Source organism: Amblyomma americanum, chromosome 8 (assembly GCF_052857255.1).
Source record: "Amblyomma americanum isolate KBUSLIRL-KWMA chromosome 8, ASM5285725v1, whole genome shotgun sequence".
Taxonomy (NCBI): domain Eukaryota; kingdom Metazoa; phylum Arthropoda; class Arachnida; order Ixodida; family Ixodidae; genus Amblyomma; species Amblyomma americanum.
Window position 1 is genome coordinate 2,617,051 of NC_135504.1, and position 144,179 is coordinate 2,761,229.

Sequence of the window (144,179 nt, forward strand, 5' to 3'; positions counted from 1 at the left end):
CATTCAGAACGCCCGTGTAGCACAGGTATTACTCTTCCCTTGTGACGCCGTCAGCATTCGTTCTTGCGATGGAGAGTGCATTTTCGAGTTGTATATTTTTTTCATCTCCGCCCTGGATGGCGTCCCGTGTCCTGTTACACCGAATGACTTTCATAGTTATCTTGTTCAAGGGTACTGACAGGCAAACGCTTGATATATTCAACAACTTAGACGCCTACAGATCCCAAGTACAAAGTAAAAAAGACTGTAGACCTTATTTCGAGAGACAGGGCACAGAAGCTTCCGGAATGAAGCTGAGTATATGTTATGTAATCAACAAATGTTGGCGTCTCTTACATAACCACTTTCATCTCCGGTGAAAACAGCGGAGACCAAATATAGGCATGAATGTGTTCTCAAAAGTTACATCATCACATCATGGATGACTGTAGTGCCTGTTGCTTAGATTCCATGTACAAGCGCGACGAAAAGAAATGCGAACAGTGCTGCACATAGGCGCTGCGCTGTTCGCACTTCTTTTGTAGCGATAGCTACACTACGCCACCTCTTCGACAATTCAGCGTGGCACCACTTGAGCTCCGTGGCGGCGCCGTTGGTCACGTGGGATAATCACGTGGTGCGGCCGTTGGTCACGGGGTTGGTCACGTGGGTTGATCACGTGGTGCGGAGGAACTGCTTCTGTCGGCGGCGCGGAACGCAACAGCTGCAACAGCTGTGCGCATGCGCCCTGTCAAGTGGGACGAAGATGAAGAAGGAACGCCCTGCGAAATGGAGCGGCGAAATAGTGACTTTGTAATTAGACTGAGCGAGTTATACTCGGCCAGATGTAGCTATCGCGCCACTCCAGGTTTAACCAGGGCTAAACCACAGCCAATTTTGTCGCTGCTATACGCTGGTACTTGCAAAGGTTTTGCCGTTGCTTGTTATCGCGACGCAATATCACCATTAGATAATCAAAATGCAGCAAAAACAAAAGACATAGATGCCAGACCGGAAGTTAACTCAAGGTTGTATATTATTCAAAGAAATTACTAATAGGGATGACCAGAATGTTTTGAACAATGCTGTGAACAATGTTTTGAAAGGTGCGACCAATGGGGCATGGTTCTCAATGCTGACAAAAGTGTGTATCTTCCGATAACAAGTTGCATGCTAAGCGGTTGTTGCAACAACGTGCATCATGCGCTGCATGCACGTGTTTACTTTTTAGTTAACATAACCGGCTTAGTGTACTAATATAACTTTGTTAGTAGAAAGGAAAGACGCCGGTTACGGGTCCGTCGAGAGCACGATGGTCGAGAGATGCAAGGTGCCGGCGAGGGCCGCCGCCCCCACCTCCGTCGCCGCCTTCTCGGGTGGCCACTCACGTTCCATGAGAGTCGGCGGGCCCGTGTGAGGCACTGTTGTCATCGACGAGCGGAATAATTTGAGTATGTCCGCCGTTTATCGAAAAGCGCAAGCCATCGTCGCGCAAGCCGTAGTCTGCTTCCATGGCGGCTGCAGCTGCACCATTTCGGCACCGATCATTGAGGAGGTGCACAGTTTTCCAGCACTTTCCTGAACTAGACCTGCACAACGTCTGCACTTTTTGAAACGAATGGCGTCGTGCAGAAGGCGCCATCTTGCAACGCTGAAACGAATGGCGAAGTGCAGCACCACGAGAACCAGTTCACGTAGTGCAGGCGAATTGAAGGGACCTGGTGTGTGCGCCACGCGCCTCGCCGCTGTGCCGATGGCGGAGCAGATGCCGCCCGCCTGGTCAGTTGTGCGCATGCGCGGAGTGTCGTTAGAGATGCGGCGGTTATATAGATCACAACGATACGGTCATGGCATGCAGCTAGGACGCCTCGCTTTGTATACGATAGGCGATTTGATGTTGCTCTTGCTACTCTACCAGGTTTAACCAGAGCTAAACCACAGCCAATTTCTGCTGCAAGCAACGGAATCTTCAAAAGAGCCCCGAACCACAGCCGCCAAAACAGCACTGCTGCTCAGCCCTGCCGGAGACGACGCATTGGAGGTAATTAAACGTTTTCTTTTTCTCGACGGCGAGAGCAAGCAAGATTATGCTGCCGTTGTTAAGAGAGGTTCAAGGAATACTGCTAAGAACAACAGAATGAAGCCTTTGAGAGGTACTTATTCCGATCAAGAGTGCAAGGCGAAGGGGAGTCATACGAGCATTTCTTGCGGGTCATCAGAAAACAAGCGAGAAGCTGCAATTTTTCGCGACTAGCCGATTCTTTAATCCACGACCAAATAGTGTTTGGCTCCAGTAGCCCACGACTGCGTGAAAAGCTCGAAGAAATAGTTTTGACACTTGCCAAAGGCTGAGCAGATTCGCAAAGCGGAGGAAGCAGCTTCGCTAAAAAACGAAGCCTGGGCGCAGCCCGATAAGCACGTGGCTCTAGACATGCAGCAACCTCGGAAATGCGCCAGATGCAGCCGTTTACTCGCGACTCCTGGCAGATGTCCAGCGTTCGGCAAAACGTGTTTCATATGCCGAGGTGTTAACCATTTCGCAGCCTGCCGCACAAGGGGCCCGGAAATAAGAAAATTTGGCGAGGAGCAAGACAGCTTCGACATTCTCGAGGTAACAGTCTCGAGCACCGACGCCAGAGTGGACTGAGTAGTGCATGCGAAAGTGGCTGACCAGATGGTTAACTTCTAAGTGGACAGGGGATCTCGGGCCAAATTGTTGCCCTACTCTATCTACCGACGATGCAAGGCGGCAGCAGATTTGAAACCGCGCTCTTCGGTGCTCCGATCATACAGCGCTGGTGTCGTTTTACATTTCCGTAGGTCAAGGCTACCAGTGACCTTGAACAGCCGGTCTCAGGACATCAACTTCTATGTCGTCAAAAAGGGCAACCAAGCTATACCGGGACTACTAGCATGCGAGTCCCTCGGTCTAGTGTCACGCGCAGTGGACGCTGTAAAAGAACGAAGCACCGAAGCCGGCAGCAGGGAGGACGTTCTGACCGAATTCCGCCAGCTTTTTCAGGGAACCGGCTGCGTGAGTGGCCAGTACGAAATAGTCCCAAGTTAGGATGCGCCGCCAGTTGTCCAGCCAGCTCGGCGGGTGCCCTTGGCGCTGAGGGAACCTTTGAGGGAGGAGCTGGAGCGCATGGAGCGGAATGGCATCATTGGGAGGGTCCAGAAACCGACAGACTGGCTGAGCCTTTTGGTTATCGTGCGGAAAAAAGACGGGAAAATACGCGTTTGCATGGGTTTCAGAAATATCTACGAGTGCATACAGCGAGAGCATTATCAGATGCCAAGTAGCGAAGACAGAGAAGCTCAGCTGGCCGGAGCTAAGTACTTCTCGCTCCTCGACGCTAGGGCGGGTTTTCATCACATACCTCTGGATGACGCCACAGGAACTATACGCGCGGTCGGTACTCCCTTCGGGCGTTACCGGTTTTTGAGGCTCGCGTTCAGAATCGCGTCAGCCCCGGAAGTAATCCAGAAAATCCTGAGCGAAATATTTGACTGCTGCCAAGGCGTGAGAGTACATTGATGACATTCTAATATGGGGCTTGTCTAAGGAAGAACACGATGCGCGCCTGAGGAAAGTGCGGCAAGTGACAAAAAAAGCAGGCTTAAATTTCAATGCCGAAAAGTGCAAGGTTGTTGTGACTCAAATTGAATTCTTGGGTGACGTCATTAGCCAGAATAAAATAAAGCCTAACCTAGCGTTGACGCAGTCGTTGAGGGAGACTCCATGCCCAACGGATAAAGAAGCGGTCTACAGAATGCTAGGAGTAGCAAATTATTTCAGCAAGTACTTGCCCAATCTCACAGAACGTACTACGCTTCTTCGCAGCCTCATCAAAAAATACTCGGTCTTCGAGTGGACCAAAAATCACGCTAGTGAGGGGAGGATGATCTGCGACATGCTTAGCAGCGAGCCTCTCCTAGCTATTTTTAACCCAGCCAGAGAAACTAAAATTCTGGCAGATACATCGAAGAATGGTTTGGGGGCTGCACTCTTACAGCGCCACGGTGAAAACTGGCGGCCTCGCGTGTATTGGCCAGCTAAGAACAGAGGTACTCGCAGATTTTAAAGGAAGCGATGCGAATAACGTTCGGCTGTGTAAAATTTCATCACTACGTATACGGACGTAAGACTGTTATCGAGACTGACCACCGTCCACTAATTGTTTTTGCAGCAAAAGAAATCAGTCAGGGCTCCAAGGGCAGAAACTAAGGACTACACGGACGGCGCGGAAGATGATGAAGTCCACGCGGTTGCAGTGATGTCAACCTTGGTAAGCGCGGAAACACTGGGCCATCTAGAAAAAGCAAAGGCAAATATTCCGAACTTGCAGTCGGCGATGCGCTACATTAATGGGCAAGGTTACATTGTGGGATAAGGAAGCCATTCGCGTCCGAGCTGTCATTGATTGAAGGAATTGTACTTAAAGGCAGCAAAGTTGTAGTCCTGAAGTCAATGAGAAAGGAAGTTCTTGAACGCATTCTTGAGGAACACAAGGCTTTAACAAGTGCCAAGCAAGATCCAGGGGCCTAGTGTTCTGGCCGGGGCTGAACTCTAATATTAAAAAAACTATTGCAGAGCTGCTCAGTTTTCCGCAAACACCGGCCCATGCATGGTACCGTGTAGGCGTCGACATTTTTTTTACACGGAGGGAGCTCGTACCTGTCGGTTTTTGATGCCTATTCGAACTTCCCGGAAATAGAGAAGCCGCCTCATACAACATCAAGTGCCGTAATTGAGAAGTTGAGAGCAATGTTTTCAAGGTACGGCATTCCATCGATATCCACACGCACAATGGGCCTCAGTTTTCGTCTTATGAATTTGTTCTCTTTGCATCCAGGTACGACTTCAACCACGTCACGTCGAGCCCAGAGTTCCCGCATTCGAAAGGATTCGCCGAGAAGTGGATTCAGATTGCGAAAAGAATCCTAAAGAAAACGGAAGAAACAAATGAATACTTCTGGCTCTGGTTGCTTAGCTACAGATCCACTCCGCTCGAAGGTGGCCGCTCCCCTTGTTAACTCTTGCAGGGCAGGAAGCTTCACACTTTGCTGCCAGACTTCAGGCAGCAGCCCGCCACGCCGGTGTTCAAACGAGCCCAGGAACTCTCGGAGGGGAATGCTACCACCTCAAGAAACTGGCGATGTCGTGAGAGTAAAGGAAAAGGCATTGAATCGCCGAGCTCAAGTTACCACAGCAGTTGCACCGAAGTCTTTTCGAGTAGTTACCGAGGACAGTAAAGTGCTACGTCGCAACAGAGAGCATCTGCTTCCAACTGGTGAGCTGTTCCAGCAAGAAGCCGCCGAATGTGAGGACCTGGAGAGCGAACGAGCGAGTGAAGCACTGCAACCCACGATACCCGCTGCTACCCCTAGGAGAGTCGCCTGTGAGCTCCGAGAACATTCCGCAGGCGCCGCCGCCGGTGACTACGACTGGATCGTCTGTGGGCTCAACGGCTCCGCAGGCTCTTCCATTGCGCCGACCTACCAGAGATGGGAGACCACTGCAGCGCTGCGGTACGACCGCAGTTTCAACCAAGTCCTTCTCACCTTTTCTCCACAAGAGGAAGATGTATCAGGAATGACGCACCTGCCATGTCTGGGGCGGCCGTTTAACGGGCTTGTCTAGATTAGATACGCGCCTTGTTTCCTGCACCCCTTCGGCTATAAAAGCACTGTACGTTCAGCAATAAACAGCTGTTGTTCGCTGGCCACCTCAACTGGTACAGACACCACAGCCAGGTACCTCAAAGCGCGATTAAGGTATTCACTCACAGAGGGGGGCAGTTATCAGCCTTTCCTTTCCTCAAAATCTGTGGCGCCTACATCTTTCGCTGGTTTTGTAAAAGGAAAGGCGGACAACTGCCTCAATTTATAGGTGGACGCCACCGCCGACTCACAGCGTGATTGAGCTGTCCACTAAACCAGTGAGACAGTTACACTTGCTAATTAGTGTCCTTGAGGAAAATAAATGGCGCAGTAACTCTCTGACTGCTTTATGGACATCTCAACTGCACTGTGAGGGAAGAGAAAGTTGGGAGCGAAATAATAAAGCAAGAAAGAAAGAAAGAGGCGCCCTAGTGGAGGGCTCCGGAATAATTTCGACCACCTGGGGATCTTTAAAGTGCTCTGACATCGCACAGCACACCGGCACGTTGGGAGTTTCGCCTCCGTCGAAGCACGGCCGCCTTGGTCGGGTTCGAACCCGGGTACTTCGGCGCAACAGCCGAGAGCGCTAACCAGTGAGCCACTGCGGCAGGTCTTGCTACTTCACACGCACAAACTGCTTAAACCCGGGTGGTGCGGCTAGAAGTGATTTCGCCCTAAAAAAACAAAACATATAATTGGTGACACGTTCACGCATCGCAGAAAGCAGTTCTTAAATAAATTTGTTGCGGGAACGAATTGCCGCCTTATATTATTATAAACAATGGTAGATATTGTGTCTGACATCGTCCTTCTACGAGCCTCGTGCCAAAAATTTTAGTGCGGTAATGCAGATTAAATTACAAAACTTGATGTTCTCTACGGCAGTTACGAGAGGATGGCTTTCACGGGATCACAACTTACCCCAAACTTGATTAATTTTGAACATGAACCCTCAGCGTTCTCGATAAAAATGCCTTGAGCCAGTGAGATATCTGCTGATTGTTTTTACAGAAAGGCAACACAGAGCGACATGAGCTTGTCTTGGAAAGAAAAAAAGCTACAGATAATGTTCACTACATTCGTATCAGAGCGAAAGCACGGATTTATGCTGCGTAGAGGACGACGGTGCGCAGGCAGTGCCGCGGGACGGAGCAGATGGGAGTTGAAGACGACGCTCTCCAATGCACAGCGCGAGTGTGTGGTGCAGTTTAACACGCGGCGTGTGGGCGGCAGCGATGGGTCGCTGAGCGGCCCTTGACTCCTGGTCATGAATATTGATACAATTTCTTTTCCATAGTTTCACCTATAACTCAGCTTAAGGTCAAATTTTCAAGGACCGCGATTAAAGCCCGAGGTCCCGTAGTGAAGCTTTTGCTTCAAAAAGTAAGACATGCCTGGGAATTGCAAACTTGTCTTCAAGAGTGACTAAGGTCGTATTTTTGAAAGGAGTGCTTTAATAAGGGACAGCTGAATTTCGGTTTCCTTTCTTCATATTCTCCTTAAAAGTTGAAGACCTTCAGGAGCTGAAAGCTGTACCGTTTTTCTGCAGTTGTGAACAGTATTATTGGCGTAATCTAATGTAAATACTAAAGATATGCACAGTTTAAAGTAATACACCAAAATAGCCGCGATGTATCAAATATACTCTGCTCCAGTGCTTCATATTGTCTTGAGTGTAAGCACAGAAAATGATGTAAAAATGCATTGTTATAGAGGAAGTTGGGCACATAAGTGTACTGGCGCGCAACCATTTCTCGTTTCAGCAATTGGTTTAGGCCAAATATACCGACCATGATACCAAGAAAATGTGCAATCGCTTGCGACATAAGATCAGAGTAAAACAAATGAACCTTTACTTACATAGCACGAGCGATTTGGATTTCTAACTCGGGACATACGATATGAAACAGCGCAAGTGGTAAACAAGTGATCGTTATGGGCACAGGTGCCTTCCTCGCTTGGGGAGCGCCGGCTGATCGATAAGCACATATGTTTCTTTCTATCCGTGCAGGGAATCGAACGGGGTTCGCAAACGCGTTTGTTCGCGAATCGCGCTTTAAAAAGTCTAGTTTTGATGGCGCGGCTTTGTTTGCGTGGCGTTGCCGGCCATGTTTTATATGAAGAAACAAAGGTTCCATATGTTTCAAGTCTGCAAGGCTTAGATCACTCGAGTTGTTAACACAGTCATACCAGACCCAAAAACCTCTTGAAATCCTGACTCGTCTATGTTGCTATTCACGCAGGTTAGCAGATGATGGCGCCAGCTGGGAGAGGCAAAGAAAAACTGTAGCCATCGTTAACATCAGCGCTGATCTGAATTTCTTGATTACATAGCGCAATATAGACAAAGACGACCCAAAAGACACAAGACAGGGGCTGTGTCATCTGAGGACATCATCATCAACATCTTCGTCTGTCTTGCGTTATGTATACAAGAGCTTCGAACGAACTATCCCAAACCCAGCTTCTGCTGCTGATAAGAATTGCTCTTATTTCAGCTCAATTTCCGCATCGGGTGCATACTTCTGTTACTCCACCTGCTACACATTGCCAGATGCTAGTGAGGTAATCAATCACCGCGTAGTTAACAGCTTCTACAAAGTTTTTCCCTAGTGCCCAGAGCTGTCGTGAGTGTCTTTCGAATTATGAATTTTGGCCAGATTGTACCGCCAAATTTCAAAATATAGGCCCAATGTGAAGCTTCCGAATTGGTATATTCGTAGAGCTCTGAGTCTCAGGATATGTGATTCTGTATGAAATAAATCACGCACTCCATTGTCAAATCTGTAGTACCTTGCATAATTGAACATCGTTCAATGGATGAGCGGTTACGTGACTGATGGGTCACGTTAGCGGTGACTACTTACATAAGGATGGTCGCCTTACAGTGACAGAATTTCGATCCAAAAGCGCCATCTATGCCCAAATCCTCATAATCAGCGGACTCTAATACATGATTTTTTCGCCGTCCAAGCAGTCAGTAATGCCACTGAACACTGAATCACATTTCGCGCCACTACAACACGTATTATTCATACAGCCACCTGAATGACAAGATTAAAAATGGCGCGCTGTACACAACGCCAACACTTCATTCATTGCGCGTATCTATATGGCAAAGCATTACGTAAACAGCAGTCTTATTAGCTTGCAAGTGGATTGTGAGCTTTTCCTTTACGACGGGATACGTGGTCGACGCTGTTTAAATAAGAGAGAGATAAAGCGAAAGAGAGAGCCAGAAAGAAAAAAATGCTTGGCTATTTAGCATTGCTAAGCACGAAACATTGTGCGAAAGCACAGAATTTATTTTTATTTTTTTTTGCAAGCGGACACCACCGCCACGTTCCTGAAAGCGGCGCGACTGAGGTGACCACTGACCCGGGGAGCCAGGCGTCCTCAACTCTTTTATCGTCAATGCCTGTTCACCCAATGTACGCTCGCGGCCTATGCTCAAGTGCAATGTTTCTGCACACAACGTTGTACACGTCAGCGCATGCAGAGCACATCTCTCTGTGAGTGCCACCACATAGCTGAAAGCGCGAATATTAGTTTGTTAGCAATATTAGTTGGCGAATAAGATGATCTGCAATGCGCGGCGCGAGTGTGTTGCAGTTCAACAGGAGGCGCGAGCGGCTGCGGCGGCAGCATATGACTCTCGTGCAATGGCCAGCGAAGCTGATATGTTCGCGCCGCCATGGGTTCGAATCCCATTCAGGCAATATTTATTTTACCTTTTTTTAAAAGACCTCTTTCGTGCAGTAAAGTTTATATCGGTCGGACCGGGCGCTGTATTAATATTCGGCTTAGGGAACATCTCAGATCACTTTCGGATTGCGGGAAGGAAAACGGGAAAGTGTGCTGACCTTTAGGCGCACACACGCGCATTTTATTTCATTTCGTCATATAAAAAGACAACGAGGAAATTAATGGAAACTTGCATACCACACTCGAAAGAGGCAGGATGAATGCGTCAGTCAGACCTCGTTATTGCTACTCAGTGAAAGAGATTGCTTTCCTGGACAACACATAGTTTCTTTCAGTGCTCTGTGGTTTTTCGTCTTTTCTTTTTTGGTTGTCTCGGCACTCCTGCCATTGGGGTCTTTCTGCTGACCTATGACGTGGCCCTAAGATGATACTCTGGGCATGTGCCCTGAAACCTTTTAGGTCCTGTGATTGTTAGTTATAAATATGTTTTTTCTCAATAAAAACTGCAGTTGCGAGTCAGCACTTGTCTGTGTGTTTCCTCGTTTTCTGCCTTTCGTCCGTTTGCGCTGTTTCTACCCAAAAATGAGGACCTAACAACTCGCTCAACTACCCATTCTTTACAGTCCTCTAACTTCCGATACTCCGAACACATGGTGACGAATGCTTACAATAATTCCAAAAAGGCAGCGCTCGGTATTTCAAGTCTGCATGTCTGATACAGTAAACTATCACTGCAGGTGTCATTTTTTTATAGACCGGATGCTTCATCTAAGATGCTCTACGTTTTTTGTAATAAGCTCTTTGAGTTAGAAGAGGGCTTCTTCAGCATGGAATTGCAAGCGTTCTTGCGTAAAACAATACAGCTAAGACAAATTTTGCATATTTCAACGAATTACGTGTAATGCAAGGTAGCTTAACCTCGAAGCTTTTCGGAAGCGGGTGTATTTTGGCCCGATGTAGTAAAAATTTGTTGGCTACTGCATGGAAGGTAACTGCGTTATCGAAATTCTATAAACTGTTATGGGTATTGCTTACGGAGTGCTACACGCCTCTTAATAAATAAGGAGACTAACGGTATTAGTGCAAAAGTTAGCTATTCAATATCAGTTGACAAACCTACTAGATAGCTCCTCTTTGCGGTTTTCGGGTGCGCTACACCACTGACAATGTTATGCCAAAAATCCCGCTCTTCTAACTCAAAACGCCTATTTTTGTTTTTAATTGCAGATCACATCAGGTGCAGCAATTGGTCTACCTTTCTTCCTGCCACTAAGTTCAGCTTTCATAAAACTGGCTCGGGGTCAGAAAGCAGGACCAGCTCAGGGAATCAATGTAAACCTTTGCAATCCACCTCTTGATGACAGCTATTGCTGAAGTGTGTGGGGGCAACTTTTTGCAAGACATTGTAATGTCCGAGGTTGGCTATTCAACCTTTCATTATTTTTCAACATGAAATACATTTAAGGCTCTAGGCCTTTCTCACTACGAACAGCGTATTCCCAATAAATGTGGCCTTCTTCACAATGTGAAATAATATATGCATTTCAATTCAAGAACATAGGCGCCGGCTGCATGTGTGATAGGTTGGTTGCGTCCTCCGCAAGAGATATTCAGTTTAACGGAGGCAAAATTGCAGTGCACGTGCATGCATGATAGCCGCGCTTCTCTACTTCACTGGTGATTTGTTTGAGTGCGTTGGAGGTACTTGTGTGCAAGTGCACAGTGCTTTGTCTGCGGCTGTTTTCAAGCTGTAAATCATGTTTTCTTTCAGCGCCTTTCTTTCATGCTGCTCTAGTGTTTGCGCCCCTTTACCACGGGGTTTCTCTATAAGCTATGAACTAACTCGCCCTGCAAGCTACACGTCTTAAAAGTGGCGCTCACAGCGTTATAGATGGATCGTGCACACACGTACATGGCAATACTCTGTATGCAGACTGACACTCAAGCTTGTGGGCCTTAGATATTGACGCCCTTTACTGATGAGGTTGCGAGGGTTATGCGAATGGTCCCACAGCAGTGCTAATACTGGGGCCAGTTAGTTGGCCGTCTTTGCAAACTTATGTGCTGCTTGGAAAAGAATAAGCGGACACAATGGCATACGACGCATTTGCGCTTGTATCGGACATAATTGTGCCCTGTTCCGTTTTTAAGCATCGCGTACATTTGGAAAGGTCTCACAACCTTGGCTTCTGCAAGGAATGTCCGTCCAAACGGCGCAGTGCCGCATTCAAGGACCACTATGCGGCTGCAGCTATATAAATAACTACGAATGCCAGAATCGGGTACTTTGTTGCAAGCAGAGAGGAAAAGGCACGAAAAATTGAGCCTTCTCGAGAATGCCTCTTTTTCTTTTCACTACGCCTACAACAATGCTACTCAGTCCACAAACTGTTTATCCCTATTTTTTCTTCTCTACGGCCGGCATCCATCCGCTCCCATCCGTACAGTTCTCCCATACCGCCCTGCCTCATCTGAGTGTAAAACTGTTTCTGAAGCTGCCCAGCACGCGGAAGACTTCCGCCAGATTGCACGGTCGCTCACGGCATGACACTCATGGGCGCCAAAAACACCGCCATGACGAAGGTCAGCTTGATACGGATTTCCCACCCAGTTCACTCGTCTGGCTGTGGACCCCTTCCACTGCTGTCGGCCTCTCAAAGAAACTTCTTTCAAAATACCATGGCCCCTACCGCGCCCTGGAGCGCACATCCTCAGTCAACTACATCACTGAGCCCCTCACACCGTCTCCCAATCTCCGCCGACGCGGTCGCGAGACTGTGCATGCCCAACGACTCAAGCCGTACTACGACCCGGTTGTGTTGTCGGCACCATGAGTCGCCAGGGTGGCTCCTTTTCTCCCCGGGGTCATTGTGAATAAGAAGAAGGGCGTCATCCTAGCCGCATTGCTATCGCTCAGAGCGAGAGCCTGCTGACCTGGACAGACCAGAGATTCTGTCACCGACGTGGTTTCGCCGCCGCCTTACCGCTGACCTAAGCCCCCGTTACATAGTTTACATGCCTTTGCGTTGATAAGGCAGTGAATACAAATCCTTAACATCGTCGAAAAAGGCGCTTACATACGCTGGGAACTTGTTCTGCAGGAAGTCTATCACTGCCTCAGGTTTCGTGATGAGGAAAGGGCCATCTACTTCTAATGCGGTGGAAAGGACAGCTCTTTTTGTGGTTCTTGGCAGTCATGAATATCGTGAGGCTGGAACACTTAGTTGCTTTCACAGATGAAGCCAGCTTCAAAAGGACAGCTCACTCACAAAGCTGGACTGCTGCATTTTGAACTTTTGATGGTTTCCCAGATTTCATTTCTCTAAAGGTGCCTTGGATTGCTGCGCCAGCCTTTGCCTTGCATAGAGCATTTGGTACGATGACAAACCCGCCGTTCTGATCGAACTGAAGTAATTTTACGCCTGCATCTCTGAGTGCCGTCACTGCGGCAGCGATGCGGGGCGAGCTGCATTCCTTTACGTTGTGGAGCAGGCACTCTGCGCCTCCCTTGATGCAATGGCTGGCGTTATCCGTTTTCATTCTTCAAGCCGCGTAACCTGTCATTAAGACGTTGCTTCCTCCTTTGCTCTGTGGTTTTGTCTGTTTTTTTTCAGTGGGTTCTCTGCGTCTTCACTCTTTCAACTCCTCTCGTTCTCTTGCCAAATTTAATTTGTTTTTATCTTTTCGCTGCTCGGAAAGCGGAGGCCTCTTCGCGTGAATCCGCCGCCTTCCAACCACACAGCCCACGTTAAAGGGGCACGCACGCGTGGTCACTGCCACCACTCTTCCCCTCTTGAACCCGCCTTGACGAAAAGTAACGTAGGACGGTAGCTTACAAGAGAGCCGAGAGGGATTATGTGAAAACGGCGCTAATGCACGGTGAAAATCGTGTATAGGTAGGTCAGGATTATCACACTCCGGGGAATAGGCACATGCTATCTGAAACAGAGGAACTATTCACAGTGGAAAACATGTTACACACACTTCGATGCCCTAAGTGTTCTCATATGCTTCGCTGACCTCCCGGCATGTTGCAGGAACGGATGTAGACAATTTTTTCTAACACAATGCAACTTCATTTGCTTAACAGGGTTCAAAACGACTAGACCACAATCGCAAATAGGCTGCTCTTAACGTCAAAAAACAACAGACTTGCCTGCAACAGTCCTCCTCAGTGAAACATCTGAGCGCCAGAATGGAGCCACTAAAATTCACATATGTTTACAAAAATTCAAGACCACTTCATCAAGCAATTTCACATGAGCTTTATGAACCAACTCTCTTGTTTTCCTTCAAAATTCAAGCAATAAGTGTACATTGGCGCCCGAAGTGTTATTTACCGGCGAGCATCGCGCGCACTTCGCAAAGTCGTTTACATGTTTAGCGTCACAGTTGCAGCCCATACACTCAAATCAGGTGGTGACAATGGACACGCACGAGCGCTCACACGACACCGCATGTCCCGCTGCGGATGCGGCTCCTTCTTTGCAGGCCATTTCTGGGGCATCTGCAACCGCATTTTCAATTTGCATGCTTGCTTGCTTGCTTTTCTTGCTGGCTTTGTTTGCTTACTTGCTTTTCTTGCTTGTTTTGCTTGCTTGCTTCATCAAGGCGGAAATTGCTTGTTTGCTTCCTTGCTTGCTCAGTGGAGCTTGCGCCTCTAAGAGTTGGGCATCGCCGTCGTTTACAAATCTGGACGCAAGCCCATCGATGCGGACGGCTTGTCTAGAGCCCGTGTCGGTAGGCCGTCGGAAGACGACGATGAAGACGCCTTTTTGGGACAGATAAGCTCCAGCGACTTCGCGCAACACCGACGCTCGGACCCCGACCTACAGCGGCTCGTCCAGTATCTGGAAGGCAAGGCTTCTTTACCCCCAGCAACGTTCAAACATGGCTTATCCGCTCTCTGGCCGCAAAACCGCATGCTCGTGGACAACTCCGCCTCCAACAAGACCACGTGCCTTTTCTGTCCCGAACAGCTTACGAGCAGAAATTGTGCACGCATCGCACGGCGAACCAACAGCTTGGAACCTCGGTTGCGTCCAGCACCTCCACTAAATGTCATGAGGTGGACGGCAGAAATTCAGAAGTTTACAGGAATAAGGGGGCGCCAGCTGGCACTGCACAAAGTTAATAGGAGAGATATAGGAGAGGCTTTTGTCTTGCAGTGGATGCAGTTAGGCTGCTGCTGATGATGATGATGACATCCGTATACCAATACCTTATATGCGCCGATACCGCTCTAAAAAAGAACCCGAGATTCGCAAGGGCTAAGCTCCACGCCTTCGTCTAAGAAGCATCTCCTAGTATTAAAATCTCCCCAGGTCTTCTGGATACAAAATGTGGTTGCAGAAAATATGTCTATTCTGGTTTTATTGTGTGTGTTAGACAGCATCTCGAATAGGATATTTTGTCTGCGCCTAAAAGGAGGTCAGAACCCACCTGCTCCTTGCGACACGTGACACCATTTAAGAGGGTGTCACATCTCTGAATTTCCACCGCGGTGGCTAAGTGGTTATAAGGCTCGGCTGCTGAGCCGAAAGACGCGGGTTCGATCCCGGCCGCGACGGTCGAATTTCTATGGAAACGAAATTCTAGAGGCCCGTGCATTGTGCGATCTCAGTGCACGTTAAAGAACCCCAAGGGGTAGAGATTGCCGGAGCCCTTCACTACGGCGGCCCTAATAGCATGCGTCGCTTTGGGATGTTACATCTCCCTAAACCAAACGAAATGTCTCTGCATAAAAATACGTCTCTGTACTCGAAACTACATTGCCATGGGATGCAAACTAATATCAGTAGTTTGGTCACATATGGCTGGCCAGTACTGCCAGGCAGCGCTTCACAAGTCATCTGTTGACTTAGGCATTCTCATATATGTAGTTTGTGATCCCATAAATAAGAACCCCCCCCCCCCCCCCCCAGAAAAAAAAAGATAATGAGATATGAGATTTAAAGCAAGAACTATGACGAGGAGAAAACGATTGCTGATTCAGAAAGAGATAAAAGTGAACTGTTTGTTTACCAAAAAAGAATATACACAAGCGTAGCGTAAAATTCCAAGGAGAATCTCCGGTCAAAAGTTGCGATGGTTTTATGTACATTGTACTGGCTTCTTGGCACATTTTTTGTCCAATCAACGGGTGTCTTTCTTAGGAGCTGCCTTAAGTATCTTCTCATGCTAATCTCAATTGCTCCACTCTCCTTCGGGCAGCCACGTAATCTACACCGGAGTCTTTGCTCAAATGCAAAGCAGCAGTCGTTATACCAGCGCTGGGAACGGGCATAAATGCTACGAAGCAGTTTAGGATTGAGCCATCTGCTCCCCGAGGAACTTCTTCGCTTCTAGTTTAGTTGAACATATTTCTTTGCGCCATCAGACACTCAAAGTTTCCGGGTAACTGTAGGTTATGTGCGTCATGCCTGACGATGTGCTTAAGCAGGAATACAACGTCAGGCAGCCTCTGCGCCAATAGGGGGCGCTCAGATCGATGACAGCAGCACTCCTCCCAAGAAGACTAGCGAGGAGCATCTCCGCCAACAATGTAGCTCCGACTGAAGAGCAATTACGGTACAGCCTCTAAAACCAAGGAGTCCACGATTTCATCCGGTTTTGGATGGTAGATAACCGAACATCAAGCATTAATTGGTACCAAGGCGAAGCGCTCCAAATGAGCTTCGGAAGGGGTGGTCGTAGGAGCAACCTGCGGCAACTGAAAAAAAACCTCGATCCCTCAAGCCGACGTCGCCGAATAACGACCTCACATAACCTCAAACTCAGGGATTGAAACCAGAGGTCTGATTTGCTAAGCTCATTCAAAAAATTGCATCTGCTGCCGACTTCGCTTCGCAGATTTCAGTGCACCTGCACCAGCGAGAAACCATGCTGTTGTCGGTATTGCGATGAAAATTGCGTTTGTTGCGTTATGGCCTATTCATTCACCTCAGGCAGAACGTCACCTCAGTTGAACTCGTCTGATAAAAAGTCATTTCACTGGCTGAGTATCAAAATTACACTATGACAAGTCTCTCGGCCACATGAATATTGTGGGACGGTAGCCAGCCCTGTCGCTGAGCAATCATGTGAAACTTCACGAAATATTTAAGGAACTGTACTACAAATCACCCCAATTCCTTCAAACCAATCAGCGCAGATGGTTGTGTCGAAGAATGTTTCTTTTTTAAATGCAATATCCGTCATTAGTGACGACAGGAAATCTTGTAACCAAAAATGCTAGTAAGATGAGTGTAAGTGTCTGCAACTTGACCAAGAAAAATGGTATCCACGTGTTGGACGCAGAGAGGTTGGTTTTGAATAGTAACCTTTCATGTAACCGTTCTCGGGAATGTCACATATGTGCTCTAGTGCAGTTATCGTACAAGTGGACGTGTGTTTAGTTGCCTCCTCGTGTTGCCTCTTAAGGAGCGAAGGGAGAGAGTGCGATGTAAAGTGTAAAGCCGAGCGCAAGCGGACATTTCTCCAACCTCAAGAGTGAAAATAGCTACGAATTTTTTCATTCAACATTAAGCGAAGTATACTGTATTTTACACAGAAATGATGTCCTCGGAAATACGACCTACTATCCAAATCTATAACTTCCTGGCATGACACACTCTTCTAAGAAAATAGTTCCAAGCTTCTTCGTTAAAAATGTATACTTAGCTATTATGCACTTAACGCTTCACATTCTCTTCTTTCACATGGAAGTATGTAACCCTTCTCCTGTTCTCAGCTAGCAGCGGGGGTGTTATGTATTCCTGTACCTGCTTTATGTAAAGTTTGTGATCACAATAATTCCCCGCTCTCCTTACGCACTTAAGTATCTCATAGCTTTATTCGCTTGCCGAAGCACCTGGTCTGTTACATGAAGCGGTGCGTGAACGCGACCGTATATGTGTGCAGATTATCGTCGCTGCATGAAACTTGCGAGTTTTACTGATAGTCCATTCATCAATTACCGCTCTTGTGCTGCTAATATCATTGTCTGGTATTTTGTGGGAGATAATTTCTTTTTTCTTCCCGTGTGGTACATGTGCACTTTAACATTTTATGGAAAGCAAAACTAGGGGATGATCAGAATGATCAGGTCGCGCACCACGCTTTCATCAACAAAACTCCATAGAGGATGCCCGTATCAGTATGAGGCCAAATGAAGCACATCTAAGGCAGCACCACTTCTCGCACTTGGATGGATGGATGGATGGATGGATGGATGGATGGATGGATGGATGGATGGATGGATGGATGGATGGATGGATGGATGGATGGATGGATGGATGGATGGATGGATGGATGGATGGATGGATGGATGGATGGATGGATGGATGGATGGATGGATGGATGGATGGATGGATGGATGGATGGATGGATGGATGGATGGATGGATGGATGGATGGATGGATGGATGGATGGATGGATGGATGGATGGATGGATGGATGGATGGATGGATGGATGGATGGATGGATGGATGGATGGATGGATGGATGGATGGATGGATGGATGGATGGATGGATGGATACGGCTGAACACTTGATACTTTTCTGTAAAGGGCTTCACCCTACAGTGGAAGGCAGCGGGGCTGACTTACCCAAGGCATTGGGGTTTAGGGATAGTGAAGGGAAAGTGGATTTTAAGAGGTTAGAAGTAACCAAGCGAAGGTTATCTGATTGGTGGCTAAAAGCAAGACAGGAGTAAAATTTCACAAGACATGGCTAGGTGGCTTGAGCCACCGCCCGATGTAAAGGGTTCAGCCGTATCCTCCTCTCCGCACGCAGTAAGAAGCGCCACCTATTGGTCATCGCACCACACCACCCGCTCCCCCGTGTGCGGATTCTCCGTGGCCCTCCTCGACTGAATGACCACAGATGGAACATCCACACAACCACCTGCACCGCAGCCGTCGCGTTCTTTATGGATCGGGCTGACTTTGGCCTAGACACTTTGGGTGAACCTTCGAAAAACAGGTGAATTTTCGGTTCCCTCTTATTGCACCAGAAAAAAAAAATTCATTCAGCTTTCCTGCTTAATGGTGTCTTTGGGCAGCCGGCATGTTGACTTAACAATTCGTATAATCTAAAACACACGCAGAACTTTGCGCCCTCAGTAAAACACTACTAGTGAACACTGGTGTTCCCAGCATTTCTCCTGAATAAGATTATTTTATAATATGATAATGTTTTTTTATGAAAACACCCCTAGCCATAGCGGCTATGGGCCAAGATGATCATTCAGCACCTCCTGTATCATTTCATATGAAATAAACGATCTGATTTTGACACAACGGCCAGTCGTTTCAGGTGCATCCCGTGGCAGCACAAAGAACTGCGAAGAGCATGCGCCCTAACATTAGGAGTCAGGATTAGTGCAAGCTCTAGTTCTAACGCACAAAAAAGAAAGCAGGCGTCATTGCCAAGCTTTTCATGCTGCTGCCATAGGAAAGTGCCGCCCGTTTGCAAAGCTCGGTATGCACCACTCACCCGGTCAAAAGTGCAGAGACGCAGCGGTCCACGATTCCAGAAGTTTTGCTCAAGGGCACACGCAGCTCACTGCATTATAAAACGTATGGGGACACCGTCCTAACCGTATCCCATGATTTCTCATAACTGTCAAAGCTTACGTAAAAATAAGGGGATCGGATGTTAATGAATTACCTGGAGACGCTCTTTATTAGAAGGGAGTGTACAAGGTTATCATTATAAAAAGCTCAAAAGCAGGGCATAGTAAAGGCCTGTAAGCTTCAAAGTAGTGAAAAAGTGCCTTTTTTTCTAAACGAAAGCATCACTACGGGACGTCGTGCTTCGATCACCGAGTGCCTATCCTTAGCCTTCAGGTAAGAGAAATTGAATCAATATCCATGACCGGGAGTCGAACCCGCGGCTGCGCGGACTAGTCTCTTTTCAGGGCAGCTCAGCGAGTCCACTAGGCTATCGCCGCAGCCCCGTGTTAAACTGCACCGCACTCTCGCGCTGTGCATCGGAGAGCGTCGTCTTCGTCAACTTCCATCTGCTCCGTCCCGCTGCACTGCCTGCGCACCGTCGTCCTCTACGCAGCGCAAATCCGTGCTTTCGCTCAGATTTGAATGTAGTGAACATTATCTGTATATTTTTTTTTCTGCACCTGAAGGTTCAACTTGGGTCGCTACGGTTTTCAGAGCCAAATATAATTTTCCACTGTTTATAGCTTTTGTTTCGAACGTATTAGCCTGACCTTGTAATGCCGAGGAACTTAAAATGTCGGATAAAAGTTATTAATTTCTATGATATCACACTCATGATTAAAACATTGCGCAAGGTTAAAAAATACAGAGCTTCATGAAGGAGATCACTACATGACATTTAAACTTATTTACTTTTATTCTTTTCTGAACTAGCCGCCGCGATGGCTACGTGGTTATGGCGCTCGGCTGCCGGCCCGAAAGACGCGGGTTCGATCCCGGCAGCAGCGGTCGAATTTTGATAGAGGCGAAATTCTAGAGGCCCGTGTGCTGTGCGATGTCAGTGCACGTAAACGAACCCCGGGTGGTCGAAACTTCCGGAGCCCTACACTACGGCGTCCCTCATAGCCTGAGTCGCTTTGGGACGTAAAATCTCCCATAAACCATAAACCATCTTTTCTGAAATTCTAAGTACAATGAAACTCCGTTAAAATAAGTAGCTCTATAGACTAAATCAAGACAAAACAAAACGGCTGCATAATGCGCATTATAGTACCACAGAACGTTGCAGCTCTTTTGCCATCACTGCTAGCTTTGTTGAGCTTCGCTTTGAGCAGGCATCCGGTATCTTTGGCACGTGTCACAGCCCTCGGAGATATACATCGTGCAGAAGGACGCTTTTACAAATATGTTAGCAATTAATGTTGTTCTGTGAGATGAAATTAAAATTATTGACATTGTTTTGCTGTGTTTCACAAGTGATACGCTAGCTAATGAAGGGCCGATAAGAATAATGTTAACGTTTTTCGTGCTAATTTGTGGCCCGATACGAAAGCCTCGCGTGATACACCGAAAAGACTTCACTCAATAACGACTGAAAGCACAGAATCTCCGCATTCTTCAAGGCTTCTCTCAACATTTTCTGCCATGCCAGTTTGGTTTTAATGGAGCTGGGGAAGCTAGACCCGTTTTCGCTGGTGTTATGGTGTGGTGCCTGTGGTCCTGGACATCAACACTGCCCCTCCCTCATACCAGGTGGATTCTCAGTCGGCTTTATTGCGCAATCACCAAAGCAACAAAATGACTTCTTCAGCACAACATGCATTCGAGCCCAAGGACACAAACATGTCCGGAGGCAGCTCTGCTGCCTTCACGTAGATTCGCTGGCTTGAGTTGTCGAGCTATGTGGGCGATGAGTTTCGAGTTATGTCTACACAAACGATGAGGCGCGCAGTCACGCGAAGTGTATTCTTCTTTTTATGTCTTGGCATACGCGTACAGTCCTAGCTTTGACATCAGTCAATGCAGGTTTATTGAACTTCTCAACAACATCATAGTTATCCACTTATCCAGTGTGATTCTTGAGCGGGCTTACAAGCAGAAAGGGATGAACATGAAACATTTTTGGCATCCGAACAACAAGATTTACGACCATGCAAGTATTCTCTTCATAAAGACGAGACAGGAAAATATAAATGTCATGCTTTCATCACAGTTGAAGCACCGAGATGACACATTTGCAAGCAGCGCAAAAAATGCAGGTCACGAGGAGCGCGACGTTGGTGGTAGTTTTTTTTTCTTCGTGCGTATGGCCAAGGCCACAAGAGAAATTCTACAATGACACACTCACATGATATACATTACCTTCGGTGCAAGTAATTGAAGACAGTTCTTATGAACGCGCTAGTTGATTGGGGGCAGCAGTACTCATCCACTTCGAGCGCCTCCTACGTACTGACAGTGCTTTGGCAGAAAGCACAACTCTAATTCAGATACAATTCTTCAGACAGAACCACGGTGTTTATCCACGCATCCGCAAGGACACTGGTCAGTTAGAGGTTGGACACAACAGGAAATGGGCAGACTGGCAAAGCAGGAACGTTTTAGGTTTTTAGCTTGGATTAACTTGTCTGCGTTAAAGTGGCCATTTAGAATAAATTTGTTTTTACTCGAATGGCTTGAGCTCAGAACAGGAAAAAAAAAGATGAAAAGAGAAATGAAGATCCAATCCCCCACCGTGGGTATGTCCCATTGACCCTGAGGACATCATCATCATCATAATCATCAAATAGAGGGCCGAACGCATGTCCTTCCCGCCGAAAATTTTCGTTTTAACCCTGACACTCATTCGGGGATGGGTGGATATTAATGTCCGTTTCAGATTAATGTAGTACTTCCGAATCAGGACTGCACACGTTGTGCCGCTTGGTAATTTACTAGCTGGTTATTTTCTGCCTGTGAAGAGTACTGTCAGTCTTCATGTTCGTAATTTTAGCACAGACACCCGGGACACTGCTATAGTCGGATGAAACTCGTGAACGACGCTGCTTTTCCCCGCCGAAGGACGCCTTTCACCCAATAGCCTGCTACCGCGAGAATGCAGGGAGTGGCTAATGAAAGAGGATAGTCCCTTCCTCCATGGTTGGGGACAGTTCCCTCCCTGCATTGTCACTCCGCTCCTTTTATTGTCACAATAGCAGACCCATGAGAATCGGCCGACGCCATTGGATGGAAGAGGGTCATTTTGAGAGGGAAAAGCCGCTTTCTCCTTGAGCTGTATCACACTATAGAAAAACACCTCCAGAAGCACTTTCAGAAAATGGGGCACTAATAAAGCATTTTTTCCACATCTGAAAACAAAGAGCGTTTTGTCTAAAATTTATCTCAACCTCACGTAATAAATGCAAGGCCTGTCTGCAGTGCCGTACGCATTTATGAGATGTATATGAGAAGTATGAGAGGACACGATGGAAGAAAAAGTTACTCGACAGAAAGACTTGCTGCAGCGACGAGCAATATTTGTTGATGAATACGGCTCGTTCCCCACAAGACAAATGCGTTGTGCACGGGAAAAAACATGAATCAGAAAACAAAATATGACTAGGCATTCAGCAATCCCGCTTTCCGCAACTGTTTTGCACGAGAAGTTCATTTTCCTGCCCGAACCACATCTCTTAACAAGCAAAAGAAGGTTTTCTTTATCATAAAAAAGTATCTGTGCAGTATGGAGGGTTCACATCGTGTAATCTTTTACAAGCTCAACAATGTTAGGAAGCAAAATCCAGCCTCTACCTTATTTCTCTAAGGAGACGCACAACCGATTTGCTGTCATAACGTACACCGCAATTTATCTGCAGCATTCGATTAAGAAAATTTCTCACTAGCACCCTGACTGTAGAAAGGCTTGTCAGCATGAAATGCCGATTGGCCCGCTAGCAAACGTCACCTGTTGATAGTTAAGAAGCGCATTGTGGTGATATTCCAGACTTTTAAAGAAATCTGCAAAGAAAGCAGAACGTTTGTTTACATTGTAAGTGCTAAATAATCTGCACAGATTCCACTACAGGGCGCATTCACCACTTCTACGATATTTGCACAAAAACTGCACAAGCATTGACCAAGTACAGACACTGGTGCGCATGCGAACCACACTTCCTCACATAGCTAGTAACACATAAAGTGTCTTTAACACAGACGGTACAATGATTGCGAAAGGCCTGGTTACCGGTTACATGCTGAGGTTAGCGATTACAAGCTCATACAGGGAGTAGATTGTTTTGTTCAATGGATCCACTTAACCAGGAGGCCATTGCGAACCTCATTTTCACTCTCGGACATCCCAATACAGCATTGACATACACACAGCACCCTCACTGCACTGAGCACTGAACATTGAAGCTTTGTTGAGTGGTCAGCACTTATCATTAAACACCTTTATTGTTAAGGGGAGCTGATCTAAGAACAAAACACTCACGGCTTGTCGCCGTGACATCCACAGTAGTAGCTGCATGTGACTTCAATGTCATAAATGATAGCACAGTAGAGGCGCTGCAAATGCGTTCGAAAAAGTCTTCGCCTTGCCTCGGTAACCACAAAGCATACATCGTACACAAACGCACATTTCACTCAGGAGTCTAGAAGATAGGGATTGAACACCAGCGTCGTCGGTGAAACACGCGGTTTCGGCGCCGTACCTTTTAGGCAGCGTCACGCAGAAGTCCTTCGACCAGGAATGTTTCGTATACACACTAACATCTCAGCGAGGAGCTAGATTTTCAGGCTCAGAGACGTGGGTATACTGAAATGCGGCTTTTCTCCTTGCGAGTGGTGATACTTGTGTCAGCTTTCGTCGTGCTATTAGAAATGACAATTCTTTTCGCCTGCACAAGAAATCACGGTGCTAACATTTAGTCTTGAACGGCATTGGCGTGTCAGATGAAAGGCGGCGTTACCCCTTGATGATCGACTGACTGCAGCTTGGGTTGCTCGTGAAAGCCCGCTTGCAATAATGTCATTTGGGCGATGCACCGATGGCGTTTCGTTAGAGGATATTATTTAAGATCCTGGCGTTGTTCGTCGCGGAGTGTCCCATGGTGTCACGCTCAGGAATGTCGATTTCCTCACCCCGGGTCCTGGTGGGACACGAACCCACCGCTGCTGGTATCTTCCGATAGCAGAAGATGACCTTGCGAAAGCTCTTGCGGAAGTTGTCCGAGAGGAATGCGTACAGGAACGGGTTCACGCACGAGTTCGTGTAGGCCAGAATCTGCGACGCGATCTGCACGACGATTCGCGGGGGGTTCATGGGCAGCCCGTAGATGTCGACGCTCTTCAGGACCAGAACAACCTAAGAGATAAGGAAGGGGTGACACAGATACTTTAGAAGTAATTACACAGGAAGTACAAAAAGCAGTCTAAGAATCTTGTACTTCTATCCAGTGACTAAGTTGAATTTTAAGTATTCACTGCCCCTCTTTCCGACAGGACCCGCCATTTATGCCACTGTCATACATAGTTTCGTGAATGAGGGTTTTGAGCAATGGTGTCCGCGCCGGTTGACCTCAGGTAATTTATTGAAGATGTTTTATCTACAGTTTTTTCACTCTTATTGTATTTAGTGTTTTTAGGCGCCAACTAACCCTGCGATAGTCCTGTCATCACAGTGGCCTGCGTAGTCGGAATCAAATCCAAGGAAACAACACTCTCTGTCGCGCCAGCCGTGCGATGAGGGCATCCATTTGTGACTTCTAATAAGTTAGGCACTTAACAATTTCCTCTCGTCGCGAAGTAGCCACGCACTTATCATTTCACGTGCAGTAACGGACATAAAACACGGATCAAGCTTCGACGGTCATGCTCTTCAGATGTGTTATATAGCAAACTTCAATAGGCATTTTGTACTTATACGCATGCATAACCCACTTGTGCACTTGAGGGTAAAAGGTGCAAAGCTTTCTATTTCCATTACCCAGGCACAGGCTTGATACTGTAGGCACAACCTCTGTCAAAAACATTCAGTACAAGAAGTTTGATCTTGCGTCCTGAAGCGTGAATGGTTTTAAATCCTTAGCGACCCTAACATCTTGAAGGTGGGAAGGGCTCGTGCCCTAAATCCTCCCAAGTTTAGGAATCCAAAATGGGTTAGAGAGCCCAGCTATACTGCTTAGAAACAAATTCTTTGAACTGCATATTTTTGATAAAGGCTACGTGGTAATTGGAGACAAGCACATGTGATATACCTTTTGTACTGGATATTATTGCATTGTTTTTTTGCAGAACATGCACGCGCATGCTGTTATGCATTCCTGAACATGCGACCCAGCTCTATTTCCTACGAACGCCAGCAGCTTTAAATAAGGTAGCATAAGTATTCTACTGAAAATATTTTGTGGTGTGATATAGCCACCTGTCTTTAAAAACTCGATCTTCTTTAAGCGCTTTTCTAAAAAGGTTCAACGGATGGCTCTTCATACGTTTATTGCAAGAAAGAAAGGTAAAAAGTCTCTTTACCAACCTGGACGGGACACCAGCACACGGCGAATACAACGACCACCACCACGACGAGCCTAGTCACCCTCTTCTTGGAGCGCACACTTTCTGCGCTGACCCTTCCTCCCGGTGCGGCACCGAACCAGAGCCTCTTCAGCATCAGGACGTACAGGATGAAGATGAGGGCAAGAGGAATCACGAAGGAGGACATGAAGAAAGATATTTGGAAGGCTGCTATGTTGTAGCCCAGGTCGACTCGGAAGGTGCAAGAGGAAAAGCTGTCATTTAGGATCAGCATTCCATGGGCGAACAGAGCAGGGATGCAAGCTAGAAGAATGACTACCCAGGTGAGAAGAATGGCCAGGTACGCGTTCCTCTCAGTTCTGATAGACATCGAGGTGATAGGATGAACCACGGCCAGGAATCTGTCCAAGGACATGAGGACTAAGGTGTATATGCTTGCGTACGCGCAAACTATTACTAAGTACTGGACGATCCTACACCAAACGTCACCAAAGGGCCAGTAGTTTAGGGTGTAGTCCCAACCGGTGAATGGCACGCAGAACACAATGAACAGTAGATCCGCCATGGCAAGGTTAATGATGAGAATGTTCGTAGTGGAACGCATCTGCGGGTTGCACAACACGACTACAACCACAAGAGCGTTGCCGAAGAAGCCTATGACGGCGATGGCACCAAACAGAATGGGAACCACGATGGCTAAAACCTCTTCTACTGCCCGGTTTCCAGGGTATTCGAAGAAGTCGTCCTCTTCGTCATCGGCGTAAGAGGCCTCGGGACTAACGTTCCTCGGATCATCACTGCAGGACCACGTCGTGCCATTACAGAGGTGTGACGCGGCCGCCACCGCGGTCTGCTTGACAAGTGTGGCAAGGACCTTGATGGGATCTGAGCTGCCGTAGTCCCGCACGGCCGCTGGAGGCGTCAGAAAGTCGACGTCGTTACGCTGAATGCTGTCCGCTTCGTGTGCAGAACCTTCACTGTATCCGTGCATGACGGAGGCGTCCAGGGGCTTGGCAACACAGCCAAATGTGCTGCCCCTAGGCCTGAAACAAAGCAAAAAGAAGTGACAATTAGTAAACCATTATTACAGATCTTCTGCTTGAAGCTTGCATGGTGATTTCTTATTTTGCTTCTTAATATATTGGACAGTGACGATATCTTCTATTATTTATTGCGCAGAGTAAATAGTTATCCAGTAGTCGAACAGGGCATTGATGTAAAAATTCTTCAGCTCAACAATGTTTCTAATTTTGTCAGCTTTAGCTTCCACAATGGTGCAAAGATGTTGTCATGGCGTAAGGTGTTTAGAAAACATCCATTTAGATACAGCACGAGCTAAGTAACGGGCATGGGCTAATCTGTGCCGTTAAGTGGAGAGGCGCGCCATTTGGAATCGAATGAGGCAAGTGTGGCTACGCAGAAAGTTCACACGCTATTTCTGTCCTGCCGACCTGAGCAAAAAAAAAAAAACAACATCCGTAATCCCCGCGCTCTCCTGAGGTAAAGCAATGATATTAACTGTACCAAATCGTATATTCCAGACTCACGAGTGTAACCGTCCTCTAGGGGTCTGTGATAACGGGGCCAACCATGACCGCATGTCCACAGAAAAGGCATTCTCGAAAGCGGCTAATTCTCAGCCCAGACATCACAAATAGCGCAAGCCTACCAGACTGCACTGTTTTTTGAGCAAAGGGAAGAGTACGAGTTTCACGAGATGATAAGTCGACGGCCATTCCATTTATTCAGATCAGAAACACTTGTAATACTACCCTCCAAAATTTCTTGAGGTCTCTGCTCCTCCCTTAAACAAAAAAGTTCACATGCTTTTTTCCTTACGGACATATGAAGCTTCGCTTCTTAAAAGGAGTCACTACCAGAATACTATAAAACTTTTCTGGACAAACACGACAATCGTACTCTTAACGTCAACAAATCCGGTGAAACATGACTGCGGATTATAATATAAACAGGACTTTTATTTACTAGCTCATATCTCCAAACATTCAAGACAGCACGAAGCAACTCAGAAACAAATCATTCTCTTAACGCAAGGGCAGATTTTAACTAAAAAGAAATCACCGAAAATTGCAATACCAGACCGCTTCTGGGCGAAAATAGTTTAAAATCATTGCTCTATATTTAAAACGTTCGTCAGCGCGTAATTCTGCGCACACATCACTGCGCTTTTCCTGACGAGTGCCACAATTACCTATTTCTTTCCTATTTATTGCTTTGAACGTGTCTGACAGAGCTCTTCAAAAACGAATCCGTTCTGGGTCGCATTCGAGCGACGGCCATTAGCGTATATAACGTACCAGCTCCCCACCACAATAAACACAAGAAAATGGCGGCAGGTCGGGGTCGAGGAAACCGCGCAAGTGGCGTCCATCGCAATATGGGAGCCGTTATCGCTTGCAGGGAAGCCCGTTATCTGCAGAACTCTGCAGAAGCCTTTGGCTCATCAGCCCGTTTGTTGGAATACTGGAGCCAAGGGGATTTTTTGTGTGTCTGTGTACAGGCACTGTCGTAATGAATGGGCGTACACTTGATGACGCAGGTTCCCCAGCCATTTAGATTATTTGCCTCTTCCATCGACTGAGGAGCTGCTGAGCGTTAAGACGAAGAATTTTCTTCTTACATAGTTCTCAACTCTCGCCTCCACTAGTTAGGTTTCTTCCGACCGGCATTCCAGGAAACAGGAGCGTCATCATTTCTCTTTTCTTGCCACACGTGGTTTAGTTGGGCGCGACACATAAGAAATAAAACAAGTGTTCATTTTCGCTTAAGCTTAAGATGCTGGCTCTTCAGCTCGATGGTAAAAAGAAAATGATTTCCCGCCTTCTAGCTCTTGGCTTGGTCCTCCCTGCCGGCTGGCTTCTCCGGCGCATGTGTGGTTCTTGGTTTTTGCCTTGCGTTTACGCTTCGGCGGAAGCCACTCTAGCCGAGCCTGTCCCCACGTGGGCGTTCCTCTTGCGAGGGCGTGCGCTGCTCTTGACATGTCGCCCCAGTGGCTTATACCGCAGCCTCCCACTGTATACGCTGACGGCAGTGCGAAGGGTGGCAGGCTGTGCCCTAAGTACCGACCACCAACAGTGCTCTAAAATGAACGGCAAAAACACGAAAGAAAGAGACCTCATTCCGTCTTCTTCAACTGCTTCCGCCCGATCAACATAAGCTGTGATCCGATGGTGAAATGCTAAAGGAACCTTGAGACGTCTGAAGGAGGCTATGGAAGAACGTGCTAGATTCAAAAGACAGGACCGATCCTTTTCTGTTTCCTCCAGTGGCCGAGCTCTAATCTTTGAGGCGTTCACTATATAACACCGCAGTAATAGACAAACGGAGTGCCTCGCTTCAACTTGGCATCGAATGCAGTAATTTCAGTTTCAGTTGAAGAAAGCAACGTGGCCCGTGGAACTCGCTCTTCAGTGTGGTGTACCCCATAGTTAGGACTGTCGATACGGCAAGTTATTTGTTTTCTTCATCTTCACATTCACACTTTTTTTTTGGCCTCCTTATACGTACGTTACTCATAACAAATAAAGGCTGATGAGTCTCCGTTGTCTATTGTTAACATCGTGAATTTAGATCATTCAAATATAGCGGCAGGCAAGCGCTGCTCATAGAATTCGTGCACAAGGCAAGACTGCATTTTTACTACAGTCCGATGTGGCTGAACAATATTGGCTCCAAGGCACCGCGGTGGCTCAGTAGTTCTGGCGCTCTGCTGCTGACCAGAAAGACGCGGGTTCGATCCCGGCCGGGGCGGTCGAATTTCTATGGAGGCGAAATTTTAGAGGTCCGTGTAACGTGCGATGTCAGTTCATGTTAAACAACCCCAGGTGGTCAAAACTTCTGGAGCTCTTCACTACGGCGCCCCTCATAGCCTGAGTCGCTGTGGGACGTTAAACCCCCATAAGCCATATTGGTTCCTGCATTTAATTTCAGATCGAGGTCACCGAAATAACGAACATGAATTAACTCTAGGTTTCACGAGTTAAAAAAAAAGGCTTTGGGAGGCATGGTCCTCGTAAACACTATAAGTAGCAGAGATCTTCACGAAACAAATTCTTGTGAAGGCGTCCGCATGGAGTAGTTTTGAAGACAAGCACCCAGATATATTCGGGGCAATATAATGAAGAATGATACATCATGTGCAGTTTTTTTTTTGTGCGCACTCCTTGTGCCCGGTTTATCATTCATTTCACTTATTTATTTTTCTTTCACCCGAGCCTGAAGTGGTGCGGACAGTACGAAATAAAACCGCACGTAGGAACCAGATGGCGCACAGCAAGCTCCGCTCAAGAGCAGCAGCCTATCTTATCAGAAAGGCTGGCTGACGCGAGTTCCGCAAGCGAGCGCATAAACCGCAAAACACGGTGAGTTTCCCATGCGCTCCAACGGTAAGCCTGAATGCGTAGGCTTGTCACGCTTGCCATTTACCATAACGTTCCACCTCCAACCCCCTTTCATGGTGTTTCTCTTCACGGTGATAAGCAACGCCTGCATGGCGCTCTCGGGTTGCTTAATGAAGCACGGGCGCTCGGCTGTCCAGGAGTAAAGTGATGCCCTATGTTCAAGGCCACGGTTCTTCTATCTGAGCGACTGCTGGACACGCTGTCTAAAGCTGGGGCGCCATGGAAGGAGCTGGTACGAAAACCTGAATGAGCACTGCACTGAAGGCAACTCCATACAAATTGTTTCGTAGTAAAAATTGATTCTTCGGTACTTTCTAGTTGTGTTAATGTTTGTTCGGCGGCAAAACACGCAGTTACCGATGAAGAAAGTGGATTTCAAAACGCAACGGTTGTTTTCCCTGCCACTAGGTTTAGTGCTTTCCCGACGAGATCGAAAATGACTCCGTAATCGACCTTTGTAAGTGAATGGTTGTGCAACATTTTCTCAGGTTTCCGCACGTAAAAACTGCCCAGACGTCGCGAAGTTTGCGTGCAAAAACGACTGGTGGTGGCGGGACCTGTTTTTCATTTATTTCATATTTCGTAGCTTATGAATGCTTATTTTTCGGTCAACATTTTCATTCATTTCGATGAGGAGAATTTTTTCTCTTCTACTAACCAGTCCTTGCTTGTTCCTTATACCTTGTTCCCCTTGTTGCTTACACGCTCAGTGCCTTAGCACCTATTGATTCATACAATTTTTTGTCGCATATGAGATGCCTGTAAATCTCCATTTAAAACCTTCGACTCAGCTTCAACAGTTAGTGATTTTGGTGCATTTTTGGTACACCCGCTTGGTAAGCCTCGTTACTTTTTACTTTTTTTCTTTTTACATCAGCATTTACAAATGCTAAGGGTTTTTTCCGGCATCGCGTAACTGTCTAAGTGCTTGAACAACGGGACAGCCGCATATGCCGTATCGCTGCCAGCCCAACCTTCATCACTGTGTGGAGCGATCCTGTCATTGGAAGCGAGACGCAGGGTAAAGGAGCAGCTCGAAAGCCTTCCCCGTTCCTCGTTCCACGCGATGACGCCTTCTTCTCGTCCTTTGTTTTTCCTCGCTTCCGGGTCTCGGGCAGTGCGGACTCCTCCCTACGGGCCAGTTGCTTCGCCAGCCTCCAGCGCCACTCGAAATGCCATCTGTTTCCGCTGGGACTCTCTGCGGCCTTGCAAGGGAACGTCTCGGGCTTATGGGGATGACACTGGCTTGGGCCCAAAGTTTTCCTAAGTGGCAGGGGGAAAGTGAGAGGGCGGTTAACTTCCGCCTGTGCTCCTTGTCGACCCTTTTCTCCCTACTTTTTTGCGCTGCCGCAAGGAAAGAACTAAACGCTTCAGAATGATGCGCTCTAGTCTGCCGACGTACTATCTACTCTCGATGTTTAAGTGGCAGCTTCAATGTCGCATTTTAGTAAATTTTAATAAGTTTTTTACCCGAGGCAGAAAACGTTGTGTGAGAGGAGGTGAAGTGTGTGCACCTGCAACGAAAATTTTAAGACATTCGCTAATAAAAATGAATCTAATTACACTGCTGTCTTAGCGCGTAGCCAGGAAAAGATTTTTTCGTGTATTTGGCGTTGTGTGAGGTGCACTCCGCAGTGTTAAATTTCAGTCGACACGCCGTTCGGAGAAAGAAATTGAATTTCTTCGACAAAATCCCTTGCGACAATTATTACGGCGATTACACGATCACCGTAACAATTTACGCGAATGCAATGCCTAATATTTTGGCGCAGTAGGGTCAGTAAAGCAGAAATTCATAATGAACGACGTTCGCACGCGTCCCTAATCTGTGGTTCCACTCTCTGTTGCGGTAAATTCCTAAGTATGCAGAATGAGTGCGTCACTCACCGTGCTCTGCTGATGTGTGTACCATATTAACTACGCTTACAAGCAAGCGTAAACAATGCCCTTAAAAGCTAGCCGCCGCGTGATGCATGTCATTCGCGTATTCTACTCTTCTAGCCCTGTGCGCTCCCCCGCCAGTCTTGCTAGAGAGTGGCAAAGTCAACAGCAGATAAAAGCTCCGACACACTCGGTCACGTGTGGCCGCGGGGACGAGCACGTATGTACTCTCGGACGTTTTCGCTTTGCGCTAGCCCGGGACACACAGCTTAATCGTGGCCAGCGACCCTTTTATCGTCGCTGCACGAACAGGTCGTAAAAGGCCCTCTGCTGATGACCGTAAAAAGCATTGCCTTCATTGTGTTGTGCGCACATTTTTTCTCTGCGTTTAAGACTTGCACGCTTGGAGACATAACACTCTGCATTTGGCTGCAGTAAAGTTATGCGCACCGGGCCATAACATATGCCGACTTGGGTGCAAGTAGCGCGATACCACCGTATGAGATGCCTTCCAAGAAGTCAGTAAAAAGAAATAGCGGTAGGTTTCATTCCTCGTCGAGAATTTGCGAATAAGAAACCGTTATGCGCAATGTAGGAAGACGAGGCGGTTACGTTTAGGGTAATTTCGGGAGGGTACTAAGAAAAGCGCCTTGGTAATAGATCGTTCCATTTTACTAGTAGTGCTAAAACTAAATGATCAATTTCTCTTTATTTTGCTTTTTCCTGGCAGTCGTACATAGACACACAGCTTTCTAAGGATGCAGCTTTGTCATGGGCATCTTTTTAGGTCAGTAACGTGGTCATAAAGAGTGTTCCCAAAACAATAATGCTGCCGATGGATTCTTGATCCACAAGAGCCTTGTGGACCAATTAAGACGGACATAGCATGTGATCACCCTAGGCGTTCGTTCAAGACTAATTAAATATCTTGTCTACTGATTTGAGAAAGCTGCCACCTTGTTTTCTAGGATGCCGGCAAGGCATCGCATAATTTTATGAAGCATATAGAGTTATGCGCAGTCAGTGGGAGCCGCACAAAGCGATGATTCGCAAAAAAGGCATGGGCAGTTTAATATAATAAAGTTTAATAAAGGAAGTGCCGGTTTAATATAAGAATTCTAATTTTATGTTATTTTATTTTTTTAATTCACCCTTCTGAATTGGCTGAAACAATGGCACAGTCCTTCCACTCCTGCGCTTCAGCCATTGAGGGAGACAAAATGTCGGCAGTGACGTGGGTTTTGGGCAGTCACAAAGGGACGAAGTTAGTGCCTACTGAATCGAAACGGCACCGCTATATGAATACGGCTCATGTCTCGTCCGTATAGCTTACCTTGGCCTTCACATTCTGTCCTTATTTCCGTTAAGACTCGCCACTTTTCACATCCTTCACTGTTTTCCCTCTTCGAGAATTCATGCAAGAAAATTTGCACCCCATATGCTTTTGTTCCTGGACCAGCGATATACTCGGCTGCAGCTTTTGTTTTAGGGGGGGGGGGGGGGAGGAGGGCGTGAAGGGAAAGGTACCGGGGCGGAGCGTTTGTAAATGCGTCATTCCGCCAAATATTTCGGACCCACGAAGGTGCGCTCTCGTTGCTGGTGCAGCCGGCTACATCTATTCAAGCGTCTTGTAACTGCATGTGCCTAGGTTTTTGTAGGAAGAAATTTGTTCCCAACTGCACGATTTTAACTTTTAAACTAGGAAGTTCTGTTAGAAGTATGCTTTAAATGACAAATAGGGACAATATATTGCGTTTTGAGACAAAACCTAAAACTGCAAGCAGTGACTATATTCCGCTGCATAAGAAGACGGGGCCAGTTTTCAATGTGTGGCTTCAGCTTGATTGCTAGCAAAAGTTACCGAGTACAACCCAGGGCACCCTACGCGTTTGGTTATAGCTGCCCGAGGACTTCTTTCGCCAACCTTTCATTAGCAAAGAAGTCATTCCAAGCTACCCTGCCCGTATCATTTTTGTGGTTGTTTCCTCACACAGCGGAAATCGTGGGAGTTGAAGGGATCCCCTTTGTCTTCAATTTGTCCCCCGTCGCAACTCCCAAGAGTCAATACAGCGAGAACCTACTGGAGTGCAAACTTCCCAAAGAAGCCCTGCGGTGCGCCGACGTGCATTGAGCGCTTCAACGTCTATCGTTCACCCGCATCAATATTTGCTTTTCCTAAGGCCGCTTTAGGCCCCCGGAGTTTAATTAGCGGGGCGAACAGGGCGCACCGCGCTCCCGCGCAAAATTGGAATGGCTCCGTAAACAAGTATTTTGAAGCCACGAGCTGCGAAGCAGTTTTTGCTTCAAGGTTTTTATCGTAAGTTTACTTACATTCTTCGGCAGAGATAACGTTGGTATTTTCTAACTCCTATTTCTCATCTTCCACTCAAGCGGAGCTATGTGCTGGTAACAGCAAGCACCAAGATAACGCTGTACCACTTGCAATGCTTAGACGGCGGGGTGCTCTGAGGGTATTGTGTCTAGCAATAGTATGTCGTAATAATGTAAATAACAAAAATGTACAGAATAACGTCTTACGGGATATAAAATGCATGAGAAAGTTGGGAGCTTGGTAGCATAAAAAAGAGAAGCTTTCAATGTCGCACATTAAGTAAGAACATGTGAAGGACAGACGAAACTTTATAGTTATATCACAAACAGGAGGTCCGATTGCGTCAGTAGACCTGCGAAGCAAAAACTATGCAGAACTACACCTATGTGCAGTACCGTTTGATCCTCACTTTCTGATAAAGATCTCCGCAATGTCAGCGATGTTTTTCAACAGAGACTCCGAGCCCGGCATGTCCCACGGAAACATTATATCTGGCTTGTAGCCTAGCGGGGATTTCAGGTATTGAAACAGGTTCCAACGCATTCGCTGCCATTTCAGAAGTCATATCTCCGCTATGGATTTCTTTTATCCTCCAGCACACTACGTACTGGGTCCTCTGCACCGACCGTGATGACACTGGTTTCACACCTCTTGTGGTCTGTTCGTTCTGTGTTTTGGCTCATTGCAATCTTCAAGGTTTCACATATTTCTAGAATATGCACTGTATGCATCCTCAGTGTGGTACCGCAGACGACGGAGCGAGATATAATGAGGTTGGTGGGCGAGCCTGGGTCCCGTTTCAGTTGTAACCTTTTTTTGTGTGCGTCTGTGCAGTGAGTCTTACAGAAAACAAAGGAAGCTCTCACGAGCTTGGTTCAACACGCAAAAGCATTTAGAAGGACGGCGCTTGCGATGAAGTTCGCCGAACTGCGTGTGAAAATACAGCACCCTCTTACGGTACATCAAGAAAGCAAGTAAAGAGAGAACGCTGTCTTCGCGTTTTTTTTTTCATTTCTGCTGGAGACACCACTAAAAGGCGTTTGATATTACTCTTATGTCGTCATAAAAACAGCATAATTCTCTTCCTTCAACATCGAGAGAACTTTATTCTCGTTGAAAGGCGCTCCAAGTACCATGTATGAAAAACACCCCCGATCTAGATTTCGCCTGTTAGAGAATGACATTAAGTTGAGAACGTATTACACAATAGCCTAGAAGCCTCACCAGAGTCAAAAGCGGGTGCCGTTGGGAGCACGCTTAAGCTCCGCCTTACGAGGGTCGAGCACCCGCTGATTTAGATGTCGCATGAGCATTCAGGGAAGGCGCTGACTCAGAAGATACGCGCGCCATCTGCCGGGCAGCGCTGTGCAAGGCGAAGGGGGGTTTCAGGGGGTGATACAAGATAGCGCTACGACTGCGCGCCAAGCACGGAGGAATTCTACTGGAAACGCACGGCACTCGCTTAATTCCGACATGTATAATTTACATGCTCATAATTACTCATGTACGCCTAAGTATTGATCTCGAAGATACGTTTCTTAGAAACCCGTGCATTCACCAGACGCGCCTGTATTCATGTTACAACGTCGAGCCGTCCTGGCGGAGTGGAAGCGTCCCCGTCACAAACGACGCAGGCCCTGTTTCGATTACCGTCTTGAACGCCGCTTTTTTTTATCATTCAGTGTGCGTGCCCTCTGATTTTTACGCAGCCCACGAATATTTCTTGCACCTGTTGCGCGGCGCATGCGCCGTAGTGGGCTGCGCCAGGCACGACGAAATCAGCTGTACGTGGCGTAGTGAAGCTATCGCTTCAAATCCCTCACAAGGCTGGCAGTAACGTCACCAGACGAAACGCGTCTCTAGGAACCCTCCTTCCAACTGTGGCAGGGGGAGAATCGTGCTCGGGAAGAGCACTGCACGGGAAAACGAACCCGGATCTCAGAAGCCCCACCAGCCACTTCTAGCCAAGTAATCAACAGCCTCGAATACTTTCGCGTTGCCAACACATGAATGAATTTGGTGTTCCCAAATTTTGAACGCGATAGGGTTATGGGCACTGTGTCGCATAAAAGCCGGCGTTGTAGTCAGCGATGGCATTGTCGGCCTCAGCCAAATATCCACAAAATATTCCTAGAGGAGGAACTTAGGTAGCAGTTGGACCAACTAGGCCACGTACCCTTGGGACGTCACCACAACCTGCCCACTAGAATGTGAGCAAACTGCCAATTTTGGCAGCATTAATTATTGATGACGAAAGGCTGCTCAGGAAGAGTGCCCTACGTCTCACAAGCCCCAGCGTTTGCAGCGGCTTCTATCACAAGGGCGTGGCGCACCGCTTAACCGCAGCACCACTGCACCAGTAATGGTATGAGGACTTTCAGGGATCTATGAATGTAAACTAAAGTGCCGCCAACTCTGAATATATGGGCATTAAGCCATTACCGTAGTCACGTCACACCCTTGATAAGGAGCTTCACTGTCCCCTCCAGTTTTTTTGTCCTTTTCATGAAATAACGGTCATGGAGTGAAAGCTGCATAGCGAGCTTGACGCAGATGATAACGACCCTTAGAGCCAGTCATGCACGGATCAAGAGTTCCCGTTTACCTACAGTACGCATCATTGAGGAATGCAGTCCACTTTTGTGATGAGTGTACACAGCGAGCGGAAACGTGGACTAATACTCGCCGTATCATTTGCACATCTCTCGTAAATCATTTAACATACATCATATGCACAGTTCGGCACATCAGTGCACGTATGCGTTAGGATTGCGGATGGGGATCGATGATGCAAGCACCATTTTGGCTGGTTCTTGCTGTGGCTGTGTATAGGTACGGCTTGTGTTAATTTCGCTGTTGTTGCCTTCAATGCACGAAAGAATGTCTGATCGGTGGTCGCAAAAGAAAAAAAGTGGGTATGATGACGAAGACAGCAGCCACGAAAGTTGATATTTTGTTTTTATCGGCAACCATTAAGACCAGCACTATACCCAAAAACTGAGGGTCTTCCCAGCGTATATGTAGCAATAGACAGTTTTAGTTGACCGGAGCGACGGTCCCGCTCCGCTCACGGTAGCACGGTAAGCGGTAGCGGAGCGCAGACGCCGAGATCTTTTTTTAGTTGCGCGTGAAACAAATTTCCCTCGGCGGAGGAGACTCTCGTAGTGCCCTCTGTGCATTTTAACTAGAAGCACTTCATTTGATAAACTATATAGGGTCATTATTTTTTTATACTGTATAACATACTTTTTCTTGTATCATCTTATATACAGTTGCAAATAATTTAGGCAGCAGAAATGTTTTTAACATATATTGATGTACTTCGACAGGTCGGGTCTTCCCGACATTCAAATCAAGCCAGCAGCAACCCTAGCCAAGGTTATATTAGTTTTTCCTGACGTTGATGTTGATTTCACGAACCAGCGTACGTATGTACGTACATCTACATTTGCTACATCTACAAAGACGATGCCAAAGCTGAATCAGCAGCGCTGGCGGAAAAAGTCGACTCTGCGTGCTTGCCTGGCTGGGGTCAGCCATCTTGCTCCGCTGCCGGGGACCGTCTCGCTAGGCTCGCTCCGCTGGGGTCGTCAGCGAGCGGAACGGGAGGTGCGCTCCGGTAGCCCGCTCAGGGCCAAGCGGGCTGCGCATGCGCAGTTGTGTTCCCGCTGGGAAGCCTGAGCGGAGCGGGACGCCGCTCCCATAAAATGAAACTGTCTTATGTTTCTACTGCCTATGCGCGTCGTTGATTTTCCGGTACCTCAATAGGGTTTTGGCACGCCATTACCATAGAAGATACAACCATACTGGTGTACAACAGTTTAGTTGAACTCGGAATTTGGATGTGGCAGCGCCAGGATTTTGTGCTGTGCAAACTACTCTTTTAGAGACCATCTCAGTCTTCAGAACTTAAGAAGGCGCAATAAAGGAAGGGGGCATGCATTTTTATTGCGTCACCAAGGGAATGCAAGCAAGGCCTAAACCGGCTCCTAGAAGACAAACATTCCCCAGAAAGACAAAAGAGAAAGGCTGCAAAACACCGCAAGCAAGAAGGCGATGGTGGCTTCGAAGACTCCTTTGCTTTCATAGTCCGCTATGTTTGGAAGTGTGGAGCAGACGACGCCATCAGCTACGTTGTCGTCTGAATGGAGGATGCACACTGGACAGAAGTGCCGAGAGCCCTGTCGTTCAGCTACCTCTCATTGTTACGTACGATGTACGCGTATGTTTCACAGGCTGTGTATGTGTTCTTGATGTCCTCATGCAACGAGACAATGAGGATGGCTTCATGCTGTCCATAGTGGAGGCTTCTTCAAGGCCGATGTTTTGTTAGCATGGATGACGCAAAGCAACAGCAGCTGTAAAGGAAGGCGGGGGTGTGGGGCGGTTTCCCGTATGTGCCACGCGAACACAGCTCTTTCCGAGCTTTCCAACGAAGGTCACAATGAGCAGGGTGTGCAGCGAAGACGTCTCTTAGAGGATGATGTCAGCAGCACTAGGTGTACATGGATAATTTTCTGATCATGCTTACGTAAGCAAGTGTTCAGGCAGAATGCAAGAAAGTTGACGAAGATTACACCTCCTGAAAGGGTTAAAACTTACTAAAAAAAGTGCGCATTTTTTAACAATTCTTGGCTCTATCATCTTGCTGGCTCTCAGGTCTTTGTGGGCACCTATTGTCACATCTGCTCCAGATAAAGAGTTTATATTTGGCAGTTCTTTTTTCTCGACAAATAGGCCTGAGTAATAGAAATAAAACAAAAACAAATTTCAGAAAAAAATCTACTTATCTGTGGCAAACTGCAAAACAGTAAATACGCCGGCACTGCCACAACAAGGCTTATACGTTCAGAATGACCTTAATAGGGCCTACAAAGACAGAACAAATATGCAGATTTGAAGGAGAACTGGCAGATTTAGCTCAAAATCAGAGTGTATGCAAGGGCAGAATAAAACATATTGGAATAAATTTATTGGTAAACGTAATGCACCCTATTCTTGGCTATATATATATATATAGAGAGAGAGAGAGAGAGAGACCGTCATTGTTACTACGAGGCCCCTTGCTCAAAATGTGACTACTTATGCAAAGCCTTGTGCAGAGTTTACAGAATTGTATGGATGAAAAAGCTATAAAGAAGAAGAGGGCTCAGAAATATAGGGACACAATGCGCTAGCTTCAAACTGACTTTAGCCGTTTGAGGAAGCGGTATTTACGCTCTTGATGTTGCCTTGCGCACGCTTACAATGAGGGGCACGAGGGAATAATAAACGTCAATTATTTTTCTGCCTAGCACTCAAACATCTATCGTCGCGTTGACATATTTCCACTGCTTCTACGATTTCTTTTCCTCCGGAAAAGCCCACCACATTTAGAAATTTCGGGTACAGACACTCTCACATTTATGAGAGTTGGTGGTCAAGTGCCCTTCCCCCTCCCCTTTTCTGTATCCCAAATTATAGTCCTGCTCCCTTAGCCACATGTTGATCTATCTCGCTGTTACTAGAAGATAAAGATGGAGCTATTTCCTGCATTTAAAAATATGTCTGAAGTCTGACCGATGCAAGCAGCCTTCATCTTGCCCCCTGAAATGCTTTGTCTGCATCGTGCAGTCAACTTATTCACCTAATTCGGTAAACTAACTCAACTCACGCTCATCAACTAGCCCATACCTACCGCTTTGAAGGTTAGTTAGGAAAAAATAGTTTCGTTTCAAGAAAATCATTTATAGTTGTGGTGGTTGTCGCTGTTCTGATTGTTGGGTGCGTGCCAGTGAGTAACGCAGTTCCGCACTGAATGCTGGGTACATAAACTATTCGGCTGATTGAAATTAAGTCAAGTCAAAGATAAGTGGCAGGATTAGATGATACAGAACACAATATAAAATTCCAAAAAACTTGAGAGGAACATTTCGTGAAAAGCAGATGGTGTCCAGTACTCTACTTATATCGTTTGAAAACATTCAATTACTTCCCTCTTCTAGCACCGTACTAACTGCGCCTAAGGAAAGCCAAGTAACCGTACTTTTCTCTTTACGCAGCATCTATAGACTTTAAAATGTTTTCACTCGAAACTGTCCAAATCCGCTTAATGAAGGCAGCTTTGCTGTCTCATCATAGTTATGATAATCTTTTGCTATATAAAACAGCCGTTAACGAGCCTGATAACTTTGATGAGCTGACGTTACATGTATTAATGAACAGAGCAGTGTTGTAGTAAAAGTTAGAGTGAAAACAATTAAAATTTTGTTAAAATTAGCGCCGCGATGATAAACAAAGCGAGAGAAAGACGGAAGCTCCTAATTAAGAGGCATGGAATTCAGCCCGGTAGAAGCAGCGTTGACATGCTGTCCTCCGTTGGGGACATGTTTTGTCAGAGAAACGAGGAAATGCAAGGAAGTAGAAAATAGTGAAGGAAAATTAAACAAAAACTGCAAGTTACCTGCACAGTGTTCACTTTCTTAACCAACAACGGCGCAAACCTATAAAGCAGCACACAATATCTGGACCATGCGGCAGTCCTACCCAATCTCAAACAGGTCCTCTGGAGTATCATAAATTTCAAGCGCGTCAGTGTCTCCCGCTTACCGAATTCCCCCGTTCCCGTAAGACAAGGATGTTAAATTATGCTCCGGGTCGTACACAAGATTACATTTTTGTTTTCCTGAAAATTTGCTCTTCCTAAATCGACTATGGAGGTAACAACGCTCTGGTTGCCTCGATATGGGTGTTTCTTTTTTAGGGCAGATAGGAGGCGAAACAACAGTCGAAGGAATGCGCGCAGGAAAGTCTACGCGGCATAGAATAATACCAAGAAAAAACCCCGACCAACATCGCTCGTGCACCGCAAACAAAAGCAGAACGACTTGCTTGATTGATTGCGGACTCGTCGTCTGCGAAGGGACGCCGTCAAGACTGGTCGTCGCAGTGACAATCAATTTACGCGAGGAACGCGTAGTGTTCCCAGGGTTGCCTAAGCACTCGTCAGCTGCAGTTTCTCTGGACAGTGCGGAAGATTCATCTTCCCCGTGTGAGGGACTTCTTTAGTAAGTTCTGTTATATTCGTTGTCGGTCACGACTTGCAAACAATTTCTTTTTTCTTATGTTTCCTTGTACTGTCTCCTAGACGAAGCTTTGCTTCTGCGGTTACCAGCCATGATGATTGTCCAGGTATTTGTTCATATGTACGGCCTTCCTTCGGCGCTGAAGACACCGCGCTATCGGCTTCTGTCAGTGAGGTTTGGTGGAAGCATCAAGCGCACTGCGGAAGCAAAGGGCCAGGAAGGCATCCGCAGGCAGCTCTGCGAAGCGTAGAAAGGCACGCCGAGAACGTCGGATAAAGGCCCGGGGCTGTTCATTATTTTCCACCGACAATCCTTCGGCTTGACTGGGTCCGAATGGCCAACGTGCGTGCTTTGGTCGCCTGTCGCCGCTTCTTCGTACATCGTTTTGCCCCCTGGTATGGAAAAATGATAAAAGGGTATCTTTGGGGGGGGGGGGGGGGGTTCTCCTTGAATACAGTGTTCTAGGAAGTGGAAGGCCAGCAATGGCTGAAAACTAAACATTTTGACAGATTTGCCTGTCTGGTTGGGTTTGAAGACTTATAATAAACTGTACATCTCCAACCATACATTTCAACTTTAACCCAACGTTTCGATGCCGGCTCGGCTGCTTCATCAGGGGTGACTGAGGGCAGTAGCTAGCGTCTTTAAGTATGGAGGGGAGGAGGGGGTCAAAGGAACGCCAGCTGTGATGTGTCACATACGAATGAGACGAATTCGCGAGAAGAATGTTGATTCATTGCGTCTTGTATTGTTGTCAAGAAAAAACGGTGCCCATTTTTTGTCTCCAGCACATTTTTAGTTACGCAATAGTGACACAATGCACACCTGAGGATGATTTCTCAAGTGGCGCTTGATGCTAGGAACATAACCACTTCGGAGAGCAATGCGAATTTGTTGAATTTGTTTCGTCCTCCGTTCAACATCGATGAGCGACCCAGTTACTCGACTACACAGAAGAAATATACTTACAAACCGGTTGGAGTAAAGTGTGTAATCGCCTCAAGAGGCTTTCTCGCTTGAAAAGACTTGGAAAGCCAAAATGGACCTGTAAACGTTTTCAGAACGGACGTTTTTGCTGAAAAACTGCGCTTGTTACTATTTTGCAGCTCGGCGTAGTTGAACAATGGTTTTTGTTTTTGGCTTAAACAAAAGTCTATCTCCCGGAATTTAGCCAGGTCGCCTGACTACATTTCACTAATCCGCCTTTGGCACTAATTACTGTCCCGTGGTAGTTAAAGCCAGATTACTTAGCCAATCAGCTCGTCCGCTAGCCTAATTAGGCGGGGGTGGAACTTTGTTGTCGACGTAACGGTGCGTGTAATTATTTGCAGCTGGGCTAATCTACCTTTTGTTGCATGACCTACCTGCATTGCGGCATATACGAGAAATAAGGGTGGGTATTAGCGCGAGAGCATTATTCCGACGGGTCAACACCATGCAACATGTTGGGATGTTTGTATGCTTGCAATGTTTGTGGGCTTGTGTCAAGTAGAAGTAATAAATCGAAAAAAGAAATATCCATGAAAGGGAGTCGAAAGCGCGGCCAGGCATGAAAAAATTGCTGGTATTTTCGCTATCCCTGAAAGAAAGATACTGATATCTTTGAAAAAAAGACAGATTGACTTAACTAATGCATATCATTTTTCTTTAGACAAACAATAAGTACAATGTTTCGTTGGAAACAATTCCACGCAGGCTGATTTAACCATTTTCGTCTTTTCTTTCACAAAACCGCTGTTCCAACATCCAAGGCAGTACGCTACCATCACTATTACCTGCAGTACATGTGCTACACAGGCGCGTGGAGATTGAGAACTCGAATACTGTATACAGTCAAAAGCCGATGAAACATACCAAAACGGCTGGCAAAACCAATAATTACGTGAGCGATACCGCGCAGACTGCTCAAAAGCAAACTTACGCCAACGGCTGGTTGTACTGCGTACGCACTGGTTTATATTTATCTAATGAGAAGATCTATATAGTCTGCTTGATAACTTTTTTTTTTATGGCGACAGTGTGCCTGCTGGCATAATGTATAAATGCTGGCGGTTCATGGTGAAACCCTCGTGGAAGCTACAGTCAGCATTTCTTTAACTTTCTATCGTCATAGATATTTCTTGCTTATGTCCGTAAATGAAACGCTCCGCATAAAATAAGCAACTTGGAAAAAACCAGTCCCAAAAGACAAGGGACAAGACAAGGAGTGTTCACGCCACAACGACTGGACTATCAACTGGTTGTGACTGGTTGTGACTTGTTGTGACTGGTTGTGACTGGTTTTTCCAGGTTACAATGTACCAACTGGCCCATATATCAACCCTTCTAGAAAAAATAAGCATGCTGCCACAAGTTCAATCTTCTAAGAGTGTCGCTATATGCAAAGACGCACAAGTGTTCTGGTAGTCTCTTAGTGCACACAGTAAGGCTCATGTAAACATGCTTTAGTTCACGCAAAAAAAAAAAGAAAGTGTGGAGCGCTCAATAGAAAGTAGTTAATAAAAACCCCTATTAGCAAAGCTAACAGCTCAATGCTCTGTATTCTTTAGAGCAAGCAGACGTGTATGCCTCACAGCTAGGCACAAAGATTTTATATAGTCCCATCGTTATTTTCCATAGAAACAAAAAATTCTGATTGCCACTCTCCTACTGAATATAACCAAAACGTTTATGTCTATGACCATGGCAGTTTGATTTGATATAAGTCGCGTAAATGTCCCACGGTCAGAGAAATTTCTGCTCATTACACTCATATTCACTCTGTCCGGTGCTTGGCGCCAGCAGAACTCATCTTTTAGCTGAATGCGCCTACCGCCACATTCATTTGCCAGTCTAGATCCGGCCTCTGGCAAACACCGCTCCACTCTACCTCTGTCCGGACTTTACAAAAGGTAATCGATGTTCCCCTACTTTTTGCCCAGCAACGGCGAAGCGGTAAATCACGGAACGTCCCCCAAACGAGAGGCCTCGTTAGTGGCCCAAGCAAATTAGGTCGCCTCGGGTGGAAACGACGGCTTCCCAGCACGTGTTCGCCCAAGCGGAACCACGCAGAGCAAATCTGTAAATAAACCAGGTTGACAAATAGCCGCAGGGGAGATAATTCGTCCCGAGAGTGCCCTGTGGCAGACACTATTATCGGGGTGCGACCCGTACCACACGGTACATTAGGGTCGCCTTGGACAGGGCAGGTCGTCGTGGGGACACGGTCCTGCTAGCAGCAAAAAGCACGAGCTCCACTCTTTGGCCTCTGACCCAGTGCGATGACGCTGTCCGTCGCTCGGTCTCGTGTCTTTCTCTGTGTGCGTGTTGTTTGCAGCGCTTCCGAAATTGGCGTATAAGCACCAACTAGCCCGATAGGTCACCCTTCTGTCCATGAGCTGACTAAAGAAATATTTACAAGATAATCAAACAAATGAAAATTGATATTTTGGGAAAAGAAATGGCGCAGTATCTGTCTCACGTATCGGCGGACACCTGAACCGCGCCGTAAGGGAAGAGATAAAGGAGGGAGTGAAAGAAGAAAGAGGTGCCGTAGTGGAGGACTCCGGAATAATTTCGACCACCTGGGGACCTTTAACGTGCACTGACATCGCACAGCACACGGGCGCCTTTTGCGTTTCGCCTCAGTCGAAACGCGGCTGCCGCGGCCGGGTTCGAACCCGGGAACTCCGACTTAGTAAGCGAGCGCGCTAACCATTGAGCCACCGCGGCAGGTAATCAAACATTAGAATTCTCTTTTGGTCCAAACCGCAGGTATTCCGCCACTTAACGGATGTTGCTCGTCTTACCCGAATGTTACTCGGCACTTCGTTAGGAGGTATATAGGTGGCTCTGCTCTAGAACACTATGAATGACACGAATAATACTGAAATTCTAAATTCTTCAACACTTACAACAAAAATCGCAAGAAGAGGAGCAGAGAATTCTAAAAAAAAAATGTTAAGACAAGGCACTCTTGAAGCAAGTGCTGCATTCATTCGCGCTTTCTGGGTTCCCTTAGTAACTTAGTACCCCTGGTTTTGCTCTTCTTGATGTTTTCGCATGAATTCGTGCTCTCTAAATGTGACTGAATATTCTGGCTGTGTTTATTTTTTAATATATTTTTGTCAACAATGTGGTCTAAGAACCTATACTCGGTCGTTTACGACATGAATGTGCTCCCATCGGCTGAGATGAGCGTGTGGTACTCAAACTGCTTTCGTTCTATGCTCGTAATATATGAGACCCGCCATAACGACCGTCATTTAATTTGTCACCGTATTAACAAAAATGCGAACAATAAGATTTGAGGCGGCTGAAATGCGTATTTCATTAATAGATTGAAATGTATTGAAATGTGCGAAACATATGAGATAAATCCGCTCAGAGAATATCAACAGAGAAATGCCTACATATATAGACAGGTGGAAATATTTTCACCAAAAGGAAACTACTTAATGAGAAGCATGGGGCACCTGAACAATAAGAGCTATTAGTGAGATGCACAAAATTAATATGGATTGATGGGTACCGTTATTATGCCGAGCAAAGTGAATTTCCAGCCGATATTAACAAGTCCTTTGCAGATTTTTACTCCAAACAAAGGTGAGCTGAAGGTCAACTCACCTACTCCTGAATATCAGAATGTTATTTATGTGCTCAAAGCCAAACTTGGTCGTCTGGTATCAGGTTATGTATGGTTATGCGCCTAATTACAAAGAATTTGCTTCTTATACGCCAGCAAGAAAAGTTTAAAGGTCGGATGCATGAAAAAAATAAATTTAGTGTTTCTGAAAGCTCCAAAAGCAACTCCGAGCCTCAGGCCTTGTTTGTTTTTCGTTCGAGAAATTGTACTAGTTAAGCACTTTTAGAGCGTGAAGCCTCAGTCTGTCACTGGAAACTTCCGCAACTACAGAAAAGCAAATTTGGCGCTGCCATGGCAATCGCACTTAATGGAAGCCACGAAAAGCGGCGTGTTTACGCCTGTCGCTCAAGCCGGATTTAATTGGAGCATGTCTCCTTGCTCTGCGTGACGTTAATGACTTTTTTCTAAAAGAGACAACACATAGGTCGGGAAAACAAGCTCCCTGAAAGAGGAATCAGCAAAATGGAAAGAGGACGCTGAAGTGCGAAGTTTTCTTTTTGCCGTACCTTTTTTTGAGCAACTTCAATTCTCACAGAATTCACTACGATCTTCTTGCTGATCACTTGTTTAGATTGGTTAGAAAAGCGCACCCCGAGAATGCAGGCTGCACTCAGCATATCCTGCTAACTTTATTCAACATTTTGCAGGTTTCATCTTTGCACAAATCGGCTTCAACGATCAGCCCAACATGCTTTCTCGGCGCCCGAGGCATCACACAATAATAAATTATAAATTTGAAACTTTCGCACATATTTGAAAAGACTGATAAGGCTAATCTTCGTTGGCCGTATGGGGCATAAACTGCAAGAAAGAAAAAGTGCTCGACATAACTAGTCTTGAGAATACAGTTATGCTCGCTGCTGCAAAACACGCATGAAGGTAGGCAAAATCTTCAATGCATCGTCTCTCCATAGAAGCGCCAGTATTTGTTTTGTCTCTCCATGAATGTCATTTTTTATAACTTGCGGTTTGTTTCGTGTCTTAGCGGCGTACAAAAGGCGTAGTGTCACGGACAGAAACAATGGGGAAAGAGATGGCATGAGACAAGCGCAGTTTTAATGGACATTAGAGTCACTGCGGCTCTGTCTTTTGGCCCGCACTAGATAATACGACGTTGCATAGAAGAGTTTTTGAAACTTATAGTTGCGATAATCTTCATAGTGGTGTCGTGTTGTTTCTAATTGCTAAAAATATATATTTAAGGTGACTTCTGCACTTGCACAAGTTAGTTCTCAGATGGCTATACCAGGCGTTTCAGTGACGACGAAGCAATTCTATAAAATAGGCTTTTTGGAGTAAAAATATGGCTTTTGCGGCACAGCGTCACCTGTGTTGGCGGGCACCTAAGAGCCGGTGAATTGTCTTAAGTAGTAAGCTGGTTATCTAATTCCCGATAATTAACTTTTTAAATATAACAGCTAGGCAACTGGTTGCAATTAGTGATTTGTAGTCGGCCGTTAGCAATAGCCATATTCATTTTTAGAATTTCGAAAACACGATTATCCCCGGCGGTGCGGCTCAACAAAATTTGGGTACATAGCGACAAAATATATGCGCTTTCAAAACGCATGCAGGCAAATCAACCTTTCCATTGCACGTAACTAGTCAGAAAAGCCAAATTTTGTCAACCGACAGTGCCAAGGGTAGTCACGTTTTCTAAATTTTAAAAACTGATATGGCTATTATTAACGACCGTCTGCAAATCTCTCATTGCAACTAGGCACCTAACTTTAATAGCTAAAAAGTTTATTACTTAATTTAAGTTAACCAGCTTGCTACGTCAAGGGATTCATCGGTTTTCTGGTTTCCGCCAACACTGCTATTACTATGGTGAAAAACCCATAATGTTACCTCAAAAACCTATTTCCGGAAATTACTTAAATTATTGCCTGAAACACCTGGTAGAGAAGTAATGGGCTGCACAAAACATCTAAAATGTCCGCTGTTTCGGATTTCGGATGCTTGGCACCATGCAACACGGGGCGCTAGCCAGGCAGAATATAAATATTTTTAGAGATTTTTGCCGTTGTGTATTACTGTAGCTTTTAAACCGGTAGTTTGTCCTAAAAAATACTGCCAGCGTTGTTCTTGCGGAGGCTTCAAAAGCGCGTTTCACGTTTCCCACGTCCCTGCACATAAAGAAATGTTGTTTGCGCCCAATGTCACCTTGCCCATTAGCCAGCAGTGATAGATTGAGAAACTTTAATGAGTTTTTTAGCATTGTTTGTGCCCTCGTCGGACGCTGACTTCGGGAGGTAGACATTCTTGTACGAGACCCAATTTCGGTTCCAGAAACAAGAAACATAAAGAGAAGTTATTCATTTTTTTGAACCCCAGTATTTTTAAACCTCCGAAATTTTTTTTTAATTCCAATGTTCTTCGCAATCATCAACCGAGCTTGTAGCAGTTGAGAAATCTACCCAGGCAACAACATGGTGCCGTCTTCCGGTGTCAAGGGCGCTGCTGACGCCCGTCACCAGTCCAGTCAAATCAGTCAACGTGACATAGTATCCAACTCGGCCTGTGTTTCTTCCGGTATAGCGTCGAATCAATCCAAACGTGGGAGCAGACACGACTGTGTCGCTGTATCTCTACCGCGCAGCCCCGGAAACGTTTCTCGCATCACAGATCACGTAAGTAGTGTCGATACGACGTGTCGAGCCCCGCTTTAGAATGCCACCACCACCGATGGCGGATTGGCTTCCAGAAATTGGATTGGCTTCGGCACTCGACCGGATCGGCGGCAGTGTACAACCATCCACAACAAGCAGACGTGCTCTGCGTCCAGCTGAGCACATACAGGATCGGGCGGGATTTAATCAGGCCGCCACAGCCACGGCGATATATTGGCTGGCGAAGCTTGTAGTCGAGTCTCTCCACTTGGTGAGGGCCGCTTATAGAGTGCACGGCCCGTCGTAAACGGCTTTACAGGACTACGTAACCGGGATCGAGAGAATAGCGTGGATGGGGTGCTGTCTAAAGCCCGCGAGCTGCCGCGGCAGATATATTGCCTCTTGAGCAAGATCTCCGGAAGCTTTGCCCGCCTGCGCTGCCGTATCGACTTACGGCCGCGGCTTTGGGTATCTCCACAAGTGCTTCGAGGACGTCGGCTGTCGGCAGCGATTATTGCTTTGGAAGAATTTATACGGCCTCCTAGCTGTAATGATGGCTGCCCTGGGCAGCCTAACTTTCCTTTTGGGCCGCCGCGGGTCTGTCAGCTGTAGAATGAATTCGCGAGTCGAAAGCTATTGACCCGCCGCGGTGGCTCAGTGGTTAGGGCACTCGACTACTGATCCGGAGTTCCCGGGTTCGAACCCAACTGCGGCGGCTGCGTTTTTATGGAGGCAAAACGCTAAGGCACCCGTGTGCTGTGCGATGTCAGTGCACGTTAAAGATCCCCAGGTGGTCGAAATTATTCCGGAGCCCTCCACTACGGGACCTCATTCTTCCTTTCTTCTTTCACTCCCTCCCTTATCCCTTCCCTTACGGCGCGGTTCAGGTGTCCAGCGATATATGAGACAGATACTGCGCCATTTCCTTTCCCCAAAAACCAATTATTATTATTAGTCGAAAGCTATATCATGCGCTACGCAGAGGGCGCTTCATAGGAACGGAAAATTAGCAGCCAGAGCAGACTACAGTGAAATTCCGTAAAATCACCTGTTATTTTCTTTTATCTCAGCCTAACGCGCAATGTCATTCACCTCTGTGTTGAAAAACAAGGCGAGTGTGGTAGTCACCTTCCCTTAAAAATGCAGGTGTTCCCGATGTTCCAACGGCCCACTTAATGAACGCGGGTTTATTTATTATACGGTTTGGACCTTAAATTTAGTCTCAAAAAGCAGATAAGCCAAGCTGAACATTTATATCAAGTTTTGTTCTCTATAAAAAATCAATATATTTGCGATGGAAGCTTAAAATAGATTGTTTAAAAATAAACAACGAGTTAAACTTTAACATATAAGAAAAGTTTAAAAATTCTAAATAGAGAACTCCCATGAAACAATGCAATCGTTGAACTGAATAAGGCGGCTGCTTGTTCTGCTGCATTCCTTTGCGACTTCTGAAACAACCCAGAGTAGGCCAGGATGCTTCATCTCCGCTCTTCAGTAGCGCCGTCTACTCACAGACTTACATCGACCCCTTAACCCATTGAGGCGCTATGTGTACAATTTTATACGGAACGAACTCGCACATTTCTTCAGTGGGCTGCATCTAGCAGTGGTTTCTCTGCTTCGTGTCAAATGATATGCGTACGTCGTTTGTTCGCTGCATTTATGTGTGATGTGTGAAACTAAGTCGCCTAAAAGCTCGTATACGCCCTTTTTACCAGTCTTTTTCTATTGGGCAAAGACCAACATAGGCAGCGAGAGCCACAGAATACATCTTTGCACAGAACAAATTTTGGACGCAGTTATCTTCGTGCGCCTTTCATTCCTTCGACTTCTTGATAGAAAGCACTTGAGGTCCCCCCGCCCCCCCCCCCCCCCCCAAAAAAAAAAATAAAAATTTGGAACATTGAATTTACACCTTTTCAAGAATTTCCAAGAAAAAAAGATGAAAAATCGTAGGAAAATACAAAGCAATGACGATCAATTTTCACTATTTGTGAATAATTATTGATTCGATAATTATTCGCTCAATAATAAATCATGACTGCTCCTTACCTTTTTCAGTTTTCTTTGTTCGCGTCGCTCAGATATATATGCCAACAGTGCATTTAGATTGTTTTCCGGCTTCGCAACAATTTACCAGTAAGATGATATTTATAATTCCAACAGTCATTACAAAAAGTAAGCAAAGTCAAATTATTCTTCGTCGCAAGCGAGTGACAGTAAGCGTGTGCTGCTACAGTTTTTCGATCGCATTTGCCAGAGCCCGCGAAAAGCAGTGTGAATAAGGCTCTGTTGCTCGGCAGCGCTTTTCCGGGATTCTCCTTTTGACGCTCTGCTATTCTGAACTGTTTAGCGCATTTTAGAGTTCGAAAAAGAAGGGTTTCTAACGCTTCAGTTTGCTAAATAACCGCCCAGCCTGCCCTTCTTCTGCGACTTCTTCGTTGAGTAAGAGCTCCACAAGCAACGCGCGTTCAGTTCCATTTCCTCAAATGGGCCAAAATGCACGCTTAAGCATTGCGACCACACTAATCTCATTCATTTGAAGACGATATTAACACATAGACCGGCTACGGCACTGGCTCTCAGCCGAGTTCGCAACAGAAGTAAACAGAAAGGATAAAATTCGAATGTGACGGTAGAGAAAAAACACGAGAGCCCCATACTGCGCCCGTAGCGTCCAGGAGCAACAGTAAAATCAGGAATGGATTGTTGTTACTTCGTTACATTAGAGACCTTTTTCAGTGGTTGAAAGGAAGATTTGAAAGGAAGACACGAAAATTATCATCACAACTTCAGAACAGAAGCCGAGTGGATTTTTGCTTTCTTCAAATAATTTTTAGCGGCAATCCACGCCGCTGACAGGTGCCACGGCTGCGGTTTCGATGCCATGAACAAGTGCGTCCTAGACAGCGCTTGCTCCAAGAGGAACTAAGCCCGCAAAGGCCACATGCAATTCCGGTAAGTAGCTGCGCACACTGAAAAACATGCTCAGCGCGGTGACATATATGCATTACCATGTAACCGCGCAAGCGAAGCGACTAAACAAAACGCTGAACTGCATCGCAGAGCAAGCAGTGTGCGGCTGACACGCCGAAAAATGCAAGCGCTTGCGCGCCAGGGTTCGAGAATTGCGGCTGCATTTCGCGACGCATATTTTGGCGATGCTCCTGGCGAACCGTCACGAAAATCACTTTCAGTACTCAGGTTGCACCTTCATTCAGGAGACGCTCCGGCAATCGTATGCCCTGTCGTTTAAAGTGCTGGCCATTGACGAGCGAATCCGGCCACCATGTAATAGTTGTTTTTGTTTGCGTTCCTTCACCTGAAATAAAAGGTACCGGGGCCCGCGGTGTCAGCCCGGTTTCGTTTGGATCGAAAAGGTCCGTTGACAGCAGCGAGGCATTCGTTTCGTGAGAGCGTCTGTCAGAATGAGCGACGGGCAAAAAACGATTCTGTTTACCCGGGCACTTGGAATTGGCGAGGAAGCGCAAAAAGCTTCTCACGATAAAAGGCGTGCCGGTGCGTGCGCTTCTGTGTTTCTTCCTGTGAGGAACACGGCGGGCGCGAGGGGGGAAATGCTGATCTCTTTTGCGGCAATCCGCGCCGGTGACAGCTGCGACAGCCGGGCTCAGCGCAGAAATCCGTGACAGCGTTGCCCCTGCCGTCACCGAAGCAAATGCTGGGCTTTGTTTTGGGTTTTGCTTGTTTATCGCCATTCACCAAACCTGTGTCTTGTCGACACTCTTCTGTAGCTATCGTATATTCATTCGGACCGTATAGGTCCCAGCGTGAAAATGCAAACAAAGTTCACCTCGGTAACTGGAACGCTGTTGCGGGTACACATTCAACAAAGTATGTAGCAAAGCTGCAGCTAAAATCAGAAAATTTCAATGGGGAGCAATGCTTCAGAGACGTGCATCTGGAACGCTATCGCGCCTGTATTATCAGGAAGTGGGCGATGACGCTGCAGCAGCTATCGGATGGAAAAGAGTTTTACGAAGAGGGTATTTAGATCGGGTGGTAATCATGAACGGCATAGACGGCGTTGAAAAAGAAAACACACGATCGCTTATTGACACCGTGGGCGCCGCACTGTGCATGATATTCTTGGAAGAAACTTAGCTCTGGACATCATTTCACGTTCGACAGCGTTAAGGAGCTCGTGTCGCAGAAAAGCCGGTGTCGTCGGCGTCGGCCGTGAGCAAAAAATAGCTCCTCCTCCGCGTGAGCGAGAAATCCCTCTTCCTCCGTGCGAGCGAAAAATACCCCCTCCTCCACGTGAAGGAAAAATTAGGCAGTGGCTTAGCTCTGGTTAAGCCTGGATATACAAGCGAAAAGCTTCAGTTATGCTTGGTTCGACGTCATGATTATGCTTCGTTGCTTAGCTGGTATTGTATGCATTGTTTATCTATAGGCGTAAACTTGGTTACTCAATGGCATATGTTTACGAGCTGGACACAGAAGCGACAGTATTAAACTTCTTTATTTATTATTGTTGGACACATTGTCTTGCAGTTTCTCTACAGCCATAAACAGAGCCCGGTGATCCGAGTAGTAGCAAGCGGCGGTCTCTATGGTTTCGCTGCTCTGCAGGCAACTCCCAAGCGAGTACTTCTGGATCGGACGAATTTAGTTTCTCAGCTTCTCTGCGTAGTCTAGCAGCAGCCGCACTCTCCCTTTCATGCCGAGTGCGCACACCTATTCTCTGGCAAGCGCATTATATAGCCTCCTTGCGCACGCACATGACGCACATGTGCAGCAGAGCGCGGCTGCGCCGAAAGGTCAGGCGACGGAGTCGGCGTCGGCGACGAGCGACCACCTGCGCGGCGCGTGACATCACTCGTTTTCGCGCATGCGCATAATTCACCAGTTCGGCTCGCGCGAAGCTCGGCTCTGACCCGCGTAGTGAAGCTCTTCGCTTCAAAAATACCTCCTCCTTCCCGTGAGCGAAAAATTCCTCCTCCTCCTCCCCGCAATGTACGCCACTGCCCCGGTACATAGCGCGCGACGGCAGCGCCCCCTAGAGTTTTTCCAGTGACTCTAGCGCCCCCCGCTCGTCTCGTTCGGGCGCAGTGGGACCGTGCGGTCACGCAGGAATAACGCGGTGAGCGGCGAACAACGCAGCGCACATCCAAAGCGCGTTCACCACGAAGCTTGCGGCTTGCAGCCCGTACGTTCGGCGCCGAAGCTATGCTGGCGTTCGTGGCATCGGGTTTGTCGAGAACGATGTGCCGACGAACTACGACTGCAACTTGAGGCCCGCGCGTTTCGGCAAGGCGCCTGGCAGCGCTTGTACGTGGTTTTCCACTCCGCGCGTCCGTTTCACCGTACGTAGCAGAGCGATTTGTCTAACGGGCAAGGCGTCGCGCCGAACGGCCGATGGCGTTCCGTGGACTCCCTGGCAGTGCTGCAACACGCTGTCGCGTTCCACTCTTAAAGGCGAAGCTTAAGCGTCCTCCAATTTTTACCTCATTTGTTGATGCAATGCTTATAAAAATCTTCGTTGGTTTATAATGCGAGCCGAACAATCTTATTTCATTCAAAAGGCGCATGGCTCAAGGCGATAGTAATTGCAAGCCTCGTTACAACATTTTGTGGCATCGTGACAAAGTCCGTGCGGTTAAGAGGGAGCAAACATTCGTCGATACACACAAGGAAATCTCTTTGTTGAAAGCTTTGATGCATGGAGTATGATAACGCCCGTATTATCAATGCGAGACTGAGAACCTGAAGAATCAGCAAACATTCTTAGCGGTCGTGCAGTCGCCGTTTGGGGAACATTTACTGATGCTCTGTTCCTAATAACTTCGCTCACCCTTATTCTGCGTCTTTCGTGGCTGTTTTTCCCAACGAAATCTTGATTACGTGCTCACGAATTGTGTGTGCACTGCGGTGACAGTAATCTGAATAAATATTACAAGATATGCTAAAAGATAGTTGGGAAAATATTTTCTTGCCAATACGAGTGAGGAAAGCAGAAGCGCAATCCGTGTTACAACTTTAACCCCTGAACAACTAAAGAAAGAGTAAAATTGTCGATTCAGTTGTCGCAGTTTGTCTAAGATAATTTTGTAGATTGTCATTAGCCAATCTCGGGTAATTTCGTCAAAATATTATTGCATTACTCGGCCATACAGAAATAATAATAATAATAATAATTGGTTTTTTGGGGGAAAGGAAATGGCGCAGTATCTGTCTCATATATCGTTGGACACCTGAACCGCGCCGTAAGGGAAGGAATAAAGGAGGGAGTGAAAGAAGAAAGGAAGAAGAGGTGCCGTAGTGGAGGGCTCCGGAATAATTTCGACCACCTGGGGATCTTTAACGTGCACTGACATCGCACAGCACACGGGCGCCTCAGCGTTTTTCCTCCATAAAAACGCAGCCGCCGCGGTCGGGTTCGAACCCGGGAACTCCGGATCAGTAGTCGAGCGCCCTAACCACTGAGCCACCGCGGCGGGGATACAGAAATCAGAAAAGTGGGTTTTTACAAAAGGAAATGGAGCAGTAATTGTGTCATATCTCGGTGGACACCCGAACCGCGCCGTAAGGGCAAGCAGGATGGTGGACGTGAAAGAAGGAAGATAGAAAGAGGTGCCGTAGTGGAGAGCTCCGGATTAAATTCGCCCACTATTCGTAACGCACCCTGGCCGATTCCCCGCCGAAAGTATGTGCCACTAAGCCTGAGGACATCATCATCATCATTTCGCCCACCTGGGGATCATTAACGTGCACTGACATCGCACAGCATACGGGCGCCTTTTGTGTTTCGCCTCCATCCAAACGCGGCCACGTTCGAACTCCGGCTCAGTAGTCGAGCGCTCTAACCACTGAGCCACCGCGGCGGTGGGGCTGTACAGCTTACTTTTTTGTTTTAGGCAGGCCCTAAACACAACTGTTTAGATTCCAACAAAATCGCAAATGACGTAGGATTCCGCAGCTCCCTATGAATAAGACGCCCTACGGAGCTATTTTCTTTTTTTTTACTTCTGGAAGGACAGAAGGCTTGCTGCAGTTTGAATGCCTCAGAAACCATTGAAAAAGACAAACAATCATGCACGTATGCACTTGATAAATCAGTGCACATTTTATGGAGTCAGTCGTCAGTCGTTATCTTGTGTTTCCGTGTATTTCGCACCTTGCAGTACGTATACGGATGACCAAATATAGGCGAACCAGACTTCTGATGCAACATTCTCAGCAGCACACGATGCTTTTTGTACACAACTGACACGAACATTTTTTTGCTCAAGACAAAAACAAGAGAAGGATTCTACATAAAGAGTGGGTGTAAAAATTACGACCGTTTGTCAACATATGAATGGTAAAGTTAATAAACAAATCACCAAGCAAGCATGGTTCGGTTTCAGGATGTAGAAACAACTTTTAAAAAACGCAAAGACAACACGGCGCACCGCTAGACACGATGTCATTAAAATCGGACTACGTCAGCGAGGTCAACTTGCCTTCAAGAGTGCTGTCCAGGCTTTGTAATGGGTCTCTCAACTTCGGCCCAACGATGCTTTCTAACGTGTGGCCTAAGGTGACATTGTTTTGCTGACAGCTGAAATAACCTTCATATACTCTGAATCGGTTCTGACGAAGGACCATAGTGTTTGAACCTGACGCTGGTTAGAGCGTACGAGTCTTGAGTCTGAACTCTTCACTTTTTAGATTTTATCATTTTCATTTGTTATTGATCTATTTTATCGTTTTTATGGCTCTTTACACATTGTGACATTATACGCTACGTAGTCAACCATTGTGCTTTTTTCATCTTTATTATCTCTTTTGAGATTTAATCTTGTTTTGTCACTATTTTAGGTTTTTTATCGCTTTTATGGCCATTTACCTGCGATGACGTATACTGTTTCTGATTACATCTGCCGCCTCCTTTGTATATATTGTGCACGTTTTGCCCAACAAAGTTCAGTTGTAAGTCAGCGCTCGTGTTGTCGCTTCCCTCCGTTGTCCTTGCTTTGTTTGCGCTGTTTTTGTAATGAGTACCTACCAACTCGCCCAGGGTTCTACTTTGGCGTACTTCTTGCGCATGGCCCGATGTGAGCAAAGAGCTGGAGGAGGTGAGAAAAAGAGATCTATAAGTGGTGAGAGACAGTGCGAGCACTTTGTGCATGAGGCAGCATCAGGACATTTTGAGCACGTGCATGTAGTACGCCGAATAAGCTCATTCCTCCCTCTCTATCCTTAGTTTAGCACTCGCTTCCACACCGCCGAGCGGAAATATTGCGATTGACTCCAGAGCTCTCGAATTCGGCCCATATCGAATAAGAATTCTTCAGTAAAGTGCACATTCACTGCTCAATCGCGCTGTGTGCCGCTGTTAATTTCATTTGGGCTTAAAATTCCTCGAGAACACGCAGCGTAAGAAAGCACACACACAAAAAATGAAAGCCATGTTCTGTTTAAACTACCATCGCAAATCAAGCCGTTCAGTGTAAACATAACACACGAAAGCGTGGGGATTTCATCGTTTCAACGCAGCGTGTGGGGCAAGGAGATACGCCGTTAATCCCGGGCACTGCGCGCGCATAGGCTTATATGTCCGTAGAGCACATTCCTTTAGCGTGCAGCCCACATCCGGAGAGCCACAAAGTTTAACGATAAAGCTAATGCTCTGCACACTGCTTGCCGGCCACAACTAACCGTCGTCAGACACGGCGCTTGTCTCTCGCTAGATTGCGCTCTCCTGGGACATAAATATTCTTGCGAGGAGAGCAGGACACAAGGTTGAAGCGAACACGCCGCATTCCCACTGGTTGGCTGCAGAGCAGCCGGTATTGCTAATCAACGCCTGGTGTGCCAACCAACCGAGTGAGCCTGGTGCGGAACCCGAAGCCCTCCGAGTCTCGATCTAGCTGCACACGCTGGCACAGCCTTGCATTATTCCACAAGCCTGTTTCCGGCATGCTCCACAGCACAAAAGACAGAAGTTGGCCGAATGACGGTATGGAAGCGCAAGGTGCTTAGCTATTCGCACGGCCAATCAAGTGGACACACCCCCTGTTAGCCCGCGGCGAATATCCGAGCAATCTGTCTCCGGCCGCTGTCTACGGGTTATTAAGAATGCAACGAGTGGTTCCACACACAGATGGCGAAAGGCTGGCAACGCGCGGGGCACGAGTCGCGGAATTTTAATGTTTTACGAAGGGACCGGCTGCGCTATAGTTGGAACAAGCTATGCTGGTAGCTTAACTGTGCGAGCCGCCTACTCAGAGACGGCCTGTGGGAAGAATACCAAAAATTACGACTGGAAATTACAGCAAGTATAAGAATACAGCTACTAGTAGTGGAGCAGTCATTTACATCACTCCAGCCTCAAAGTAACGTGTGCCCTTGGTAACGCCCGAAAAAATGTTTTCAGATTCTTTACTCTCCCTATTCGTCGTTTGGGCGTGGTGCTCTGTAGCTAACGAGGTATGGCAGAAAAACTCTGTATATTACAGCCGCATCGACAGGGTAAACTGGACGCGCCCTGCGAAAATTGCACGTAATGAACTATGCGATTGCCGAAAAACAATATAAGGTGTATTTGGTTGCGAGAACTGCCATTTGTGAATTGTAGCGGCGCGTTGCAGCAAGAAACCAGGATACCGATGTCTTATCGCAGATGTCGTGAAATGCATATCATGATTGCGAGAGGAACCTATTATACTGCCGACCTACTATTACTCGTGTTCGTATTCAAGTGCTGCAAATAATGCGCACAGTGCTTTATGATGTTCATGATTCATAAGAGCTATAATATAATTTTACTTGCCTCAGGTGCCTTCTGAGTAAGCGCGATTTGCACAGACCTCGCGAAGACTGTTTGCACTGAATGGTTAGCATCGTGCTTAACAGCACTGTTTTCTGATAAAAATAAAAATAAAAAACCCTCGCAGTTCTGTAATGTGTGCTGCTATTTACAAGCTGGCTATTGACCAATATTGTGAGTAAAGGATATTGCCCTTGAACCGGGTCGCCACAATCATGAAACTCCTTTACCTTCTATCGCAGAATCATCGGCACCTGTAGAAGAGATTGGACAAGTGGGATGGTATTATGAATGGGTAGCAATCCAATTAACGATCAAGTTAATAAACAATTAGCTAGGTTAGAAAGTTATGTACCTCTCCCCTATAGCATTAAGCCTGCGCTAAGATGTTAATTGCTTTTCTTTTTCTGCCTGCAAACAACATTTGAACTTCCTTCATCCACAGAAATGGTTTTGCCGGTTCCACAAGAGCAAGCTTAAATGACCCCGAAGAGACGCACAAAAACCGACATATATCGCTTGGAAACAGGGCGCGAGGCAAGACAAAGTTGTATTGATATTGCTTTCCGTGCTTTTCGACCTTTCCTTCCGAAAGGCAGAATGGATTGCTACCAAAATAGATCCGTCATAGCAGCACAGGTTTCTTCGTTAGTCTTTACTGCTTGATTTGGACGCTAAATACATACGTCACAAACTTGGACACCGTATATAGAAAGGGCGCGGTTGCACCTCTTTCAATGAAACCAAAATGAATTAATCCTTCGTATTAGTCTAATTGTGGCTGTCCGCCTTTCTTGTGTCCGTCGCAGTCAGTTCCGCACTCTATTCGTGAGAGTTTCTATACAGCGAGATACCCACAAGACTATATATTCATCAGTTTAGCCCTTTAGTCACATTAATTAAGACATTCAAAAGAAGGCAAGCGTAGCAGGGGGCAACATAAAGTTAGGTGGGCGGATGAGGTTGAGAAGTTTGCGGGTTTACTGTGGCCGCTGATGGCAAAAAAGACAGGGTTGATTGAAGAGACATGGGAGAGGCATTCGCCCTGTAGTGGGCGGTGTCACGCTGATGATGATGATTAAGACCTCTGCGTATCTCTCCTTTTCCGTGAAAAATGAATCTACACATAATATGGTGGAATACTTTAGGCTACAATAGAAATGAAAACTTTCACTCTCGCCTCATTACATATACTATTGCGTAGGTAGCGCACTTATTCTCAGAATCAAAGAGAGGTTCACACCTGCAAGTGACGTCAAAACAGCGGAAAGAATTCCGAAAGGAGAACAAACCCTTCATTATAAATTGAACACGTCACGAGGCGTGTGTGTTTATTTTTTTTTAGGATAGAGTAAAAAGGTCAGAAAAATATTCAAGCCGAACAAGCATGGGTGTGAGAACATTTCAGTGCGCGAGGAAAGAACAAAAATTCCAAGAAACCATCCAGGCGGAAAAGCCCAGATTTAAAGTATATCGCACACCGCCTTTGCGTGCGGCCTAATTCTTTTCGTCTGGATAGAACGCGAGGCCTTTAAACCGCAGAATATTTCCAAACTCGAAAAACGAGGCGTTACAGTAATCCTAAGTTGTGAAATACGTAGTTTAAGGCGGTGGTATGTCCAAGGGAATTCTCCAATTGCAGAAGCCAACATTCAAACCGCCCTCTTGATTCCATAAAAAAATATTATAGAAGTGCCTGCATAAAATGAGTACCCGTCCGAATACATCTTTTGAGGTGGCGACACACCTCCATGGCGTTTTTGTTTTTTAAGCCGGCTTGAATGCAAATGTTGGCGCAGGATTTGGGTGGGGTAGCGTTTCGGATCAGGACGTCGATTTACGGAGGAAACTAGGCGTAGTTATTCTTCACGCAGTCCTCGAAGCGCTTTCCTGTCACTTGTTCCGACTCTTTACTTTTAATTTCCAGTTGTTGTTTGCGCTGAGGCAGCTGATGGATGACGCATGCCACGACCTTCGCAGGCTTACGCGCAGGAGCGAAATTTGTCCAGAAGACAAGTTTACGTACAAGCTGAACAGAAACTTTCGCAAAGCTCGCTTCGAAATTCACTCATCCCACGACTGGGAGCTCAATACTTCTTTTAACCCATAGCTCCTACCGCTAATGAAAATTGAGTGTTGAAAGCGTCATTCGTTCACCTCCTGATGGACGGCGCTTTAGGAGCCTCGCCTACATCTCGCCTCTAAAAGTGGTAATATGACGACAGGACAATGCTTAATTAGGTTTTGCATGAGATCATTGAGTGCACGCTGCCTGCATTGCGAAAAGATGTCTAATTGAGCTGGAGAATGCCCAATTGTTGATCCTGCGGGGTTTCTTGTCCGCATCTAAGTTGATTACTGCTGAACACTTCCCTTCGAGCGTCTGAAAAACTTGAAAAAATAAGTAAACGCACCGAAGTGGCGACTAAGCTGAATAACTACGGGCATTATCAGCTGCAAGCTGCAAGTGCTTGCAAGCGCTAAACTTGATTTCGTTCGTTTTATATACATTATATCATCAAAAAGAAAAATCACAGAAATGCAGGACGGCAAAGTGAAAAGGAAAGAAGAGCACAACAGTGGCGCAGATGGCTGCTCGAGAAAGAAGTGGCCGAGCGGAAGAGGTCCAGCGACCGTGCAGCTACGAGCCGGACTGGGGAACTTGGAACTTGTCATTTCCTCCCCGTCCGCCTCTGGAAACAAACATCGCTCTTTGGCACTCTCGAAATGTTAAAGCGACATAATGCACGCTTTTTCTGCTTATTTAAATATTTTCTGGGGTGCGGAAACAAAACCAGGAAATCTCAAATGTATTCTCCGAAGTGCTGGAACATGAGGACACCGACTCCCGACGTTTCTGCGGTGCGGAAACTTCTCCCGTGGATGCAGTGCTCCAAGTATCTTACACGCGAATACCAAAGTGAACGCAACGGTAAACCGCGTCCCCAACCCATGATTGTGGCGGTGTACACGGAAAGTGCATTAAGGCCGACAAGTCCGGCCGCTGCGGCGGTTTTTGAGCTGCCGCAAATGAATCAGTGCTACGTAGAAAATACCCGCGTACAGCGGTCCTCTTGCTCGCCGAGTTAACTTGCTGAGTAAAGTTGTGCTATGAAAACCGTTAATGTTTGGAGCAGGTTCACTTTTCCCCAACGGCCATCGAAGGTGTTAGTTGTGACTTTGAGTCCACAAACTTTTGTCGGTAATCAGCTTGCACTCATCAGCGGTATTCCGCGCGTGCTTGTGTGCGTGGACGCTAGATGTGAGCGTTCGGCTGTTAGCGAAGTCATGGATTGAGTGCGACGCTCTAACCCTGACAAGCTCAAGATTTTGCATTTTTCTCAGAAAGCGTGTTTTGTCCTCTCGAAGAACTGTCTTTATGTGCCCGAGAATTGTTCATTTCTTGACTATGCCAGTGAAGACCGAAAGAAACACCCTTGGCTAGCATGCTTGCAAACACGTGTCTTCCCGTTCAGACACACTTTTCTTTTGAAGCGAAAGCTTCACTACGGGACCTCGGGCTTCAATCGCAGACCGTGCAAATTTGACCTTAAGCTGAGTTCAATATTCATTACGGGGGTTCGCACCCACGGCTGCGCCAACGGATCTCCATTAAGGGCAGCTCAGCGAGACCACTAGGCCATCGCCGCAGAGCGTCGTCTTCGTCAACTCCCATCTGCTCCTTCCCGCGACACTGCCTGCTCACCGTCGTCCTCTACGCAGCACAAATCCGTGCTTTCGCTCAGATTCGAATGTAGTGAACATTATCTGCGGCTTTTTTTGTGTGTGTGTTCGTGCAGCTGACCGCAAGAGAACAAAGAGCGCATCTTTCCTTCAGACAGCATAAATACCAACGACTTCACACGTTAAGTGTTCCCCTATAATGCCTGAGTGGTGTCGTGTGATCGAATTGTTCCTGACCGCAGCGGATATTTTCTGCAACGCTTATTTAGTAGCGCTTTAGGATATTCGTTCCAGTTTTTGTAACAACAGAATGTCTTCCGTTAAATTATATCCTACCCATCTCGACATAATAATATGAACTCTATTACAGGCAAACTGACTGTTTCAATCCTCACGTTTTCAACACGTCTCATTGCTTTATATCCTGTTTTTTTTTCTTACAATTGCAAGATCAGTAGTGTTCTTTATCTGGAAAAGATACAGGAATCAGAAACTAACACGATGAAGCGCTACTATGCGAACTGCAAGTTTCTTAACCTCTTCGCCAGCTTATGCGAACAGCGTCGGAAAGATAAAAATAAAACAAACAGGAATAAAAGCTCTTTACTCTTAACTGTGTTACAATACCCTAAGTATTCCCATCTGTTCTCTTTTCACGTGTGACATTGGCGCCCTTTACCATTAACTATTTTGCTGCACACGACCACAGCTTAATGGGTGCTTGAACCTAGTGAGCACGCCTGTTTCGTATTTTTTCGGAAAATCGTCAAGTTAGGACAGCATACTGTTCAGCATGTAAATCATGTATATTGTATGCATTGGATGGATACTTTATAAGACGTTTGCAAGTAGGTCACAACGAGTGCCATTTCTTAGTGTTATCGCCGTTTGGTGCCTTGAATCCAGATTGGGTGCAAGCCACCAAACGGTGATAAACATTGAATGCGGCTAAGAGGGGGGGGGGGGGGGGGGGGGGCTGGGTTTCGCGAAGAGATGGCTGTGCCGCTAGAGAGTACTTTTCTGCATTCTTCGAGTACTGCGATACCGTAGGTCACAGTAGCCTAGCGCATGGCTAGATAAAATTTCCGTCGCTTGCTGAGGAAATAAAAGGATAATGTTATTGCCCTTTATGGCCGTCTTCCGTGCAACAAGAGGCCTTTCAAGAAAGGCTGGCGACACCACATGAATATTATTCATAGTTCTCGCGCTCTATGCTTTGTTCTCATCAGATTCTTGTTTGTACGCTTGCATTGACCCTGCTACAGCCCTTTGAACGGGCGTGGGTTTGGATCGTACACACCTTATATCCCAGAACTCTTTTTGACGGTCTTCTAGCGGTAATTCAAAGAAGGGGATGTCTAGAAACCACGTATATCACGGACGATAAAGTCTTCAGTGGCATGCACATTGGTGACTACCCACTGGTGGAGTGCAATGCTTTGTCCCAATTCTTTGTGTGAATGCACATAAAAATTTATCCGTTGCTGCATCCATCGCCGCGTTCTTTCATCTTCGACGCCATGCTGAGAATATATAGTTCACAGGCGACGTGTCAATCTGCGCTGCTGAAGACCATGATGAACAGTGAGGCTGCATCAGGTATAAAAAATTTCGAATATTTTCAAAGAGAGATCAGGTAGATGGGTTTTCCTGACAACGCAAAGTGAAAAAGTAATCAGAAAGCCTCAGGCTGCTTGCAACCTAAGGCAAGTACCCTGAGTATGATGTCTATTCAATAATAAAGAGGAGCATCCTATGAGCAAGAAACGCCTTTAAACCACCCCTCAATGTTTCTATGGCACCGAAGACTTACCAGTGCAAAGCCGAAAAAGAAAAAAAAACTTGTTCAGTGCTGTGGCGTTGCAGGCTACGATGAAAGATTTCTCTCCCATTACGTGCAATGTGACGCGAGAATAGTTTCTATAATTGTTTCTTATCATTGTTTCATGGCTTCGCCTATCAGCGTATTTTTGATTGTGCAGGCTATTCCTGAGTAGCTCACAGAGGTGCCGATTTGTCTCACTTAGAATGTACCAAACGCTACTGCCCATTTTCAAGCCGCTTATATAGGGCACCTTGCGGATGCAGCCGCGTTAGTGCCGTAAGAAATATCTGCAGGCGAATGAATGACTCAAAAAATAGCTTAGAACGCACAAAGCATCGCAGATTGCTGCCTGTGGTACACAAAAATTGAATCCGCACGAGGACGCAGGCTCAACTTCCTCGTACCACGACGTCAGAAAGATTACAAATGAACAGATGGCTAGAACGTATCAGCGTATTGAGCTTTCACTCAGGTAGACAGAAATTGAGAAATTATATCGTATAAGAGCCAACGGTGGTGGTGGTGGTAGTGGTTTTATTAAAAATAATAGTAAAAAGGAAGGAAAAGATTTTTGCTAGCCCCGGCATCTGCCATCGATACTGAAGCACCTGAGCTGGGGCAGCGGAAATAAAGGACAGCAGGCAGAACGGCGCGCCCTTGCACCCCGTCGTTGTAGAGGGCTGAAAATGAAATAAATTTCGGCGACTGGGGCTAATTTAAATTCATCTTAAATATCAATTAATGAGCGTTCTATCTCTTAGTTTCTTTTGAAACCTGGCCGCTACGCCAAGGTCAAACCACCAACAACTTATTCAATGCTAGAACACCATAGGCACCGAAGAGCTGCCCCGGCGATTGCAAGACGGATCTTGCTTCTTTCCTCGAGTTCAGTACCTCTGGAGTTCAGTTTTTCTTGTTCTCTATTCTGTCCTAGCATTTTGCTCGTTGCGGAGGGAAACCGTAAAAAGGCTTCCGGGTCAATTTTTTGCTTCATTCCTTGCGCCACCGTTACACTTCGCAATTTCCACCTGTCTTCGTACATGCAGCGTTGCTCACAGAAAGGCGGATGGTTTTTTTCGGACCCGCAGCGGAAAATAGCTCACGTCCGCATACCAGCGCTAACGGGACGGAAGTCCGCACCTGTCGCTTAGGCGTACCGCGCAGCACCATGTGAACGATGAGCATTCCCTTGAACTCACTCTCTCTTTCTCTCCCAGCACAGATTTCCATTCAGGGACCGGCAGCTTCCACGGAGGCAACAAAGCAGCCTTGTCCCTGTAGTACTCGGGGGCTTGAGCTGAGTGATTTTTTTTCCTGCCCCCCCCCCCCCTTTCCCCCTACTCTTTTCCAGAGTTGCTGCCGCCCACTGTCATAGGCAACCATTCCCTCTTCACAGCACTTTTTCTTTATCTTCGGCCTTTTATTCCCTATCTATTATGGGCGGCGGCATTGATTTGCAGTCTGCTCCACATATTCCTCACTTCTCCCCCTCTTCTGCTCCGAGATTTATGACTGCCTCCCGCCCAACATACAGCCGTGCCACTCTCTGTCATCACCTCTTTCCGTCTATCGCCCTTTCTTTTGCTTTCTATAAGCTCAGCAACCCGGGGAGGGAGGGGGGGGGGGGAGACTTTAATTTTTATTTTATTATTTCCCAAGGCAAAGAACCATCGACTGTCCGCCCTTTTCCTGTTCCCTTAGCTTCCATGGTTCTCGACCTCTTTCCTTACAAAGTCGCTCATTTATTGCACACTCACGCCCCTCTCCAAGCGACTGCCTGCTCTTGACCGCCCCTTTGTTGCGAAACACGCCTTAATTCATTTTATGGTTCAATTTCATTTCGCCTATCTTGAATAGCACAGGCAGCTCATTTGAAAACACAAACACAAAAGTTGAAATGGTTATCTTAAGCGAACCGTTGATGCCCAGACCTCCCCAACATCCGTGTCGCCCATCTCACTCTTTCTGTCTCTGCCGTACCACTTATTCCTTTTGCTTCCCAGTCTTATTCGTCGTGGCGTGAATTAGGACCGCCACCGGCATTCGTCGACATTTCTTCCTTTCTGTTCCCTGTATTTTAGGGATATATGAAGCTAGCATATCCTCACTGGCATCGCTGTGCTTGAGACGCACATCCCTACCAGCTATTACCCGACCTTCTGTCAGAATTCCCCTTCCCGGCTGTCCAGCGCTCAAGTCAGTCATTATTCTCTATTTCCGGGGACTCATTCTTCATACCCTCTCCTTACGTCATAATCCATCCTCCCTTTCTTCCGTTTAGAAAATGGCTCCCTCTCAGATAACCGCATGCAGCATCCAGTATGACTTTTGTGGTCGCTGACGACGGCGGTCGAGTATTGCGGGAGTAATTGCGTCCCGTCCTCCGGCCTGAAATCATCAGGGGATGAAATGACACCCTTGAAAATGACGCACGCTGAGCTTGTTGATCGTAATTTTGTAGAGAACGGGTTTGCGAGTAAAGCACAAAGCTACAGGCACCTACACTTCGACGCTCGATCCGCAAGCAACGCGATTACCCCTTCATTCCGGCCCCGTCTGCAATCTACTCTAATTGCCGGTTGAGGATATTGAGTGCTTCAATCTCCGGACGTTGAATTACGGGCCCTGTCATCAAAACGGCCATGCTGGCGGTTACGGTGGTCACGCGTTTCTGGAAGCCTCCTTCCTCACGGCTCCGAACTTCGTTCTCTCTTTGCTCATTCCCGGCTGCATAGAATGAGTTGCAGGTTGTGTAACCAGGTCAAAACTTTGCCCCGTATCCATGAGAGCAGAAGTGCCCTCACTTGCTTTAAATATTGCGGTGTCTACTGCGTGGAACAAGAGAAACGGGATTTTTATTCCATTCTGTGGTGATAAAGATGAAGCAAGGTCCAGCTTTAGGTACAAGAACATTGCTTCACGGCAATGGTGTAAATGTCAAGGATAAGGTTATGCCGCGGCAGTTGGAAAATATCAATGAAGTGCGAAAATAGAAAGAATTTCGTTGATATGAGTTAGTCGTGATTAGTGCAAAAAGGGCTAAAATGAAAAGGTTCAAATTCTCCATCCTTATATATTAATTAAGCCCTGGAGGCCTCAAATTTGACAGAATTTAACGATGGTCTTGATGAAGATGTTAGCTGATAAGACTCTAGGTACCTGAAGAAGTCCTGTCAAGACTGTTCAGGGTTTAAACTAATGGCAAGCAAATAGGAGAGGCTCGAGGTAAGGAAGTAATAAATAAATCCAGGCATCAGTAGAAGGCCATTGAAATAGTACAAATCACCATATTTATTGCAGGGCATCGGGTAAAAGGAGGCTTTTAGTGATACTTAACGAAAAATATATAATAAAACTCATCCTACAGGTGTTCTCTTGTGTTACGAACACCGAATATCGGAAAAAAAGGGACGCGGCTCAAAACACAATAAGGAAATGTTTACAAAGAAAGCACTGTATAAAAGTGGTGAGCAAAATTATTATTAGCGATTTCTCATTATTAGCGATTTCTAACTAATATCTATGCATGGTAAGGTCAACATCACGATGATTGTCACATATGGTTCGATCACCAACGTACAAGGTGGCGATGACACATGTTTAACGTCTTGCTCATTTGTATGATCTAAAAAAAGATTTCGGTACTACTAATTTTCTTTAGGCAACGCTATGTAATCATTATTCATTCCTGTATTCATAAAAAACAACCGTAGCGAGGACGAGAGCTCGAATCAAGCAAGGGTTGAATTATTAAAAAAAAAGAACGGTGTTGAAAAATAGTCTCTTCTGGCGCGCATAGAGAAAGTTGACCAAGAATTTCGGCTCATTTCTTAGCAACCTCACTGTTCTGCTTTTGCAACAAAGATTTCCGGGGCCCACTTCTCCCGGCTGTGGTGTCGTCATCGTTGCAATAACGTCCAACGCATGACATGACTGTGACGTCACCGCTACGTGAACGGTAACGTTGTGTCACATGACGTTACTGTGGCTTGACAGGGGACGGCAGGAGCCCTCCGCGCTCGCACACGCCAATGTTGGCACAGTCTCTTGACAGGTTTGCAAATACCAAAAGCACAGATCAGAAAAGCAAAAAGAGTTGCGCTGGTGGAGCGCAGTGAACTCTTAGTATCATCCTAGAGACATATCTTCGGTGCAAAGGTCACACACCAGTCGTAGACGTACCATAATGCTTAAAAAAGAAATGTCCGGTGCAGAAGCCACGGGCAAGCAAAATTGAGCTGAAGCGCCAGTTTTGCGCCACGTATAAGAAGATGAACTTACTTTCTGAAAAAGAAAGTGCGAAAGAGAAGGAAAAGCGCTCTTTTCTCCCAACGGAAACATTGCTTCTGATTTTGTTTTGAAGACGTACCGAGCCCAAGGAAATGTCCTGCACTTTAAACGAAGACCAAAAGTGTCGCATACGGCGCCGAGCTGCATATTCATTCTCCAAACTCCGCTGTTTGATGATATGTGTTTCTCCGGCGAAAAGCGGCACCGTGTGCGAAAGAAACCCTTTGTGGCCAAATTTATAGCTCTTCGGCCTTCTTTGACTCGCTGCGTTCATGTCAACAAGCTTTAGCAACGCCTCGACCTCTCCTTGGCGTGTGCGGAAGGCTATGTTTTTATGTTCTTTACGACTTTGCTCTCCAGCGCCCTGCCCCACGTGTTTGCACAACCTTCTTGTTTCTTTTCGCAATCCCTAGGAACTGGGTTGTAGCAGACGCCTTAGGGGCCAGAAATCCCAGCTTTGTTTGCCTTCAGTTTTAGCCTTGCCCTGTTGGACCCACGTGCGCCGTGAAATTTATTGCCTCTATTTCGGCACCACCGGAGCACACGTGGTGCAACGCGCCCGACTATTCTGCATCTGTTGTTTCGAGAAAGATTGCACGCGGGCCTTCATTGTATTTAAAGTGGCTGCCACTGATCCGGATTGTTTCGTTCCTGCGAAAGATGTTTGGTTTATGCTTTGGTTTATAGGGGTTTAACTTCTCAAAGCGACTCACGCTATGAGAGACGCCGTAGTGAAGGGCTCCGGAAATTTCGACCACCTGGGGTTCCTTACCGTGCACTGACGTCACACACTAAACGGGCCTCTAGAATTTCGCCTCCATCGAAATTCGACCGCCGCGGCCGGTATCGTACCCGCGTCTTTCGGGCCAGCAGCGAGCGCCATAACCACTGAGCCACCGCGGCGGCCCCTGCGAAAGATGTCTTGGTAAGAAATAGGTGGCATATTTGTGAGCACACCAGGGGCTGCCTGCGCAAGCTACCTCCGCTAAAGTTGCATACAATCCCTGATTTCCTGGGCATCCCCATCTGCTGGGCGCCTTTTGGAAAAACCGCGTTTTTTAACGCCAATATTTCACTCGCAATTATGCAAGAATTGTGCAGTGCTGTGACATGTTACAGGACCGTGTGTGTTGTGATGAGCTAGTCTTCCTACGCGCTAGAAAATCTGACGTATGAAATTGGCTGTTTGGAACCCTCATAAAACATACTTAATGATGACAATGAATCATTGCAGAACTGCGCAGTTCGCTTTCTTTGCTTACGTTATTCACGTCATACCAGAATCACAGCATTGAAGAAACGTGCAGGTCAGCAGGAATTATGTCCCCGCATAAAAAGTGAGCGATTATAACTTTTCATTCACTACATCATCACTCAACGCTGTACAACGACTTTTTTGTGTTCCTTCTATTTTTGAGCGCCGCGATCATCCCTTAAAAGTTAAACGTTTGTCATGTCGTACATTCAACTACGGGCGTTCATTCATTTCATGCACGATAACTGCACTACAACGCTCTGTCTTCACGTGTTGCAAATGCCACAGATCCTAATAAATTTTACACTCTCATGTATACCGTAGCTACTGCTTAACTTCTTGCGCGCTTTGTTCAACATCAGTGCATTGTGCTTTATTTTGCATTGTATTTCTGTTAATGATGTTTCTTGCTTTTTAATTTGGATGCTATTGTTCGCATACATTTGTTTTAGCTGGTATTAATTTTTTGACTGGTGCTCTGATCACGCTTTTGTTTCTTTTGGTGTGTTTTCACACTTCGAATGGTGAATTATAAAGAGCTACAATTTTTATTCCAATGTCACATGTATTTTTTCTTGTGATTTCATTGTTTGGATTTTGGTCTATTGGCTGTACCCTCTTTAGGCCTTTAGGGGTATTCTGTATAAATAAATATATCGTACGCTAGCGCCGACTATAGTTATAACGGCAATAAAATATCAGTCGGGTGCACCAAATATTTCATATGTCATCGGTAATGTTACTTGAAGCCCATGTGGCATATGGTGGAAGCTGAGGAAACGAAAGTTTTGACACGATTTTTTGAGCTTGTTTTCTCTAGGGTCATTTTAGGCTAGTCTTTGTTCGCTTGATATAAAGATTTCTTGATCATGCGGTGCCAAGGATGCGTTGAATAGCAGCGTTGCAGCTCGCCTGGATAACGCGCTGTGGCATCCTTCTTCGTGGTGAGCGTATTTTACGCGGAGACGACATATGACGTTGGATTTTAGCGGGACGTCCCTCTTTGTTCATCTCAGCCGAGTTCTTAGGAGATGCTGACAGCCGAGAGAATTTTGGAGGGCAAGTATACCTACCTTTAGGCTTGCTTTGAAGCACGAAGTGCCGAGGTACTCGCTAAAAAGTCATTTTAAATTTGGGGTTAAATCTACAGCTTTTTCAGGTTGCGCTTGAAATTATGTGGTGTAAGCGGAGCGAAGTTCACGCAGTTTTTCGGATTTTATCACATTTCTTTCTCCACAAGTTAAAAGATCTTCGAACTGAAAAGAACTGTACGCAAGTTTCGCTGCGGCTTGGGATGCAGAAGAAATACAACAGACAAATGAATGCTGTGAGATAATAGCTGTATATTTGGAGTACAAGCCAGCAACTAACAATACTAAGAGCACTTGCTGCTGGGCTAGTTGGTTTTGGTTCATAATTAAATAGTTTTAGGCGCAAAAAAAGGACAAGACACATAGGGTAGGAGACAGGACGAAGCGCCAACTTCCAACTGATTTTATTGCATGCGTGAAACGCACTTAAATAGCTTGTCGTCACATGTGCAGATGGGTCACCTAAAGCTCAAGTACGACTTGATAAGGCGCGCTTTAGGAATTTCTTTTCACAGTTGTACAATACTATCGATGTGTCGCTTACGCACAGGTCGCCTTTCTTTTTGATAAAAAACGCTTCTATCAACTCCCTAGCATTAGTATTCCAGCTTTTGCCCAGAATGCGCACATCAGTGAAGCAAGGCTCACAATTGCGGGACGGGCACTTACTAAGGTGCTTAGTTAGATGTGTGCCTTCCTTCTTCTGCTCTACGTTTCTCTCATGTTCCCTCGTTCGCTCATTCAGGCACCTGCCAGTCTGGCCTATGTAGGAGTGCCCGCAAGACAGGGGGATTTCGTAGACCACCCCTTCAGCACATTTTACGAACGGTCTCCTGTGCTTTGTTCCGCAGCCTCGTTCCTTGCTGTTCTCTTTATCAGTACGGGAGCAAAGGCCACCTAGCTTTCTCGGTGCCGAAAAGGCGAGCCGTACACCATGGCGGCTGGCAACTTTTTTCAAATTATGGGCCACACGATGCACGTATGGCACCACCACTGGTCTTACCTCTTCTCGAGGGACCTCTGGTCTAGCTCTACCAGTACCATTTGTCTTGTTTAGGAGACATTCAACCACCGCAGTCACGAGCGAACGGGGGAACCCGGCTGCAAAAAGCCTAGCCAATTGGTTATAAAAACTGTCCCGCATTTTGTGAGGGCATGACTTTTTGAGAGCGGATTCAAGGCAAAGCGAAGCAATCCCGCGTTTAACAAGTTTGGAATGGCAGGAGTCAAAAGGTAGCAGCTGCTTCTTTGCACGCGGAAAGTAAGACCAAAAGACCCGATCACCACAGAACTCAATTTTCAAGTCTAAAAACTGTAATGAATCATGAGCAGGTAGTTCGTGTGTGAACTCCAGACCTTTTCCATGCTCTCTAAAGGCAGATAAAACACAGTCCACCGTTTTCTTAAGGTTGTAAAGACCTTCTTTAGTTAAAACAATCATAAAATCATCAACATACCTAAATACTTTAAAAACCTTGTCAATGGGTAAAACTTGCTGCAGAGCTTGGTCAATATGAGATAGAAAGATGTGACATAGCACCGGTGCCACACAGGACCCAATGCATATGCCTGATTTCTGCAGAAAGAACTGCTGGTCAAAGGTGATAAAAGTAGATTCCAGGTAAAACTGTAATAAGGCTAAAAAGTCATCTATGGAAATACCGGCTGAGTTCTGAAAAGAAATCGGGTCATTTGCCTCAATACATTCCCTAACAGCAGAAAACAAGGGGCCATGAGGGACTGAATAGAACAAATCTACAACATCCACTGAAAAAGCACTCCCAACATCAGGGTTGGTTTAAAAAAATTCACAAATATCATTTGACCGTTTTGTCAAAAAAGGATCATTTACATGCAGCTTGGACAGGTGCTTAGTCAAATACATGCTAAGATTTTTCTGCCACGTGCCTTTTTCGGATACGATAGTTCGTATCCGAAAAATAGTTCGTATCGTATCCGAAAAAGGCACGTGGCAGAAAAATCTTAGCATGTATTTGACTAAGCACCTGTCCAAGCTGCATGTAAATGATCCTTTTTTGACAAAACGGTCAAATGATATTTGTGAATTTTTTGAAACCAACCCTGATGTTGGGAGTGCTTTTTCAGTGGATGTTGTAGATTTGTTCTATTCAGTCCCTCATGGCCCCTTGTTTTCTGCTGTTAGGGAATGTATTGAGGGAAATGACCCGATTTCTTTTCAGAACTCAGCCGGTATTTCTATAGATGACTTTTTAACCTTATTACAGTTTTACCTGGAATCTACTTTTATCACCTTTGACCAGCAGTTCTTTCTGCAGAAATCAGGCATATGCATTGGGTCCTGTGTGGCACCGGTGCTATGTCACATCTTTCTATCTCATATTGACCAAGCTCTGCAGCAAGTTTTACCCATTGACAAGGTTTTTAAAGTATTCAGGTATGTTGATGATTTTATGATTGTTTTAACTAAAGAAGGTCTTTACAACCTTAAGAAAACGGTGGACTGTGTTTTATCTGCCTTTAGAGAGCATGGAAAAGGTCTGGAGTTCACACACGAACTACCTGCTCATGATTCATTACAGTTTTTAGACTTGAAAATTGAGTTCTGTGGTGATCGGGTCTGTTGGTCTTACTTTCCGCGTGCAAAGAAGCAGCTGCTACCTTTTGACTCCTGCCATTCCAAACTTGTTAAACGCGGGATTGCTTCGCTTTGCCTTGAATCCGCTCTCAAAAAGTCATGCCCTCACAAAATGCGGGACAGTTTTTATAACCAATTGGCTAGGCTTTTTGCAGCCGGGTTCCCCCGTTCGCTCGTGACTGGGGTGGTTGAATGTCTCCTAAACAAGACAAAGAATGGTACTGGTAGAGCTAGGCCAGAGGTCCCTCGAGAAGAGGTAAGACCAGTGGTGGTGCCATACGTGCATCGTGTGGCCCATAATTTGAAAAAAGTTGCCAGCCGCCATGGTGTACGGCTCGCCTTTTCGGCACCGAGAAAGCTAGGTGGCCTTTGCTCCCGTACTGATAAAGAGAACAGCAAGGAACGAGGCTGCGGAACAAAGCACAGGAGACCGTTCGTAAAATGTGCTGAAGGGGTGGTCTACGAAATCCCCCTGTCTTGCGGGCACTCCTACATAGGCCAGACTGGCAGGTGCCTGAATGAGCGAACGAGGGAACATGAGAGAAACGTAGAGCAGAAGAAGGAAGGCACACATCTAACTAAGCACCTTAGTAAGTGCCCGTCCCGCAATTGTGAGCCTTGCTTCACTGATGTGCGCATTCTGGGCAAAAGCTGGAATACTAATGCTAGGGAGTTGATAGAAGCGTTTTTTATCAAAAAGAAAGGCGACCTGTGCGTAAGCGACACATCGATAGTATTGTACAACTGTGAAAAGAAATTCCTGGAGCGCGCCTTATCAAGTCGTACTTGAGCTTTAGGTGACCCATCTGCACATGTGACGACAAGCTATTTAAGTACGTTTCACGCATGCAATAAAATCAGTTGGAAGTTGGCGCTTCGTCCTGTCTCCTACCCTATGTGTCTTGTCCTTTTTTTGCGCCTAAAACTATTTAATTATGAACTAACAATACAAACAATAATTATTACCTCTACGTAAACAACGCTGCATTTTCTCAGGATTACAAATCTCAACAAAATGTAAAAGCGCAAGTCGTTAAGTTATTTTCGTGAGGTCTGAAGAATTATGAACACGACCTTCTCTTTAGACAACGGAGAACGGAGTTAAGAGAAATAAAAATTGAAATGCACGGGATAAATCGAGTTTCCTGTTAAAGAGCTTTAAATGGGAAGGCTATGCAGCTCAGTTCTGAAGACATTTTTCATGGTCCTTTCTACATTGGTTTAAAACTTTCCTCTCTTGCGGATAAAAAATTTCTTATACGATATTCGTAGCATGAAAAGATATACTTCTTTGCTCATTACGTGCATGAAAGCCGGTTTATTGTCGCTACGTTGATATTTTAGTTGAAGTAGTGTTACTCTATTTAGTAAATTGCAAACAAATGCTCCATTGATGGCGGGCCACAAAGCCTTCTGCTCAGTCGAGCAGGTTTGGCCCCATCCTCAAACCTCCTTTGAAAAGTGTCTTATTCGCCGAATCGCTGGAGCGCGTAATGTGAGCGTCGCTTCGTTCTCGGCTGCTTCCTCTCCTATTCCGTTTTATTTGTTCTACATATTGCTCTCTTCCACGATTCGTTTCTGTCTTTCACCTCCTCTGCACCTCGAAAAGGCTTCCTCAAACATAGCCGATCTATCTTGTTGACACCGGAGATTTTTCTTCAGCTAATCATCGTTTTCATTCTTGTTCCAGCGCTTAGCGGAATGCTGTTTCGCGGACCATGCAATTGCCCCGGTTTGCTCACCTTACCAATCTCTCTGTGTTTTGTAGTTTTTTACTTCTTCTTACCCATCGCTGATCGGCTCATTTTGTTTTCGTTTTGAACATGACCGACGCGGTGCAAACAGCAGCCAAACCGAAATTGTGCTTTTCCACCCATTCTCATCTCCGAGATCGTTAACTTCTCCATTCCTGGTAGCTTGCTAGATATGTTTGTTTTCATCCTACCACAGATGAAAGGTTTACCTCGGCGGCAATGTCATCGCCATTGATCCCTAAAGTCCCGGATTATAGGTTGAGGATGTCAACCTGTTTAAGGAATAAAACAACAGCTCTTACGTCGTATGCTAATTGATCTGATTGGCAGTTCTTAATCCGATCGTCCAAATTTGGGTCCAGACCTGTCACAGCGTATGTTTCATTTATTGCCCGTTTATCGCTATCACCTTGCGTACGCTAAATTCTGTAAGAATAGCGCATTTCCACGGCACTTCAGTGCGGGAGTAATGTTGATGGTGAAGACTGTATCGGCCACGTGTAGTGATTGTATCAGCGAGGATGCGCATCAGAGATACGCAGTATGTACAGCGCGCTAGCTCATGCCTTTATAAGCTGTTTCATCAATAAATGTGATTTCCATTTTTGTACTGATCATGCTGCTGTAAGCGCAAGTCCCACCTGTCCGATACATGGTGTCATAATTGGCCGTTTGAGGCCTGGGGAAATTGTTCCCGCGTCCGGTGCGCTATGAACCTGCTGAAGACACCAGAGCCAATACGGCTGACGGGTAACGTTACATAAAATTGGAAGCGTTTTCAGCAGAAATCTGAGTTATTTCTGCAGGCGACGGCGGCTGCGGATAAGCCGAAAGCGCTAGCATCGGAGGCAGCACTCCTGTTGAGCACTGCGGGCAACCGTCGTTGGCCGCAATGGATGTCTGGATGTATTCAACAACTTTCGGTTCGGATAGAATGAAGACAAGGACTACAGCACCAAGGTGAGAAGGTTCTAAGCCTATTGCGCCGAAGCTAGCAATGAAGTACATGAGAGACACGTATTCCGTTCAAGAAAGCAATCGGAGGGAGAACCATTTAAAAATGTGTTCGCGACCTGAAAAAGCAAGCAGCGCAGTGTAACTTTGGCAGGTTGCAAGAATCGATGATAAGGAACCGGAATGTATTCGGAACGCATAATCGTCGACTACGGGAAGAAATGCTTTGGGGTAACCAACTGACATTGAAAAAAGCAGAGGAAATGTGCGGAGCAGCGGAGACGGTAGCTCAGCGGAACGAAGTGTGGCGCAGATGGGGACGACGGTGTCGATGCTACTTCGAGGCACTCGGAGCCCACAACCAAAAGAGCGGAAAAAAGCTAAAGAACAATTTCACTGCCATAAATGCAACCACTGGCACAAACCTGAATTCTCAGCCTTTGGAAGGAAGTGTCACTTGTGTCACAAGCCGAACCATTTCGCAAGTGCTTGTGCATCAGCCGTGGTGACCGAAAAGAACAGCAAGACGAGGACTTTGACAGCCTAGAGGTCACCACCGCAAGGCGCGAGAGGGGTTGGATATTCAGGGCTCAAGTTCGCAACTGCCAGTTTTAAAGCGGACAAAGGATCGTAGGCATGGTTGTTTGCCATGCCGACTTACCAAAAACCTCGAGCAGCAGAAGAGCTGAATCCGGCTAATTCGGTCCTGCGGGCGTATAACGGTGGCGCCATAACGTGTTCTGAGACGTGTACGCTTCAAGTACGGCATGGCACAATTTCTGCTCGTCAATTTTTTTGTGGCGAAAAATGAAAGGCAGGCCATACTAGGACTAGAAGCTCTGCGGCTAGTCTAGCGTAGGGTATGTGCCGTAGACAAGACTTCAAACGACGACCTTTTAAAAACATTGACTGTGGATTAGCTCTGGTTAAACCTGGAGTGACGCGATCGCTACAGCTGGCCGAGTGGAACTTGCCCAGTTGAATTGCAAAGTCAGTCTTTCGCCGCTCCGTTTCTCTGGCGTTTCGTCCCACTTGACACGGCGCATGCGCACAGCTGTTGCAGCTCGGTTTCGCCGGAGCGGAGCAGCTGTTGCAGCTCGGTTTCGCCGGAACGGAGCAGCTGTTACGCACCACGTGACCAGCCACGGCGCCGCGCCGTCGGCAGCTGCTCCGCACCACGTGACCAACCGCATGACCACGTGGCGGTGGCTGGCGCAGCCACGGCGTGGCGTCGCCGCCACGTTGAAGACTCTAAATGCTACCGTAATGTAGCTGTCGCTACAAAATGTTCAGGCATGTCTTCCAGGGCTTCGATTGTTGGCAGCAGGCATACAGCATGGTCCGGTCTCCAGAAGTGGTACCAGTACTGCAACCACCTCGACGAGTTCCGGTGGCACTCGAAGCACCCCTAAAAAGGAACTTGAAAGAATGAATACGTGCTAGAACAATAGTTACGGTGAACGCGCCTATACCGACTTGGTCAGCCCTTTAGTTTTGGCAAAGAAAGATGGTGCGCTAAGCGTGTGCATGAATCCCAGATCTATCAACAAGTACATAAAGCGGCAGCATTTCCCGCTTCCCAGATGGGGGAATTTGGAAGCCCGTTTAACCAATGCCTAGCACCTCAGCTGTCTTGACGCCAACTCGGGCTATCATCAGATACCGCTTGATGAGCGGCCTTCCAGGATCTGCACTTTTCCTTCACCGTTCGGGAGACACCGTTTTCTCCGTCTGCCCTTCGGCATTTCTTCCGCACCAGAAGTATTTCAACGAAGCATGACTCAAGTACTTGCCAGCCTACCGGGCGTACTGATTATGTTGATGATATTTTAGTATGGGGTGCTAATAAGCAAGAACACGATGAGCGGTTGGCACTGGTGCTGAAAGCCACCGAGAAAGCAGGCTTGATGTTAAACGCGCAGAAATTTAAATTTGGGGTGAAATAAGCCAAATATCTTGATATCATAGGCCGAACGGGCATGTCGCCTGACCCAAAGCTCATCAAAAGTTTAGTGATCATAAAAACACCAACGTCTAAGAATGACGTCCGGAGGACGTTGCCACACTTAAATATTTCGGCATATTCGTGCCACGATTGTCCGAGCGAGCAACGCTTTTACGCGAGATTATCAAACCTCGCTCCGAGTTCCAATGGACAGAAAACCATGAACATAAGTGGAAAAAATTAACGCAAAATCTTTACCACCGCGCACCTGCTCGCAATCTTCGATCCGCAGAGAGAAACTAAGATTATTTGCGACGCATCAAAGGACGGAGTCGGTGCAGCGTTACTGCAACGCTACAATGGTGAATGATGGCACCCTGTAGCATACACATTTCGTGTCTTAACACAAAGCGAGAAAAACTATGTACAAATCGAAAAAGAGCACTTGGGTATGTTTTGGCTGCGAAATGTTTCACGTGTTCGTGTACGGGAGAAACGTGCTAACAGAAACTGACCACAAGCCGCTGGTAGCGATCGCGCAAAAAAAAAAATCGCTGACATGCCAGCGCGAGTGCAAAGATTCTTTTTTCGTCTGCTAAAATACAACTTTTTATTGCAGTACATTCCCGGAAAGCAGCTGGTTCTCGCTGACATGTTGTCACGGTCAACGGCGGACCAGGGTGAAGATCAAAATCCTCGAAGTGCGGGAAGTCTTCTAGCATATCGCTCCTCGCCACATGAAGACGGGCATTCTCCGGGTGAGCTTCTTCCGGGGAGGCGATTTCGTTCTAACCTTCTCGACTTGGGAAGGGTCTCCGGGACCAAAGTGAGGAAACACCACCAAGCCAGGGCTGGCAAGCCCCTGGCAGTACAACAGAGGCACATAGGTGCGGCTTCAGGATGCTGCGGGCTGGTGACGCAAGGCTAAGGTCGTTGCTGAAATCGCTCCACGATCCTACTTGGTACAAACCCAAGATCATCGTGAGCTGCGGTGAAACCGGCAGGATCAGCTTAGGACGGAGGAGTGGTGTAGCAGTGACAATGATTACGACGACGAGCAGAGTCGCACGGGTTCCCACTCCCGTACACAGCGGCCGACAACACCAGCGGAACCAACTGCACAAGTCTCTGGAATGACTCTACGAAACGGCGAGGGACCGACGCTCCCAGCAAGTGGCTGCGACTCACCGCCAAGCATCCCATCGCAGCCCTCTGCGAGGTCAACTCGTAGCACCCAGCCACCAAAAAAGTTCCGTTATGGCGAACAATTTAATCAAGTGCCCTAGCTGTGACTGATAGTTATATTTATCCATGTGTTTAATTTTGTTCCTTCCCGAGGGAGGATGTATCGGACACGAGTAGTGATTGTATCAGCGTGGATGCGCATCAGTGATGCGGAGTATGTACCGCGCGCTAGCTCGTGCCTTTTTAAGCTGTGCCCTCAATAAACGTGGATTCCATTCTTGCACTGATCATGCTTCTATAAGCTTCGTCCCGCCTGCCTGATACAAAGACATCCTCACTGAGCGGTTCGCAATAATCCATTTATTTCATTTATTTTCCCAGAACCTTTAGGTGGAAACACTGCACATGGTTATTATTTTGTAAAACTAGAGCAAACATTAAACAGAGCTTTCGATGAAGCAGCGATGTTGACGAAAAAAAAACGATACGAAAAAGAGCATTGAAATCCTTCATGCTACAAATGCAGTAGAATGGAAAGAAAAAAACTGGCAGATAGACAAGTGGGAGAGAAGATAATACGAGGAGGTTAACAAGAAGGTGGTGCGAGTAAGACTGACAGCCTTCATCCACTGAGCAGTGAAACTTCGGCTTGAGAAAAAATACCTAAACTATCCTGCTGCCATATAAACAGGATGCTATCACACTGCCCTTCTTTTCTGGCGAGCTGGCTAACGCTCAGCGCAGCCATGCCGTACACCTGAGGTAATGTTCATGTATTAAGAAAGAAACGCCGACCAAGGGTTCTTGTTTAATACGAAGACGTTCCGGATTCCGTACGGCATCACTCTATGGAAGCCGAAACTTCTTCGTATTAAACAACAACCCTTGGTCGGCGTTCCTTTCTTAATACATGAATCTTCTACCCGACCAGAGGAGTCTTCGTCAAACGCTAGATTTCACACCTGAGGTATGCGTTTTCTTATTTTTATAGTCAGCCCAAGATAGACTGAACAAACGAAAGAACGATAGGATGTCACGCTTGAGTTGCTGCTTTCACATCAATAAACCGGTTCTTAGCCATGTGAAATTTTGAAATAACACGCGAAAACATCATCATGATGGCGACTGTAATGCTATCCGAACGCACATGAAAATAAAGTCACGTTGCAGATGCATGAAAACAATTGCGAGCGACATATCTATATAAGGATGTATTCCGGGTTGTATTATTGTAAACGCCTTTGTGCGCTGCCCTTTCGTTATGCTCGCTTCAAACCCTTGTTGAAGAGACTATATTAGCGGAGGCTAAATATTTTTTTTCCCTGCAAACGCAACTGATTACAACAAAGATTTTGTTTACCCACCGAACATATCGCCTAAAGGTGCCAGCACATATTTGTTGTCTTTTTTCCAGCAGCAACAATTTGAAGCAGGCGGAAAGAAACTGGGGGCACTATCGTAACTTGCACCTGCAGTAAACAATGCAAACCTCCTTGCCGTGGCCCTCACGTTGTCCACGAGGAAATTGCACCCTCCTTGTCCGACCTTCGGCGCGCCTTAACGGCCTTCGCGAACAGGCCCAGTGCGAGGTCGTGTTTCCACCCTTGGTCTCTGAATCGAACAGCCACGTGACCGCCTCGCGGGAGCATTTGATTTCCGGCAGCGAGTGGACGCGCCTATTTCCGCTGCGGCCAGAGCTCGAGGTCGAGCTGGACTCCGAGCGTTACGGGAAAAACACTTCCGGCTCTCGACTTCCTGTTGGGACTCCCAGGCGCCCACTTCGTCGGCACGCATTTCTTGAAGCAACATCCGTTGCGGTACCTTGCGGCGGAGCGCTATCATGATTATAGTCTATCTAATTTGATTTGTTTTTCAGCCGACTTCTTGTTGTGGTTCCTGGGGGGGGGGGGGGGGGGGGGGATGAGCGGAAGTAACCGAGAGCGTGTCGGGGTTATGCCGTCAACCGATAACTGCCTTTGCGAGCCGGTGCGACCTCAGCAAGGTTTCGGGCGATCAGAAGTAGCGGCGTTCCTTTATGTCTCGCTTGTGAGGAACTATGTCGGGATTGAATCCGGAAAGGAAATGCTACTCAACCACTCAGATTGTGCATAAGGAGAAAGACTGTGCAACAGAGTTACAGCCTAGCAACACCTTTAAAGAGTTCGTCCAGTAGCATCAGCAACGGCTGGGAGGTTCTTCTTGCGTGGGAATGTCTGCTTGCGGATGTTGATGGCTGTTTTTAGCTCTGTGGTGGTGTACGGAAGTTTGTTACTGCATTCACGGCGGAGCATGACCGAATGCCGCTTCAAGTAGGCTCGCTGAGAACAGTAAGAATATCTACAAGTATATATGCACTGCCTTGCCAGCGTGTTTTCACTCGGTGTTATTCAGTGGTGTAACCTTTGTCTAGTTCAAGTGGTTAAGTGCACAGTTCTTACTATGAATGTGCTCTCGAATTCACCTTCAGTCTGTCAAAATATAAGGGTAGAAGCACTGCGCATTTTTAAGCATGCACCGTAATCGTTAGAATAACCGCTGTATTGGCGTTCGCAATATTTCTCCAGGACAGCAGCTTGGTCATGCCAAAGCTTCTATCCTGGCTGATTTCATTTCTAGTACATCATGGGTTCTTTTCAGTGTTTCACTCTTGACTTCCGATCTCTCATATACAGCGCGTCTCTCTTGTCTTGTTGTTCTGCTGTTTCGTCACAAATGAGCAAGATTTCGACCTCTAGGAATATATGTTCCCCGCCAGTAGTCAACACTGCGTAGATGAGTGGATATATTTTTACACGTAATTTTTGTGAAACTAGACAGAGTGGTGAAATGTTGTACTGCAATGCTCGCATTGCTTCTATTCTATTCGCATTCGACATTCGTTCTATGCTCAGTAAAATCTTACTTTTAAAATAGTTCCTTCGCTCTCACTGGCTAGTTCTGACGGCCATAGAAAATTAATTGGGTGTGCAAAACACTTTCCGCGGTGATTTGGAATGTCCAGCGCCATGCAGCACGTGGCGGCATTCACGCAAACTAAAAGCATTTAACGATTTCCTGGGCTTGTACTGGGCTTGCCAGAAGCAAACCAGGTGATGTGGATATATTCAGGAAACGTGTGCACGCACACTAGCAACCCTTGCGTGCACTGCAGTCCTGTCCAAGCTCACGCGAAGACGTGAACGCCATCGCGCACGCATCCGTCTAGTAGGCGTTTGTCTGAACGCGAAAATCTAGCGTCAGTCAACAACTGCGTGTATCTGCGTATGCAGTCTGGAGTCATGCGTTCGTGGAGGACTCGGAGCGGTCGATTGCTTGCATGCCTTAAAACGCAATAATATTCCAGCGCCTTGCAGCACGTGGCGGCATTCACGCAAACTAAAAGCATTTAACGATTTCCTGGGCTTGTACTGGGCTTGCCAGAAACAAACCAGGTGATGTGGATATATTCAGGCAACGTGTGCACGCACACTAGCAACCCTTGCGTGCACTGCAATCCTGTCCAAGCTCACGCGAAGACGTGAACGCCATCGCGCACGCATCAGTCTCGTAGGCGTTTGTTTGAACGCGAAAATCTAGCGTCAGTCAACAACTGCGTGTATCTGCGTATGCAGTCTGGAGTCATGCGTTCGTGGAGGACTCGGAGCGGTCGATTACTTGCATGCCTTAAAACGCAATAATATTCCTGAACGCTCTGCTACTCTGTCTGCCGTTCTGTTTGCTAAGATTCTTGCAATTTGTTTTGAGCTCTAAGGAAAAGTACAGAAGCGACATCTATATTATGGTTCTTGTGAGCGTCTTGAGTTCAAGTCTGTAGGATGACACGGGGAGAGAAGCTCAATAGCACGCTTAATCTCGGGCACTGAGCTTAATAATAGCGGCAGATTAGGTGGGAAATGCATTCAGGCATCGTCAGCAATCTCTACCCGCAGTGAAACACCGAAATAAGGGGAGACACAAGGCGGAACAGGCGCTCCGTGTGTCCGTGTTCCACCATGCTGTTGGCTACTATGAATACAAAGCAACTTGTTCAAATTTCTCCGCTCTCCCCAATGCCTGCAATTTTTTAAGTGCCAAGGGTGTCGCAAAGCCTGCCTAGATAGGACGTGCATTCACACGTCGTCAATCTAGTGGTGGGTTAAACTGCGGAGCTCTTGAATGGAACACAGATATGTTACTTGCGCGACCACCCTTTTAATCTTCCACTCTTCGTTCTTTTATAATCGTTCAAATATATTTTCGTGGTTGATTGCATCAAGTGGAGTCACCAGAACCAGCAATATAGTCCGCAAGTTCCACATCAAACAAAACAAACTGTCAAAACGAACTCCAAGACGTTCAGTTTTCATTAATGCGCTGAGCAATAAAATGAAATGGCTCTTACAATCGTTCATTTTGAGCAAGACGCGAAGTTTAACATAAATTACCCACATTCACGAAAGCGGCTATCAGTTCATCAGTGCCTGGACGCGCAGAAGAACGATTGTGTAAGCGAAGAGTTCAGGGTGCTGATCAAGGTACGGACGAAACATGAAGACATGAAGACATGGAAACATGAAGACGGTTTTCGCGTTGATAAAAGCTAAGAATGTGACTGAGGTAGAGGAAGAGAAAAAGAAGTACTTCTCAGGTGTTATGTTCGGGTTATTGGTTAGCTTGTTGCTTCAAGAAAAGCAACAAAAAGGACAATTTTGTTGTCGCAGAGGTGTTCGATGTTACTGTCATGATTGCGGGCTTTGTTTCAGCGCAGACTGTATGTTGCATCCGATCTTAGCGAGGAAGAGGATTCAGCTCTCACAGAGGCGAGTAGTAATGCGCATCCAGTGTACGAGCATCACAGCTTAATTTTATCCGCATTTCTTTACGACGTATTCGAACCGCCTATGGAATGAGCCATAGTTTTTTTCCCTCCGCGTTTTTTACTGGCTGTGGCTGGGAGACCAACGCTAGGCGCAGACCCTTCTCGCTTGAGTGTGATGAACCATTACTTCGCAAGGTGGCGCAACGAGGCTGTCTTGATTAAGGTGCCTAGCCGTTAAGCCTCGCCGTACAGTTTGATGGCAACTACGCAATCGATTTCGCAGTCTGAATTTCTCGGTGCCGCATTATCAGATTAAAGGCACCTCTTGCGCTGCTTGGGTTGCTGGGGCGCTGAATATCGCTGCGACGCGTAGGAGGCTCATGTCAGGTATACATTTACGAGGTTCCAGTCCACGCCAGGATCTTCACAGTCCTTGTTAGACTAAATGGCGCCTCCGGACGGAACAATGGCTTTCACCATCCTATTAAGCGACGGCGCTGTCATGAAGCACCGTTTCTCGTGAGCTCTTGCTATACGAAATAGCTAAAGCAACAAGTGTCCTCTTCAGCGTGTGCTGATGCAACACTTCGCTGAGGCACGCACAACCGGTTTGGATTCATCCTTAAAGTTCACGCTTGCAAATCGTCTCCGAGAGGGTCTGGAATATTCGCAAGCGCTCAAGCATCTCCCCGACGGGATCGTCGGCCACCGTGAGCGAAGCAGTAGTGGCGATGCCGCGAGATAGCTATCGCGAACTGATGAAAGGTGGTTAATTGGGCCTGTTGGTTCATCACAGAAGAGGGAAATATGCAGCCCAAAATACGCATGGACGACAGAAGAAAGACAAACAAAGCGCTTTGTTTGTCTTCTGTCGTCCATGCATTTTTTGCGCTGAATATTTCCCTCTTCTATAGCTATTGCATTGAGGCAGCAGGAAAGGCTTTAGCGATTGTAAATATATATATATATATATATATATATATATATATATATATATATATATATATATATATATATATATATATATATATATATATATATATATATATATATATATATATATATATAGGTTGTATTTGATTTAAATGCACTAGAATTTATTTCCAATTTTTCCTTAACCATACGCTAAGAATTTATACGAGCTTGCTTTTGGAATATGCATTAGGAAATCGTTTAAATGTCGCTAGAGTGAGGCACTCCAGCTTCGGGTAATGCAGCTTGCGCGACTGTTTAACATAGCGAAGCAGGACTAGCCTGGAACAGCCCAACTTCTCGCCAGCGCCGGATGTTAAGCGCAAGCCAGGATCTCAGTGCAAGGAGAGCGCCAGGAATGGTTGTAGCGTCCAGGTTTGCGCACATTTAACCCTCTATCCAAAACAAGGCGAGTCAACATTTACTAACGATGGTGGGGGCCTCGATCAAAATACCAAGCAAAGACGGCATTTCCCCTCAATCGCACAGCTAAGCGTCGCATTTCGACAGAAGAGCCGGTGGGTCGTTTTTCATTTCGCGTGCGAGAGCAGTGGTAAGCCTTACACTAAGGCGGTGGCGAGGCAACGAGATGATAAATTTCGTAATGTTTCTCGGGGCAAGCAGTTGGGGCAGTCATAGCCGGGAGGCATTTAGCGAGCAAAAAATAACACAGAACTGGGGTCAAAACACCAGCCAGTAACGGTCTGCAAGACCGAGAGTACATCCCGACTGGCTAATTAACAAAAAAAAAAGCGAATTTAACTTGAAACGTCCCTTTCATCTGTAGACAGAGAAGCAAACGTTGCCGCATTGGGACTGCGATTGCTTCAAATCAACTCAATATATTACATGCTTACATCAACGGTGCACTATGCTAATGCTAATCAGAATCAGTATGTGCCGAAAATCCGTCTCGCTGTTTTCATAAGCGGGGACACATCGCCGAAAGTTCTGCAGTAAAGCTTGTAGCTGTAAACGCCATCAATCCATATTCCTAATCCCTTAAGTATGGAAGCCGCTGGGGCCTTAACGTAACTCATCAATATATTTCTCAGTGAGGCTGGACGATGACCCGAGACTAGATATTTTAGTGATTCCTTGCAACATCGATTATGCGGCCAAAGACCTCTCATTTGCAACACGTAAGTCGTTATCATGGAAGAACGCTGAATATTTAACGGTGCTATACGCGAAGGCATTTTCAGGATCACGCGAACCAGCGGGTATGAAACTGGCTGTCCAGAGGCTTTCGAAAACATTTATACGTAATCACAAGCCGTGTCTCAAGGCTGAGCGATTGCGGCATGTCTGAAGGTATGAGCACCACCCACGTTCGGTCTACTATAAAAATAATGAGAAATATGTATATATATTCGGCCTTTTCTCTTTCAGGATTGCCTCCTTCATATGTAAAGGACAAGAAATTTTCAAGTGTTTGCATGTGTTTATGGAAAAAAAAAGCATTCAGTGCCATGATAAGGCGTAATCTTGAAGCAGCTGTCATCCGAAATTCCTCCAATCAGGTTTATTGCAAGCGCTGCTTTCTTTAATTAATTCGTATTCTTCTCCCCGAAGCAGCGTACCCGAGAGGGGGGATCTGTCAGTTTTCGCTTAGCAAGGCACTCGTGGGCAATCTGTGGTGCCCGATTAATTACGAAGCATTCCCAAAGTTGGACAGCGGGCTATCTCAAACTTTTTTAACGCTTTGTGAATTGGAACTAGTCTATAGACCCTAACACTTGCGAACAAACGCTAGCAAAGCAGAGAGTATGCAAACATAGTTACGATGGCAACGCACCCAACTATTACCTCTTCGGGCAGGGTGCTCATACCTTCAGACATGCCGCAATCGCTCAGCCTTGGGACCCTTCGTTCGCCTTTTCTGTCTCCAAGCGTTTTCTGCTGATTCCAAATTTTTACTGCCTATTACTTGACACGGGCACTACGAAATAAGACTTGAGCCTTTTCTTTTACTAATGTAAGATAATTATTCTGTGGTATAATAATTACTCTCGGTGTTGTTTTGTTTAATTGTGATATGTTCTAATTCTAATATTTATTTTACCCCCCAATCATAACTGTGAGATAAGAAAAACTTCCTGTCTCCACTCCAAGTACAAAACAAACCAAAAAGGAAAATGTTGTTGTATTTCGTGGACACAGGTTAGCCTAACTTAGGAAAAACCTGGAGTACATCCAACAACTAAAAAAGGACGAGGTACGTCAGGAAGTTGTATTAACTCCCGTGTCTCGTCTAATCTTCTTTGCGTCCCTGGCCCTTATTACAACGCCTAAATTAGTGAAGTGTCAGTGACAAGCGAGACATTTACCTTAAATATGAGAAGCCGTGGTAGCCTGTGCACTGTGCTCACAGCTCAATAAAATAGGAAGCGTGTCTAAGAGCTTCTGTTCAGAGAGTATGCCTCGTGCTTTCAGTCTGGCTCTTGAGTACCGTCTCTTGCAGAGTACGCTGGTCTGGGACTGGAGGGAACTGTCTTTCATTACTTACCATCATGGTCGTCGACAGATTAGGCGGACTACGAGCAGAAACTTGTCCAATTAGGCCCCAAGTCACCCTGTCACCCGCACGAGGCGGCCGCCTTGTCCAGGCGGCTTAATTAATGTCATCGCTTCACCTAAGCCTTGATACTCTAGGTTACCTTCTCCTGTAGTCAGAATAGGTCTTTTTTCAGACAGTTAAAGTGACGCTAATCATTTTCCTTAGTTCATCTGTTAGCGGCGATCTTTATGAGCCTTTTGTTGCTTGCGCCCCCCCCCCCCAATCTTCCATAAAAATTTTTGTTTGCTAGTCAACCGGACATTATAAAGGAAGTAATTACTCACAGACATCCACCCGAGTGCAGCCATACGGCTACAAAGAAAAGCTACACAGCTTTCTCAGAAACGTCTTAGTTTCTGAGACCCGGACCAGGACGAATTTTTCTTCAACTACGAAGTTTCTGAGAAGTCTTTATACCTTTTGTAGCCTTATGGCTGCGTTCGCGTGGATGTCGATGGGTAATTACTCCGTTATTACAAATCTACTCCACCTTGCAGGATTCCCCTAAACGTTTGATCAACCGGACATAGCTCCAAAGGTAGCACAGGCGCTAAAAAAACAACAAAAAGTGAAATACTATCCATTGTTGGCACTCGTCCGGCTTCTTATGGTGTCGTCGTAATTCTGTTCTTTTTGAGCCGTTTTGCGGCACCTTAGAAAGAGGATATACACATGCACGATGTCGCTTCCTGTGTCTATACTGCATGGAAAAAGAGCAGAGAGGAGCGAAGTGAGCGACTCTGCAACGCCACACAAGCTGCCTTCGCGCTAGCGTGCAGCTCCAAGCGATTAATTTCCACCGCAGCAACAACAGGCTGGCATAAAACAAATGGTACGCCGTAGGGATTCGGCGATAAGAAAACTGTTATAGGGGGAAAAAACTGCTTATTATTGCCACCATTCTTGCAGCTTGCACTTCCGTCTAAGCTCATATCTAATAGCAGAGGTACTCCAAACTTCCCCATCGTTCCGCATGATGTGCCTCGACTTAGCACTTGTAGCTTGGAAACCTATTCTCCGCCCCCTTGGAAGCAGTCGACTTGGAGCAAGTATTAAGCAGAAATCACAGCACGATATAAGGTGCTGCTCAGCGCGTGACTAAAATGCTAGACACGCCACAAGAGCTTCCCTTCACTTTGGCCTCTCGGATGGAATAACGTATTACACGGCACCCATGGACACCCTAGTGTCTATTGCTCACTGCCATAGCTTAGATATTAGTGAATTACCTCTGCACAAGTTTAAGTATCGAAGGCACGATTTCTGCAGAAGACGTCATCTTTAACTAGGAAACTATCTCTAAAGGGGCACTCCGTAGAACGCATCGCATAGCATTTAAAGGTAACACCCGTCGATCTAGTTTGAAGTTCTGCTCTAGCTCCGCAGACACCTGGAGCAGAACTGGTTCTTTCGGAAGAAAAATAGGTGCTGAGGGCGCCACGGCACTCCGCCGTGAAGGTTCTTGAATCATCTTGTCTTTCGCATCGGGAGTTGGCGCTGCCTCATGCTCCTGCTCGCCAACAAGAGTTCAAGCCAGTGACCAGCCTGAGAATTTTTCGTGCTTTGAGCTTGACGGGGTGTTACCGGTTGCGCAGTTAAAATTGCTTCTCGTGCCTTGAATCCCTTTAAACTCATCACGAGCCTGCATATCTTCGGGACTGGGTCGATTAACTAAACTTCGCTTCTTCTTTTTCTATCTAAAGCGCTTCTTCTTACTTGGCTGCTGAGGTGATGAAGAACAGAGCATCCGTCCACGTCGGCAGGGCGCCTCTGATGAGTGTTCTCTCTTTCCACGGCACCTCCTCCCCTCTTTCATTGCACCTTGCATTGCCCATCTACACGGTAAATTCTATACTTCACTTTTTGGTTGTGTGTGACTTGCTTTGCCTTTTATAGCCTTTACGTTCAATGTTAATGCGTTTATTGCACGAGCGCCATGAAGCTCAATCTGATCTGCACCTAAAGTATGTTCGCTAACCGGATTAACACGCTAGAAAGCGGCTTCGTCATTCACATCTCTCCTTTGCATTTCTCTTTACGTCTCCGTAGTCTGGCCTACGTCGGAAATCGAAAGAGGAGGTGGGACGCACTCTTTTCAGTGCTGACAGGAAAGTTGAGATTTATATCGTTTCTTTCGAGGTGCTGGTTTTCTCCAAACCTTTTGTTTTGTTTTCTTGATTCATCATCTCTTTCAAACTGTATTGCGTCACCACTGAAGTCCATCACAGAGCTCCCAACATTTTATTCCTGCTACCTCTGCTGCTGCGGGATCGAGGAGTAAGAATGCTAATCAGTATGATGGAAAGCTAGTAATCACAGTCAACTGCTTTTTTGGCTTTCACTGACTGCAAGCGGGATTTTCTATATATATATTTTTAATGACGCCGGGAGGGGCGCCTTTTTCATCGCATTTATAGTTCGTAATTGCGCAGCTCGCTTCCAGCGAATTTATTTTTCGACAACTCAATTAAGGCGGTCTGGACGTGCGTTGGCTCCAACCTGTCACCGTATTTTGCATCACTTCCGATGCTCGCAAGACTCACTTCACGACTCCGGTCGGGGCTGCTCGTAGAAGAGACGTGTTTGAACACGTTGGCGAGCCCAGTGGAAGCAAAACGTCGAAGAATAAAAATAAACTGCAACGAGACAGCTTTGCACACTACTCTCCTATCTCATTTGCGTCCGGTTCATGAAAAAAAATCATACGTACATATTCCTTTTTCTTAAAAAGCTGTGCGACGGCTATCGCTCCAGGGCGGAATTTTTCCTTCCGGCTGCTTGGGCTTTTTTCGCTGTTGTGCACAGCTCTAACAAACCAGGCAAGTTCTCAGTGTTCCCGTTTTGATGCTAGGCGTTTGCCGGCCTTTTTTTTTTTCAGCTCAAACATGCACAATCCTTGCAAAAAAAAAACGCTGTGAATGGGCCAGAAGTGGCTGCTCCCCACTATCGCGGAATTGGCGCTCGCTTTCGCCGAGGATAGAGATGTAGAGGGAAGTATGCCCCTCACTCTCAGTAGTTCCTTGATAACAGCGTGCGCGAGAATTTTCCGCCGCGTTCGTTCTGGCAGCTTCGTGCTTGTCTTACGGCCGCCGCGCTACGGCGGTGTGCGAGTGAGGGCGGTGGCCAGGGTGAGGCTGACCGATGTCCTTGCAACGCGCTGATGTACAGAAAATTGCGTAATCCTCGAGATTCTTGATTACTATTTTGATCTAACGCAGCCATGCGCCCGAGTCTTCGCATTATCATGATATATATTTTGCGTACGGCATTGGGTCGATAGATAAAGTTCCATATTTTCTATGCGTTATTCTTTGTAGTGAAGACACATCAAATAAATGTAACCTTGACTTGTCCGAGTGCATCCTTGTGCGGTACCAAGTTGCATTGTAATATGTCGGCCATTTACTTATTGTTCTTTTAAAACACGACCAGAAGCCGCAATTTCAACTACAAAGACTACCTTTGGACAGGACCCCCTTTTTTTAATTACTCGGCGACGAATTGTTGCTTTAAGTGCATATTTTGTTAAAAGCGTTCTTTACTCCTTTTTATTTATTTTTATTTTTTTTTGCTCATTACGACTGCCTTTTCCATCTTATTTTGTACTGGGACGTTTTACTAACCACGCGGCTCTCGGCCCAGATATTTTTTTTATGTACCGATTTGTGCATTTAGGAAATAAAGAACGTTTTCACTTTGAGCCATTGGGCTAACGCAATATTCTTCATAAGCACGTAGACCACACTTCTTCGCTAAGAAATGACTTCATACTGTTGCTCGGCGATGTGATTGTTTTAATAAATTCACAGTAAGGTTGTGAAAACGTTTGAAAATTAGAGGACGTTCGCCCTGCCTGTGTAGCTAATAGTGTTACAACAACTCCCTTCAAACTCGGCGCCGGCTGTGGCAGCGCCGTGATAGCGAAGCGCAACCACTCCTGGCCCATAAACAGCGGTACGAGGCTTTTTTACCGAAAGCGTACTCACCTCAATGAAAACTTCTAGGCATCGGGGTTTACTCCTCGTCCCGGCTCTGAAGGTGGTGTTGAAACCTTCAACGTGCGCAGCGCTTTACACCTCGCTGCAGAGAGCTATCGTCCGCGGTCTTAGCGCGCAACACTTTCGTTGCTAGGCCTTATTTTCAGATGTGTTTGACGCTGAAACATGCCTGCAAAACTGGCGCCCACTCAAACAGCGTCATTATCAAACATACCATGAGAGCAAATCTAATCTTTTTTTTTTTTTGGTAGCGAACGCTACATTGGCCGCGAACTTGCGATTTAGCTGTGGCGGTGCTCCGAGGAGGCACAGAGACAGACTTTGAGCCGTTGCCTAGCAACCGCCGCAGCTGGGCAGACGCCGCGCGCTCGCCACGCCATCTGACATGACGTCACACCGCGCGCCTCACCGCGGAGCCGCCCTTACCCGCCCTTCCCTTATCCGCCCTTAAACGCTTAACCGCTAAGCAACGTATTCGGTGGCGGCATCTATGAGAGCCGCCGAAACCCCCGCACACTCACTGAACAAAAAAATCCTGTCGAAGCTGGCAATCTAACCAGGGCCTTTGGCGTTTGAGGCGGAGACGCTACTACTACAACGGCTCAAGTTTTAATCATGAATAAAAGCGCATCTAGTGAAAGTACGGGTTTCATTCATTAACTAAAGAAAACTCTAGTTTGGGCTAGTTGGTTTATGATTCACAACGAAAACGGCACGTGATAGGGAAACAAAAGAGAAACAATTCGCTGGCCCTGCCGTGTTTGTTTCTCTTTTGTCCCCGTATTTCCCGCCGTTTTCTTTGTGAATATATTAATTCTTCCGATCCAGAAGTCGCCGCGCTTTCGCTACGCATATCCTGGCCTAACGGAGCTAGGCCATCAGTAATTTTCTTTTTTTGTTCGAAAGGAGTGCACTTGAGAGCAAAGACCATTTCAGCCAGTTGTTCTGCACTTCAGCTGTTCCGTACGTATAGTGGAGAAACCAATAAACTAGTGTTCCTGGCTAATTTTGGTCCTTGCTCACAAGGGATGTAGATTAAAGCTGAAATTTGGCCGAACTGGTTCGTCAATCATTGCGCGTCAACAGCGGATCAAGGACGAGATGGATCTTCTCGGTTTCAGCGCTTGTATGCGTTTAAGTTCCCTCCCAGCTTTTAGGCGCTGGTGACATACTATGGGGGAGCAAACTATCGAGAACGCGCGACAAGCGATCCCCAGCTATCACTACCACACATCACAGCACGTCAGTGCGACTTTCACCTCGACAAGTGTGGTCTCCAGCCTGCGACTAATCACAGAGCTATCAGCTTCGTTTCCAGATGATGCATCCTGGAGAATTTTGTCCCCGGCAGCACATTGACTGGATGTAGCGCCACGGAATAGCCACTTGGATTTATTTCATTTTAAACAGTTATTGCGTATGTCCCTCAGCACCGCCAGAAGTTTTTCCTTTATATTAAACAATTTCTGGGGCAAAATTAGTAAAAGTAATTGGGAGTTTTTCAATATAGCAAAACAGTTCCACGAAGGTGTTTCAGGTTAACAAGAACGTGAGGGGTCAAGTGGCAGTTTTTCAGAAACATAGCAGTTGTACCTTTAGAACAGCATGACTTGCACGAAATATTTCATGCGTGTTTCACAAGAGGATTACGAAAACAGTATTTGTTTTCTTTGCTTTTCATGAATTCTTGTTTTTTAAATATTTTGAAGACGGGATACCATTTGTTATAAAATATTTTAAAATAAGGCACTCAGTATGAACTGCGTAATCGCTATAAATCGTGGGGTTTTATAACGAATAATGTGTACATGGTTTTAATGCGTGGGTATATCTCCAGCGTTATGTTAACTTATAACGCTCGGCTCTCGGCCATTTTTTTCGTCGTTTCGCCTCGCTTGGGTATTGTGACTGCTCTAAACCTAGCTGACGAAGACGTTTCCAGTAGCTGTAATGAAGACGATTTTACGATTACTAAACACTGAAGTTCTATTCAAGAATCTCCTGTGTTCCTCAGCTCTCTCAGTTTATTGTATTATTTATTATGCCCTCTTTTATTGAACTATTATCGTAAATTTAGATCAATTCATATTTCACTTTTTACTGTGATCGTTCTTCTTTTTGTGGCTCAAGCAGCACTCCGTCGTCTCCAATGCCAGCAGGCTAATTGTTCTTCATGGGCTTCGAGCCCTCTTCACACAATTCATTCATTCCTTCATTCATTTTACTTTCTTTACCACCTCTGTGGCAGAAAAAAGCCTGAGCCACAGTTAGGAATGGGTGCCAAATTAGACACGCGTGCTAGGAGATATTCGAAGAGTAAAACCTACCCAAACGAGATATTTCTGAACGTTCCCATTGCGCTACCGCGAATAATGAAGAGTGCATAATGGAATAATGGTGTGGAATAATGGAGAACGCCGATCAAGGAAAGCTACTCGACTTATGCGCTTTCATTGTTTGTTCTCGCTCGTGGCTTCCCGAAGCAATGCCCCGGCGCACGTCTAGTAGAAATTTCGGAACCGCACTGTAGCCCCAACTTTTTCTCGCAAAGGAGCGCATGGTACAGAGGACAACTTTCCCCCATTGAAAATTGAAAGGCATCCTTTGCGAGCCAGTCGGAGCGCTTTGGCCTAATGGGACGCTAGATGGCAGAGAACTGAAATAATATATATGCAGGCTCAGAAACTCATCGCGATCATTGCTCCCACCAAAAACGGCATATATAAAAGCGGACAAGGAGGCCAAGAGGTTTATCTTCGCCGAACAGCGGCTCGGGATGGACCGACTATCGAAATTTTCCTCAGACGTAACAATGTTACGCTAAATCGTGCAGCGCAGCTTTCCATGTAAATAAGCAGCTACAGCAAGCCGCCCGACTATATGGGCTACAAAGTCCGCATTTGATGCCCATCATAACAGTGCCAGCTCTATGGGCATTCGGCGGCGCGCATAAAGAGGTCTCCTTTTGGTGCTGCCGCCTCGGGATCTGCACTAAAACGATATTACCGATTTGTTTTCTGGGGGTAAACGGGGAGGAAATTAGCGGAGGAGTAGGGGTATACCCTGAATGGCCCTGTAATAAAATCCCCCCCCCCCCCCCCTTGAGAAATGGTGCAAGCTTTACTGGGGGTCAACGTTGCGAATTCCTATCCGCATTTGTTGGCACGAACAAGAGAAAATGGGGTACGCTACGACGTTCCAGTTCTATCCACGGGTGGCTTAGAGAAAATTGCGAGCAATGGTGGGCACCCGAGCAATGGAGGGCACCCACCATTGCACATGGCGTTGGGGGTGAAGCGAGCTAAGGCGTGGGGCGGAGTGGTATGCGTAAAGTAGAACGATTTGGTATGGTGTGGCGGAGTGTGTAAGGGCGTGTAACGTGTAATTGTATGGGGACGGAATTGTATGGTATGGTATGGTATGGTATGGTATGGTATGGTATGGTATGGTATGGTATGGTATGGTGTGGTGTGGTGTGGTGTGGTGTGCTACGGCACGGCATGATATGGTATGGCATGGTATGGCATGGCATGGCATGGTATGGTATGGTATGGTATGGTATGGTACGGTACGGTATGGTATGGTATGGTATGGTATGGTATGGTATGGTATGGTATGGTATGGTGCGGCACGGCATGCTATGGTATGGTATGGTATGATACGGTACGGAACGGCATGGCATGCTATGGTGTATTGTACGGTGCATGGAAACATCCTGAAGGCAGACATCCGCATGGACAAACGTAGACTCCAACCTGGTTCCAACAACTTATAGAGCTCAGTTTTGCTCTACACACTTGTGTATTACAAGTGCGGTTGGCCTGTATGTACAGTACGTTAACGGTCATGGTATTGGCCGTGGTCGTGGTATGTGGCTATTGCCACTTCGGGTAAGTGCACGAAAGCGACAAAGAAGAAATAGTTGTGGCGCTGAAAACAGAGACGCAAGTTCGGTCACTTATTAATTCGTAGCACAATGAGCTCCAAAGTCACCCGAGAGAGGGAAATATCAGTAAGGCGAACACTTGACGAACATGATGTAAACAAATGATTGAAAAGGATTCGCGAGATGCATGCATTGGGTTATTTTGCTGCTTTTCTTTAAAAAACATGATCTCTTTTAATGTCTCCAGAATTTTCAGTTCACATTTAAATCTCAATTTAGCTCTTGAGCGTGAAATACAAGTTGGCTTCTTAATTTCTGGTACGTGCAGATATCTTCAACCGCAAGCACCTGCAAGCGTCCGTGGGGCGACACCAAATTAAAAGTGGTTGAAGTCTAGCGGTTAAGAGAGCGCTTATTGTCTCTGAGATGCTCTTAGATGCGCTTTTCTGTCTGTGCACTATACCTCGTTTTGTTCTATCTTTCTGCCGTCATATTTTTCTATATTTCTTCCTGCAGCATATCTGCTTGCTTTCCCTCCGTGACGACGTAGAAGGAGCAGACGACGGTTATTGCGTTCACTGCCCAGTTTCGCTTTTCCCCGCCCCCATAAATTAGGGACGTCGCATCCCCGGGAACCAGGCGCCAAATAATGGGGTGCATGGCGCCACGCGCAACGAGGATAACTAAGCGCCACGGCTGGGACGACGCCAACGAAAGAGGGCCCTGTTGTTTCGGGCAACGGCGTCGTGGCGGAGGCCAAGGATTTCCCCGCGCCGCTCGCAGTGCGAGTTGCGTAATTGGCATGCTCAGAAGCTTCGGCGGCCCAGCAGCCGCCTGTTCGCACAGCTTGTCCACTGTAAGCGCCGCCCGGATTACCGTTGTGCTCGCGGGGACTGCATCCGGACGCTCTGTGTCCCTCGCAGCCGCTAATAGTCTGATCGTGGTTCCCACCGCTGAAGACTTAGTAGCATACTGAATTCCGTGTCCCAGTTAACCTTGCAGCGTTATTCTCCCCACGCTGCTAGATCGGCCAGACCGCATTGCTCTGCTTGCACAAGCAACACAGGCCGTGATGTGGAGCCCGCTTAGGCTCTAAAGCTTAGACCTTGCTACCCTGGCCAGTCACCAACTAGCGCCCTCTGTCAGCCACCTGCAGGAAAGAAGGAGTGGCTGCACGGATTATTTCACTCGTAATTGAAACAAAACTTTACATAGTATGGCGTGGTGCAGTGCTTACATGTTAATGTCAATTGGTAATCTTTCCACGCGTCTGAGTTGAGTCTCAGTTTTAAAATGGTTCCTGCGCAAACAGCGACTAGTTTCAACCGCAATAAAAGATCAGTAGGGACAACCCACTGTTCATAGCTCCCGCCAAAATTGTCAATGTTGAGCGCCACGCGGTACGTGGTAGTAGCTGTACAAATTTAAAGACTGCCGTGAATTTCTGGGCAAGTAAGAACCGCTCCTTGTTACAAAGAGTGCACCCAGCAGTCCACGTAACACACTGGCTAACTGATCTAGCAACCTTAAGCAATCGAACATAACACATTTAACAGTAATAAGAGTTATCAGTTAAAATATTGGCGTGATGTTCTGTGATAGCTCTGCCTCTTAACACACTCATGCAATAGGTGTTAACAACACTACAGGTTTCTTCAGCCAAAAGTACGATGTACACATTACTATTGAAACGGTAGTTCAGTCGTCGAAATACACTAAGCAGCACTCGCGTGATAATGTATCGCACCTGCCACCTGTGGTGTCAGGGGTGTTACGTGAAAACGAAGCTCTCGTGTTACTAAAGAGAAATGTTTATAGGAAGTTCTACGCGTATGAATAGAGGCTGCCGCTCCCAAGAAGCAAAACAACGTCAAGAAAATGACAGTGACTGAAACGGGGATGTTGGAGGGATGCGTGGAGCGACCAGGAAGGATCACGTATGCAAGGACCGCGTAAAGGGCGCAGTTAATGTCGCAGACAGGTGAGTAAGCACCGGAATCAAGGCCGCGCCTGTTAGCAAATGCGATAAATGGGCATAAAAAATATGGCGGAATAACAATGTTAGAAATAGATATCCAAGCCAAGAAAGTCCGCGAGAGGCCAGATATCGGGTGCAGAGAAATAGCAGAGGCATATCTTTGAGAGAAAATCTTCGTGCGAACTGGGAACAGATACCCCTCATAGACAACCGCGATAAGCCCAAGAAAGGAGGCGCACGAGAATATCTGCGTCGTGTGCTTTCAAGCTTTTTCCTGGTGTCCTCCTTCAGCCTCCATCATTTTCGTCTGTCGTCTAAATTCACGCTGCAGAAAAGACTATCCCCTTAGCAAACCCTATCCCGCGTGGCCGAACTAACCCGAGTCCTCCAATACGGCATTCCTCGTAGCCCGAGTCGCTTTCTGGCTTTAAACCCCGCCAAAGCAGAAAAAACAGTATTGAAGTTTTTTTGTTCATAATGCTGCTCACGCAAACGCCTGGATAAAAAAAAACCTTTCCGTAATCCGGCTGTGATGATACTTAACTTTCGCAATAATACAAGCAAGATGTGGAGCGCACCCAGCCGTGGAAACAGAGTTCAGCTGTCAGCTGTTGCTGAGTGTCCTAAAGGAACGAAAAAATAAAACCAGTGAAAGGAACGCAGGCATAGTCCTAAACGTTGTTGGTATCTGGCCTGAATGCGGAGCCGTCCTGACTTGATTTCGCTCTATAGCGTTAAGAATAAATTACCCTCCGGGTACGCCAAGTAAAAATTTCGAGCACAGCACCAGTACGTTCGACACCTAACCGCCTCAGTGGAGGCGAAATAGAAAGCATTGAGAGCTCGTCCCGCCTGCAAATCTATTCGCAAAGTCCTTCCTTTTTTCTCTACGAGAAGTTATTTAAGCGGTGCCTTGCGAACAAAAAGGCGTTTCGAAGAATTTCGAGAACGAGGCATCAAAACTAAATTAGACACGCCCGGAAGAAACCGCCAGCTTCACTCCCACGCGCCACCTGTCACCGGTGCCTTGGGCTGCTCTAAAGACGGTTCCGAGAACGTCACTTCTGCGATCCCCGCAGGCAACGCTCAAGGCATGTTTCGAAGTGAAACGAGGCGATAACTTCAGTTTGCACATCCGAGCGTGCGTCCGCCGGTATAACAAAGCTTATAACAGTCGCACACACAGACAGTCTTTTTTTTTTCAGAAACCGACTCGCGACAACAAGAACGCCAGGAATCTCGCTGACAGTGTTGTGACATCGACTTGAACACCGCACCATACAATCGCTTTACCACAGTGAGAACGAAGCAAATTTGCGGCCACGAACTGAACTGCAGATGCTTGTGGCTTGAGTGATCCATTTCCACGTCTGTCGCAGTTGTTCTTGTGCCCTGTAGAGTGGGGACAGACCTCGAGTGAACACCCCTCGTCCCCGATACTTTACAACAGCACTCTCCTACCTCCGCACCTCCCGAAGTTAGCAGTAAGGAGAGACGTCTGACTACCATGGATCCCAGAGCGGCGAAGTATTATTTGCTTTTTGTAGGAACACTGACGAGCTATTGATGTTGACTTTTAACACTTTTTTATCAGTATTCGACGAAATTGTTACTGTCACTAAAAACGGCGCATTTATGATCTCTGTAGAGCAACAAGTAATGCAGGCATCTTCAAGATTGGCCCTTTTCACGAAAAAAAAAAAAACTGTAAAGACATCGGAGCAGATATTAACCTCAATTTTTCGGGCTACGTTAAACCGGCATTCATTTCGAAACGATGATCACGCATTAGTTTCTTTGTCTTTAATACTTACCGCAGATAGTGTCGGCTGTTCCAGATCATGACAGGGAAATAACTAGAAGAATAAGAAAGGGGTGAAGCGCATATGGCATGTTCTCTCCTATCATGAATGACAGTTTACTAATACCCCTCAAGAGAAAAGTACACAACAGTACTTACCTACGGGGCATAAATGTGGAGACTAACGAAAAAGGTTCAGCTTAAGTTAAGCACAACGAACCGAGCGAGCTATGGAGAGAAAAATGAGGACCGGAACCGGCCGGCGTAGGTGAGGGAACGAAGTCGTGTTAACGACATCCTAGTCGGAATCAAGAGGCAGAAATCGGCTCGGGCAGGGCATGTAATGTGAAGACAGGACAACCGCTGGTCCTTAAGGGTAAGGGAGTGGATTCCAAGAGAAGGCAAGCGTATCAGGGGGCGGCAGAAAGTTAGTTGGGCGGATGAGATTAGGAAGTTTGCAGGCATAGTGTGGGCGCAACTGGCAAAACACAGGATTAATTTTGGAGACATTCGAGAGGCTTTTGCCCTGCAGTGGGCGTAGTCAGGCGGATGATGATGATGATGATGGGGATATCTTAATATAGGGGCCAAATGAAATGCATAATTATTAAATGCAATTTTATCAGCAGCAAGTGTGTCTTATGCTGTCAAGCAAACATGAACGACGCAAGAAAGAGGCACACAAATTTTTCCGACAACGGTGAAATGGATCGAGTCGTCAGTACGACAGGCGGATTATACTCTGAGCCTATACAATGGCAAGAAGACGGGCAACGTCCGCTCGCTGCCTCCGTAACCTGTTGCATGGCATGTGTGAATGTGAACGAGTGGGTGCCTAAACCCCAGCACAGAGCAAAGCGAAATAGCCTCCAGGAAATACCTTCACCCGCGAAGACAACGTATTCAAAGAGGATGGCGCACTCGCTGGAGACGACCAGCCAATGGCTCTCGCTCGTCCTAGGGTTGCCTTATGGGAATTCCCCACTGCACTACTCGCGGGAATCGGTAAAGAAAGGCAAGTGCCGGTGCTTTCAGCAGCTGTATTTTTGCTCCGCTTACGGGTACACTAAAGCAGAAAGCGTCGCAGGAGGCAATCCGACAGAAGTTCCCTCTTTTGTTCCTCACAAGGCACCAGCTAAAAGGGCGAATCATGTAAACAAAAACAATTTGTCATTTGCCTAACATTACCAAAGTGGCTAACCTAAGCTTAGTTTAAGCTGCCGATTATAACTCCCTCATTTACTTCAGAGCGCGAATACCATTACAGATTCCGCCGACCCCCCCCCCCCCTATAGAACCTTTGTTATTGCAACAGCGCGTAATCCCTTAGCATATGAAAATAGCGGTTGCGTTAAGCCTCGCATGGCGCCGTGGAAACCTACGTCCATCGAGTCCCTGTCCTACAAGTGGTGGGCTCCATCCGTGAGCCGTGTTGGCTATGGCGCCAGGACCCACACTGTCAGCGCGATTGTGTGGGGATTTCCTGCTGTCCAGAGCTGAGAGGGCCCGTTGCTGGAAAGATGTAAATCTGATATCCAATATTGTCATATTGTGTTTCACACCAGGCAGTGTGTATGAAGCATCTGCCACTGCCCATCCGCGCCTCTGCGCAAGTCAGCCTTAGACAGAATGTGCGCCACACCTGCATGCCATTGCGGGTCTGGACAGCCTGAGTCGCAACCGTTCCAGCGGCGAATCGAAAACCCGGGTGTCTCGAACCCCATTGGCGGCTGAGGCACCGGAACCGGATCCGCCCTCGGCTCCTGCTGCTGCAATTCCGGACGCGGCCGACCCCGGACTCCGCGGCAACCCATAAAAAGATTCCGCCGACCCGTAAAAGGTCGCAGATAGTGAATCTCGCTCTCCTTTTGTGACAAATGTATTTTTTATTTTTATGTAATAATACATATTCAGACAACCCTCAAATGGAGAAATTAATTCTTCGCTCTCATCACAAACACGCATCAGTCTATTCTACAACGTTGCCACCGTGTGATATCGCCAGTTGTGACAGAACATACTCGGAACTTAAGAGGAAAATAGGAATCTGCCGGCCATAAATGTGGCTATATAGCACTGAATGCTCACTCCTTTTTATTTCTCAGCGCAAACACAACACTGCAGATAAACCGCAAATATGCGCTCTAGCTTCAAATATATATGCCTGTCAGAACGATGTTTTGAACGGGACTCTCTTCTTGCTTCCACATAATGCGTATGTCTGGATGTAATGTCAAACAGTCATTTCGCTGCTGATTACACTTTCGCATTTAGGCTGTTCTAGAATTGTTTAAGAAAATTAGTCCAGCTGTATAATATCAAAGATGAGAAGGCAGCAGTATTATTCGGCTTCTAATTTGCACGGCTGCAAAGATCCCTGGAAAAACGTCCAGTGTCGCAATTATTTTTGAGGGGAGCTTGAAAGCTCATTTTTTTTGGCTACGTTTTAACTACCATTCTCGTTTAAAAGGTCAGTGAGCGGAAAACAACGCCGTATATTTGTATCACTCTGAGGATGCGCAGGAGCGATGGTGCGCAGGTGTTTTACGGTGGCAAATATAGTTTCGCATGCATTTTCGAAGTTCGCCGAGGCGCGTGGGAAAGGTCGCCATCTGCGATTGCTTGGCATCGAACTGCTATAGAGCCTCTTCCGAACTGCGCTTTTCTAAGAAGTCGAGATACCCTCTGGGCATGCGGAACCTGAGCAACTAGGCTCGCAAAGGAGGTTGCTAAACCTCAAGTCTTCGGGCCGCCTCTATCAAAAGAATGATGTGCAGCTGCTCATTGCAGAAGCGTCTAAGAAATGATTTGCATTGTGTAGACTGGTGTGTTTTGGGCAATAACTGAGTATGAAACGAGAACAGCACCCCGATAGTCGTGCCTCTAAAAGGGAACTCTTTTTTCGCAAGAGTAGTCACCGCTTTGGGCAATACAGGAATAAATGAACTAGCGATGGAAGAACAGTGCACGGCATCGTTACCGCAACAGCGGAGCAACTTTAATCAGCGCAATAATTCGCAAAAGAGAGAAGAAAGAAGTTATATTTGCCAGCAGTTTGCATTCCAAAAGCTGAAGTTAGGAAACTGTACAATGTTTCAATGAGGAAAGAACAATGCTAAAGCGGTGAAGAAGAAATATGATTAGGTTTGTGCCAGCACTTGACCCACACGCATTCAGAACTCATGTTCGAGCACGCGCTCATGGCGCCACTTGTATACATCTGTATTTTATTGTGGGAACGTTCGGACATAGCTCGCAACGGCCGCCGCCTGGTCGGTGCCACCTGGGCATGCGCACTGACGGCGGCCGACCATGCAAGGCACCTGGTGACAGTACACACCTATGCTGATAATTTCCAACTGATCACACTTGCATGCTAAGCAGGTGTTCCTTCCCGAACGATGCATTGATCATCTGTAACCTATAGGGCCGCGCAGGAAAACCAATTGGATTTGAGCTTATCGCGAATTATATAAAAGTAAACTAACTCAACTTAAGCAAGCCATGGTGGCTGAGTGGCCATGGCGCTCGGCTGCTGACGCGGTTTAGATACCGGCCCCGGCGGTCGCATTTCGATGGAGGAGAATTGCGAGAGGCCCGCGTAGTGTGCGACATCAGTGCAGGTTCAAGAATCCCAGGTAGCCGAAATTAGTCGCAGCCGTGCACTAGGGCGTCCCTTATAGCCTCAGTCGCTTTGGGACGTCAAACCGACTAAAACAGCAAAAAAAATATATGTCGATTACACAGTCGTGGAATGGCGGGTGAGGAGCGCTAAGAGTATTTATGTACTGCTTTTGCTAATTAATCTTTTGATATTGAATTTTTTTTAAATCATGGGATTTATCTTCTTTGAACCTGACGTTCCCGATTGCCACTGGTCTGTTCCACACTACAGTAAAAAAAGATAGCCCTAGCGTGTTATATGCCATAGTTTAAGGCACCTGTGCCCGAGCTTCAACGAATTGCGTCCAGTTAGACGGCTATGCACGGCACCTGCACTCTTCTAGAAATTTCATGGCTATGTTCAGCCACGCAAGAATTGTTTTCTAGGCTACAACTTATTGCGTCAAGTGTTGGAACGGTCGCGTACGCACCAATACTGGCAGAACGTGTTTTCTTGCAAACTCAGCTAGAAGAACTGCATATAACGTGTTTAGAAAACGTGGAGAGGGTAACAAAACGACGGAGATACTCAAAGTTATCACTTCTCAAATGCTAAGAATGTTTTTGAACTATCGACCGAAGAAGGGTCGCGGCAGAGGTACTCCGTCTCAAAGGTTGTATTAAAAAGTGAATAAACACTGGATACGTTCCCAGTAACTTACGACCTTCGAGGGAACAAAAACATACAGCTCGCTTTAATTTGACATCTGTGCTCACACTCTCCGCGATAAAGAGGAGTGCGACATGGTAAACCTCAATGGCGAAATGAGCGGTTCCTGCGAAGGTCACGCTCACTGCCAGTGTGATATGAGACTCATCGCTGAGGAAAAAAAAAGAAACTAGGAATCGAAATTGTGTGCTTTCTCTATTTTTCTGTAGTGTTCTTTTCACTGCGGCATCAGTTATTTAACCGCGATGAGCGTACACGCAGGCCCCGAACGCATACTTAACCATAACAATAAACTTGACAGCTCAGGGCCTGTGGCACCGCTGTTGCGGCCAGAGCTCTCCATCTCCGTGTACTGTGGGAGGGGGGGCAATGGTATCACACCTCTGGGCTGACTTTCACTGCCCCGTTCTGCAATCATTCTTCATTGGGTGCACACGCTCGAACCCCCCCATGCCTGCACGGCACGGTTCGGGTCTTTACTGCCGCTCCATCGACGCCGAATACTTTTTAGTTGCTGCGCTGCGCATCGTCGTTGGTCGCGCGTGCTTTGTGGCTGGCCCTCTATGGCTGGCATTTCATCGCCCTCAGGGAGTGTTGCTCGGGGCATTGTAAATAAATTACTGTCTCTCTTTCTGGCCACACGTTGCAGTTTAGTATCCATAATACAAACAATGGAGACATTCTTTGTTGGCTCGGAATATAGCTAGTTATTGCTGCCCTCGCACACAACTGAACGACACAGAACATGTTAACCACTGTGCAATAAATGTTATCCATGCGGCAACGCATTTGTCATTTAATGTAAGGGAGGTTGAACGACAGTGAATCAATGACTGGAAGGATGAGCGGCTCTTTGTAAGAGGTCAAAACTACATAACCGCCATTGCTATACAAGTTATCCCTTGTTACAGCGACACCAAAAACGTTTTTGAGTATGGAAAACATGCCGCATAACAGCTTGATAGAGTCTAAAGCCAAAACACAGTATGCAGCTTAGCGTTAGGAAGACAATAAGCTGAATAACACAGAGCTTTCTTCAGCCTTCTGCGTTTTTAGAGCTTCTAAGCAGTGTCCCTTGTTCCAAATGACCCTATGCAATCAATGCTTTCGTCTCTATGTCAGGGATGACGGAGCAGTGCGCAAACATGAGGTTAATTTAATTATTTATATCGAATTTTATATCAATCGACAGCGTGACAGATTGGGCCAGATGACACAAAATTCACTTCCCTTTTTCCAAACAGCGGAAGGCTAATGGTTTAACCCAGTCGTCAGCAAATGCATATATGGTTAGAAGCATCAGCAGAATTGTTAAAAAAATGTACAACCATTAGGTGTAGAAGAAGAGGCGTAATAATTCCCAGAAAAATTGCGAGACAAAAATGTGCCATATGAAAGAACGTTCACATATTCTGCTGGTTATAACGAAAGAGAAACTTTTCTTGAAGCTTTTTAATTCCTACGAAAACGAGCGAATCAATTGTTATGAGGAGCTATGGTAGACATTCTAGCTGCGAAAGTCCTGATTGCATTATGCAATATTGAACTCCATTTAGGCAGAGTGGCTGCACGGGCGAGTTGGTTTGCCATCCAGTTTTCAAAGAATACCGAATCATAAGTAAAAATAAACAGCAACTAACACGTGAGATTGTAGAACCCAGACAGATAAGAAAACTGAAAGATAAATGTGTTAGTGCAGCATCTATCTCGCTCTCAAAGAAAGAAATTTATTTCCTTGATGATGTAAATAAAAAGTAAGTGTGTGTTATGTGGTGACTCACGGCATGATAGCCTGGTGGTTTTTCTGCAACATTCAGCCTGTATAAGAACTTCCCATGCGATGAATAAACTTCAGTTGGAAGTTAGCGCTCGTGGTGTCTCTTTCATTGTTCATCCTGGTTTCTTAGCGCTATATGTTCTGTCCCTTTAGGCTTACGTAGATGAATGCAGACAATTTTAGTTATGGGCTTTTATTCCAAGACTCAAATATAGTGAAGCCCAGTTTGCTTCTCAGCTGCACCACCGCAATAAATTTCCTCGTGAACTAATAGGTCGAGCATTCTCGCTTCATTGCACGCAGAAAGAAAAGTGCAATTCAGCCATCCCACTGTACGTCATTAGTTTGAAAATGCGCACTCGGCTGTGAGAGGGATCACGATAAAATTTCAAGCTTGCGCCAATACGTTCCATTCTTTTGTGCCATGCGTTCGTCTGTCCCTTCATTCGGACCACATAGTGGCTTTTCGCTTATTCGAAGAGTATACCTTAAGTTGGTCTGATGTTTACGGAATCGTTAAGATATTGAAATCATTAGCCTACGTCGGAAGCTTATTCCGCAAGTCAATAGCAAAAGTAAGTGTTATATGACCCACATTGTTTGTTGAGTAGCAGAAGTTTTTGTTTCCTCCCATTTATCGCGTACACTTTCAGAATCTTCAAGGGTACTACCAAAAACAAGAGAAGCAATTCATTTTTCAAGCTCTGGTTTCCTTTAACTTTTTTTTTTCTGCCAGCTCCCAACAAGTTTTCCACTCGATGTGCAGAAGGATAATATTTTTTTGTTGTTCAGTGGATGTTTCAAGAACCATTTGTCAAGCGCAATGGGATGATTCGGCGACCAAAATCGGTGAAAGGCTGCGGGTCGTCAGGAATCGCTTTATCGCGATACGTATATATCTCGAACCATTTGTGAAGGCAGGAACTCTCGACATACCGTGGAGGGCGTCAGGGTGGAATCCAGAAAACAGTGGCAGCCTAAATTCCAGTCGAAGAATTAAACAGCAAGGGGTAAAAAGAACGCAGTGATGCCGTGGAACGCAGATATAAGAAATGCTTTCTTATTCTTCGTGCAGTTGGTGCAGAAACAGGGGCACCGTATAATGCGATTCCGAGAGCCATCGTACTGACGGTAAAGGACAGCGTTGCTGGCATGAGGCTGATATTTTATTTTATCTACTTAACAGCGTAAAAGTTTCGTTCTCAGCTCATCGCTTTTTACGTAATTTCCGTCTCGTTGGTCGCGAGGGCGGCTGTCCTTTCTGGCCGTCCGCGCTCCAGCGGCGCTCTGCATCCCAGGGCTTCCTGGGCGGCAACCATCGTCGCGAGACTAGCGTGTCATTGTCAAAGTTGGGAATGTTAGGAACGCTTAAATGAAGGAATGCAAAACCAAGAACACGGAGAAACTCTGCTCACGTATGTTGTCCGTGCACCCCTCCTTCATGGCCTGCAGTACGTTTCCTTCTTTTACTACTGTTGAACGACAACAAAACCAAAAGAAAACTTGTTTGATTCTCGCTCTTTTGTTCCCGCCAGCATTCTCTCTAAAACTTTCTTCCGCCGTCAGGGAATGCCAACAATGATTTTGCTGGTGGTCCTGTGGGAATGATGGATGACGCTTGGGACGCGCCAGACAAGTTCCGTTTCATAAATCACGACGTGAAATGGAAACCAGCGTTCTTCCGTTTATTTTTTCTTGCGCGTTATCCATCTTTCATTGCTTGAAGAGAACCGGTAAGAAATAAAGCACAAGGACAAGGAGAAATATCTTGGAGGTTTTCTCTCCTGGGACTCTGATCCTCTCGCCCCGTGATGATCCCTATACACTTGTCTCCGATGCTCACTTTTCCTGCGCTTGCTATCCTACTGTTTTGAATAGTGCATACGCAAGAGGTTCCTTATATGGGCAGGTGAACGAATTAATAGTAAGAGAATATACGAATTCCAACTTTTTCGCCACACAAGGTTTTGAAATATTTTTTTTCGCCCTACCGTTTGCCACTCATTTATGAATCTTTTTCGTTATGCGAAGTGAACTTCTGGAGTTTACCAACTCTGGTAATAAATTGAAGAGCGAGGAAAGTCGAGCGGAAATTAAAACCTAACTGAGAGTTTTATATCATTTTATTTTACTAGTGAGCTCTCCTGTCAACACCAGGTTGCGAAACCTGATTGATCAATGCGATAACTTCATTTACTGCTGTGAAGTTTATTGCCAGGAACGGACGATCTATTAACCTAAAAACTAGGCCTATCCTGTAAACGAAGCACCCTTAGCGGTATATTTTTTTCCCGATTGAGCTTACCCACTGGTTTATTTGTGGACCCTGTTCTCCGCTAAGAACTTCTCTTAAAGATCTATATTTATCAGTTATTGCCATCTTCTCATATGTTGTTCCTGCGCCCTCCAGCCTCCAGAGTAGCTCTTTAATACGACACATGAGCCTACAGACTGAAAAACCGAGGGCTAGGAAAAGGGTATTCAGAGCCACTCCCACACAAAATCGCTGAGCATACAGTTCAAGCAAAGTAGAAACGGCTTCAGTGGCGTGGAAATATTTCCATAAGTTGGCGTTTTTAAAGCCATGCAGGCGAAAAACGGCCGGATTCACGATTACTTTATTCGCGCAAAACCTCGGCACCCCTTTGCGTATAAAGTGCAATGAATAGAATCTGGACTGACGTTGGATCTGCTAACACTCCTGGTATCACAGAAATATTGTCACCCCGGTGTTAAGCGGCCGAGATTCAACAGCGGCGTAGACCTGGACGAGTGCTCCTGTACAACACTTCTTTCTTTTCTTGATTGGCGCGTTTGTCTGCACGAGCGCTGGCGTCAATATGCAAAGGTTAGCTTCAGTGTACTTGGTGACATACTGCCATCCGCAGTAAATTTGATTATTGCGTTTATTCCCTGCGAGAGACAGACGATTATGAACGAAGAGAAGACATGCCAGCGACCTCACATTGGCTGTGGCAGTGGCGGCTGCTGTAGCGTTCCAGCCCTAGCTTTGACGTAATAGCATTGGGCCAATAGCTGGCGCCGGCCACCAGCAGCTTAAACGCCGCAGCTCCGTGTCGCATTTACCGCAGATGTCGCGAAACAAAAGGAACCATAAAGAACCCATCCTTTACCATTTTTGTGTTGACATTTGTCCACTGCTTTTCTTTCTGTTCCGGGATAAAAACAGCTAAATTTGTAGGCATCAACCCAGGGACACTATCTCTGCTCAGCAAGGTTTCTGCATTAAAATTTTACTTCAGCTTCTATCTGGGAGGAGTCGATATAGCGCAGGTTCTGTGCTTAAATCGTTCTTCTTTTGTGAGAATGCAGACGGTAGCGTTCGCAAATTAGCTGAAGACATGAAAAGAGAAGACGGGGAAGCAAATGCGGGGAAGTTAACTTGAAGAAGCGTTTGGCTGGCTGGGCTGCACTGCGGAAAGGGGAGATGATTTGTGAACGGATAAAAATAGGAAATAGGGAATGTAAGGAAAACGGCCGTCATATAAATACAAAGGGAACCAGAGCAATCTTATGAACTCGTCTGTGAGGATGTAATAAATTAAGCTTCAAAGAGGGGCGCGGAATACCGCGTGCGTCGCGGTTTTGTTAGCTGCTTTCTCTCTTTCCACTTTCTGCACAAGATATGGCGAAAGTTCGGGCATTTGAGTAGGCCCCTTAGCGCTCTCCAACTTGTACCGCGTTGCCTTACCTAATTTTCTCGACGAAACCCTGGTTTAAAAGTTTTGCCGTGCTTTTAATACAGAAAAAAATGCTTAACGCCAGCGTAAAACAGGTTCTCACCGGACAAAAACAGCCTATTGCAGAACCGCCTTCCTTCAAAGAGCTGAATAAGCACCACACGACTGAATAACGAAAGTAAGAAAAGGAAAAAGTGTTTTATCGCCCCTTACCTAATAGAAAATATGCTTCATGTGCATATGACGTAACACATAGGAGAAAAACAATGGAACTTTGGCGTTAAGGTTTTCGTGGTTCCTCAAGCCAAGTGGAATTTTTTTGATAGATTTTACGTCCAAAATAACGAAGCGCCTAATCTCCCCAGAGATAAATTGTGCTTGTTTTCGGCTTTGTTTTCTCATGGGTCTAAGAGGGCGTATCTAGGCTTTTCACTTGGCGTGACTTGGGCCTCTTAATGACGTACTCGATTAGGCTGCCAGTGGGGGGACGGTGCAAGACAAGATTGCCAACACGGAAGGAAGTAATCTGCCGGCAGCTTTGCGCTGTCCCTAGCATACAGGCAGAACGCAGCTTTAAGCGTGACCGAATGCTCGCCATCAACTGAAATATTTAATGCAGCATTTCGAGAGACCCGCAGAAATAAAGCCGCGGTAAAATCTGAGGGAAATAACAGTCGTGGGGCAGCACGTGTGGCTTTTTTGCTTCTTTCTGTATACTCCGCACTAATATCAGGATGTCTTTTTTTTATTAGTGTACGTGCACCTTCATGTGCCCCTTTTTTGTCATTTAGAACCGTTTCTAAACTTTCACTGCAGCAATTCCTTCTCGTCGCTTCATTTTCCCATTCGATTACACATGGTTCCCACCTTCGAGGTCTTCTTTTGAGTCTTGTCGCAATGCTTACTATTGTAACGTTTACGCAGCGTTGGAAACTGAGACTTTTGGTTAGTGCAAAGCGATTTTGAGAGTTAACGTAATCGGTGAAATTCAAAACATAGCGGGAAAGTAATGCGGCTACGACCCGTAGTACAGTGCCGTGTATCGCTGCAGAAGATCTGCGCATGAGGCATAAGTTTTCACAGTAGAGTTTGCCCATAGAGTGGCCCGGTAAAGCGAGCCACTCGCAGATGTTGCGGTCAGTCCCACTGCAAAGCAATTAAGAACTCCACTAAACGGTATAAAACGCTCTGTTTGAAATCAGCTGAGTGTATTCAAGTAAAGACAGCCTTGGATGAAGCAACTTAGAATGTTTTATTATACATATCTTACTACCAGCGCCCCTGAATGCACATTCGCATATGTCGTACTATAAGGAGCGTAGACCAAGATTATAGACTTCTAGAAACTTAATTCATTTGGAATATAAATGGTATAGGTTTATTGGGGCTTAACGTCCCAAAGCGACGCAAGCTATGAGGGAGGCCGTAGTGGAGGGCTCGGGATAATTTGGACCACGTGGGGTTGTTTAACGTGCATTGACATCGCACGGTATACGGGCCTCTAGATTTTCGCCTCCATCGAAATTGGACCGCCACCGCCATGATCGAACCAGTGTTTTTAGGGTCAGCAGCCGAGCGCTATAACCATTGAGCCACCGAGGCGGCCGGGATATATATGCAAATATTACTAAGAAGACGTAAATTACCCCAAAAATAACTCACGGATGAAGGAATTCTAATATTATTTCCCTTGAGTTCGTGCAATGGCTGAAGCCAGGTTGCCTAGATCATTCGTGTTCAGTTAATCTTACTACTGCAGGATAAAAAAAAACAATCGAAATAATGCCATGTCCTGTCCCTACTAATCAGTGCGTCGAGTGCGATCAGCGCATAATTTTAATGTACTTCTGTAATAGCAGAGATATATACCTGACCTGATTAATTTTTTGTATTGTTTTCAATACTGTCTGCCTTATTCTCTGTCTCTCATTCTAACCAGTTTATTAGATATAATTTAAGCTGTGCATTTTGATTTCTGTGGTGGCTCGTGACATTTTTCTTTACTGCATTTCCGTCGCCTCTACTCACTCTGCGGTTCTGTTGCGTGTGTCTACTCCTGACGCGTCCATTTTGCCGCAACGTCTACAGCCCCCTCAGGGGAGAAGTTACAGATTTATGTGCGCAACCCTATTCGCACATCGCTAGGACACTGACTCAAAAAAAAAACAACGAGGGGATATTCTAACTTTTCACGAGGCATTAATTTTCCTTCATTAATATCATCAGCCTGACTACACCCACTGCAGGGCAGAGACCTCTCCCATGCCTCTCCAATTAACCCTGTCTTGTGCCAGTTGAGCCCACCCTATGTTTGCGAACTTCGTAATCTCATCCGCCCACCTAACTTTCTGCTTCCCTCTGCTACGCTTGCCTTCTCTTGGAATCCACTCTGTAACCCTTAAGAACCAGCGATTATCCTGCCTTCGCATTACATGCCCTGCCAAAGCCCATTTCTTCCTCTTAGTTTCGACAAGCAAGTCGTTCACACGCGTTTGTTCACTCACTCACTCTGCCCGCTTCCGGTCTCTTAACGTTACACCTATCATTACTGGAGGAAGGCCAGCATGGAAAGAAACATGGTGTTGACCCCGGCTTCCCCTTTACCACTGAGGGTTTTAACAGCACCAGTTGCATCCGCCTGGTTTGGAGAACCTGACTCAGGGACGACAGATTTCCGGTGCGCTTTAACATTCCGCTGTTGCAGTAGACCTACGGAGCAACCTCGAACCACGCTGCCCATTGTAGAGGTTGCGAATTTTGAACCAGTGAAGTGTGTCCCAGTGCTGCAGTGCATTCTAATTCAAGTGCTAGTGCTGATGCTAGTGTTAGTGATAATGCTAGTGCTATGCGATAACAATAACACTATGCTGACGAGCACGAGACATGCCGCTTGCGGTGCATGGGCTGAAGATGTATTAATAACATTTTTTTCCCTGCTTCGCCCCTTGTACAGCTACTTCATTTACATAGGAGGTTATCTTCACAGTTAATTACTTTCCTTCTTTTCTGTTTCGTTCAATGCCGTCTTCGATGAGGCAATGCCACCTTGTTAGCTATATGTCAATACAACGTGTTTACATTTATTACGGAAGACTGATTTTTGTTCTATATTGGCAAGGAAGCTATTGTGGGTTAAGATAAGGAGATAAAGCGGCGGGCGAATGTCTTCAGGGCCTTCTCGTAAAATGATATGGCCGGACGACGACCGCTGGACGAATGGGATCCGCTGCTAGCCGGGGGGGGGGGGGGGGGGGGGGTGCAGCCGACAGCTAATCTGCTGCGCTCAGGATGTGTCAGGACTCTGCTCCTGTGATGGAGTGCTCCGACCTACATCCCAACGCCTTTGCGGCAACTCGAGGAAAATAGATACTCCTCGCAGTGCCGCCGAGGCCCGGAAGACTGCGGGAAACGCAACACGACCAGGGCTGCTTGGGCAGTGAGCGGCGCCAAAGCCGGAAAGCAGAGGATTGGCTCGGCTTTCCCGGTCGAAGGGAAGACGCCGTCATCCAAAAGGAAAGGAAACAGGGAAATAAAGGAAAGACACATTGTTCTCTTCGGCTCCCTACACATAGAGACGCTTTTAGAAGCTCGGTTCAGCCTCGTACACACATTATGTAAGTTGTTTGCGAGAGCAAATTGGTAAGATCTTGAATATCCCGTCTTATATTCCGTGTGCTCCAATGCCGGGAAGGAAACAGTTGTCGTGAACATGAGCATGATGATGATAATTCTGATGCGTCAGGAGAAGAACACAGCAGCACATTATTTTTGCTCGTCACTAAGTGTTCACGTCGTCAACGAGCAGTGGAATATATTTTTGGTCGAAAGAATATTTCTCTACCGGTGCGAAAACTGATGCCACAAGAAGGGGGAGGGAAGGTGACATCTGATTTTCATTTCATTGAACAGGGAAATGATTAAGCCTTGTTTTTTCTTAAGATTGTGCACATTAGGGCTCGCCCTAGTACTTAAAAACTGTCTTCACGTTGTTAATCACCTCTGTATGTCCATAATCCTGCTTGATTAGCTAACTTTTCGGTACTCTTGCCTTGAAGAGAATTTTTTTATTATTATTACAGATACCTCAAGGGTCCTTAGGTAGGGCTTTACATGAGGTTTCTTTTTTTGTTTTGTTTTCTTTTTAAGGTGTTTATTGTGCAGAAATATAGCGGTCAGGCTATTTCTAAGCAGGCAACAAAACTGCATCTACGGACGCCACATGATCTGACCATGCTGCGTCTATTTTTTCATTCAGTCCCACGTGGACAGCGCTCTCATTTTAATTATTTTTTTGAACGCGAATAGAATAAAGCGGACCCTAGTGCACTGTCATCAAAACCTTACGTTTCCGCTTCTCACATTGCAAGCAGTTTCTCATAGCCACATTGTTATAGCCAAAACATACCAATACAGCGTTTTGTGATCCAAGAACACGACTGCAAAAAGGCAGCCATCGTGGCACCGTAATTGAGCGACCATTCCGGGATGCAGGGCTCCCCAGAGGGCGGCCAGAGACAGGTCACGAGTGATTGATTAGACGGGAGGTAAGTCGAGCCGTTAGCTTCTGCCCAATGGAGTCAGCGCTCACTACAAGGAATGTGAGTGATATGGCTATCATATCCCGTTTTTGCGTAGTAAGCAACCGTCAGCCTGGTTAGCTAGGTTTGCACAATCAGCTGAAAAGCTGAAGACCTGTATAAGATAAAATATTAACGCTTCACTCAGTTCCTCAATATATAGTCCTCATGCTTGGAAATGTGGGTGTATATTTTTGCGAACTTCGTTCATTTCTAAAGTCATCGTAATACCACATGCACACGCTGGTTAAGAAACCAATACGAATATTTTCAGAATTTTTCCTACACTTGCTTCACTCTTCTAATATGACATTTACATGTACTGTGACGGAGAAGCAAAAGCTTGCTAAATGCTTCAGTGTGCGTGACTGCTATCTTACGGTTGCGGACTGTGTATATGGAATTAATATGAATATGTTGCTTAAAAAAAATGTCAACGTCAACGTCATCAGGGATGCACTTGACTGCTTGTGTAGAATCTGCTTAGAGTTCTAGATCAAACGGTAAAGTTGATATCGCACGCAATAGTGGCACAGCAAGTATGGACCATTACTCAAAAATAGATTACATTGCTACCCGCTAAATTACATCAAAATCAAATAATTTGAAATTGAACTACCTATCCAATCACCGCAAGGTACTAACCAAAACTTTGGGGTGGAAGACCCGCACCAGCAATGGGGAGAATTAGTAAAAGGTTACAGTGAATTGAAGAGCATTTGCCTCACAGTTCGTTCTCTCCCAACTTCCCCGTAATCAGCGATGCTCACCAGGCGTATCTCGTACCAGAGAGAAACATTCCTACCGAACGAGATGCTGCACATTTTCGTTTCGTTGTCCAGCGGTTCACCTTGCCGGGTCGCCCTTGTGCTGCGGCGTATAACAACTCCTGTTGAAGGGACATTGGGCACAGACAGAAGTTCGCTTGTTACCACATGGCACCGCGTTCGCATCGCACAACTCTCTCCGGAAACGGAGGAATTGTCAGTTAGAAAGGAACAAGAAATGAAACACATATTTCTAGCCAGAACGTAGCGCAAAAACACGGCCCACAGAACGAGTGACACAATGACTTGCGCTCCCCTCATTGTCTTCCCGCTCAACCGTAATCACATTGCCAACCGTGCAATCATCGCAGACATTGGATGGGACAGGTAGTCGAGAGGCACCTTCACACGTTTAGAAGCAACTCTCAGGCGTTGCACGCAGCGTGGAAATGGAAACATTCGGCGGATTGAATAGAGTGAACACACGCAAGGGAAGTTGACCACATACGCCCTGCCCGAAAAACTTAACTTTGGCCCCGCAAGCTACATGGACGATGACAGAGGACAGTTTGCAACAGGTAGCTGAATGCAGTACACTCTTATATTAATGTATCCCCCGTCTGCGCTGGTGACGCGTCACACTCGATGCATATCATAGCTGGAAGCACAGGTGTCCTCCCGCAGCCGGCGTCTGCGTAGAGGTTGTATGCAGCCAGTAGGAAAAGCGCGGGAATGGTCGTACACTGCAGGGGCACTTGGACCTTCCCGTCAAGAAAGGGATCAACGAGCAGGGGTGTATATAAGCCCGCATCTTTTGTTCTAGCTCTCATTAAAATTTGATTATGAAGGAGAAGTCATGCAGTTTATAATTATTCGTCCTTTTTTTCAGGGAGATAAAGTTTACACCAATGAATCGATCGATTTTTCAATTCAAGTGCAAAAGTGGAAGCTACATGCGTACATGTCAAGCAATGGGAGAAAACAAATTTCATCGATCTCATTAGCGTATTTAAGGCGCACTGCTTTCACGCAAAGACGCTTCGTCGGTACAGTTTCATTGCAAAGGTGCCTACTGATGCTGCTTGTCAGCTATGAGTGCCGATATAACCTGCTGAGAGGCCCAAGGGCAACTGCGCACTGCTGCTGATTCATGCCGCGACAACTGCATCTCGATAGAGGCGGAATGCAAAACCGCCCGTGTGCTGTGCGATGGCAGTGTGCAATAGAAGTCATCAAAGACCAAATACCCTAACTCAGCCGTATACTTTGTGGTCTTTATTTTTGCGAAAAACCGGCGATTGTTTTTCGGCTTTCATTTCCCGCGTTTAATAATAATTGTTTTTATTGGGGGGAAAGGAAATGGCGCAGTATCTGTCTCATATATCGTTGGACACCTGAACCGCGCCGTAAGGGAAGGGATAAAGGAGGGAGTGAAAGAAGAAAGGAAGAAAGAGGTGCCGTAGTCGAGGGCTCAGGAATAATTTCGACCACCTGGGGATCTTTAACGTGCACTGACATCGCACAGCACACGGGCGCCTTAGCGTTTTTCGGGTTCAAACCCGGGCACTCCGGATCAGTAGTCGAGCGCCCTAACCACTGAGCCACCGCGGCGGGGATCCCGCGTTTTGGTGAAGGCGGACGGCGAAAGCAAAAGACGCACGTGCGCTGTACGACGTAACACACGTTGAAGAACCCCGGGCGGCCCAAATTAATTCGGAGCATGCACTAAAGCGCCGCTCATGGCCCACGTGTTCCTTCGGTATGTTATATTCCATAAATATTTTTTTTTGTTTCATTTATTAAATCGGTGTTTATCGACTAGGCCCAAGTGGAAAAGCTAACTATTGCACTTAGGGGTGAAACAATTGCGTGGATTTTTCTAGCAGCTCCGTTTAGACAAGCGGGTTAAGCATTTATATACGAAAGCGGAAGTCGACATCCATGAGTTACAAGTCATTTGGGGATGTCCCGCTAGATGGCCTGGAATCATATGTATTTGAGCCCCGTGGAAAAGCCGCGACCAGCTTCATCGTACGGTCATCGTCTACCATGTTCATTAGGCTGTCCACACTGATCCGGCAAGGTTACAAATTTTACGCAAAGGACACGGCGACCCTCGGCAAGCGTGACTATAGCCAGAAACTGGCGTTTTTCGGTTTGGGCCAATTTCAATTATTTTTTTTAACTTGGCGACGCTTATTGGTGTTTTTGGTTAAAACCACAAAGTACAGGGCCTAATTGAAACATACCAAAAGTGCTGATAGTATAGGCTTGAGCTGGTAGCAGTGAACGTGATTGTGATGGAATTATCTTCTATAAGTAAAGCTAAAATTTTTGAGTTCGCTCTTTCTCAACCTTTCCTTGTGCAGCACTAAAATAGAACTTTAGTGCAAAAACAGTGACCCGCCGCGGTGGCTCAGAGGTTAGGGCACTAGGCTACTGAATTGGTGTACCCGGATACCAACCCCGACCGCGGCAGCGGGGTTTCGATGGAGGTGAAACGCAAAGGGCACCCGTGTGCTGTGCGATGTCTATGCATGTTACAAACTCCCCAGGCGGTCGAAATTATTCCGGAGCCCTCCACTACGGCACCCCTTTCTTCCTTCCTACTCTCAGTCCCTTCTTTATCCCTTCTATCACGGCTCTGCTCAGGCGTCTGCCGACATATGTGAGGCAATTACGGCGGCATTTCCTTTCCCCCAAAACCAATTTTCATTTTCAAAAATAGAACTTGTCGTCGTGTTTTTTTTTTCTTTTACTTCTTTTATTTCTTTTGTACTGTTGGTAACGAGGTTTATGGCCTCTTCTAATTTGTTACGCTTGGTTCTTGATCTCCTAAATTCGAGTAATTCTACCGCAATTTTTCCAGATGCTCCTTTTGTAGTGAATGACAACTGGAAGGGTAAGGAATTTGCTGAGTTCCCCTTACCGAGTCGATAGTCTTTTCGTTGAAATTTTTGCGACTGTCACCAAGCTACTTTTGAGAAAAGGAGCCCGCATATTGGTAGCCATGTGTGTGCATATCTCGCTCAATTATAAAACAATACGAACTGAATAAACCAATCTTCATCTCTGTCAGCTAAAAGTATGTTCACTCATAAGCTAGCCCTCACGTTATGCTTTATTGTTTTTTTTTAACTCTCTTTTACTGAAAATCATTTTGAACAGGCAGTTTTTCTTGGCGGTACTTTATTATGCTTGTCAGCAAGCGGTGGCTAACGCACCGACCTCACGTAAACCGCACTTCTTTAACGACTGTTGTTTTACTTTGACGATACGTTGACAGGCTTCAATTATTTGTTCGAGTACTTCTCTAACCAAGAATGTGCAGAGAATGGGGGACACTATAACAGGCTAGGTACAATGCTACAGAAAAAAAAAATAATACGTACTTCACATCAGTAGAGATCATTTAACAAAGAACGATCTCGGATTAATTCAAGTTTACAGCCGAGCGCTGAATTTTTAAAGCATTGACATCACCAAACTCTGCTTTCTAGTTTTGCTCCAGCAGAAAGAAAATGCTGTCATATGAATATCAAGAAAAATTTCTGCTTCCATTTTAAATTCCTGAAAAAAAAATCACGAGAGCAGTAATGGAAGTCCGGGATAAATAATGGTTCACCTATATCCTCAGTAAAATATTCGACGTGAATTTTGTTCTGAACCCTCTTAATACGGTCTCAGTGGTGCGGGTGCTCTTAAAACATGCAAGAAAAAAAAACAGTGTTCTTGACCATTATATGTGTTGAAAGGCACCGACTGCTAAACATGAAAATTTCGAAACGACTATATCATTAATTTTATCCGTGCACTTGCAGGAAATGATGCTTTCGAGTAGGTCCAGCCGAAGGAGGTCAGTTTAATAAACGCTGTTCAGCAGCAGTGGCAGCATATATGACTTTCCAGTATTAGTCGGAAGTTTGCAGCTATCGTTATTCTTGCTCTTTTCACTTTTTGCGCTGGGAGCATTTTATTTTGTTACCCTCGAGCAAATTTTCTAAATCGCGTATATTTTTGCTATACTAAGGAGTGATGCGAATGAAATCAGCGAATCGTTTGCACTGCCCAGAAAATTTAAAATTAACACTGAGCAACCCAAGAAAGAGGTTATTAATTTTATTCCAGAGGATGTTCTTTTTATCATCAGGGTATGCATATGCTCTCCTGTTATTTTTAATGCGCATTTTTAATGCCGCAACAGTGTTTTAGCGTGTGTAATGCTCCGGTCAGCAAATTACCAACGCCGCACACTTTTCGACCAATCAGCGCCGAAGACTAAATGCTTCCCAACTGCTAATAATTTCATTGCGCGCGGTTAACAAGGTAGTCTTTTGAAACGGAATTTGTATAAAAATATTAGGTCACACATTTTTGTCCTGCAGTCTTCTGAGGGGCAATCGTTGAAAATAAATGCGAAAAATGGCAGACACGCTGCTCTGCTCCGAAAATAATTCTAACGCATAGTACAAGCGCGGAACTGATACAATTTAAGTTGCTGCTTTGAGGCTGGGATACAATTTTTCCAACAAGAAAGAAAATAAACTCAAATAAACTCCGGCATCGCCTAGTCGGACTGTTATGCAGAAGGGATATTCTGCAATGCAAGAAAGGGATCTTAAAATCAACAAAACTACTCAGACGAAAACTCACCGTTTTAACTTATACGGGAATTCCAATCAGGAGGCCGCTTCCCAACTTGTCAGCGTCCTGCGTGGGGGCTCTCGATCAACAAGTGGCCAACACCACGCACCGATGGTTTCAAGGAGCCGAACTGCGGTTCGTCCCACTGTGTAAGCACCAGCCGCGTCCACCAGGGGATTCAGGGTCTTGTAACTGATTATAGTTCCCAGCGTAGATTATTCCTCGAGCGAAGCTGTCAGCAGATTGTATTGGCCGAGGTAATTCTGTAGCGTTAGCATAGGGCGCCGTCTATTAAGAGTTTCGCCACCGCCAGCAACCGCGCCACCAGCGAGGTCCGAAGTCAAGCAGACGACTCTTCCAGGGAGCAGACGACGGAGGCGGCGCCGAGCAGACGGCGATGCGTGCGAGTCGTCTGCTCAGTTACAACGGCTCGCACACGGGCTTCAACCCCCTGTCGTCTGCTAGCTTCGGTGGCGCCGATTTGTTTTTCTCTTCTCCGCCACCAGCTTTGGGCGAGAGCACGACATCACCCGTAGGGAGGCGCGGAGTGATACGATGAGAGCGAAAGAGAGGAAGAAAACAAGCTATCTGCGAACAGCGGTCGACAAGCTCCGCCTTTTCGGCGCATATGGGCCAATGGCGGGCACCCCGGTTGTAGGAGTGGCGCCGCCTAGCGACGAGCACGAGGAGCGGTGGAGGATTTTGTCGCATAGCGGGCAAATTCGAAAGTCGAATTGTGCTCTCTTAGAAATTTGTAAAAGAACTGAGGAGCCAGCATGTTTTTCGACCCCTGTAACATGTGCACTAAAGTGCGTAAGGATGCGTAAGAGATGTGGTGAAAGCTTTCCCACAAATGAACTTCGCAAACCTTAGCAACCGTCCTTCTATTATCTCCATTTAATTGTTTTGTAACGCATATGGATTTTCTATATACCCAAGCCAAGGGCCTAAAGAGGCAATGAAATTCATTATTGGCCAGCACACCGGGTTTAACGACAGTAGCATTAGAGAGGGAGAACGATTCCTCATCCTACTCGATAGCTGCTCCCATTCCCATCATCACCACCGGGATAAAAAAAGATCACAAATGTTACGCTCGAGAGAAAGGCAAATCCTGCTCCCGCATTCTTTTTAGAGTCCAGGCTCACCCTTCTGTACATCACTGCTGTCCTCAGGCTAAAGAAAGTTCGAGGGCGCAAGTTTCTGCGCAACCATTAAAAAGTTAGCCCTTGCTCAAGAAGGAGCTTGTTCAAGAAGAGAACCGATTAAAGTATCAAGTCGTGCGAGAAAAGGATAGAGGCAACTTGCGCAAAGCTCGCGACGTGTGCCTCTCGGCCGAGGCTCGTTACTGCACCGGTGTCGTGCGGATCCGTTCTTCCGAAAGAAAGCGCATTTTCCAGCTCGATATATATTGTTTACACGGAAAGCTAAGCCAGCGCTGGTGAGATTGCAAAAGCCTCTGGAGGAGCTTAGATGCCAAGCCCGGTAAAATACGAATGGCTTGTTACGCACTTGGACGGAGGGGTGGGGGGGGGGGGGGGTACTTACAGGCTGCAGGTACACGTGTGATCCGTAATCCGCAAACGGTGGCTTCTTTTGCGTAAACATTTACTCCCTGACCCGCTTCAGATTGAGGGCAGCCAAATATAAAAATTATTTCTTCAGTAATTGTTATACAAGAGTACCATGTTGGGAAATTGACTTTTCAAACTGTTACGGTAAAGTGGACGTCAGACTTCCGTCCGCAAAAAGCTGTTGGAAATGAAACTCCCTGTTCCTGTGTTCAGGCCCGGACACTGCACCGACCCCGTCACTGAGAGCTTTATTTAGTCCTGGCGTGACTTTTCTACAAACAAGAAGAAATTCTTAAAGTGTTTACCTTAATGGTAATGCGAATTTTAGCGACAACTGTGAATTCGCAGAAAGACGACGCTCGTCGTAGTGTTTGTAGCACTGGCGATGAATTCCTCTCGTGTTTAGGCCTCTACACTCGCAATGACTGCACGTAAAGCTCTAAAGTAAAGCTTTTCCAGAGAGCACCGAGCAGCCGTGTGCACTAACCACTCATAGATTGCGGAGCCATCAATGACATCCGACGCCAGGAATCTTTGCCTTTCGCTTTGGTTCAGAACGATCGGGCGCTGCAGCTAATGCCCCCCCCCCCCCCCTTTCTACGCACTAACTCACGCTTGACTGACGGTTGCTCTGTATGCTCGCAAGTTTCCACCAATGCGCCTGTCGAGCCAATGATCGAAGGCCTCTTGTGAGGATGAGGCAGGCGCTCGACGGGCGCGTACGACAACGACAACGCCAATGACAACGAAGGGGCATTGCCGAAGGCACTGTATACATACAGTTGTCGCCGTAACACAAACGAAGATCGCACGTGCTAGCAGTGCCAGTAAGACACTTTCGGGTTGCAACTTGGGATGAGAAAAGAAAGGAGAGCAGTTCGTCGACCACTGAAACCTACTGACGCAGCAAAGCAGCCAGGCAAATTTTGTGCTAACTTGCGTAACGTTTCTCGAACTGCTGTGATCCGCGCGAATATTGGGTGAAGTTAGGCTGCTTCGGCTTAACGCTCCTAAGAGAAGAAAGAAAGAAAGAAAGAAAGAAAGAAAGAAAGAAAGAAAGAAAGAAAGAAAGAAAGAAAGAAAGAAAGAAAGAAAGAAAGAAAGAAAGAAAGAAAGAAAGAAAGAAAGAAAGAAAGAAAGAGGCAGTTAGCTTTTACTGAACAAAGGAAAGTGCCGAAGAAGACCTCTGCTGTAGATCCTCTTGGTTTAGCAGGCCTGTGGAGGCAGCCGTGGACCGAGTCTGGGGAACCAGGGCGACGTGGCTAACAACGTCCACTGTCGGCAGGGCTTCCTCCCAATAGAATAGGATAATGGGATAGAGGAAGGAAAGGGGGAGGCGGGTGGCGGGACTTCCTTGGATGTTGTCCACACCCATACGTTGTGATACAGAACCGCTTCTGGATGACGGCATTAGCTGCATTCTCCTGGGGATATGGGCTGAAAAATCCTTTCGCGTTTGGGCGAGATGTAGGATGTGTGGATTCGCCTCCAGATTAAGTTCTCCTTAGCACTCAACCGCTTGTGATGCGGGTCGTACTCCCTTCTTGCCCGTCGATAACGATTAATGTCGCTGTCCCTCTCACCTCTCCCGCCAGTGGGCTAGGTGAGGATTCCTCCTCTGCCCGTTCGATGCGTTCTTGGGCGCGCACGTCAGCGTCCTCCTTCCCAGTCATCCCCTCTTCTGCACACGGCAGAGCTTTGGTGAGAGAGGGTGTATAGTCCCTCCATTGGTTCTATTTCGCGAAGCAGGAACCTGTAGGCGGTTTCATGCTGCTCTCACGCCCTGACTGCGGCCAGCAGCATCAGTCCTCAGGCTATGGCAGCCCATTCTGCCATGCCAGGGTTTGAAATGCAGATTACCCGAGTTATGCCCGTTCGGATCCCATGGCTACCATATTGATCGGTGTTAGGCCTCGCTCAGGAACCATGGCAGCATCGGCCGGTGCATATTATATTACGTCATTCGTCTACGCTGCGGTTTAGGAACTTTCCTCTCGTTTTTCTTCGCCCCAGGTTAAGTTCGGGGTGCATATCGCACGGTAGGGGCGTTAAATTGACCTGCTTGAGGACACTTACCGGGAAGAGCTGCGTCTCCGCTTGCCCTGTTTCCGGGCAGGTGTTGCCTGGCTGTTCGGCAAGTAACCCACTGGGGTCGCACTAAGCCTCTTTGTTTGGCAGCGTGTTGGGCCTGTGTTTTGTGTCCAGTTTTGCTTTAGTTTTATTAGCATATGCATGAAGGGATTCTAAGTGCCGTCTTGACTGCTTTCCTAAGGGTGGAATTTGACCGCCTGAACTCGCCTTGGGTTAGGTTGTGAAATTGAAGATGCTACGCGATGCGGCTTACAGTTAACACACCGCTCATACGCTGGGTAGCGGCTTCGCTGCGACATGGTTGCGTCCAGCGACCCGTCTGTTTAACTGCGACAGTTGTGAGATCTGCTTGTCCAGGCCATTTAGTGTGTACGATGCATCCTCACTGGCTTGGATCTGTAGAACGAACACAGTGGTTTCTCATTGCCCAGCGCATATAGATGTCCCCTGACTGCGATGTATGAATCATTGAGTCTCCAAGTCGGTATCCAATGATAAATAGCTCCGATTTCTGCGGTGAGCATGCCAGGCTCGTGTCTGCCACTTTCGCAGCCTCCTGGAGAGTGTCTTGCGCCTTTCGAATAGAGCCACTGCCCACTCACTGCGTGATGTCGTCCGAGTAAATCGTATGTATATTTCCAGTCGCTTAGCTAGCAGAGCCAGGGCTACATTGAACAGCAATGGGGACATCAAACCTCCTTGGGGCGTGCCTGTGTTGGGCACCTGTTGTCTGTGTTGCCCCAGGGCAACACCTGCCTTTGTTGGGCGTGTGTTAATTGTGCCTGTGAAAATCTCTGCCATGCGTTTTGTGAGAAATTCCTTGACGTAGCTCCATGTTCTGACGTCGCAGTCCGATTCGGCCAGTGTTTGAAGAATGTGGTCATGTCCAATATTTCCAAAAGCTCTTTTTCAGATTAAGCGCTCGCAATACGCTCATCGGAATGGTGGAATTAAAACGTAAAGCCTTGAGGCGTTTACAGCTTTTGCGACGTTAAAGGCAACGTTTACGGCGGACTGCACTATGCGCAAGGCTACCAGTTCAAAATGGCAATAAATAGCCATTATTCCGTTAAGAATATTTTTAATCACGCTATTCACTCGTCTTTTTATATTACGTATCTCACCGCAATTAAATATCCACATCGAAAACAGAATAGCTAATGAAGTGTTAAAAAAACAGCATTTCCCCGACAGTCACTTAGGTGCGAAGACCTATAGTTTATACGCGTTTTTTATCCCATGATCAGTACCTGACGGTTATCAATCATAGCAACACTTGTAATTTACGTTAGTGTGCTGTTTAGCCATCGACAGCCCTTTTTCTTTGCTAGCCTCTTTTCTTTCCTTTCTGCGCAGCTGCAAAACATCTCCTAAAGTGGCTTTCCGCTTTCATAAACGCGTCTGCATCGTAAAGCTGCAACGGTGGTCTATGTCCACAGCTCATGAATGGAAAGGTGGCACACCTGTGTTTCGCATAATGAAAACAGACGTTAGGGCGTAGATTGCGAGTAAGCATGTAACTGAAGTCATGTGAGGGATCAAAGAATTTAAGAAATTGCGACCTTGCCTTCAGTTAATACCGGTGAGGGACCATCACCGTCGGTGTCTCGAGTTGTGTGCCTTTGGGGAGCGCGTAATTATGTGTACTTTACTGAGTTCGCCTTGCCGCGATATAGAAGAAAATTGTTCGCACTCAAAGCTGTTGAAAAAGCAGTCGATATCAAATCAAATCAAATCATATTTTATTCTCCAGAAAGTATCTGGATGGTCACCTGGGCTAAAAGCTGTACGGACAGCTTGACGAAGGCCCAGGAAACCATTACATGGCAGCAGCAGACAAAACGAAATAACAATGAACAATACAGTAGTGGTCGTCAATAAATAAATAGAAAAGAAATTATACAGCGTATGCATGAGAGCAACACAGCAGAAATAAGATAACAGAATGTTTATCAATAATGAATGAATGCAAAAAAAAAAAAGAGTACAGTGATGACTGACATTTTCTCAGATGACATAAGAATAAATACAGATTACATTTTCACAAAGTATGTTCGCAGTTGTTTTGGACTAAATCCAGCAGTATCTTTATATTTATTTAGAAAAAATGGCAGATTGTGAGCCAAGGATTGCAGCTTGTAATCAGTTCGAAACTGTGGTAAGGACCAAGTGTCAGTACAACGAGTGTTAACTTTTGGTGTACGATATTCAAGGGAAGCAAGTTGTGTCAAGAAATTACTCATACCTGTGGAGAAAAGTATGTTATTTGTAACAAACGAAATTCATATATATTATTTACACGGATCATATTGAAAGATGCTATTGTAGAATTAACACTTGATGTTGGTTCGGTGTTTGCGATAAGACGAACAATTTTCCTCTGCAAAACGAGAAGCTTGTTAATATTTCTTTTAGTTGTTGTTGCCCATACCAGTGTACAGTAGTTAATATGAGAAAGAAATAGAGCGTAATATATTTGTAGTTTAGCGCTTGTGGGAAGAAATGTGCGGCAGCGTGAGATTACGCCAGTAACAGTAGACAGTTTTCTAGAGATATAAATAATTTGGGCGTCCCATTTAAGATGGGCAGAAAAATACACACCGAGAACCTTATGCTCGCTGACTATTTCTATATGCTGGTCTTGAAAAACGAATGAATTCACCGGAGGAACTGTTTTATTCTGAGCACGAAAAATAACGGCTTTGGATTTAGTTGGGTTTACTTTGATTTTATTTACTCTTGTCCATGCCGATAGTTTAGTAAGGACATCATTGCATTTTAACTCTAGTGCGCAAATATTACTCCCAGAAATAAGTAAGGTGCTATCATCAGCATAGATTATGAATTTAACTGTGGTGTCAATATTTACGATATCATTGATAAAAGTATTAAATAAAAGGGGCCCCAATATACTTCCTTGTGGCACGCCACATACTATTGGTAAGAATGATGACCTTTGGTTGTTAATACATACGCACTGGTACCTATTTTCTAAGTAGGATTTAACTAAAGCCAAAGCTGTACCACGAATTCCATATGATGAAAGTTTACTAATGAGAATACTGTGATCAATGGAGTCAAAGGCTTTACTAAAATCGAGGAAAATTCCGGCTGTCAATAAATTATTATTAATATTTTCCAAAATTATTTCCTTCAGGGCTAACAAGGCGGCTTCAGTCGACCGTCCCTTTCTGAAACCATACTGTGAGTTTGTCAAAATACTGTGCTTATCATAAAAGTTTGTAATGCGAGAAAGAATAATTTTTTCCAATCCCTTCGAAAATACTGGGAGGACAGAAATGGGACGGTAATTGGACGCAAGGTTGTGATCACCGCCTTTGTATAACGCAGATACCCTCGCACATTTCATAGAAGTTGGAAATATGCCTGTCTCAAGGACAAGATTAAAAATATGAGCAAGGGCAGACGTTAGCAATTCTAATACATACTTAACAGGTTTAATTTGAATATCGTTAGTGTCCAATGATCTACTGTTTTTTAGGCTCATGAATGTGCTGTGTATTTCATTTTCATCTGTAGGAGCAAAAAATATGCTTTCAGCACAGCTATAAGCTATGGCGACTGTATCTGAGGGAGAACTATTCGGTGTTGCAGCGTTTACAAAATAATGGTTGAAGTATTCAGCTATGTCGTGATCTCCAAGTTCACGGTCATTAATAGTTACCTTTCTCGGAATTGAACGGGAGTCATCCCGTCCAAGGACATTGTTTATAATTTTCCATGCAGCACCAGGTCGTTGCCTGTTTATATCTGCAAACAGTTTTTGGTAATATGCAGTCTTCGCACGTTTAATCTCCGCGTTTACTTGATTCCTTGTTTTCTTAAATTTCTTTAGGGCGGCTTCGGAACGTGAACGTAGAAAATCATGATAAAGGCGGTTTTTCGTTCTAATCAATTTGAGGTGTTCCCGGTTTATCCATGGCTTTCTCGTTTTCCTTGATGACTTAAGTGTTATCAATGGGAAGTGCTTTGCATAGATGTCCACAAAGATTTTAATAAATTCACCGTATGCATCATTCGGATTTGTTTTGTTCAGGACAGTTGACCAATCACATGTCGATAAATCTTGTCTGAACATTTCTAAAGTGTCCTGCGTGATAGATTGAATTAGAATGGGTTCTTTAAGTTCTCTTGTTTGAGTGCAGTTTGTTTGATAAGTCATAAATACAGGGCAATGGTCACTTATGTCAGAAGTTAGGGTACCAGAGGTATGAACTTTTGTATTTATATTTGTCAAAATAAAGTCGAGTGCGGATTGAGTAGTGACTGTAACTCGTGTAGATGTTGTGATTAGGTTCAGAAAACCGGAGGAATGTAACGCAGTCTTAAATTGTCGAGTAGTGTTGGTATCAGCAAGCATATTTATGTTAAAATCGCCACCGCAGACAAGGCGGAAGTTGTTGCTGCATACATAGTCTAGCAATGACTCAAAAAACTCTATGAAAGATTTTACGTTACCTCCTGGTGGACGATATACAACAGAGATTGTTTCATTTTTGCATTGTACGGTGATGATTTCAAAGTCGGAGGTTACTTTGCTAAAGTCAGGCAAAATTTCACAGTTCTTGTGTACTTTAACATGAACTGCAACACCACCACCTCGTCTGCCAGTACGATTTAAAAAGAAATTCCTATAACCTGGTAATCTCAACATATTACATCCGTCGTGATACCACGTCTCTGACAACATCACGATAGTAAATTTAAAACCAAAATCATCCAGAAATGAGGTAAGAGCATCTTCTTTTCCACTCACAGACCGTGCGTTAATGTGCAGAACAGATTCGCAAGATTTTGCAGGAGGTTCAACATCTTTAGGAAAAATGAATTCTTGGTACTTCATAGAGGAATCCATGATGTGCTAGCTAATATGCGTTGTTATCAGAGGAACGAGTCCTATTCCGACTGACCAAATATGCCTTCAAGATCACTTTCATGTGCTATCAACACGGCTGAGCTGCCATCTGATTGCTTTGCGTAGATTTTGCCGCTATACGCCCAAACTGATTTCCATTTGTGTTCGTGTTTCTTTTTTACAGTCATCGCAAGTAGTTTCTTGAGCGCGGGACAGAGGTGCTCGTTTACAAAAACAGGTGCTGTATCGTCAAGGCCGAGGTCGTCATTTGTCAGCCGTGCTTTCTTGGCTTTTTTCAAGACAGCATCCCGTTTTGAGCGTGTCTTGAACTGCACGACAATGCTTTTGGTCTTATCAGCCTTTCGTGTCGGCACCCGGTGGCAGGCTTCAATGTCACTTTCTGCTATCGGTTCTTTCACAGCATTGCCAATCCTAACAAGCAAATCTGTCACGCTTTCATTTTCTTTCTGAATGACGCCTTGAATTTCGATGTTTGCCCTCCGAGAATACTGCTCTGAAGACACCATACGATTTTCAAGATCTTGAATTTTACTTTCTGCTGCGAGACATTTTTTGCGGAGGGCTTCCTTTTCTGTTGCAAGACATTCTTTTTTCAAGACTTCTGATTCCAGTTTTTTCTTTAGTTCATCAATACTGCCGTGAGCAAAGTCAAGGCTCTGCACAAGATTCCTTTGTTCAGCTTTCAAATCCCGGATTTCATTGCGCAAATCCCTCTCTAGTGATTCGCGAAACACTTTAAGCTCTTGCCTTATTTCATCTTTAAATTTGAGAAAGTCGGCCTCTTTAATCGACATAGTGCATGCGACCGGTGTAACAAGCGGAAACAACGCTAAGAGTTATGTACTTGGCAAGTAGGACGGTCCTAAGAAAATACTATTTCGGAACAGGGAGGCATTATCAATAAAAAGTTGCAACCAGAGCAGCAGCAGGGACAGCAGAAAAGTATTACAAGAGAAAAAGAAAACACGGTAGTGTTAGAACTAACCTGCACACAAATAAGAGAAGACTTAGATGTTGCACGTTTCGCTGTCGCTGCTGCTCTGTGGCGATCCCTTGATGCCCGCTTGATTTTACAGCAGCGGCCACCGGAAGGGCGACGGCAATGTTCCGGAAGGTTGATATGCGCAGCTGCAGAGCCCGCACGTGTAACTGGCGATGATACGGCTTGCAGGTGAGGGTAGCAGGCGAGGGTGGAAGGAGTGGTTGACTGGGTAAGCGGGAATCTGCACACAAATAAGAGAAGACTTAGATGTTGCACGTTTCGCTGTCGCTGCTGCTCTGTGGCGATCCCTTGATGCCCGCTTGATTTTACAGCAGCGGCCACCGGAAGGGCGACGGCAATGTTCCGGAAGGTTGATATGCGCAGCTGCAGAGCCCGCACGTGTAACTGGCGATGATACGGCTTGCAGGTGAGGGTAGCAGGCGAGGGTGGAAGGAGTGGTTGACTGGGTAAGCGGGAATCTGCACACAAATAAGAGAAGACTTAGATGTTGCACGTTTCGCTGTCGCTGCTGCTCTGTGGCGATCCCTTGATGCCCGCTTGATTTTACAGCAGCGGCCACCGGAAGGGCGACGGCAATGTTCCGGAAGGTTGATATGCGCAGCTGCAGAGCCCGCACGTGTAACTGGCGATGATACGGCTTGCAGGTGAGGGTAGCAGGCGAGGGTGGAAGGAGTGGTTGACTGGGTAAGCGGGAATCTGCACACAAATAAGAGAAGACTTAGATGTTGCACGTTTCGCTGTCGCTGCTGCTCTGTGGCGATCCCTTGATGCCCGCTTGATTTTATAGCAGCGGCCACCGGAAGGGCGACGGCAATGTTCCGGAAGGTTGATATGCGCAGCTGCAGAGCCCGCACGTGTAACTGGCGATGATACGGCTTGCAGGTGAGGGTAGCAGGCGAGGGTGGAAGGAGTGGTTGACTGGGTAAGCGGGAATCTGCACACAAATAAGAGAAGACTTAGATGTTGCACGTTTCGCTGTCGCTGCTGCTCTGTCAATACGCTAGAACTTCATGCCCCATGGGCTTATCAGCGGCAGAAATACCGCGAAGTACCGCCACGCCAAGAGAGTCCAGAGGCATGGCAGAAATACCGCACCACGTACAAATTATATAACTCAGAGATTACTAAATCTAAACGTTCCTTTTATGAAATCGCCCTGCCTAAATTACTTCGAACTAACACAAAACAATTTTGGAAAGCAATTAATCCCAAAGAGAAAGACAAATCAGTTTCATTAATGGATCAGGCAGGGCAGCCTGCCCCTAGTGACAAGGTAGCGGAAATACTCGATCTAACCTTTTCTTCTATTTTTACAAGAGAACCAGATGATAACCTCCCGTATGTTTCCTCGTATAAGCATCCCATCATGCCAGATATCACATTTTCATCCTGAAACTAATCGAAACATTAAAATTGACTTCATCAGCTAGCGTCGACGGCATCAATGCCAAAGTGCTCAAAGGCACCAGGGAAATCACCAGTGTTATTTTGTCCCACATTATTCAGCAGTCATTGTCATCCGACATCGTCCCTCATGATTGGAAGGTGGGCCCATACCTCTAACCAGCGTCTGTTCCAAAATATGGAGAACGTTATTTATTCGCAAATCACAAATTTCCTTACACCTGTTAAGTTATATCACCCTAACAAGCACGGATTTCAAAAAGGACTTCCATGCGACACCAAACTTGCGCTGTTTCTTCACGACATAAGTACTAATGTAGACCTTAACACATTTCTTGACGTTCTCTTCATCGACTTCGAGAAGGCTTTCGACAAAGATCCCCACAGAAGCCTTTCACTAAAGCTTTCACAACTAAACCTTGACCCGCTCGTCTTCAACAGGATACAGGATTTCCTCACTAACCGTCAACAGTTTGTTGAAGCCAACAACAGATCTTCTTCACTATCTAACGTACTCCCTGGTGTGCCGCAAGGCACAGTTCTTGGCCCTCTCATTTGCTTAATTTACATCAATGACTTGCCTAAACGTATTTCATCAAGCATCCGCTTATTCGCCGACGATTGTGTCATTTACTGTTCTATTAAAAGTGCAGTAGATAATAACGTTCTTCAATGTGATCTATTAAGGCTGGAGGATCGGTGTCGTAGCTGGCTAATGGCCTTAAACAGTAATAAAACTGCGCTTGTTTTCTTCCACAGACGACAAAATTGCCCTACCCCAAATTATCTTCTGAACTGTTCTAGTGTCTTACCCTGAAATGGCATTAATAGGAAGCTGAAGCACTTTTCGAAAGAAAAATGAGTTCCATGCGGCATTTTATAGTTTTTACTCCGCTGAAAAAGAATATCGCATCGAAAGGGGCGGAAATAAACGCAAAAAGCTGGTTTTTGGAAGAAAACGGGCACCAGCGTCTCAGGGCGCCGAGCGAACGCCGCGAATGGCCGGGATCGTCGTGACGTCATCCACGGGGATCTCCGGCCAGCACCGACTATGTTGCTGCGTAGCCCGTTGGTTCGGCTGGCTTGAGAACAGCGTTTTGCAAACTATGGATCCGTCGTTCACCAAAGTGCGGGCCGAAAAGCAGCAAGCAAAGCAGGACGACCGCAGACTACCCGTGAATGGCGTCACTTCCGCCAGTTCCGTCCCCCCATTCGGCGCTTCCGGATACGAAGAGGGCGTGTTCGGAGGCGGGTTTTTAACAAGTGATTGCGCCTCATTTTGCGAACAGAATCAAGAAAAAATTTACACACATGATTTTCAAAGTTCCTTCTTCCCAACCACAGCGTTTCATGCAATTTGAAAACCGTTTCAGCTTCCCTTTAAGTATCTTGGTGTTGACATCTCGAATACCCTTAACCGGTCTACCCATATAACGCGGATTATTAAAAGTATTAACAAAACTCTCGGCTACCTTCGTCGTAATTTACGTCTAGCTTCACCAGTAGTTAAATTACTAGCTTATAAAACATTAATTCGGCCAAAATTAAGTACGCGTCAGCCGTTTGGGGCCCCGCTCAACTTAACCTAACCCACCGTGTTGAACTTGCTCAAAATCGCGCCGTTCGATTCATCTACTCAAACTACTTATACTCCATCAGTGTTACTTTCCTCAAAAATAATGCATGCCTACCTAACCTCAAGCAATGCCGTATAGCTGCAAGGCTATGCTTGTATCAAAAAATGTATCACAACTTTCCTCACAACTGTCCTATATAGCCTGCTCATCGTTATCCAGCCCGCACAAGCCACCACAAGGCCGTTTACCCACCTCCTGCTCGCACTGTGACCGACCTTCATTCCTTCTTCATCCAAACACCGCGTGACAGGAACAGTCTTCCCACTAGTACCATCTTTCTTACAAACCCGGACAATTTCAAGAAAGGCATCGAAACAATGTTTTATTAACCCCAGGTTGCTATCCCACACCTCGTGTAAAGCCCTCACCCAAGGGACCTTGAGGTATCTGTAATAAAAAAATAATAAAAAGTGAACAAGAACCTGTGCTCTACGCAAGTATTAACCTCCAGAACCAAACAACCATACGAAACGATCTAGCCAGGAATCTTTCTCTCTCTCACTTTGCACCCGGATAAAGACCTGGGCCTTTAGGTGTCTTCATGTTACACGCCCGATTTCGTGTGCGCGCTTATATAAGCAGCTGGTAAATGTGTTATAGGCTCAAGCACTGCGAGTTGTTATAATGTTGGTGGCAAGCACGGTTCCTGAAAGCGTTCTTAGCTACATAGCGTTGCCGGCACAACAAGTGGTACTGACGGTGGTGGTCCTAATGCAGATGAAACAAAAGAAGCGCTCATAAAATTCTTTCTTCGATAATATATGGTTTGAGCCGACGTGCTAGCTCACAGTGTGGACATAATTATAAAAAATGAGAGCTCGATGCAAAGAATGCACTTATACATTAAAACTGACAAGCCACAAAGCTGTTCCAATAATAAAAAATGCTAGCACACAATTTTGTACCTTTGTGCTGTTCTCTAAAATACGGCACCAATAGTAACAAACCCATATGACACAAAACGTTCCCTCTCAGCTGCAGATCAATATTTCTGCTGTGTACGGCAGTTAGCGTTTCCCACCTGGTGCCCAGAAACAGGTACAGATATCTTCGAAAGACGCGTCATTTCCGTAAACCATTGGAAGGGTTCGGATTTCAAGAAATTTCGGGCGAAGTTATTTTTCTTCTATTTATTTTATCCAAGGAATACACCTAAAGGAGTACCTTATCCAAACAGCCTAAAATAACAAGCACGATATTCATCAGACTTTTGCCCAGCACACCCTAACATGCAGCATGCAAACAAAGTCTTTCATGCAGCCATCAAGGGCCGGAAAGCGGGCTGGCAGATTGCGTAAACTCCACAAAACATGCAGCAAATCGTTTCAGCTGTGATTAATTCATTGGATTTGAGAGTTGTGGGTTTGACATTGCGTTAAAAAAAACTAAGCATAAGAGCTTTGATTCAAAGAGAAGATGAAAGATTTATTACTATTTTACGCCTTGCGCCTTGTAAATCAAAAGCTAGAAAAAATTACCGATGGCGTTACAGTATGCCCCCAGCGCAGGCGCGCAGATTGAATGTGCGCGTCTTTCATGTCAAGAACGTTTCGGCATTCAGTGCCACTGTTCAACTATTTTGCTCGTTCGCGACTGATGCAACTCAAGCGTGCGGACGGCCAAATTGAAAGGGACAAATAAAAAAATATCTAAGCAAAATCTCGTCATGAAAGAAACAACGTTAACGACGCTGAGTAGAACTTCAACCTGAAAACAGTGTAAACACAGAGCGCCGCCGAAGGCAAACATCGCTGCCCATTCAAATGTCATCCTTGTTTGAAAAGCAGCGACTGGTCGACAAACACTGATGCTCCGATGCGACCAAGCTTGAAATCGATTCGGAGAATCGCCACGGCGTCTCTTTTAGAATTGCGTTTTAATTAAATATTGATGTAGAACGTACAGCCTTGCTTCCTCTAAAAAGATTTAAATGCAGAGTTCGCCTATAGTTGAGGGACCAGTATGTTCGAAATACCTCTATATTTACGGTGGTGAGATTGCTTCTTGAATGGTGGGTCTAGTTGAGTGACTGGATGATATTGGCACAATATAATCGGTATCCACAGCATCTACCCACTACTGTTTTTTTTTCACGTTATCTTCTGGGAACTTCGGTAGCAACAGTCAGCTTACACTGGATGCTGATCTGGAAGGACTAACTCGTGGGGTAGATTTAATCGTTTATTAGATGGTGTTGAGGTGACACGTGGTCATTCCATTCGGATATCATTACTAGCGTTGAACGTCATCAGCTTATGTATATTGAAAGAAAGTTTCTTCAGTGTTTTTTATCAAGTCATAAACCTATATGTCGGAATGTTACTGGTCTTAGACTGCTTGAAATTTATGAATTTCTTGGTTGCTTTGATATTGCTACAGATAGGCTTGTAGTTCCTTTGATCTCTTCTCAAGGTGACTGCTGCGCGTGATTTTTGTTTATTTTTGTAAAATGAACTAGATATTTTTGTCGACGCGCTATTTATGATCGTTGTGCGTTCATGAATTTCATGCGTTTATTATTTCTGAAGCAATATTTGAGCAGTCATGCCATGTTAACATAGGCAATGAGAGCGCTTTGAAACCTTTCACGGGGCATTTTTTTTTTATTAGGCCTGCAACATGTGTTGCTGGAAATGAATAGAAAGAAAAAGAAAAATTTAACGAAAAAGATATCAGACGAAGCTCTGGGTAAAATTGAAAATCGTTATTAATGATTAAGGTACAGTTCAAGAAGTGAAGAGACGGAAAATGGAGCCGTGAGATGTTTTAAAACTTCACTCCTGCCTCATAGAGAAAACGGAACACTCGCGTATATATATATACGAGGTACCGGAGACAAGCCTTTCCAAGATTCCGACATCGATGTCGACTGATGGTCGATAACAGCGACACCGACAATGTTTACCCGAATAAAGTTCTGCCCATGACTATCGATTCAAGAGCATCAGACGTTTTCTCTCAAAACACACTTGGAAGCACACCACGTGGACGGTAAAGCGAAAAGAATGAAGTGTCCTTCACCAGAAGTACTGGGCTTAAGACTGTTGTGACCAAGGGATTGTTGCTGGTGCGACTTAAAGCCGACCGCAATCGTCAGGGTAGTGTGGCCTAGCTAACTGGCAGTAGGCACACGGTTTCTATGCAAAAGAACATGCCAGCCGAAGAAAGGTGACGGCAAGGTGTACAAACGAAAGCTGCTTTGTGTGTAAATATTTACAACACCACGGTACAAGGGCACGGCATGGAGGACGACCGCATTACGGCTCCTCGACGGCGCTCCCTCGGTGGTAGTCGACGAAGACTCGCTTGATGCGCCTCTCCATTCCTTCCCTCCGACCTTCGAGGTCGCTTTGTTACGCGCGAGTGGTATTCCAGACTTTCACGGAAGCCGGCCGGGAAGGCAGGAAGCAGTGGGTCAGCTTGTACGCGGTGTTGCCCCTGTGGCGGCACAAGAAGTCAGCAGGCAAAGAAGGACGACTGCGACAGGGGCGCACTACCTGTCCGGCGAAGTCGCAGGCAAAGCAAATGGGCCTGTTGTAGCCAGTGCGCCACGGACGACTGTGGTGAGGGACCACCGGCGCGAAGCGAGGCGACAGTTGTGATAAGGGAGCCCAATACGAGAACGCAGGCCGGGGCGCCGAAGGTGTCGGGGTTTGAGCGGCTTCTTGGAAAGGGTCCAAGGGATAGGGCGCTGGTCTGGTCAGAACGGCGACGTACGTAAGAGGGGCAGACACAGCTTGCTGATGAAGGGCTTGGATCGTCTGCTGGAGCGTGTGTGTCAGCGTTGGTGGTAGGTATCGAACTCCATGGACGAGCGCCAGTTGACGTACGACCTCTTCTCTGATGGATTGCTCGATATCTTGCATGAGCTGTGGCTCGCCTGCGACCACGGTATCAGCGGACAGTACCTCAGCATGCTGTATGGTGTGGCTGGTGAGGAGGCGTTGCTTGCGGAGCTCCTCGTAGCTCTGGCACAAGCTGATGACGGGGGCCACGGTGTGCAGCTGCTTGGCCAGAAGCATTTGAAGGCGTCCTCGTCGATACCGTTCGTGATATTTCTTAGTTTATCAGCCTCTGGCATCTGAGCGTTAACGTGCTTCCAGAGATCCACTATGTCCTTAATGTAGCTGGTGAACATCTCGCCCGGCTGCTGGGCGCGCTCTCGTAACCGCTTCTCGGCGCGTAGCTTGCGCACCCCAGGACGTGAAGCGTGTCTTGAACGTCGACCGCGTAGCAATATCCGCTTCGTGGTTGCGGAACGAGAGGTTTGCGACGTAAGCGAGGTAAAATATGGCGTTAGGTTTCATGGTGTCGTACCAGGGGTTGTGCGCCCTGACCCGCTCGTAGGAAGCCAATCAGTCCTCGCCGTCAGAGTCGCCGATCCCAGTGAAGACCGCCGGCTGCCGTTGTCGAGGCAAGCCGGCGTAGACAACCGGCGCAGGCGGCAGCTGGGGGTGTCATTCGGCATTTCGGATGTTACAGTGCCGCTGCGCAGGTTGTGGTGGTAACAACTATTTTCGTCCATATTTATTCAAAGGTGCTCTTTCCTAGATCGAGCGGGGTCTCCATTGCGCTTTTCTTCTTTCCCTGCTTCACTGCTGGTCGCGTGATGAGGCCAGGGGCCCTTGGCGCTCGGCGACTTCCAAAGCTCGACTCACGGCCCGGAATCGGGTCTCCGGGTCGGAGCTGAGCACCGCAACCTCCCACTCTTCGCGGTTCGAGAGCTGCAGGTTCATCGGCGGTGTGTCGTGGACATTCATATAGTATATGAGCTAAGTCGGACATATCTTGACCACACAGCTTACACAGGGGCGAGAATACTCCCGGATACATAATGGAGTTTTTATATGGGTTGGGGAAAGTGTTTGTCTGGAGTTGTCTCCAGGCCACCTGCTGAGGTTTGGTCAAAGACTTATCAAGGGGGGGAGGGGTATTTAAGTCTACTATTACGATAGTGCATAGTTATGTCGTGATATGTGACCATGTGCTACCTGGCCGACCTCAGGTTTGGGCAGGCCACAGCCCGGTTGACGAATCCTCGGGCAAAATCGTGGGCTGCTTCGTTCCCCGGGTGGAATGAGTGAGAAGGCACCCAGATAATTTTAATCTGGCGCATAGGTGCTAGATTGGACAGTCCCTCAAGTATAGACATGGTGGCAGCGTAGACTCTGCCGTTCGCAAAATTTCGCACGGCTGTCTTGGAATCGCTGAGAATATATTCAGCTTCCGTTGAGGCGATGGCCAGGGTGATAGCTGTCTCCTCGGCCTCCTCCGCGTGCTTCACCTTAAAAGTGGCTGCTGCAAGGGGGTTGCCCGAGTTGCCGACTATCACTATCGCGAAAGTCGCTTCCTGGTCTGGATACTCCGCGACATTGACGTAGACTGTCTCCTGGAGCTGAGAATAGTTCTTGTGTATTGTTCATTTTCGCTCTCAGCGCAACAGGAACGGGACACAAGACGAAGGACTAGCACAAACAGGCGCTGACTATCAACTGGTTTTTTATTGAAGAACGAAAAGCGTATAAATATAAACAGTGAACTACTTATCAATCAACAAAAGTTATCTGGAAGGCACGTGGGAGGTCAGATAGCTCAATTCCCTCTCGGATAACGTTATGGAAGGGCTGCTGATACATTTTGTACCGTTGTGGTGAATATAAAAAGCTTCCATTACATCGCGTGTCAATTTATTGTTATGTCGGAACAGGGTGCACGTGTTCTTGTAATCGGGAACACATTGACACTTTTTGCACTGGAAAGACACCTGGGCAAGGGGGTCCCCTTTAGTTCTCCTTTCTTCATGATCCTTTTCATGTTTGCATTGGCATTGCCTGCTGTGGGAGCCTGTGTGAGACAGGGGTCATTTTTCCTGGTGTTTTCATGCTCCATCAAGCGTTTGTTAACGCACCTGCCAGTCTGGCCAATGTACATGGCACCGCAGGAGAAGGGGACCTGGTATACCACCCCTACTTCGCAAGGTATGGATGGCGACACATGACGCACCTGACAAGCATCCCTCTTGCTCTTGCCGTAGTGCCTCTGATTGATCTGTTTGCACATTGTGCTAAGTTTTCTAGGTGCAGAAAAGACGACATCAACATCGTATCTGCCCGCAACTTTTTTCAGCCCATGCGACAAGCAGTGTGCATACGGGACCACGGCCGGCTTTTTCTTCTTTTTGGCTTCTTTCGGCTGAGCCCCATTCTGGAGCTGCCTAAGAAGTTTCTCCGATGCCCTGGAAATGAGTTGATCTGGGTACCCGTTGATCTGGGTATCCACCAATTCCTTTAGGGGTTTTTACCTCGTTAACAGTGGTGGCTTGTTTGGCCTTAATATTGCCGATAGGCGTTTCTATATCATCCATGCGGCCATTAATCTGGCTTGAGAAAGCGTTAAAACGCTCGACCATGCGGGAATTGACATAATCGATGAACCCTGTGAGGCGTTCCTCGATCCTTTTAGCGAAGGTTTGGAAGAGGGGAGCTAGTCTGTCCTCAAGAGAGTCGGTTTCCGTTTCCTTAACTGCTGAGGGTGCCCTCTTTTTCGAAGGAGGGCTGCGTTGGCTAGATCATGCAGCTCATGCAGCTCATGCAGGGTTCACCTGATCATGCAGGATCAGGTGAACCCTTTTCCAATTGCAACGGGGTCTAGTGGTCCTAAAAAAAGCCAGACACTGAACGGCGTTCGCCTGCCCGTCGGCGGTCGTTCTACAGCCAGCCAACTGCGCACTCAGCGGTAGCAATTAATGCCGCTCTCGTGTCGAGTCATCTTCGTTATTACAATTTATTTATTTATTTATGGCTTGCCCAATACCACCCTCAAGGGCAAGCAGCGCACAAGCCGGTGAGCCTTGTTGATCTCGGAAGGTAGCGCTTTCGCTCTAAAACGAACTTGCATCCCCCTCCTCCCCCCACCCACGCCAAACCTGCCGCCACAAAAGTTGTTCTGACATGAAGGCGAGTACACAAAAATCCTAGTCCCACCTGCTTAAAGAAGGCAAGCATATGTGCGGGGTAGTCTGTGTTGTTACTTTCACGTCTTTTTTAACGTCAATTGATTTTTTCATAACCAAGTTTTTGCAGATAAACTTCTGTTAGTTCTGTTCACGTTTCTCTCGTTGGAAAGGATCACTCCATTTTGTCTCTGTCAATTTTTTCTCAAGAATATCGTGCTCCGGATTGGTTATTGAAACCGTTCTTCTTTACACGACCAGTTGGGCGTTCATTGCTGACACATTAATTGCTCTTACTAGCAAACTAAAACTTAACAAGAGCCTTACCGCAATGAGGTGTCACATACCTAACCGAAGAGAGAAAGGTAGCTTTTCTATGGGAAATATGTTCGCCGAAAAAAAATGAGAACTGCGTTCTGAAATAAATCCTAAAGTCGTCTGCCTAATTTTCAAAAAAAAAAAATACTGAGAAGCCCAACCCACACGTATATCTCAGATACCTAAATAGCAGTAGATGACGCTGAAAATTCCGAAGCCATGTATGCTCCCATCATACATCTGAAGAATTTCTCTAGAATTGAGCTTAATTCCTAGCTTTTAGGAATGCTTTAAATCATGCTACGAGACCGGCCTTTTCCGGAGGCGAAACGCAAACGCGCCCGTGTGCTCTGCGCTGTCACTGCACGTTAGAAAGTTTTCCGGAACCCTCCACTACGGCACCTCCCTCTTCCTTTCTTCTTTCACTCCCTCTTTTATCCCTTCCCTTAGGGCGCGGTTGAGGTGTCCGCAGATATGCGAGACAGATACTGCGCCATTTCCTTTCCCGAAAAACCAATTTTCAATTTATTGTGCGCTAAACGCACTGCTCCTCAAGTGAGGAATTTTAAGAAGGTTCTCTCCTCGCATGTACCCCGAGACCTACCCGACCGATACGTGTAGAGTCTGCCGGAGGGAGACGGCAGATCACACGCACATCTTGCGGGACTGCATCAAAACTCCAAAGGAAGCAAGATCAAGAACAATCCCGCCGCGGCTGGAGGCAGCCGCGAAGAGCAACGACCAACAGCTATGGGCCGTCCAGCAGGTCCTCGGGGCGCTCGAAAGGCAGGGACCCAGCGAGCCGGCAACGGCGAGCGGAGACCCGCGCCGAGTAACGGCAACCTCGTAGACGACGCAGGCCCTCGTCGGGGCGCGCGAGCGCCCAACTGCAGGCACAGATAAAGTTTGCTCCAATCCAATCCAATCTCCTCCTGCCTTACAGCAAGTTTCGCTGTAGCGTTTAGTAAATTTGCGTTGAGCAACCACTGCGTAAAAAAGTTCAGATTCAAGTATGGTTTCACTGCCGGCATGTTATGCTACGTATACAATAAATTAATGTCGACCATTGAGCAACAGTGTATAGTGACCGATTAATCGACTCTCACCCTTAGTATAGTAACCTACAGAAGCCTTTTGATGCCGCAGTCCCCATTTCTAGCCTGATTTAGTGCAAGTAAGCATTTTAGAAGACGCCAGGTCGCACTGAGATGAGGGAATAAGTGGAAAATTATTTCGTAAATAGTGTCCTCTTCGACTGCGCATTCACTATATTTGTGAGAAACGATCGTGTATGAAGCGATAAGATACATACCGTGTATTGTTGTTGAAGCTATACCATTTATTATATATGTATGTATAGTTTCCACACTGAAATAAATCAGCCGGTAGAAACACCGTGTCTCCCCATCCTTTTAATTCATGCAAGCAGCTAATGGTACGAAAAAAACATGATATCCTTTTGTGATAATTTTACCCGTGCGCAGGAATGAAGCATAAACAGAACATTTTTATTCTTACACACCATTGACTCTTTCTTCAATTTAGCATTCGAAGTCAAATCAGCATTCATGAAAAATTCGTATCATCAAAAGATCATCGGCCTCCCTATTAGGCCTCTTTCGGAGGCGTGTGCAGATCGCCGTAATCAGTTATACGTCCTGTTGCGTTGTGGAGAGGTGCCGCCTCAAGGTAGATTGTTCGGCCGTACTCACAACGCTTCAAAGCATCATTTTATGCGGTCGAGCTTATCAAGCCTATCTTTTCTGTGGAACTCAATAATGAGGGTTCTTCTGTAGACACTCTTTTTTCAATAAGAAAAGACTTGGAAGTACGATCTTAAAGTTCTATTCAATTAAAAGACCAATCCTGATAGAATTAGAACTCAGCTGAAGCAGCATCGTCTGGTTATATTTTTCGAACATCTGCATACTCATAAATAATTGCATTAGGGAAGTTACCTCGGCTATTTTTGTTGCAAAAGCAACAGTACGCCAGCCAGCGAGCCATTTCGGCTCGTCGCGTGGTCGCACTTCAGCCGTATGCTGTGGTGTTGCCTAGCAACACCATAGCCGCGCTCCCACAGATGGCGCCGCCGTCGCCGCTCGCTCTACCAGATATGCTCCGCTGGAGTAGAGGGAGAGGTGTCGCCTCGCGATATTATATATATATATATATATATATATATATATATATATATATATATATATATATATATATATATATATATATATATATATATATATATATATATATATATATATATATATATATATATATATATATATATATATATATATATATATATATATATATATATATATATATATATATATATATGCGCTTCATCTCAGTGTATTCTAGTCGCTATGGGGAGCGCGAAGAGAGGCAACAACGACAGAACGAAGCGAGGAAGAGACAACGGGCTCAAGAGACGCCAGAAGAACGCGCCGCACGACACGAGAAGCGTCGTAACGAAGATTCGGCTAGAACTCGTGCCACGTCCCGCAGTGACTCTTCAACTGCGGCAGAGACCGGTTTGAGTTCTCGAGAGCGTCGGAATTAGACGCTGCGTAGACGACGTGCAGAGGAAACGAAGCTTTCGCAATTCGACTAGGGTTAACCAGAGCTAAACCACAGCCAATTTCTTTTCCTTTCGTTTGCACAAATTGCTATATTAGGCACGTCAGTACCACGACACAATCTCTGGCACACTGTGGGCGCCATAAGAAAAAAGGAAAGAAGCATTTCGGCGTCACGCTCTTATTTACGCGGATAGCCGTGACCGCGACCCTAAGACGTCTTCATACGACACCACACAGCATACTGCGCCGGCCTCGCTCAAGCCCAGAACGACCCAGCCAAAACGTGCTCGCGATCATGTGGTCACCACTTAGCGACGCCGGCGTTTAACTTCACTCTGTGCCGAGTCCAACTGAACTTCACCTCGGACCACCTCTTTGAACACCAGCCTTCCTCTTTGCTGACAGACACCCCGCGTCTGTCCGTTGTGTAGGTCAAGGCTGCATAGCTCCTGGCAGGCGTAGCTCCTTGCGAACGGTGTTGAGGCGCAGTTCCGAAACACGCAAAGTGCTTACGTGCAGCAGCCGGCCGGCCAATCATAGCCGTGATTTCACAGCTTAGAAGGCTCGTACTCTGTGCTTCCGTTCTCGGCGCACCAGTTTATTTAGCTCGGGAGAAGCTGCGTACCATTCGGGAAGAAATTTAGGAAAGTTCGCTTTGTGTTTGCCCTCACGTTCACCGCAGACGAAGCTCGCCCAAGTTGGCCAAGAATGGCTGCTGAAAGCATATCACGCTTAAAATATGCCCTGTCAGCTAAACATCGAAGTCCGTCGAAAGGCTACCCAACCAAGGATTTGCGGCAAGCATTTTTAGCACGATAGTCCGCAACAAGGTGCTTTTCTGCGGAAATTGGAGCAAGTAAAAAATCACACAGCCTCTCTGCGTTGTTCTCCAGTAGACGCGAAAGAAAGAACTGCGAGAATGGACACCAGTACTGGGCGTATACTGCGCTAGAAAAAAAGAGGTCCACTATATTCTTGTTGTTTCGCCCGGCGTCTCATCAGCACACATGGACGGTGCCAAATGAGCTTCGCGCAACACCTTCAGGCCATGTGTTCAAGACAACTTTTGTTTTGGCGTATTCTTTCTATAATGGTTCGCCTAGCCCTCAGGCAAAATCCGCGTATGGCGTATGGCTTTGCCAGACAGCTGGTCATTACTAATGAGGAGCGGGTTAGTTTCGGTGCCTCCGGCATCATTTCAGAAGCGGCACTAGTGACGCGCACGTCTTGCCTAATGAACTGGGCTTAATGCAGATTGCAAACAAATGCGATAGTAGATTCGGCAACGAAAGCGGGATTGGAGTGCGATTGCAAAGAGGAACGTAGTTATAGCTCGTGAACAAGTGCGCTGGCACCGGAATAATAATGTTTCCAATGAATTCACTATCCAGTTCGGTTTAATACTCGTGCTCTCTTCCTAACCGCCGCAAACTCATGTTTCACATGAAGAGGAAAAAAGAAGCCTGTTCTGCTTCGAATGCACCCTGGTAAGCTGCTTTTTTGGACACCAACATATAATAGAACGCGGCTTTTTCACAACTATATTCATCGCGAGCAGAATATTGGCACTTCCGCATCGCTACCGCACTTCATAACATAGTGACTCCAGCTTTTGAAGGCAGGTTCCCAACCGGATTATTTGTTATCCGTCACGAGGTTTTCGGACACTTTTGCGAGCTCCCTCGTAATGTGATTGGTCGGGCGTCGTGCTTGCTGTGGCAGGTGACATGCTCGGAACAATTTTTTTCCTGCCATCCTTGCTTTCATATGACGACCACTTTGACAAATGCTCCTTAGGTTGACTAGTGCCGAAGTCCGTCGCGTTCTGAAAACAATAACGTCATAACTTGAAATCCAGAAAATGAGACATCATTAAATGTCTAGAAAGTAACACCCTTAGTAAGTTGCGATTGATGAACAAGTTTTCTGTACTCTGTAATCTTTTAATAAATTCTGCACAAGAGTCTGAACTCCAGCCATCACAAATTGGTGGCGTGTTGCTGATGTCGCTGTAAACATGTTTACTGTCTAATTAAATCAGCGAAAAACAGTGTAAAGCACTACTGTTGACCTTGCTTTCTGCATCATCTGGGCGCTAAGTGGATAAAGAAGTCGTGTGAGACGAAAGTCGCATAGCTCACAGCTCAGGGCCGGTACTCTGGAATGGGCACCTTGCCGGGCCATCCTGCTTCCTGTAGAAATTTTGTAAGCATTTCCCAATGCAATGAAGAAGCCGTTGCGTTGTGGTCTGGGTAAACTGCCAAGCTTTCAAGAGCGTGGTCTCATGTACCCAAGGTGGTTTTGAGTGCACATTCTTTGGCTGGGGCGTGATTCGGGCAACTTCAATTATTTGTTCTCTCGGCGCAGGTTGGTCGCATATTTTGAAGTGTCTCGCTCTGGCCGTCTCGAAAATCCCAGCTTGTGTTGTATCGCTATTAATCCTATCGCAATGCCACTGGTGTTTTGGTATTCAAATGGTTTGCGTGCTCATCTCGTTTACTTTCGTTTTCTTTTGCTCGTATGTCATAGCTGCCTGTCCGCGGGCTGGGAGAACTTTTATCGACATACCTCTACCCCAAAACAATAGATGCAGTGTATTAGCAAACAACTTATTCATTTGTCGAGACTGAAAACAATTGTTAGGTCAAAGTATTATGAGGCGTAAGGAACATCTTGCTGGGACGAATAGGCAGAAAAAAAAATTGAAGGGGACGCTAAAGCTCCATCTTAGGGGTGTGACGCGATAGCGTAATGGGTTAAGTCCCATATATGCAGGTCACTCTCTACTTTACGTTCATAGATCTCTGGGATTCCTCATACCCATCCTGGCGCAGTGGTGCAGCAGTATAGGCAGTGCGCCATTGCCCTGTGATGGCAGGTGCTGCCACCCGTGGGCCTTGTGCGACAGAGGTTGCTCTTCCCGAGCGACCAATCATTAATTTAGCGGCCACGTGCCACGACCGGCAGGTTGCGATGACGCCGCAAGGTCACGTGGCCTGGGTGGCCTACCTACCTCCTAGGTGGCTCTCTGGGAACCACCTGCCAGAGCTAGGCTCGTCATTTTGCGCTCACAAGGACGACAGCGACGCCGACGCTGACGACGCCAACGCGGACATCGACAACGCCGACACCGGACTTTCCGGAGAACGGCGCCTTTAACGCTGTCGGTTCTCGCCATAGCCCCTTTCTTCTGGGGTAAACTACCCTCCAGAGGGGTTGGGGCGAAGGCGCCCTGCCGACAACCGCGGAGTTGTGTGAGCGATCTGTCGCGCGGCAACCGCATTTTTACGCGAATGCGACCCCAATAATCATGCTGTGCAAT

At 46.4% G+C, this 144,179-nt stretch overlaps 1 protein-coding gene across 2 annotated transcripts; it reads right to left on the reverse strand.

Annotated features, from left to right (window-relative positions):
• Window positions 1–20,533: 20,533 nt before the first annotated feature.
• Window positions 20,534–118,958, reverse strand: LOC144100796 (allatostatin-A receptor-like). 2 transcript variants are annotated; one of them, XR_013307850.1, is made up of 4 exons: window positions 118,409–118,909; window positions 25,297–26,338; window positions 22,211–24,129; window positions 20,534–22,154 (listed from the first exon to the last, which is right to left on the reverse strand). XR_013307850.1 is itself a non-coding variant. In XM_077633657.1 (3 exons), the coding sequence occupies exons 2-3, from the start codon at window positions 26,284–26,286 to the stop codon at window positions 23,824–23,826; spliced, it is 1,296 nt and encodes a 431-aa protein (XP_077489783.1). In that variant the 5' UTR covers window positions 26,287–26,338; window positions 118,409–118,958; the 3' UTR covers window positions 20,534–23,823. The 2 variants fall into 2 exon arrangements, 1 of the variants encoding a protein (XP_077489783.1); XM_077633657.1 differs by having other exon boundaries at window positions 20,534–24,129; window positions 118,409–118,958.
• Window positions 118,959–144,179: the final 25,221 nt, after the last annotated feature.

Excerpts from the sequence above, each read along its gene's own strand:
- LOC144100796 (XM_077633657.1), bottom strand. The coding sequence starts at position 26,286 with ATGCACGGATACAGTGAAGGTTCTGCACACGAAGCGGACAGCATTCAG. Across the intron at positions 24,130-25,296 it reads TGTGCTGGTGTCCCGTCCAG|GTTGTTCTGGTCCTGAAGAG; the intron begins GTTGGTAAAGAG and ends CTTATCTCTTAG.